General features: G+C 47.4%; 1 protein-coding gene and 1 long non-coding RNA gene across 16 annotated transcripts; both read right to left on the reverse strand.

The window, feature by feature from the left end:
• Positions 1-16,431: 16,431 nt before the first annotated feature.
• Positions 16,432-81,990, reverse strand: Tubgcp3 (tubulin gamma complex component 3). Its single transcript, XM_034520357.2, has 22 exons — positions 81,820-81,990; positions 72,014-72,121; positions 69,344-69,411; positions 65,875-65,952; positions 65,003-65,214; positions 63,363-63,535; positions 61,620-61,738; positions 60,895-61,020; positions 56,989-57,057; positions 56,534-56,666; positions 55,508-55,674; positions 48,428-48,538; positions 48,066-48,174; positions 46,953-47,142; positions 45,456-45,591; positions 44,685-44,753; positions 40,041-40,176; positions 32,076-32,164; positions 31,863-31,994; positions 28,318-28,458; positions 18,221-18,337; positions 16,432-17,480 (listed from the first exon to the last, which is right to left on the reverse strand). The coding sequence occupies exons 1-22, from the start codon at positions 81,893-81,895 to the stop codon at positions 17,322-17,324; spliced, it is 2,718 nt and encodes a 905-aa protein (XP_034376248.1). The 5' UTR covers positions 81,896-81,990; the 3' UTR covers positions 16,432-17,321.
• Positions 81,991-129,629: 47,639 nt separating this feature from the next.
• LOC117721217 (uncharacterized) lies at positions 129,630-139,223 on the reverse strand. Of its 15 annotated transcripts, none has more exons than XR_013104269.1 (7): positions 138,748-139,223; positions 138,511-138,620; positions 135,365-135,430; positions 133,316-135,105; positions 133,134-133,206; positions 132,336-132,463; positions 129,630-132,136 (listed from the first exon to the last, which is right to left on the reverse strand). It is a non-coding gene; the product is annotated as an uncharacterized LOC117721217 (long non-coding RNA). The 15 variants fall into 15 exon arrangements; XR_013104267.1 differs by having other exon boundaries at positions 135,365-135,436; XR_013104274.1 differs by lacking the exons at positions 138,511-138,620; positions 138,748-139,223 and adding an exon at positions 135,544-135,942 and having other exon boundaries at positions 133,316-133,455; positions 134,952-135,105; positions 135,365-135,436.
• Positions 139,224-144,179: the final 4,956 nt, after the last annotated feature.

Below are 144,179 nucleotides of genomic sequence, written 5' to 3' on the forward strand. Positions count from 1 at the left end.
CATCCTCACACGGCAAGCCTCGCCCCTTCCCACCCCTGTGGCTCTCTGTCTTTCATGTTTCCTGTTTTACCTGAGAGGAACTGTCTTGGTAGTGGGAATGGGGTCTCCCAAGAGCAGACGCTCTCTTGTAGGCTCAGCCTGGGTTTGAATCCCAGCTAGGCCATGGTGAGGACCTCACATAGATCCTGCCGGGCAGAGGGCATGCACTGAGCTGTAGTTCTGGATACTCAATATGGTACAACTTCGGCTCCTTCCTGGGGGTCAAGATGGAGTTGAGTGAACTTGCAAAGTGTGAGCCTGGCTCCAGGGGAGTTCTCAGGATCCATCCCCCTGCTCCTGGGAGAGGGACCTGGCTCCTAACAACCAGACGGAGTTGATGAGGGTTGTATGTGTCCCAACACCCACTTTTCCAACTCCACAGACCAACAGGCTTTCTTGGACCTGAGGTCATTTCCCATTGGGCCTGAAGGGCCCTGTCCCTTGTGTCAATGTTTCTGGGGATCCTTTAGACTTTGTGATAGCATGCCTGCCACAGAGCAGTGACTGATGGTTAGCTCTTTTCCTGGGACACCTGGGGTTTGTGTACTTGCTTTATTTTAATGAGTGGCTGGCCTGTGCAGTGTCTCACCCGTGACCCACAAGGCCTTTGGAGGAACCTGATATCTCCTCCAGCCCTTCCCCTATCATAACCTTAGAGCTCTCCACAGGCCTTCCTCCATCCTCAAGCATCATCCCTGAAGAAGGATGCCACAAACTCACAGGCTTCTGTCCAGAAGGTCCCTTCTTCCAGTGTAGGGATTCGTGACTCAGGGTGGCCACTCAATCTGGTTACTCCTGGCCAACCATAGGTGAGTGGGAGGCAGAAGAGGATGGCCGCCTGGTCACTGTATGTCCCTGAGAGTCTTGTGGCGACCCCTAGAAGAGTGTAAAGCCTCTGATGCTACAAGTGGAGACCCTGCCTGCCCAGAAATTCCTGCCCACTCAGGCCATACTCGAAAAGCTGGGCTGCTTGTTCTCAGCCTTGTCCAGGAGCCATGGGATCCGGGGCACAGAAATGACAAGAATCTCCTCTTTCCAAACAGAAAGCATCTTTTAGGAGGAGAAGAGGACCAAGCCCAGGAGGACAGCATGGCACAGGTGCTCCTGAGTTTAAAAAGGCAAGGAGACACGGGAGAGCTCCACACCACCCATCGCCAGGGAATGTACGCACTCACTGTTATCCATTCTTAAAAGAAAATTGCTTTTTCCATGTAACCCTAAGTTGAGTCATTTAGGTGTTAAAAGGTATAGGTTTTGCAGGATTCTGTCTCATTTGTAAGTCACCACAGACCGGCGTCCCACACTCTAATCCCAGCGCATCCCGGATTATATCTGTCTTCAAAAGGAGAAATGGCTTCATCCATCTCCTCCCCACAATGACACCAAAACCAGAAAAAAAAAAAAAAAATGCAGCCTCGTGGTGCCATTAGGACTCAGCTGTGCCCAAGCGTCCACTGAGAGCCATGGGAATAGTGTCACCACTCCTCTCTGGGGCATTCACACAGAGTTAAAAAAGTAAATTCACGTGCAAAAGTGAAGATATTAGCATCAGCCAGCAAAGTGGGAGAGGTGAGCCGGCTGCGGTCAGTCACCATGATGTGTGCCTCTGGGTGAAAAGTCTTCACTGAGCCTGGACCTGACCATACAACAGGTTCACAGGAGAAAGTGTCACAGTTATGCAAATGTGATGGGCTCTTAAAGGCACAGCTACCCTGGATAAGACCTGCAACTGGAGTGGCCCCTTGAACACACCATGGTTTGGGGGAGATGTTGAGAAGGATGATTGGAAATCATCATTGAAATTTACCTCATGGCCAATATGGCGGATATTTTCACTCGGAGCGTGGAAGGTGAGCTTCGCGGTTGGATACGGCGTCCAGCTCCGTCCATTACACAGGTTAGGGTTCAACATAGTTTAAGTGCTGGTTGCTTGCTGGTCACCAGTAGAGGTGTGTCGAGGTTCACAGAGACATTCATGACTCAGTGCTACCAGTTTCTCAAGGTTCAATACCACCAATGGTTTTTATCTCCTGGGTGGATTTAAACATTTATTGCTACACAATGTCCTTTATCTGTGGGGCTCCATGTTGCCCTGGATCTAGGAATTTAACCCAGCCACAGTCCCTATTTATTTATTCATTCATTCATTCATTCATTCTTTTTGTTTGGTTAATGTTTTCCACCTGTCACCGTCTCTTCTGTAGCATATCCAAGGTGCAAATATGTAGGACCCTTTGTCTTTCAATAGGAATATCCAAACCATTTCTGTTTAATGTGGTCACATTCTGGATGTGTTTGTTTCAACGGCTTGTCATTTGTACCACACACCGGAATTTTCCCTTCATTCATCTCATTCTGATTAGGCAAACGTGTTCTTCCATTCCCCTGCGTCACGCTGTTAATTATATATTTTATCAGTATTTTGAAGGTTGTGTTAGAGAATATAATATGCATCCCTGACTCAGTGTGATCTAACACAACCTTCAGAATACTGATGAAATATGTAATTAACAACGTAACGAAAGATATGCGCCAAGTGGAAGGACTCCGTTTAATAACCTGCGTCGGCTTCTCATAGTTTAGGGATGCATATATTTTTAAATGCCAAAAATAGCTGTTTGTGCACTTGCTGGGCTTGTAGATCTGTCCACAGGTCTTCATTTCCCTTCAAGCACACATTCAGTATATGTGAGTAGCATGCGTCCCTGCCAACCAGACACCCCCCATTAGTATTCAGTGTGGTCCACCAGGAAATTTCTGAGTTTTAGGTGTCTGGAAGTATTTGTTTTATCTTCACTTTCTGAGTAATGTTTCCACTGGGTGGGATCTAGGTGTGGATCTGCAGAGGTTCCCATCACTCCCAAACCCCAGGGTTTCCCTCACACACTGTGACGTCACAGCCAAGTCAGACCACTGTGAAAATCCAGTAAGGGTCCTTGGCCCTTTGACTCTGCATTTTCATCCCATCCCATTACTGTGATGAACCTGGTGTGCCTACTGTCCTCCCCCTGCATGGAAGCATGCCTGCTGTGCCCACTGTCCTCCCCCTGAATGGAAGCATGCCTGCTGTGCCCACTGTCCTCCCCCTGAATGGAAGCATGCCTGCTGTGCCCACTGTCCTCCCCCCTGAATGGAAGCATGCCTGCTGTGCCCACTGCCCTCCCCCTGGCCCCTGTTCTACTCATTTCTGCCCATCTTCATTCAGGATGACCACTAGAGACTCAGTAAATACCTTAAGAGGACAGGGGGATCAGGTGGCAGGAGTCACTTCACACACACTTTCTTTGGGGATCCTGGCACATGGAATCCTGGGTGTGAACAAGCTTGAATCATAGTGCCGCTCCTGCCTAGGGAAGTACTGCCGCCCTGAGCACTGAGAAACTAGCAAGGCCTCAGGAGGTAGGTCCAGTGTCAAGTGGGCATCAGTAAGTTCCTCTCCTGAGTGTTGACCCCTCACGGTTTGTCTTGGTAAGATAGATAGATAGATGGTAGATAGTTGATAGATGGTAGATGATTAATAGATAGATAGATAGATAGATAATAGATAGATGATAGATAGTTGATAGATGGTAGATGATTAATAGATAGATAGATAATAGATGATAGGTAGATAGATGATAGATGATTGATAGATGATAGTTAAATAGATGATAGATTTATAGATAGATGATGAATGATTGATGATAGATAGATAGATAGATGATATATACACATAGTTTTCTGCTTTCAGCAGAACAACTAGTCCACTACAAACCAGTTCACCATTCCAGAAATGAAACTCTACATTGACCCTAGTAGCTCAGGTAGTATGGACAAATAATGAATGAAAGAAAAAAATGTTCAAAGGAAAACTCATGAGACCTAGCTATTTCTGTACCTAGGGAAGGGGCTGAGGTAGGGGAGGGGCTAAGGTAAAGAAGGGGCTGAGATAGGGGAGGGGCTAAGGTAGGGGAGGGCTAAGGTAGGGGAGGGGCTAAAGTAGGGGAGGGGCCGAGGTAGGGGAGGGGCTGAGGTAGGGGAGGGGCTGAGGAAGAGACTCCCTCTTGTAAGTGATGTTCTTTTCTACCAGGCCCCCATGAAGGGGAGCGCTGAATTACTCCCTAAAGGGGAATAAACTTCCCCAGGGCCACTCACTGACGACCCACCTTGGACCAAGAACCAAGGGTTCCTTGTCCAGCAGGCATCATCCTTCAAGCATCCGGAGACTGTGTTGCTAGTAGCTAGGCCAGAAGTGCTGTAGTGCTTGCTCGGTGTGCCCCAGGAGAAGGAGGGAAGGACACCCTTATCAGAGCTGCTGCAGGCCAAGCTCACAACAGGATAGGGGTGCTGAATGGAATGGGAAATGTTGATTTGGAGTGGGGGAGGATCCTGTTTTACTGGGTTTGTTGTGAATTTGCCACTGACTGCAGACATCCCATAGGGATAGTAGAAGGCACCATGATGAAGCAGAGAAAGACTTTATCCATGCTCTGGTGCAAAACAAGTGATTCCCAGGTACCCCAGATCAAAGGGCACTGTGCTATGTGTCCTTACTTCAGATTGCTCCTTTAACTGTGTAAATGGATTCTAACTGGCTCTTTTTAAAGGCAGCAAAACAACCAGTTGAGAACTCTGAATTACAAAACAAAGCGCAGATACTGTTTGATTTCCTTACAGTGTGTTCCATCCCCCAAACCACCCTTAATCAGGGAAGAAGCTCCCTCCTGCACAGCACAGCTGAACACCACAGGACACAGCACTGGCAGCTTATACATCAAAGTCCCATGGTTCCTGTGCCCCTAGAGAGTTGTACTGTGTGTTGCCAGCTACGGAAAAACTCAAAACTCAATATACAGTTCTTGCTGAACATGTATCATAAACTCAAAACTTTTCTCCAAAACCATCAGTATGTGTGCATTTACTAATCAAAGTATCTTCCTGATGACACACAGATATGACTGTGATTCCAGGGCTAAGCTCCAACTCCTGCTGGCAGAGCCTCACTCAGGGCTCTGATGCACACACTCACTTGCCGCAAGTGCACATGGCAATTTCTTTGCAACCCAAGCGTCCAGGGTGTATGGGCACCAACTTTGCCAGGTCTGTTTAGCATCCCTGGTGATTACAAGTCTGGCTGGGTTTCTATGTCTTCATGGCTGTGATGGTTAATCTTCATAGCTTCACGGGATTGACAGTCACCATGGAAACACTTCTCTGGGAATGTCTGTAAGGGTGGTTCCAGAAAAGGCTCAACTGAAGAAGTAAGAGTCACTTTAAACACGGACAGCCCCATGCCATGGCATGGAGAAAGTGAACTAAATATCAGCGTTCATCTCTCTCTGAAGGTGATGTGGCCAATGTCTCACCACAAAGGCAGGTCACAGCAATGATCCCAGGAAGGGTGACTGTCAGGGTTTCTATTCCTGCACAAACATCATGATCAAGAAGCAAGTTGGGGAGGAAAGGGTTTATTCAGTTCACACTTCCACATTGCTGTTCATCACCAAAGGAAGTCAGGACTGGAACTCAAGCAGGTCAGGAAGCAGAAGCTGATGCAGAGGCCGTGGAGGGATGTTACTTACTGGCTTGATTGCCTTGGCTTGCTCAGCTTGCTTTCTTATAGAACTCAAGACTACCAGCCCATGGTACCACCCACAATGGGCCCTCCCACCCTTGATCACTAATTGAGAAAATGCCTTACAGCTGGATCTCATGGAGCCATTTCCTCAAAGGAGGCTCTTTTCTCTGTGATAACTCCAGCTTGTGTCAAGGTGACACACAGAACCAGCCAGTACAGTGACCACCAGTATCTACAGGATACATAGGTATCTTTTGTGGGGCCTGGAAGGGCCAGCCTTTTTAACGAAGGCTGCTGCTTAGGATGGGTGGGTGCTGTGTTTCTGTTGCCCTCATCTGTTTGGGCTTCCCCAGTGACCTGCTCTGGAAACATCTCTACAGAGTCAACTCCATCCGTGGGGCAGAGTGGGGATGGGAGGCATTTTACTCCTGGCGCTCACTGAAGTGCTCATGGTTTTTTCCTTTCTCATTGTGCTCTCAGCCCTCCCTCTTTCAGGGGTAAAGGACATGGCCCAGTTGGCCCCTTAGCCTGCTCCGCCACTGCCCCACTGGGGACTTCTTTAATCTGACTAAACACACACCCTACACGTGGTACGAGCACATACTAATGTGCACACTCCCCGCTCACACACTCTGAGCTTTGTGCCATAAACTCCACTGTGCTCCCTTCTGTGATACATTCTGGACCTGCCCCCTCAGACTTCTCAGGAGGCCAGCACTTACAAATCCTCTGCGGCCCATATAAGGCCAGCTTTGGTGTGATGCTGTCTCTTGTCCTTACAGACATGCCCTGTTCAGAGCAAGGCTCAGGACAAGCTTTCTGAAAGGGCCAGTCAGGGATGATGATAGACTCTGCAGCTCAGTTCTGGGACTGCAAAGCTACGGGCAGGACATAAAGAACATGCCTGTGTCTGATAGACTCTATTTAGGCAGACTGTGGGTTAAGAAGGAGCTGCTGGCTTGGCCAGCTCTAGCAGAGAGTCTATGCACTTGCTCCGATAAAGGAAATGCCCAGATCTGCATGGAAACTTTATGTTGCATGACTTTCCTAAACACTAAAAATATGCGGGTCCTCAGAGCAGATGTTTTAGTAGTATGTAATTTTAATTTAACCCTAAGTAGCCAATTGGCTGTTTGCTCTCAGCTGCTATGAATGGACATTTGGGAGGTGTGTTTACCTAAACCTACTAGGCTAATTGCCTGGCTATGGAGAGCTGGAATGTTCTAGGTTGGAGCCAAATTACCATTAGTCCCCTAAAATGTCCATTTTTTGTGTCTGATTTAATATCCATGTGAGTATTAGGCGAATCCTTTTGAAACATATGGACCTCTGTCTTCTGCCAATTCAACGGCTACGAATGTCATCAGACAGCACCTGAGGCCTGTCACAGAAGCTTACCCACCTTCATGTAACCCACTGTCTTGGTTAGGGTTACTATCACTGTGATGCAACCTCATGACCAAAAAAGCAAGTTGGGGTGGGGGGGAAAGGGTTTATTTGGTATATGCTTCCATATCAATGTTCATCATTGAAGAAAGTCAAGACAGGAACTCAAGCAGAGCAGGAACCTGGAGGCAGGAGCTGATGAGAGGCCATGGAGGGTGCTGCTTACTGGCTTGTTTCCCATGGTTTTCTCAGACTGCTTTCTCATAGAACCCAGGGTCACCAGCCCAGAGGTGGTACTACCCACCCTGGGCTGGGCTCTCTCACTAATTGAGAAAATGCCTTACAGCTGGATCTTATGGAGGCATTTCCTCAACTGAGGCTTCGCTCCATCTTCTCTGATGACTCCAGCTTGTGTCAAGCTGAAACAAAACCAGCCAGTACTGATGGCAACCACACTGCCTCACGCTTTGGTGCCACTTTGTTGAGAACCACACTGCCCCACGTTTTGGGGCTAAGTTCTCTGGTCAAGTCTCGTTTACTGTCTCCCATTCACTATATCGTCTGCTTTATTGCCTCCTCCTGTTGCAAGAAAATCCTGGGTATTTATAAGCACAAGCAGGGGAACACAGCTGAAGACTCTTTACCACGTGCACCATGCAGCTGGGGTCACTAAACAGCAAAACAAGGTATGTGGGATAAACAGGATGTCTGTCAGAGTGTGCTTCAGCTGTTGTAGGCTGTTGAAAACAAGTCTCTATCAGGGTATATGGCTCGAGATGGCTGCAAAGATGATCTAGCCGCTTTCTGCTAAAAGTCGGCTCCCAACAAGTACACCCACCAACCAGTTTCCACCAGCTTATTTTTAACTATTTAATTTTAATTTTATTTAAAATGTATGGGCACCTATACCTGCATGTATGTCTATGAACCATGTGTGTAAAAGAAGAAGATACCAATTCCCTTGGAACTGGAGTTACACACTGTTGTGAGCTGCCAACTGGATATTTGGAATCAAACCCAGGTCCTCCGCAAGAGTAACAAATGTTCGTAACTTCTGAGCCATCTCTCCAGGCCCCACCCTGACCAGCATATTTTTTAAATGTCTTAATTTATCATTTTCTTAGTCTTAGTTAGGATACTATTGATGAAACACCACCACCCCCAAAAAAAGTATCTTAGGAGAAAAGGTTTTATCTGACTTACATTTCCACATCACTGTTCATCACTGAAGGAAGTCAGGACAGAAATTCAAACAGGACAGGAACCTGGAGGCAGGAGCTGATGCAGAGGCCATGAATGGTGTGCTGTTTACTGGCTTGCTCCTCATGGCTTGCTCAGCCTGCTTTCTTATAGAACCACCAACCAGCCCAGGGCTAGCACCACCCACAATGGCCAGGGCCCTCACACATTAAGAAAACATCCCACCGGTTTGCTTCCAGCTCCATCTCATGGAAGCGCTTTCTCAACTGAAGTCCCCTCCTCTCGGGTGACTTTAGTGTGAGTCGAGTGGACATGATACTGGCCAGCACGACTGACCCCTTGTCAACTTGGCACACAAACACATCAGTGTTTAAGCCGCACCATGTCCTTTCTTGTCCATCCCCAAGATCACACACTAATAAAGACAAAGCATTTTACAAACTTCAAAAGTCCCACAGCCTTACAAATTCAAGCACCCTAATTAACTCTTTTAAAATATCTAGACTCCTTTAAAACCAAAGGTCTCTGTGAAACTCTTTTAAAAGTTTGGATCTCTCAACCGTTGGCTCCTACAAAATAAAAAATAAATTACTTGAAGGGAGAAGAATCGGGGTACAGTCGCAATGTGGACAAAGCAAAACCAAACTGCAACAGTGTAAACAGCTCAATGCCCAGTATCTGGGATTCAGTCATGATCTTCTGGGCTCCTCCAAAGGGATTGGGTCACTTCTCTGGCCCCGCCCTCTGCAGCACACACAGATTGTCTTGTAGGCTCAGGCTGGCTCCACTCCCCCACAGCTGCTGTTCTTTGCAGTCATTCCATGGTACTGGCATTTCTAAAATGTTGGGATCTTCTGCTGCTAATGGGCTACTCTTTCACCAGTAGCTTCTCCTGTGCTCTCTTCATAGTGCAAAGCCTCGGCTTTGCTCCATCACCCCAAGAATCCTGGGGCCTCAACAGATACTCCAGCTGTATGTTCACCAATGGCTTCTGGCCTCTCACAGTGCCAAGCCTCAGCTGCTCTCCAACGATCCTTTCATACCTTCAAAAACCAATACCAAGTTTAGCTGCCAGCATGAGGTACATCCTTGGCCACCTCTGGACCACAGCTTCTGTGTGCTGACCCTGAGGAAACACTTCCCAGATTTCACCTCAGTGATGCTGGTCTCTGATTAATCACTGTCGATTTCTCAGCTCTAGCTGACCAGCATCTATTGTCCCAGTAAAGCAAAGGTTTTACTTGAGTGGCTCTGGACTCTGGTTAATCACTGCTGATTCTTCAGGTCCAGCTGACCAGAACCACAGATTCCTCAAACAACAGGCCTGGTAGAATCTTTGCTTCCCCCAAAGCTCCCTAAACCAGTCCTCTGTCGTCTGCTCTGCCTCAACATTCCTCTCTTCTGAGCTCCTACAGAACAGCCACTGGCTTTTCTAGCCCCAAGTTCCAAAGTCCATCGGCAATCCTCCCCCAAACAACACGGCCAGGCCTGTCTCAGCACGACTCCATTGGTACCAATGTCTGTCCTAGTTAGAGATATTATTGCTGTGATGAAACCCCACGAAAAAGAAAGCATCTTGGAGAGGAATGAGTGTATATGACTTACATGTCCAGAGCCATGGTCCATTGAGGGAAGCCAGGGCAGGAACTCACATGGGGCAGGACCCTGGAGGCAGAAGTGGATGAGGAGGCCATGGAGGGGTGCTGCTAAGTGGCTTGTTCCTCATGGCTTGCTCAGCCTGATTTCTTATAGAACTCAGGACCACCAGCTCAGGGATGGCCCCACCCACAGTGGCCTGGGCGCTCCCCCACAGATCATTAAGAAAACGCCCCAGGCTCGCCTGCAGCCCCGTCTTAGAAAGGCATTTTTCAGTTGAAGTTCCCTCCTCTCAGATATCTTCAGCTTGTGTTAACTTGACATCAAATTAGCCAGCACACCTCATTTTAATATTTAAAGTGTTTTTAATTATTTGTATGTATCTGTCTGTGGGTTCGTGCATGTGAGTGCAGTAGACACGGAATTAAATCCCCTGCAGCTGAAGCTACAGAAATCTGTGAGTCACCTGATTGGGGTGCTGAGAACTGAACCCCAGTCTTCTGCAAGAGAGGTGTACACCTTAACTACAGAACCACCTCTGCAGTCCTCTTTGTTCTGCTGCTACAAAAGTTTAATGAAATTGTTCTAACGTGGTACTCGGGGTCTCCTGGTCCATGGTCAGAATACGCCTGTGAGCTTCACTTTCGGTGTCCACATTCCCCAGCACCTTTAAGCAGGGCCCCACTGCTCTCCTGGGACACGGTCATATCCACTGAACCAGCTGTTTCCCAGTTGTGTCTCCTGTCCTTAGAACTCCTCAACAGCAGAAGGAGCCATACTGCTTCCTATGAAAGACATTTTTCATCTGGATCTCAAAGGCTAAAAGCATCAGACCGGCGAGACAGTTTAAAAAAAAAAACCCATGGTACTCAAAATGGTGGACTACCTGTAAAGAGTTCTCTAGTTGAAGTTCCCGTGTTGCAGTCCTCAGCTCTGTTACAGTCATGGGGATGGAGCTTTGCAAAGGGTGGTTCTGCAGTCCTGTAACAGCACCCCGTAAGCAAGCATGGGCCTCAGGCACGTGGTTAGACAGGGTGTGTCTGGAAGGGGACCTGAAGGCAGCCCCAGCTCCCTCACAGTGTGACCTACATGTCTGACTGACACAGTGACCTCTGAGCAGAGTTTCTCTTTCCTCAAAGCTAGAGATGACAGCTGCATTGGTGAGAACTGATACAGACTGAAAAACAGAAGTGACACATTTAAAATATAATTGTAATAACTAATAGGCAAACTGGCGGGTGCCTTGCAGATTGTCCAGGCCAGCAGGCTCCACGTGAGGGACATGAACAGGCAGGCTGCAGACACAAGAGAGAATCTGAGCTAGTCACAGAAAGGAAGACATCCCCTCCCCGAGGGTGACTTTCTCTCTGCTTCTCTGTCTAGAATAGTGTTAACTTTGGGACATCCAACTTGGATCAGAAAAATTATACGTGGATGCGGAGAGCTAGCCGTGTGGACGCAGGAGCCTTCACGTGGCCCTGCTGCCCACTGCCCGGGTCACAAACAGGCACATGAGACAAGCCAGCACTCTGCTTCTGATCCAGACGCTGCCCTTGTCCAGGACCTCAACCACTGTCCTGCACTGCCTCCCCATGGATCCTCTGAAAACAGCAGCCACGTTGCCAGTCAGGGAGGTCGGATCTGACAGGAGGCCACTAGAGGGCTACTGCTCACCTGGTCGTCTGGGTCCCATACTCCCACCTGAAGGCTCTTCATCCCTGACATGAGCATGGGGCCTCCAGCACTCTGGCTCCTCAGGACCTGTTGATCCCCAGTCCCATCTCAATGTATCTGCACCAAAGGTCACAGGGAGACAGAACTGAAAACTGCAAGGGGGAACTTCAACTAGAGAACTCTTTTTACAGGTAGTCAGCCATTTTTAGCACCATAGATTTTTTTTTAAAAACGTCTCTCTGGCCTGATGCTTTTAGCCTTTGAGATCCAGATGAAAACTGTCTTTCATAGGAAGCAGTATGGCTCCTTCTGCTGACCCTGAGAGACCTTTAAGGACTTGGGGTTTATACAGTTTGCAAATGGGCCTTAAGTTTGAGACCTTTCCTATCCCATCCACAGAGACATGTTTTCATGGTGATAGGGGCCAGAACAACAGGGCCTGCCCTGTGGTCTTCGGTGCATCTAAGGGGTCAAAACTTGGAGGAGTCACCAAGGATGTTCCCTTGCCACCATTCCTCCAGCTCTGGACACAACACCAGATGAAACCAGTAAAAGCAAGTCCAACCATGCCTTGAAGAAGGAAAATGGTTTGAAGAGGGTGGAGGAGCTGGGAGCAGAACAGGGGAGCTGGGAGGTATGAGCTAGGTGTCACATGGACAATCTATAATGACATTTTCACTGCCTGGGAGAATGCCCCCTCATTACAACACAAAACCTGACAGTGGCCGTGGGACAGGCCCATGCTAGACACCAAGGCTTTAGTGACATCCTCGGTGTGTCTATTCACTGCTGGGGGCGTGGGGGACACTGTCCAGTACTCAGAACCTTCAGCAGGGGCGCTGGACACCTGAACAGGGTCTTGGTGATTGCATCCTCTCAGGATAGCTCTGACCATGTGGGCTGTCTCGAGGGAAATAGGCAGTTCTGATCTCATGCTGCCTGTCTGCCACCTTGGCGTTCTCTCTGCCAGGGTGCACAGAACTGAGACAGGGCAGAGGTTTTGCACTTTGGAAACACAGTGAATGAGCTGCCAGAGTCTCAGGGGTGCAGGTGGAGGAGGCTAGACTCCTAGTCACTTGGGCAAAGGCACCCTGACTCCCTGATGCAGCGGACACCAGTTCTCTGAGACATCTTTAACAACTGGAAGTCACGGTCTCACTTTCTGAGCAACAGATGTGGCCGGACGTGGTGGTGTGCATGCTCACAGGTGTGCTGGGCTGATCCAGGCACAAAGTCGAGGGGAGCCAGGTGCTCCATGTGCAACTTGGCATGAACTGCCTTTATGATAAGATTGTCACAGCGCCCACAAGGACAACCCAGGGTCCTTCTACACTAAACAAGTCCTCCAGGGGTGGGTACCTGCGGATGGCCCCTCATGCCCGCTGCACTTTCAACACTTTCAGTGGTCCTTGCAGCCGGGCTCTGGGTGCCAGTTAAAGCCAGTAACTGATGTCCCTGCACTCTCTAGTGGCAGATGGCTCCAGGTCCATGTGGTATTTCTTACTGTGTGTGCGGCACACCGCAGGTGTATGAGGACAGCAAGCTCTTGTCCTGGTGACTCATGAAACCTTCCAGCCTCTAAAACTCCACGTTGCAAGCCTTTCCCTATTCTGCCCCTGTCCAGCACCACCTCCAGGATTTGGGGGACATGACTTGTTTATTTGTTCTCAAAGACACCCTAGTGACTCCTCCCATTGCATACCCTGGTGATTCCTCTCACTGCACACCCTGGTGACTCAGGCCCCATTCCCAGTACCTTCCCCATGTCACTGCATGCACGTAGTCACACGGGGACCTTCACTCAATTTCCACAGCTTCCTTCAGAACCTGATCCCTCACGAGTTGGGTATGGCACATTGTTACCTACCCTAAAACGGGGACTTGGATTTGAGGTTTGGGTACTGTCGTTTTCAGGTCAGTGGCTAAAAGTCTGTAACTTCGAGGATCTTAACATGCAGAGTGAAAAGGAAATCAGTAAATCATAGTAGGTCCTTGCTGTTGTGCTATCTATCATAAAGGCTATTTTCCCCAGATGTGCCAACTTAGACGCTTGTTAACGTGTTAAAGATAGGTTGCACAAACACAGCTCTTGCTGGCACTGCAGTAAGGGGATGCCTGAGAGAAGCATGCAGATTTTCTGCTGCTTCCAGGTTCCACAGACCACCCCATGCTGTAGGGACTCTATCCTACCCGGGCCTGTGCATAGACCTCCAAAGACTGTTCCATAGAAACTGTCTCTTCTACTTCCGTTCTTTCTCCTCAGGGTCCCTTAGTTTGAGCACCATCCTTCTGAGGAGGGTCTGTTCTGGGCCTTATGTCTCTGCATCACTCATAGGCTTGGCCCCCAAGCTCATCAACTCCACTCCACGTCAGACAGGAAAAAGAGCCGTGGCAACAGGTTTTAGCTTGGAGCTAAAGAAAAGGGTAACTGTTTAAAAATGCTCTCCTCAACTGAGACATACTGCTCACTGCTGCCTGCCATACAGAAGGTATCCATGGGGATGAGACCCCAGGAGCCATGAGGGGCATCGTCACCCCTAGAGCCAGCACCTCCCCTCCACATTATTCAATACTCGATGGGGGGTGTTGACACAGCGCTTTGAGTCCTTGTTCTATTTTTAAACGCTTGATTTGTGCCTTTTCAGTTGGATCTTATTCAGCTAAAACTGTACTGTGTGCTCAGCTGAGGAAGGGTAAACATCCCGGGCTGTGGCAATGTGTTTGCACAGACCTCAATTACAAAATTAACAGGGCAGATTGTACTGTCTGTTGAGCCGAAAGGATGACAATAAAAACCTCTAATGAAGGGAGACATGAGAAATAAGACCTAAGGACAAATACTCAAAAGAATGGCTTGTTTATTTATCAAATTCGATTTACTAGCCAGCTGTGTGACTCCAGTTTAGAACCCGCCAGAGAGAAGGGCCTCACTCCACTGCAGCAAAGCCCCAGCCTTGGTCAAAGCAGGAGGGAAACAGAAGGGAGGACGAGCCAGGGAACAGATGAGGGCTGGGTCATACTGGCCCAGTGCAAAGCTTCATGTGGTATCTAACAGTACTGGACAGGTCCTGCCTGATGTGTGCTTAGGATCACAGGATTGGAGGGAGTGGGACGAGGCTCACTCTCTCTGGAGCACTGAGGTCAGGGAGCCCGGCTGAGAGAGCCATAGATGGCCGCAGTCCCACTCCTCAGTCCCATCCAGAACGCCTCTCAGACTGGACCCTCTGAAGTCATGGAGGAAAACAGGCCAGTCAGGATTGGAAGGGACTCAGGAGCCTGACTCCCCACAAAGTGCAGGTCCAGCCCCATTGCAGAGCCAGTGGCATTTGTTCTGGGCTCTTAGCTTCAGGCTGCTCCATCCTGGCAACTCAGGAAGACCCAACTGAAATAAGTGGATGCTCTGTAGCCATCCCAGAAGTTGGCCTCCTGAGTCCCTTCAGACTGGGCATCCACATGGTCCTGTACGCTTGACCTTCCTGAATCTTCTGATCAGAGATCCTGGGGGACAAGATCAGATTTTCCAGCTCTCCCTGACTCAACAACCTCTGAGAGGGAGGCTGAACGAGGTGTCTATAGTCATAAAGAATACGGTCTCCGAGCCTCAAGACCACAGCCAGTGGAGCCATAGAGCAGCAGAGAAGGCATAGGCTTGGCAAGGCGGTGGCTTTGCTCTTGGAGCTGCCTGGCCACTCTCCGCTTCACAGGAAATTAATAAACGCCCGGGTTGAAACTGGAACTGTAAATATCCCATGCTCTGGGGTAAATGTGTAAACTATAAATTCTGACAAGTAGTGGCAGCAAACACAACTCACGTCCTTGAACATTTTGAACGAGTTTTAAAATCCCATTTCTGTATTTAAGTGTTTAAGACAAAAAAGGCAGAAACACACATCATCCTTATCAACAAAAATCATAGAATTCTGTTTCCGGAAATCCATTTTCAGAGTGTTTTCTCATAGATGCGTGTCTGTCTTTTGAGAGGTATTTTCTTCCTCATCCACTGTCAAACCATCACTTTTGGCATTTACCCAGGGGAGGGATACAGCGTTTCCATGTTTTTCAAAATATCTGTCCAGGGGCCTACTCAAGGTGCCATCTGCCACCACACATAAGATTGGCAGATTCTTTTCTTCCACACTTAGGTTTGTGAGGTGACATGCCTGTTACACGGCTGTTGAGGCCGCCAGCAGACCTGTCGTGTGCACACCCACTCAGAGCCCACACCTCCCTCTGTACGGGGAAGGAGTGTGTTCTTGCAAATCTTAGACAGTAATGGTCACTGGGAAAACCCCGGTGGTGCACAGTCGGGCCCAGGCCAGCCAGCCTCTCCCCGCTCAGGAGCAGGATATGGGGCTTTTACTGAGGACTAACCCCAGAGCAGCTGGGCACAAGACAAAAGCTCTGCTCACCACAGTTAAATGACACTGGGCATTTCTTCTGGAAACAAACCACATGCCAGAATTTCTGGAAGGTCTTGCAATAGGGAAACTTGCTTCAAAGTTTTGATTTTATGATTTTTTTTTTTTTTTTGAGGGGAAGTTCTCATGTATCCCAAAGGTTTTCACACTCCCTGCATGTCAAAGGGTGACCTTGAACTCCAGCCCCTACCCAGCAACTGCTGAGGTCACAGGCTTTTGCCTCCACACTCAGTTTTGCATTTGTAAAGTTTCAAGGTAAAGTTAAATTAAAGCTATGTACTAGGAACTCCTGGTCTTCACTGGGGATTCACTACTGGGATACCAAGACTTCCCAGTGCCCTGGAACTTTAAACAGAGCTGGATGTGCCGTCAGCTGATGGAAGGGACCAGCGTGCAGTAATGCTTGCGCTCTGTCAATACTCGCAGGGGCGGCGTATGAGTTTCACAGATTTTAAACCCCTCCCACACGGTAGCACAGTCAACCAAACTCCATCACTTCCCAACTACAAACCCAGCAAGCAGACAGTTTTTCTAGACTACTCAGAAACTACGTGAAACATCTGAAAGATAATGGTTTTTAATTCTCTAAGTTATCACTTATGCAACATAAAAAAAGGCATAATTATGTGACTGGATAAGACATTTTTTACAAAAAGAAAACAAAACAAACCAGTTCCCTCCATCATCTGGTCAGCAGTATATAAATATTTACAATGAAAAAATAGGCAAGGAGAAGGGAAACCTTCAAAATCCAAGCTGAACTCTTCCTAACACTTATCAGTAACTTTAAGAATAAAACAGTCTCTGCCTTGCCTGGCTTCTGTCTGCTCAGGTGGTGCTCTGCAGTGGGCTAGCCAAGGACACCTCCCTCCACACGGCTCCCGCTCTTGGAAATGTTTTACATGTTATCTGAAACAGTAAAGTAAATATAAAAGTGTAAACTCTGGGAGGGAGTGACAACAGTGTGTGGCGAGACACTCGGGCTAGATGTCCTCACACGGCCTAGTGTTCTAAACACCGAAGCCAGAGTAAAACAGCCTGTGTATTTTCTTAGAGACATGTTTCAATTTAGTGTCATCATGATAACAAAAACTGTCTCCACAGAGTGCTAAAAAATAGCAGTGACATTACTCTTAATTTATGAACACACCATTGACCTAGTTTTTTGTGGCGAGAAACAGTTTGTTGTTGTTGTTGTTTTAACTGACAAATATAAACTACATGGTGGAAATAAGATGTTCCAACACATCCCAGCGTCTTTCCACTACGAAGACTACATGGTAGGTAAGTGACCTGCTCAACTCGGCAGCGGCGGCGTTACAAACAAGCAAGTCTAGTGGGTAACAAGACTTCTTCCAGCAGACGTAGCACTGAACACTGGGCCTGTGTGCAGACGGGGCAGCTGCCTGAGGGTCCAGGCTTGAGTAGGCATCTACTAACCCAAGCCAGCCTCACGTGTGGGAACTGCGCCGCCCCCTACTGCCCAGAGAAACCCGGAGCCTGGGTTCTCTGGCTTTGTAATGTTCATTGAAGTCCAATCTGAAGCTGAGAAACTGGAGACTTTCATCAGAGCTGGTTGTGAGCAACACCAGAAACTGCTGCACCACACCCTAGGATGAAAGCACAGGAGAATGGGTCAGAACCCTGCCTGCCCACACAGCCCCTCCGGACGCACTGGCATCAACAGGCCTCTAGCAGGAACTGAGCACGGAGTCTACGTGTTCACGGCGCCTGTGCAGCTCTCATCAGAGATGCTACCTACACGGTTAGGTAAGCATTGCTTACGTTCCGTGTAAGAGCAACTGACCACCTGACTTCCTGTGCACTCATGCTACAGGAGTAAGCAGTCAGGGAAGCGAAGCACCCCACTCTGAGGTGAGCAGACATCAGGGCTCCACTGCTCATCTTCCGTCTCACTGCCTGACAAATGCATGCTCAGTCATCACTCCAGAAGGGGAACAAATTCAAGTTAAAACCACTGCTGGGACTCCATGCCACTGTGGAAAGCAGCCTTCCTGTAGACACAAGTTCTGACAGACTGTGATTTAAAGTCACTGTGCCCATTCATGGCTTACATCTCTCCAACAAGCCCCCATGCTGCCTGCACCATCTGGGCAACGGTGCTCTGAAGAGTGCCAGGTCCCCAGTGCCAATCTCCATCCTGGCTCTCTCAACCCAGCTGTATGGCTGCCCTGAGGAGAGCCCAGGGCAAGGGTGAACCCACAGGGGACCACCCCCAAGGAACTCCATTCCGAGTGCTGCTCACATGGCAAGAGTGAGCCATATCTCCAATCCTCCGGAAGCAAGCACCATCCCAGAAGAGGCCACCGCACCTCAGATCTACACTCACCTGGTAGAAGTGCGTCAATATCCGCAACTGTGAACACATTTTTGGTATGGAGTCCTGGAACTCTCGGATCCGCCTGCTCTCCTCCTCTTCCTCTGCCGCTGTCACTCCCCACTGGCCCTGGGTAATGAGAAGCAGCAAGTTCAACTGCTGGATGCTGCCTTGCTCCAGCACAACGTCACTGTGGCTTCATGCACTGTGGTACAAAGGGCCCCGTGTCCCCCGACATCCTTCATTCAGACAGTGGGCATGGAGGGACCTTGTCAGTTCTGAGAGCTGGCACCCTGACTACAGTGAAAACACCAGACAATCTCCCTCAGACCACACGTGGTGTTTCTGAGACACATATATCCACTTGTGGGGAGCCGACAGAAGGCGGCTATCATCCTTGCAGCCATCTTGAGCCATGTACCCTGACAAGAGACTTGATTACATTAGCCTACAACAGCTGAGCACACTCTGATAACATCTTGCTTTAGACACCCAGGATTTTCCCTTGGGTGTGTGAGATTAAAGGTGTGTGACTTAAGGGTGTGACTTAGAGATCAGATTTAGAGACAAGACCTAAGGGCATAATTAAAGGCGTGACTTAGAGGCGTGGCTTAGAAGTGAGACATATAAAAGGCAAGAGGCAGACAGAAGAAATTATTATTAGACACTAGGCACTTAGCACTTGGAGAAAGAACTTGGAACTGGGAAAGAGACTAGCAACTGGAACTAGGACTAGAGACCTGAGACTTGGTACTTGGAACTAGGGACTTGGAGAGAAGAAGAGAGACTGAAGAATAAACGGGATTGAATCACACTCTGTCTGGTCTCCATTCTTCGCGTCTGTCCTCACTCACTCTCCTGCTGAACCCTGACCCGCAGACTGAAGCAGCTTGGGGCAGTGTGGGCTCTAACAAGTTAGCCCCCAAGGTTTTTGGCAGTGCGGGTTCCAACACTGACAGAGAGGTCCGTGACATTTTGGGCCCCAAGCGTGGGGTAGGTGGGGCCACAACATCCACTCTCATCCTAAAAGGTCATCATTTTCAACCAGACATGCATGAAGCCCACACTCATAATGCCATCTGAGGCACAAGAATGGTTAAGGCCAGACTGGACTACACACAGTGAGACCATATCTTAACACCCTTTCCCCTCCTCCCAAGAGAAGATTTTTCAGTAAACAGTAAACTTGACTGAACACCCCTGTTCACCCTGCCTGTATGAGAGCTACTGAGTTCTCTTTTCATCAGTGAACACAGTAAATTCCACTTATTAGATTTTCTAATTCGAACCTTGGCACTCCTAGTGTATACTCTAGTCCTGGGAAAATGTTCATTTTGCTAGGACCTCTCATTTGCATGCTGCATGAGCTGCCCATTGGTATTCAGAACTCAGACTTGTTCTTTCCGAGTCACATTGGCCTCAGGCTTTACAGTCTGGCTGTGGCCCTGTTGTAAGCTGGAGCAGTGGCCAGGCAGCGTGGGATGTGGGAGGGTCCTGCAGCGTGGGATGTGGGAGGGTCCTGCAGCGTGGGATGTGGGAGGGTCCTGCAGTGTGGGATGTGTGGGAGGGTCCTGCAGTGTGGGATGTGGGAGGGTCCTGCAGCGTGGGATGTGGGAGGGTCCTGCAGTGTGGGATGTGGGAGGGTCCTGCAGTGTGGGATGTGGGAGGGTCCAGCAGTGTGGGATGTGGGAGGGTCCTGCAGTGTGGGATGTGTGGGAGGGTCCTGCAGCGTGGGATGTGGGAGGGTCCTGCAGTGTGGGATGTGGGAGGGTCCTGCAGTGTGGGATGTGTGGGAGGGTCCTGCAGTGTGGGATGTGGGAGGGTCCAGCAGTGTGGGATGTGGGAGGGTCCTGCAGTGTGGGATGTGTGGGAGGGTCCTGCAGTGTGGGATGTGGGAGGGTCCAGCAGTGTGGGATGTGGGAGGGTCCTGCAGTGTGGGATGTGGGAGGGTCCTGCAGTGTGGGATGTGGGAGGGTCCTGCAGTGTGGGATGTGGGAGGGTCCTGCAGTGTGGGATGTGGGAGGGTCCAGCAGTGTGGGATGTGGGAGGGTCCTGCAGCGTGGGATGTGGGAGGGTCCTGCAGTGTGGGATGTAGGAGGGTCCTGCAATGTGGGATGTGTGGGAGGGTCCAGCAGTGTGGGATGTGGGAGGGTCCTGCAGTGTGGGATGTGGGAGGGTCCTGCAGTGTGGGATGTGGGAGGGTCCTGCAGTGTGGGATGTGGGAGGGTCCTGCAATGTGGGATGTGTGAGAGGGTCCAGCAGTGTGGGATGTGGGAGGGTCCTGCAGTGTGGGATGTGTGGGAGGGTCCAGCAGTGTGGGATGTGGGAGGGTCCAGCAGTGTGGGATGTGGGAGGGTCCTGCAGTGTGGGATGTGGGAGGGTCCTGCAGTGTGGGATGTGTGGGAGGGTCCAGCAGTGTGGGATGTGGGAGGGTCCAGCAGTGTGGGATGTGGGAGGGTCCTGCAGTGTGGGATGTGGGAGGGTCCTGCAGTGTGGGATGTGGGAGGGTCCAGCAGTGTGGGATGTGGGAGGGTCCTGCAGTGTGGGATGTGTGGGAGGGTCCAGCAGTGTGGGATGTGGGAGGGTCCTGCAGTGTGGGATGTGGGAGGGTCCAGCAGTGTGGGATGTGGGAGGGTCCAGCAGTGTGGGATGTGTGGGAGGGTCCTGCAGTGTGGGATGTGGGAGGGTCCTGCAGTGTGGGATGTGGGAGGGTCCTGCAGTGTGGGATGTGGGAGGGTCCAGCAGTGTGGGATGTGTGGGAGGGTCCTGCAGTGTGGGATGTGGGAGGGTCCTGCAGTGTGGGATGTGGGAGGGTCCAGCAGTGTGGGATGTGTGGGAGGGTCCTGCAGTGTGGGATGTGGGAGGGTCCAGCAGTGTGGGATGTGTGAGGGTCCTGCAGTGTGGGATGTGTGGGAGGGTCCTGCAGCGTGGGATGTGGGAGGGTCCTGCAGTGTGGGATGTGGGAGGGTCCTGCAATGTGGGATGTGGGAGGGTCCAGCAGCGTGGGATGTGGGAGGGTCCTGCAGCGTGGGATGTGGGAGGGTCCTGCAGCGTGGGATGTGGGAGGGTCCTGTAGCGTGGGATGTGTGGGAGGGTCCTGCAGCGTGGGATGTGGGAGGGTCCAGCAGCGTGGGATGTGTGGGAGGGTCCTGCAGCGTGGGATGTGGGAGGGTCCAGCAGTGTGGGATGTGTGGGAGGGTCCTGCAGTGTGGGATGTGGGAGGGTCCAGCAGTGTGGGATGTGGGAGGGTCCTGCAGTGTGGGATGTGGGAGGGTCCTGCAGTGTGGGATGTGTGGGAGGGTCCAGCAGTGTGGGATGTGGGAGGGTCCTGCAGTGTGGGATGTGTGGGAGGGTCCAGCAGTGTGGGATGTGGGAGGGTCCTGCAGTGTGGGATGTGTGGGAGGGTCCAGCAGTGTGGGATGTGGGAGGGTCCTGCAGTGTGGGATGTGGGAGGGTCCTGCAGTGTGGGATGTGGGAGGGTCCAGCAGTGTGGGATGTGTGGGAGGGTCCTGCAGTGTGGGATGTGGGAGGGTCCTGCAGTGTGGGATGTGGGAGGGTCCTGCAGTGTGGGATGTGGGAGGGTCCAGCAGTGTGGGATGTGTGGGAGGGTCCTGCAGTGTGGGATGTGGGAGGGTCCTGCAGTGTGGGATGTGGGAGGGTCCAGCAGTGTGGGATGTGTGGGAGGGTCCTGCAGTGTGGGATGTGGGAGGGTCCAGCAGTGTGGGATGTGGGAGGGTCCTGCAGTGTGGGATGTGTGGGAGGGTCCTGCAGCGTGGGATGTGGGAGGGTCCAGCAGTGTGGGATGTGGGAGGGTCCTGCAGTGTGGGATGTGGGAGGGTCCTGCAATGTGGGATGTGGGAGGGTCCAGCAGTGTGGGATGTGTGGGAGGGTCCTGCAATGTGGGATGTGGGAGGGTCCAGCAGTGTGGGATGTGGGAGGGTCCTGCAGTGTGGGATGTGGGAGGGTCCTGCAGCGTGGGATGTGGGAGGGTCCTGCAGTGTGGGATGTGGGAGGGTCCTGCAGTGTGGGATGTGGGAGGGTCCAGCAGCGTGGGATGTGGGAGGGTCCAGCAGCTTGGGATGTGGGAGGGTCCAGCAGCGTGGGATGTGGGAGGGTCCAGCAGCGTGGGATGTGGGAGGGTCCAGCAGTGTGGGATGTGGGAGGGTCCAGCAGCGTGGGATGTGGGAGGGTCCAGCAGCGTGGGATGTGGGAGGGTCCAGCAGTGTGGGATGTGGGAGGGTCCAGCAGTGTGGGATGTGGGAGGGTCCTGCAGCGTGGGATGTGGGAGGGTCCAGCAGTGTGGGATGTGGGAGGGTCCTGCAGTGTGGGATGTGGGAGGGTCCAGCAGCGTGGGATGTGGGAGGGTCCAGCAGTGTGGGATGTGGGAGGGTCCAGCAGCGTGGGATGTGGGAGGGTCCTGCAGTGTGGGATGTGGGAGGGTCCAGCAGTGTGGGATGTGGGAGGGTCCTGCAGTGTGGGATGTGGGAGGGTCCTGCAGTGTGGGATGTGGGAGGGTCCAGCAGCGTGGGATGTGGGAGGGTCCAGCAGCGTGGGATGTGGGAGGGTCCTGCAGTGTGGGATGTGGGAGGGTCCTGCAGTGTGGGATGTGGGAGGGTCCAGCAGTGTGGGATGTGGGAGGGTCCAGCAGTGTGGGATGTGGGAGGGTCCAGCAGTGTGGGATGTGTGGGAGGGTCCTGCAGTGTGGGATGTGGGAGGGTCCTGCAGCGTGGGATGTGGGAGGGTCCTGCAGTGTGGGATGTGGGAGGGTCCAGCAGTGTGGGATGTGGGAGGGTCCTGCAGTGTGGGATGTGGGAGGGTCCTGCAGTGTGGGATGTGGGAGGGTCCTGCAGTGTGGGATGTGGGAGGGTCCTGCAGCGTGGGATGTGGGAGGGTCCAGCAGTGTGGGATGTGTGGGAGGGTCCAGCAGGGCCAACACACCTTCAGCAGCTCACTTCCCTGTCAGCACATCTCTCTGTGCCCTCTCTGGGCGGCTACAGACCATGGTTTCCTTTACAGACGGCACTCTACTTCCATACACTTAAGGAACAGAACATGCCGCTCCTTTCCCTTTTTTTCACACATGCACTCTCATCTCTTATCAGCCCTTAGACCAGTTGGTATCTTATTTCCCAGTCTCTCCAGCCAGGCCTGGCTCCTAAGGACGCCAAGAACAAGGGCTGTGTCAGGAAATGGGCCAGGGACAATCCTATGATATTCAGTAAAAATCTGGCTTCATTTTGCCACCACTGTGAGATCTGCAATGAAGCTGAGTTGAAAGACAATGAACTATTTGTTAGAAAGGTGTGTGGACAAGCTTCAGGTCTCTGACAAGAAAGTGCAGACACATGGATCAGCACCATGAGAGAGGAACCTGGATGTCTGCACTGGGACTTCAGCAAAGTGTTTCCTCAGACCCAGCCCACACACGCTCCTAGAGCTGTGGGCCATGGCGGCAAGGCTGCACCTCTAAATGGTGGCCCTGCCTGTGTGCTCTTGGTCTTGGAAGCATGAAGACACAGAAAGAAGGCATGGTGGAGAGCAGCTGAGGTCAGGCACTGTGTGGCAGGGTTGAGGGCCCCAGAGTGTTGGGGATGCCAGGATCACGGGACATGTGCCAGGAAGAGCTACAGGCATGACGTGGGGCTGGACTGAGTCTGAAAGAGAAGCTGAAGCACTGAAGGAGTGGGGCTGTCGGAAGCCTTTGTTGCCCAGCCAGTTTCATCATGAGTCCAAATGCTGGACATGGAGTTCAGGATTGGGTTCTGGCCATATTGGATTGGGGTTTTGGGTTTGAATATTCCTTGCTGTGCTCTTGATTGTCTCATTTTGGAATTGGGATGTTAATTCTGTGCCATTATATGTTAGACATATGGAAGTTCATTTTGATCTTATATTAGTTCGCTGAGTCTTTGAACTTCTAAAATACTGGAAATTTTCAAGACTATAGAAACTTTTAAACTTAGACTGTAATTTATATTATGAAAATAACATAAGACTTTGGGGAGAAGGGGTAAAGGTATGCTGGGTAACATTATGTCAAATTGACACAAGGCATAGCGTGTGACCCAAGAAGGGAACATCAACTGAGAGGATGCCTCCGTAAGACTGTGCTGGAGCAAGCCTGTGGTGATTTTCTCAGTCAGAAACTGATGGGAGAGGGCCCAGCCCACTGCGGATGCTTCCATCCTTGGGCTGGTGGTCCTGAGTTCTATAAGAAAGCAGGCTGAAAAGCCATAAGAAGTATTCCTGTAAGCAGCACCCTCCATGGCCTCTGCATCAGCTCCTGCCTCCCGGTTCCTGCCCTGTCCGAATTCCTGCCTTGAGGTCCTTTGGTAATGCATAGTGATGTGGAAGTGTAAGCTGAATAAATCTCCAAGTTTCTTTTGGTCACAGCAATAGTCACCCTAACTGTGACAGAAAGGTGTGGCTTAAAGTAATGTATCCGTGTGTCAGGCAGACAAAGTGGGGAGTTGTAATGAGTAGTTTGAGCTACCAAATTGACAAAATGTGTAATCACCTGGGAAGAGTGTCAGCGAGGACTTGCCTAGATTAGGCTGGTCTATAGGCAAGCCTGTGAGGGATTTTCTAAACTTTACTCAGTGAGGTGGAGGATCACCCTGACCGTGAGCAGCATCTTCTACTTGCTGGTCCTGGCTGATGCAATGCGTTCTTCCCTCCCTCCAGCCTCTGCCACTGTGACTTCACCTCTGCAGAAAGGAAGCTGGAGCTGTGAGCAGAAGCAAACCCTGTCCCCTAAGTTGCTTTCCTCGGGGTATTTTGTTCCACAATTGAAAAGGAGACTTAAGAAATAGGAACCACTTCGGTAGTATAGGGGCTTTTCAGGTGTTCAGAGGTCTCTATAAATTGGCTAAGTTTTAGAAGCTATGCTTTGTGCTTCCCACAATTATAGTTAACTCAGTCATTCTGGATTTCTGACGGGGTTGAAAACTTATAGCTATTTACCGTAAGAGAAAAGATTTGAGTGGATGGTCGTCAGCTGACATTCATCCTAAAGCCAGGTTCAGAACTAAATGTTTTAGTTAGGATAGATGACAGAGGTGCTGGTTAGTCAACAAAAGGATGGATGGGGTATTAGGACTATCTTGTACCTCACTGGTACAAATTGGCATAATTATGCTCTAATTGTATTTTGAGAGAAAAGTTTCATTTTAACAGGAAGGGTGATGGGTAGGAGGAGCTAAGGTAGAAGGAGTACTGAGAGGAAGAAAAGGAGTAAGAAGAGGAGAAGAAGAAGGAGAGGAGAAGCTAGGTGATGAAAGAGAGAAAGAGGGGGGAAACAAGGAGGCAGATATTCATGTATCTCCACCAGTCAAAGATAGTTGTTATATCTAGGTTGGTCAGTGGGTTACACCTCTGATTGAACAATTCCAAACTTATAACACTTATGATTAACATTATTTTAAAAAAATGTATAAATGCAAAAAGGAAAAGGGGGCTTGGGATAGGGGTTTTCTAAGGGGGGGAAATGGGGAAAGGGGATGGCATCTGAAGTGTAAATAAAATATCTAAAACAAACAAACAAACAAACAAACAAAAAAAAGAAATAGGAACCACAGGGGACAGGCCCAGGAGCCCTGCTGGAACCAGCCATCTCATTTCTTATTGGTTGTGCAGGCTACATTGGTTTTTTTAGTGGCATTTTTTTTTTTTAAACTTTCATCCCAAGTGAAACCGATAGAAAGAAAACAGACTGTTGCATATTTGATTTACAGATACCCGAAACTTAAATATTTCAATAATTCATCTCAAGATTATTTTGGATTTTACCTACAACCAACTTTTGCAAAAGAATCCGTTTTCTCTGTCCCAATTTCCCCCACGATCACACTGGGGACCAACAGTCTCAGTCTCATCTTGTCCCAGTTCCCCCCATGCTCACACCAGGGGACCAACAGTCTCTCTGTCCCAGTTGCCCCATGCTCACACTGGGAACCAACAGTCTCAGTCTCATCTTGGGGAAAGCTCTCAGCATTTCAGGAATGAGCAGACCTGCCATACAGCTCTTCAATCGGATTTTTTACTTGGGGTTAATTTTTTCTTTTATTTTGGAGATGTGAGTTATAACAATTTTATTAGACCAATACAAAGAGTCCTGTATTCTTGGAATAGCCTCAAACACTCTGTAACATATTTTCTATTAGGTAGGTCAATTAGTAAAAGTTTTGGAGTTTCACACTCTGTTACAGAGAGCAGCAGAGATGCAGCCAGTTAATCTGAGAGACAGGGTAACGTTGTAGAATCACCATACACAGGACAGGGCTATGTGGATTCTGAACACACTTACCTGGCAGCACAGACTCTCAGGAAGTAATACTAGTCACAGTATTCTCCAAGTACACAGCTGGTGCTGCTCCCAGAGTCTTACTGAGCAGGGGCGTGGACTAAGTGTGGGTGTCAAAGGCAGCGCAGCAGGAACTAAGTATGCTAACGGAGTGTCAATGTATAAAATGTATTTTTTAAACTAAAAGAAGTAAAAGCCCTTCAATCCTAAATTTGAATTGGAAATATCATAATAACTGAAGGGGTTTGAGAAGAAAAGTGGGAAGAGAGTGGAGAGGAGAACTCTGTGAATTGCAGAAGGAAAGCCTCTGGGACTGCCCCGCCTAACAGCAGCACGACAGGCTGCGGAAGGCAGCCTGTGTGGCAAGGCACTCTCCACACTGAAGCCCTTTCAGGAGGCGGCTCCACCTCTCACAGATTCAGTGGACCCACATCTGAATGATTGCTGCAAATTATTGTACCTTTTGAATTTAAATTTTGCAGGCAGTTTCAGCTTTACAGCTCTCCCCAGACAATCAAGCGTCTCTGAATGAAACACACCAGATGACCTGCACTTAGCATGTGGCTGTGTCCCTTCTGCTGCTGACCACTGACATCTGGTGAGACCGCCACTGTGCACACAACTAGCCACCATGCTATTGAACATGCTATCAGAACAACAAGTCTTTTTTGGTTGTTTGGTTGTTTGGTTGTTTGTTCTGAGACAGGGTCTCACTATATATATCTGGTTGACCTGGAACTCACTGTGTAGACCAGGCTGGCCTCGAACTTAGAGATCTACCTGCCTCTGCCTCCTGAGTGCTGGGATTAAAGGTGTGTGCTACCACAGCCTGCCTAGAACAACACTCTGGTTTCTAGAGGGTGACACTGAGGTGACACTGAGTATCACGACTGCCTTACTCTGGTTTCTAGAGGGTGACACTGAGGTGACACTGAGTATCACAACTGCCTTACTCTGGTTTCTAGAGGGTGACACTGAGGTGACACTGAGTATCACGACTGCCTTACTCTGGTTTCTAGAAGGTGACACTGAGGTGACACTGAGTATCACGACTGCCTTACAAGTCACGTCACAGATGACACCTCATACCGTAGAGATGGTAAGTGAGAGCTAGGGCGGAAGTCTGTGTTTGTCAGTCACACACAGGCTGCTGGGCATGGATCAGATTGTCTGTGTGCAAATCCCATGGCTCTTCAGAATTACCCACAAACCACTGCAGTCAAGAGCTATCCCAGTAGCACCAAAAGGAGACACACTCCTGCTTCCGAACTCCACATTTCGGTGCCTGTGATGTGGCCGCTAGACTCCTCACATGGGCACTGTCACAGGAACAATACATGAAAGTAAAACAAACCTCACTGTGCCAACTACACAACTTGCCTTTCATTACTCCAAGACCAGGCACTTAGAAAGAGCAGAGACCCAGAACCCCACCAACAGCCCGACTTGTCTGATGGATCTTATTAATTTCAGGTCATTGGGAACACAGAAATGTTCTAAGGAAATCTAGCTCATGTGTGAGTCAGTGAACAAGCCAGGGCGCCTGTCTGACAGGGCGCCTGCCTGATCGCTCAGCTTCACGTTAGTGGAGAACGGCAGCTGACTCTGGAGACTCAGTACAGACACTGGGACAGCACCACTGCTGGTGTTCTGCAGCTTGATGACAGCAGTGAAGGGAGCACGCACAACTTCCTCCGACCTACAGTAGGCTGCATGCTGCCTCAGCGCGTGGAGATTCAGCAGAAAAGCTACTGCCACCGCTCATGTTGACTGGCCAGCCGTGAGAAAGCATGAGTTTAAAACGTACCTCAATTTCACGTTGTTTCTTTCTCTCTTCAAACTGCAGCCGCCTCTGCAGCTCCTCCAGAGCAGCTCTGTACATCGAGTCTTGGGCATTCTGAAGTTCAATGATTTGATCAAACACGGCTCTCAGTTGGTTTAAAAGTACCTGAAAAACCAACATTTTAAATGAGCAGAGCCTCAGATGCTAGTGAGGTGTCTCTGCTTAAATATACGTGTGCTTTGGGGGTTGTCCCCTCTAAAAGTCAGGGAGACTGGTCCCCAATATAACCATGCTGGAAGAGTGGTGACTCAGGCACTGGGCCACAAGGCCTCCACCCTACCAGAGCAGTTGATGCTGGTCACAGGCAGCTCTTGATTCTCATAGGACTCAACTCTGGCTCTGGAGAGTGGGCTGTTCTAAAGTGACATCTAGTGCACAAAGTAAGTGACATCTAGTGCACAAAGTGTGAACTGAGAACATAGACACACTATACCACATGTGTGCTTTGCGTGTGCCTAGACCTGTGTACACATCTCCAGAGGCATGCAGCAACACAAAAATGGACAAGCTCCTCCTAGCCCTTGCTTTGTGTCTGACACTGTTCTGTTGCTGTGTGGAGACACCATGATCAAGACAGCTCGTGAAGAGTTTAATTGGGGTTTGCTTACAGTTTCTGAGCATTAGTCCGTGATTAACATGGTGAGAAGCAGACAGGCATGGCACTGGAGCAGTACCTGAGAGCTTCACATCCTGATCCCCAAGCAGCAGGCAGAGTGGGGGGAGACTGGGCCTGGTATGGGCTTTTTGAAATATCAAAGCCCATTCCTAGTGACATATCTCCTTCAACAAGGCCACACCTCCTAATCCTTCCCAAACAGTTCTACTAACTGGGGACCGAGTCTCTGCAGATAGAAGCCATCCTCACTCAAACCACCACACTTCTCTCTAGCCAGCCTAGAGAGACGCTGATATCCCACACTCCACAGTTAATGAGCTACTCCTAACACCCATCTCTGGGCTGAGTGCCCTGTCCTGTTGAGATGTCAGGCAGCACCAATGACAGCTGAGCTAACTATGGACCCAAGTGAGACTGAAGCCTTTGCTGAGCAACTCTGAGAGCACACTAACCTAAGAACACAGTACTGCAGAGTGAACAGTGCACACTTCTCACTTACTACAATGCGCTCCTGTGAAACAGGGGCTTCAGCCTGCACAGCATCACAGGGAGACAGGGGGCCTGATCAGGTGACGCCACTGCATGATACAAGCCATGTGCTGAACGCAAGCTCAAGCAAGTGTCCTGTTTTCTGTCAGAATTTATTTTATGACAAAACTAGAAAATGAAGAAAGGAGACGGTCCTGTTTAAATTTTAATAGGGATGTAACTGGTTTATTTCTCTATTGTAGCCATAAAAAGAACAACTTATTTTTGGAACGCTGCGTTGCCTCGAGGCTACTGACTGATACTTCATTTGAGAGGAGTACACACTGTGGGCTTCTTCAGTCTGCTTCACTGGTCTGTAGCTGCACACTCGGAGCTGCCCTTTACACAGTGCTCAGGGTTTTCCCCTCGATGTTGCACAAACAAAAGGTGAGAGACACATATGTCTGCAACTGTCATTCCTCCACCTTAACTGGATAATGACAACTCATCTTCTCACAATGTGAAACAATGAAAATACCATACATAAAATTAATATGCCCAAAACAGTCCGCCTTACTCTTGTTTTACATAACAGACTTCTTTCTTAGGAACAAATGATGACAAAGCGCTCCAGAGGCGGCTGTGGTAGCTCATACCTACGACCTCAGCACTCTGGAGGCTGAGGCAGAAAGACCACAGGTTCCAGGCCAGTCTGAGACCCTGCTCCTGAAGTAAGCATACAACACCCAATAGGTTTACTGAACAGCCTTAAGGCACACCTTCAGGGCTGACGGGGCTTAAGGCAGAGCTCCTTCAGTGAAGCTGGCTGGGGACCAGCCCCAAACAACTATTCTCCAGAACTACCACCCTATAGGCAGAAGAGTCTTTGGACTTTGCTCATAGCCACAGCTATTCTATAAACTCCAGAATTAGGATGACTCAACTTGTCTCACACAGCCATTTCCCAATCTTTTCTGAGCTCAGCCCCGAAGTTAACAGAACCATAGAGTGCAGAGGGCCAGAGTGGGTGCAGCCCTTAGCAAGTCCCACATTTGCTGAAAAGCAACACACCTAGTGACTTTAACACCTGCTTCCTATGCAAAACAACATAAAACATGACTTCTACAGCTTGAAAAGAGAAGCAGCTACATTTACAAGTTGGTTACCATGGTAAACCATATAATTTAATTCTCACAAATTCACACTGTGCCTCTGAAAATAGGAGAACCCTGAATTCACAGTAAGAGGCTGCCATCTACCTGAACATTGACTTTGACCCACGTATGGGTGCTTCATGTCTTTGGCACATCACAGAGAATGGCCAGGACCTGTGGGTAGCATTATGCACTCACCAGCATATTGACAGCATCATAAATACCTTCATAACAAACATGGGTGTCAGGTAACGGATGTGAAACCCACTGTACTATTAGTCTCACAGAGACTGGACTTAGTAAGAATGATCAGCAGGACCCCAGACGACTTCAGATGCCCACTTTGAGTTACTAATTCTGTTCAAAGGATATTAGCACTCTGTGCCACTATTTCAGCATCTAGAAAGCAAATTTCATATAGAGGTGCCTTTGACCACCAGATGCTGAGATCTATCTATCTGTATAAAAACGCTTCAATAATTAAGTTTATCCAAATACTTCTCTCCAGCATAGGCAAATGCAGACAAACAGAAAACAAAACACCAGCCTTGGTAAAGTACAAGCAGAAGCTGGACACAACCTGGAATGTGTCTCAGGCCATGCACACTGTAGGAAATGCTCTCAAGGAGTCAACCTGATGCACAGTTCACCTACTTGGCAATCAGAATGTGTTCATTCTCATCCCAGACCTTTAAAGAAAATCAGAACTCCAGGCCTTGCTACTCAAAACATGCACCTTTCCAGAAGAGAGGCTTTCCACAAGAAAGGAAACCGAGCCAAAAGCCCTGGGCTACGGGCTCCTCATAGCGCTGTGCAGACCGTGTTTAAATTCATGTAGTCATGTGCCATTAACTAAAACAGCATGATCCCTAGACTAAGAAAATGAATACAGAAGTGGGGGTATAGTCAGTGTGAGAACACCTGTCCCTGGGACTGATCCCAGCATGAAGAGAGAAGAAGACACCTGAGTTCTAGATGTCTCCGTTCACTGGGACCTTCACACAGGCTGCCACTTGTTCTGGTTAAATGCCCTTCTAGTGCCCATCCTGCCATAGCTCCTCAGGCGGCATTCCACATGCCACTGACAGGGCACTGATGCTCTCCCTGTTGTCACAGCCACATCAGATGTCAGAGCAAACTCATTCACCAACCTTACTCCATTCTGTTAGGAAGTGACCCTCAAACGTCGAGTTTAATAAACCTTTCTCAATCACTGATGTGGCAGTGCCTGACAACTGACAGCTTCAGTCCTGGCTTGTAGCGAGCCTTACCCTGGAGTTGCTGTCCAGGAGACAGCGGGAGGTGATGGTGTCCAGGAATGCCTCATGCGCTGCAATAATGTGGTCCAAGTCCTGAGCCTGCTGCACTCTGTTCCACAGCTCATCCCAGGAGCACTCAAGAACCTGGAAGGACAAGTTGAGACTCTGGGAAGGGCCTGCTCACCTCACCGAAGCACCACAGTGCAGGGCAGGAAGCGGACTCACCTCAAAGGTAATGTAGTACTGCATCTGGTGAATGAAGTGCACCATCTCCGAGGCCAGGATGTGGCACTGGTGAAGCACCCCAGAGAACTCTGCAGAAGATGGAGTGCCATCAGGGAAGGGGAGTGCTGGTGCTCATGCAGACCCCTATGCCCGCACGCTGCCAGGTAATGAAGCCATAAGTAAGCCTTAGCCAGAAGCTCTCCGCCCACTCTTGTGCTTTAGTGAAAGGACTGAACTAAGAGTACATGCTTTTGAAAGCGTATGGACTTGACTTCATATCCCCAGGACCAATGTAAAGGCCTGAGCATGGTCGAGCCTATAACTCCAGTATTAGAGGGCCAAGGAAGATCTCAGGGCTGGCCCGCCGACAGCCTAGGGAGTAAGGTGCAGACTGACAGAGAACACCAGCTGTCCTCTTCTGGGCTTGTTCCTTGGCACACACATACATACGTGTACATATCACACAGCTAAGTATAAAAGTTTATTTTCTAGAAATGAGCACCGTGCATAAATAGAAGCCTTATATTATATCTTATCCAGTCCATCTACGTCACAAGGAATGGTCTCTCTCCCTACTCATCCGGAGACAAGAAGGTCTGGGGGTGGGCCCTAATTCAGTAAGAAAAAAGGGCAGGGATCCCAGGAAGCTGATATGCATGTGCAGAATGCTACCAGCACTGGCAGCCAGAGGGAGCAGGAAAGGCCTCCCTCGGTTCCACAGGGAGCAGAACAGTACTGGCTTCAGTGTCATTTGAATTTCTGGCCTGTAGACTGTGTAGCAGAATTAGCATCTGATGATTTAAGTGACCCAACTTGTAGTGCTGGGTCCTGATAAATAACAGCAGTCTTAACAAGTGAATATTAGGTGACAGGTGAGGGGCTCCAAGGGAAGAAGACACACCTCGAGGGCTAGAGAGGGGCTCTGCTGTCCTGGTGCAGTGGGCACATTTCCCCAAGAGAGGAAAGACGGAAACACGGTCCCAAGTTAAAAACAAACAAAAAAACTGAAATTCTTCAGTGAATGAAATATAGCTCAGAGCACACACATAAGCCGGAGTGTGCAAACAGACTCCTCCACACGAGTGCACACATAAGCCAGAGTGTGCAAACAGACTCCTCCACACGAGTGCACACATAAGCCGGAGTGTGCAAACAGACTCCTCCACACGAGTGCACACATAAGCCGGAGTGTGCAAACAGACTCCTCCACACTAGTGCACAGTCACATGAGCAGGCAGTAGCAAGTCGGACCCTAGTAAGTCTGATGCAGGGTCAGGGAAGCATGCCTTTGGAAAGTGAGAGGCAAACACACAAGGCAGACGCTGCTCCTGGGCATCCCGATGAGGGTGCAGGACACTGCAAAACTGCCCTCTGGCCATGGTGTGGCCAGTGACGTCTTCAAATCAGAGCAGCTGTCATTATCCTGACTCACAAGGTCAAGCCCACTAACAGCTCCCGGGGAAGAGAGGGCTACAACTGCCCTTCCCCCAGGAATATACGCGGTTACTAATCGCCAGAGGAGAGAGGAACTCTTCTTTGTTTAGCCACTTGGAAGGTGCCCTTACTGCTGTGCATGATCCCCGTTAAGTTCTGTGGTTCACCAACCTAGACTTCGGTGAGATTCTGCTGTCACCTTCTCCATCTGTGGTGAGTAGATGCCCCAGAAGTGTCAGGCAACAGATATGCACAAAGAGGTTTTGTGCAGAGGCAGGCAGTCCAGTGACTCGTCATGGACAGGCCCCAGGGTCCCCGTGCTCCTGGTCAGAAGTCACAGCTTACTTGTTAGAAATGTGTCTACCTTCCTTACAAAACACCAGATTCCTTACGGCTGCCGTCAAGACCCCAGAGAGATAAAGAGAGCTGAGTCCACATCATGGGTGCCATTTCCCCATGGCTAGTAGGAGCCTTCAACCAGGAGTATGCCCATACAGCACAGGACCCTCAGAAGAGCAGCGTACTCCACAGGTCTCCCCCACAACTCGGAATTCTATCAATGAACACAGCTCATCTGTAGCAACTTCCTTTGAATAGACACCATCCCACCAGACAGAGGGATGGGAGGCAGTGAGTAAAACAGGCTTCCACAGTCCAGAGAAGCTGGAAGGCCCATCTTCTTTACAGAAGCAGGAAACAAGTGGCCGGAGGAAGTTTATCAGCCTGTAGAGCAGCCTGCATGTCTACAGGATGCAGAGTTCCAGGAACAAGCTTGGGTTAGCAGTACCCAAGCCAGGATAGGTTTTCAGGGATGCAGCCGAGTTTGAAGGATACATGTGCTCCTTCAAGTAGCCCCTCACCAGTTCCAACCCCAATAAACTCACTGGTTTGTTAAGTTGGACTCAAGGTAACTAACTGTTCCTTTAGTCTGTCTTGGTTCCCTGTCTAGAGTGAGCAGACATCTGTTCCCATCTCCCTAGAAGATGTCAAACAATGATGACCATGCATCTGACAAGGAGGATATGCTTCCAAATTCTCTTGAAGGCCTAGAACACAGTGTGGTTGTCTTCACTGAAACTAGGCTATCTAACCCAATTCTCTAGGCATACAATTGACTTCTGTTTCCCACACAGAGGATACAGCAATCTGTAGGCATATATTTTTACAGCCTACTTTAACAAGGGTTCAACCTTGCCCACCACCAACTAGAGGTATTAGAAAAGAAAGGTTGTCGGGATACAGGAGAAGTGGACCTGTTTTGAAATAGTTCTTGGGGCCAGCTCCACTCTTCACTGTCAGGATATTAGCAGTCCAGTCCTCTAGCAAACACCAACACAAACCAGCAGCACAGTCCGGTCCATTCGGCAATCACCACTCATGAACCAGCACTGGCAGTTCAATCCAGAAGAAACCACAAGGCTCACCAACCCACCCAAGACCTCAGAGGAAGCAGCAAGAAGCCGCAGGAACCTCACAAGCTCTCTGGCCAGTTTCTCTCTATGGCATCATAAGCGGAGCTCAGCAATGCAGTGTAAGGTGAACCAGTGCATGCGTGTGTAAGTTAGAGAAGAATAGCGAGGCAGAGCAAAGCAAACCAATGCTTGAGCACCCCTTCCCCCGTCTGTGGGGTCACATTTATACTCCTTCTAAATATCACGTGTCCTTTCAAGTATCTATAGTAAAACATCCTTCCACCTGTGTCTGCTGCAGCAACAGAGTCTTTCACATGTCTGCTTTAGCAAAATATCCTTTCACCTGATGTTTAGCAAAACGTCCTTTGACGTTCTGACTTTCCAAAGAAACCAGAAGTTTCCACTTCACCACCCTATGTCAAGAGGCACTTAGTTATGCATGGTCATGACTCCAGAGGAAAATACTCTGCAGATCTACTCTGAGTTTTCACCAAGAGCTGAAAGGAAAGGACTCTGCCTCTCCAATCTTGATGGTAACTGTCCCAGGAGATCCTGAGCACAGCAGTGTGTACTGGGGTGTGTCACCTCCCATTTGTGCACGCTGAGTACACTCTGCGGCAGCCTTAAGACCAGGCAATCCAGTAGGAGAACCTGTTTGTGCTGACATTCACCCCAGTACTCAAACCCTGCCCACAGACCCGCGTGGTCAGGGCCACACAGACCAGAGTTAACACACATGCTCTTCCTTCACTTTCACCACATGATGGACACAGTTTTCTTCCTAGGAAAACCTGTCACCTCATTTTACGAAGGAGACATTCTTCTATGGTGACAGTAAGGTCACTGCCTGTGGGACAACAGAGTTGAGAACACGACTCCCCACTCACCCACCGGGCATGGCTGAGGTCTGTCACCCTCATGGCTGTCTGTCCCTCTGGCAGCTCTGTGAGGCTCTAAGGAACACGGACTTGATTCAAAGTCTTTTATCCCTGAAAAATACAACTTGTACCGCTTATCCCTTAACTCTCTACCCAGCACCCTGAAAATACATACAAAATGTGTGCTTACAGAATGTTTCATGACTGGCCCAGAAGAACCAATACAATTATAAGAATGGTCTCGGTCAACACCACACTGAGGCACAATGAACACACAAGTGTGCCCTGCTGGGTTAACACACAGCTTTACACACAAAGTTAGGAATGCCTATTAGGGGGCTGGAGACACAGCTCCATGGTTAAGAGCACTTCCTGTCCTTGCAGAGGACTGAGAGTCAACACCCACATAACAGCTCACAGCTGTCAGTAATGCCAATTCCAGGAGAGCCGACACCCTCTTCCAGCTCTGAAGACATCAGGCACACACACGGTGCACATACATACATGCAGGCAAATAGTCATAACAAAATATAAACAAATAGTGACCCTCCTTCCCTTCTGCTTACCTAGAATCTACGTAGATTCATTCCTGGTTGTCTACTGCCCTCTAAAGGCCTCCTCTAAAGGCCACCTTCAGTGTGAGCCCGACAGCAGCTCTGTGGCCCAGGCATGCTCAGAAGGACATACCTGCAGCAGGAGACACCTTACCCTCTAAATCCAAGATTTCTTTTTAAAGAAATACCTTAAAGTAGTGTCATGAGAACTTCAAAATCTCCTCCACAACCTGCACATCCCTTGGTACTGCTCTGTTTAAGGTGACTCAACCAAATCCTATCCAATTTATTAATTGTGTCGGTTCTTCTGGGCCAGTCACAAATTTCCAAAGTTTTGGATTTAAAAGATGCTTTAAGAACCAGCATTTTTCTGCATATCTTGTGGCTCAGCATCCAATTGCCCTCACACTCCTCCTAACAGCATTCAGTGTGTGTGAATTACAGGCAAATGTCGCTCACAAAGACAACAACTCACTGTTGGGCTCAGACTGGTCTGAGGACTACTTTACAAATTTAATCCTGGCAACCCAGGGCAGTGACAGTGTCAGACCAAGGCAGGCACAGAGAGCCATTTTGACATCTCCTTAGATGACACCACCTTTGTAAGATATATCATAATCAAATACATCACCACAAAGAAAACAGCTGCCAAGAGGGCTAGTCTGTGCTGCACCTCAGTGTGTAGCCTCAGTCACTCCTCAGTACCTGCAGGCTAGCCTATGCTACACCTCAGTGTGTAGCCTCAGTCACTCCTCAGCACCTGTGGGCTAGCCTATGCTACACCTCAGTGTGAAGCCTCAGTCACTCCTCAGTACTTGCAGGCTAGCCTATGCTACATCTCAGTGTGAAGCCTCAGTCACTCCTCAGTGCCTCCAGGCTAGCCTATGCTATACCTCAGTGTGTAGCCTCAGTCACTCCTCAGTACCTGCAGGCTAGCCTATGCTATACCTCAGTGTGTAGCCTCAGTCACTCCTCAGTACCTGCAGGCTAGCCTATGCTATACCTCAGTGTTTAGCCTCAGTCACTCCTCAGCACCTGCGGGCTAGCCTATGCTATACCTCAGTGTGTAGCCTCAGTCACTCCTCAGCACCTGCGGGCTAGCCTATGCTACACCTCAGTGTGTAGCCTCAGTCACTCCTCAGTACCTGCAGGCTAGCCTATGCTATACCTCAGTGTGTACCCTCAGTCACTCCTCAGTACCTGCGGGCTAGCCTATGCTACACCTCAGTGTGTAGCCTCAGTCACTCCTCAGCACCTGCGGGTAGCCTATGCTGCACCTCAGTGTGAAGCCTCAGTCACTCCTCAGCACTTGCCCTTCTCCTTACAACCCTTAGTAATGCATACGGCCTTTTCTACACCTCAGTCCAGAACCACTGCGCCATCTTTCCCAAAGCCAACAGCTGTGGCCGTGGCTGGCATGTGCACACAGCACAGCCTCTGACGGCTGCAGCTCAGCAGCGCCATGCACCCTGAGAAGTGATGATACAACAACCATGCTTACTTCAAAAGTGATAAGCCATGGTTAAAGGAAAACCAACAGATGAATGTGGAGAGCTAAGCCTTGGCTTCTATGGCTTCCATCTTCGCCTTCCAGGAAGCTTGAGAGACAACCCTAAGTAGAGACATGCAGTCATAGAATCCTGGGCCAATTACTGCCCTTGCTCAACCTTGGGCTATTCTCCACTGGAAGGAAAGAAATGTGCCATCGAGGTCTCCACAATGCTCCTGAAGGGCAGACACAGCACTCTGCAGGGAAGCACTCCGCAGGGGCATGGCCTACTGCAGACAACCAGCAGGAAGGAGCATTACAGTCCGCAGTCAGAAAAGGCAGAGAGAGCATACCATGTGGTGCTTCATACAGCCTACTTCAAACGAATTACTATTTTAGATTTATTTTTACTATTTAATGATAAATAATATTTATTTATTATTGCCTGACTGTTTTTCCTGCATGTATACACATATACACTGCCAGGTACCACAGGCTGTCAGAAGAATAGCAAATCCTCTGGAACCGGGTTGTTATGAGCCACCACGTGGGTGCTGGGAATTGAACCTGGGTCCTCAGAAGGAACAAGTGCTCTAAACCACAGGCAACTCTCCAGTCACTTCCCTTTCTTAAGCTCATAGAGTTCCACTGTCTTACTGCACTGCCCTTACAGACTGCACTGCCACAATCCAGTGTACTTTGTCACCAACTGTACCAGAGGATTAACACTCTCCTATACTTCTCTAACAGCTCTATGTCTAAATAACACTTTTCATCTCAACAAGTAAGTGGACAGCTTAAACAAAAGGAATCAGCTTAAACTGCGGGATCAGACTGGGGGTGGGGGGGGGGAACCCGTGACACCTCACTGCACAAGCCTTGTCTCAGCCCTGCAAGAAGACCTTGTGTTCATTGTCCTTGGGGGCCTCAGAGACCAGTTTTCTCTGGAGAGAAGGCTATGAAGAGCAGCTCATTCACCACACTGTCAGTCACTGTGTCAAATGGAAGAAAGCGCATTCCCTTACGTCCAACAAGAAACCAGCCGACAGTGAGGACAGAGAGTGTTAAGATCCCAGCAAAGGTCACTCTGCTGTGGCCATGCTGGCCTCGGTGACCACCACTGCCTGCGGCCTGCTGTAACCGTCACTGTCTGGACCTTTGGCAGCTGTCTACAGTCAGCCTATAACCCACCAAAACAGCAGCAATGAGGTATCTCTTCCTTCAAACACCTGTGCCATTTTATTTATAACAACTATTTTATTAATCAAAGGGAAGATTCAGTTTAGTTGTTCCTTAGAGACATTTATGAAATGCTTTAGTAATCTATTTCTACTTAACGAACTCAAAATTATCCATAACTGAAGTCATTTAATGTTGTAACATTAACACAATCTTGACTGTCTAGACTATAATTCTAAACTATAAAATACATGTCCATATCCTGGATTATGCTCAAAAGAAAAATTCACAGCTCAGAGAGAATATAATTAAGGCACTAGGTGAATTTTTAATAAACCAGGGACCTATTGAAAGGCATTCCCTGGGGCTGGAGAGATGGCTCAGCAGTTAAGAGTGTTGACTGCTTTTCCAGAGGTCCTGAGTTCAATTCCCAGCAACCACATGGTGGCTCACAACCATCTGTAATGGGATCCAATGCCCTCTTCTGGTGTGTCTGTGGAGAGCAACAATGTATTCATACACATAAAATAAATAAATAAATTTTTAAGAAAAAAATTATACTAAGGACGGCTCAGTGGCTAAGAATACCTCTGCTCTTTCAGAGAATCCAGGTTAGATTACCTGCACCATGTGGCAGCTCATAACTATCTGTAATGCCAATTGCAGGGCATGTAGATTCCTCTTCTGTCCTCCATGTGTACCAAGCACATAAACAGACTCAGACACTCATACATATATTTTATTGCTGTTGTTGTTATTATTTTAATTAAACTACACCCATGAACATTAGTGAAAAGCAAATATGATTTTAAAAGAAACTTCATATTTGGGAAAAAATCCAGTGTGTCTCACTTTTCTCTTTCTCTGTAATGAAGTCAAGGCAACAGTACAGAGAAGCCTGTTCATAAACCCAGACTCAAAGTGCAACAGTGAGTCCTTTCAGCTCAGTTACTTTAAGACTTTAATGTCTGATGCCAAAAGAACAGGGCAGGTGCAGCCTCGCCCGCCTCTGGCTTTACCTGGCATGTTCCTCAGCAGCTTGGCATTGCACATGTGCCCTTTCCGGATGTCAGTGAGGATGTACTCCATGCGCTTGGCCCTCCACAGGAAATTAAACACTCTCAGGTAGTGGCTCATGCACTCTCGTGTGAACACCTAGAAAGACAAAAGACAGGGAGGGCATGGCTCTTGTGCAGAGGACTTCCTAGCCCAGGCCCTAGCCTTCCTTCCGATGATCAGCAAACCCAACACCAGCCCTTTCTACACGGCATAAGCGAGGAGTTGACAGCAGCCACCTGGTTCCTTAGATGCCGGCTGACTCCAGCAGCAGCAGGCAGGTCTGTCTGGATCAGGGCTGGACACAGGGCTGAAGGTGTGTGACAGCAGGCAGCTCGACAGCAGATAGCTCAACAGGACTTTTTCCCCTCTGGTTTTCAAGACAGGGTTTCTGTCCTGGACTTCTCTATATAGACCAGGCTGGCCTCCAACTCAGAGACCTGCTTGCCTCTGCCTGCCAAGTGCTAAGATTAAAGGCATGCATCACCATGCCCAGCTTTTTTAGTTAAATTATTTTATGCTTAAACTATAAGTTAAACTTAAACCATAAGTTGCCTACATGTGTGCCATGTGCACGTCTGGTCCCCTTGGAGGCCAGAAGAGGAGAGCGGGTCCCCTGGGACTGTGGTCACAGATGGTTGTACCACTGTATGAGTGCAGAGAGTAGAACCTAGGTCCTCTGTAAGTGCAGCCGGTATTCCTAACCACTGAGCAACCCTGTAGCCGTAGCTCTTCAGGACTTTAAACCCAGCCCATGAGTCTAAACTTGAACACTCGACGGCACCCCAACTTGTAAGAGACACAGGCAGAGGAATCACTTGCTCTCGTGATACCATCTCCAAAAGTAGAGGCAGACACAGTGCTACCTCCACCCTGACAAGTCTCTCAGGTCTCTGTCACAGGCTCAGTACCACAGCATGGCTTCTCAGGCAAGTGATGGGTCCTGGTATAGAGACTGTCTTCTGCCTTCCTGTCAGCACTCCTGTGCTGGCCAAGTTTCCAAAGGAAAATACAGGCTATCCAGTTATACTTGAACATCAGGAAAACCATGAGTAATTTAGTTCAAGTAAATGCCCCACCTCACAGTAGACAGTGAAGGAAGCCTTACCCCACCCCACCCCACCCCCAACACACACATTCCGTTACAGCTGTCTGCACTGACTCTGCACTGGGACAAAGTCACACTCTGCTCCGAAGGAGCTCTGATCTCCAAGAAATCTTGCTGTGTCCATGTCTGCCCTTCCTTAGGCCTTTCCATGAGAGCCTGCAGTGCTCACCCTACCTTTTCACCTCACCACCTCCCAGTGAGCAGAGAACTCACGGCAGTGAGCAGAGAACGTTATCCTTGCTCCTTATACTTTAGCATGGAACTCTAACTACAACAACTTGTCATGTGTTCTCTGTGTACCGCACACATCCAGTGTGACAAGGACTGCCTATGCATCCTCCCCTATGTGTACTGCACACACTCAGTGTGACAAGGACTGCCTATGCATCCTCCCCTATGTGCACCGCACACATCCAGTGTAACAAGGACTACCTATGTATCCTCCCCTATGTGTACTGCACACACCCAGTGTGACAAGGATGCTTGTGCATCCTCCCCTATGCCACTCAATAGTAAACTTTGGAAGGTGCATAGTGATGAAGATGATGATGAAATGATGAAGAAGATGATGGTGGTAGTGGTGATGACAGACAGACAGACAGACAGAGCAAACAATGAAACTACTCTGAAGTAATTCCAAAATCAAATCTAAGGCCTGAGGGATTATCTCTGTGCTGCTTGCTTCCTACACTATCAATTACCACTCACAACTACAGGAATTAAGGATGCCGATTCAGATGCTACCAGTCAATTCTAGGACTCTTCTCTATATTCATGATACACCACAGAGCAGCCTTTGAAGCTCCACGTTCCCATTGATTTCCAAAGTCCAGGTAAGCTGAGGTCTCTTACGTACTAACTATATAAGAGGAAGACATGCACTGCTCTGCCCTGGAACCAAGTGTGACCAGCTGTTTTACCAGCTGGCTACATGGCTCACTTGAGGGAGACTACAGCCCAGAGATACAGCAAGCTTCAGACTCCTCATCTGCAGAGGCCTCAAGAAAGTCTCCATCTTGTTCAGTGTGGGCAGCAGCCCTGTCGAGGCCCTATTCTCAAGCCTCCCTCACCAACCTCAGGCATACACAGCCCGGCCGCAAAGCCCTCCAAATCAGTGTCTGCAGCTGGAATCAAGACTCCGTGACCTTACCACACTTAAATCTGGATGGACTCTACCACAAATAACTTGAGACTCATGAAAAGCAGGGTCAACCAGAAATACTTCACATAGCTAACGAGCTGTATTTAGCTAAAGTGTTCTTCCGCAACCTGGGTTGTGAATTTCACAATGTCCCAAATTAGTCTAACCCAAAAATCTCACTGACATTTTATATCTTAGAATTAGTAGAAGCTAATGCTGCTATTATACAAGATATAATTATATGATTGCTACAAGATATATTCCTACTATAATTAAATTCTGTTCAAAAACTGACAACCTCAATTAATGAGAATAGAGCGGAAACAGGTAACACACGAATTAGCCCCAGGAAAAGCAGAAAGGGCCTGTATTTATAAACGAGGCTTCCCTTATCTTCTGTGTACTCTTCCCTTCTTGCGTGTGTGCACACCTGGACATGGCTGTATGCACACACGTGCATGCAGAGGTCTTCACTGATCTCCGTCTTCGTTATTGAGACAAAGTCTCTTCCTTGAACCCAGAGCTCGCTAATTCTGCTAAGCCAGCCAGCAGCCCATCCTGGGGATCTCCTTTCTGCTTCCACAGACTGCAGGAGGGCTGCCACAACCACTCAGCATTTCCACGAGAGCTGGAGACCTGAACTGCAGTCGCCAGTCCTGGACAGCAAACTCACTTAGCTGTCTGTCTTCCTACCCCTCCTTTCCTATCTCAGAAACTCCTACACACATTTAAAGCTGACAAACAACATCTAATGCAGGTTTGAAGACTTGTGTTTTTGCAATAATAAGCCTATGATGATGACAATTGATAAAAATAATTCATCACCCACAAACAGAAACACCACAAGTCATGCAGGAGAGCATGCCCTGCATTCTGGTCCTGACTGAGCTACCAGGCGACCCCATGGCCCCTTCTTTTTTCTCCGTGTGGCAGCCCAGGCTGCTGTTATAACCAACTCAGCTGGTGTCTGAATTGGGCCAGACTGGGCTGTCACAAAATATTAAAATAAAGCTGTTGTACAAACTTTTTCTTCAGTCCTGCTAAGGATGTATTCAAATCCTGAGTTTCAGCTATCCACAGTGCTCTGACATGCCAGTGAGGTGTGTAACACCATCAAATAAGTAAGCACTCACATGTGGAGGCCACACCCAGCCTGCCTCCTTATCAACACACCTGCACCTTCGATGTACTGTGGCACCTTTGTCCTTGTGGTCTGGGGACAGAGCTTAGGGACTCATTCATACATGCTGCAAGTGCTCCAGCACTGAGCCGTACCCTAAGCCTTATTACTGTATTCTTTATGCATGAAAATACACATGACCATAAGCTAACAAAGCACATATGATGTACTAAACAATTTGCTGAAACACCACACAGTTGTGCACAGTAACCACCACACAGGACAGCAACTCAGAACACAAGCCCAGGGCCACACTGAATATGGTGAGTAGTTAAACTTAAGAGAAATTGTAAAGTTAAACTAGCAGCTCTGACCTGATCAAAGTCAAATATGGAATTCATGAGTCAAAGAAACCTAACAGCTCTCAGGCCCAGTGGACTTAAGACACACCTCTGGGTGGTATTCTGTGAACGTGGCTTCCACAGAAACATCACAGCAAGGGATGTGATTTATCCCCCAGAAGGGACAGTCATGAAGCCATTGTGACACCCACAAGAGAAGGGATTAGAGCCCAAGCATGCTTTAGCAAATGTCCCCAACAATAAAAGAAATGCAATTATCTCCCTAGCACTTCAGATACAGAAATGACTAAGTTTCAGGTCCACCCTAAAGGAAGAGAACGTGAACTAGAAAGGCAATTAGCCATGGACACATGGGGCCAAGCTGACGCCTCCAGCCAAGGTTCTGTGCTGCAGCAGGGGAATTGCACTTCTCAGTGAGTGGGCGAAGGAGTGTGAACAGGGTGACAGCTATCAGCTCATCAGATCTTCGACGAACGCTAGATATCAAATTCATCTATGGAGAAAAACTACCATTCCCCTAAAATATACTTTCGGCTTCCTTTCAGATTATCCTAAAGTAGTTGCTACAGTCTAAGAATAATAGCATAGAATGAACAATGCCTTCATTAAGCCCTTGCTGCAACCTGCGACAGAACAAATGATATTTCTAAGAATTCTTAAAATAATAGAGCATTTCAGCTTTCATTAATAACTATCTGAAACACAGTTGGCTTATGCAACTCATTCAGTGGATATATCCTAACATCATAATTACTTTGAAGCTTAGTTTTTTGAAAAGAAAGCCAGTTTGAAACAATAAAACGCCCAGATCCAAACCACTGTGAACACTGCACACAAGTCCAGAACACTGCACACAAGTCCACAGAATGATCTTACAGTGGCGATTGGTCCATCGACGTGGTAATCCAGGCTGAAGACATCCCACCCAGTGTCACCAGGGGAGACCTAACAGCAATAAAATAAAACAAATAATGGAGAGGCTTTGTACTTACTACTAAAGAACCTAGCAACTGCTCAAAGGAAAGGTAGTACAAGGAGGTTCAGGCTTTAAAACCAGGAAGTGCTCTGCTGTGCAAGCAGGGATCTGACTCGTCAGCACCAGCATCAAGCGAGTGAGCAGAGAGTAGCGGAGCACATCACGGGTGCTCTGTGATCGTACGGGAATGAGTGGCACTGTTCTGAATGAACAGTACAGACACATGCTCCAAGTTGAGAACCTTTTTATGACGAGACCACACAGTCTCCCATCCGGCTCAGAAACTTAAAAAGCCTGTATTTCAAAACCAAGCCCGTGGGTTTATAGTAGTGAGGCAGATCAGACAGTGAGGACTCATGTTCATAACATGAACAAGTTATGTCCAAGCAGAGCTCTTCTACCAGCCCACCTCCAGACGCCAATGGTCTGAGGAGCAGAGTCCCTGCCTGCAGACCATGTGCATCACCTCCAGTGTACTACCAAATGTGCTCAGACCACCCAGCACCCGTGACGCTCCCATGCTCTACAGGACATATCCCTCAGTAAGATGTGCACCCTCACACGCCCCTGCACCCACACAACCCTACACCCTCACAAGCCCCTGCACCCTCACACGCCCCTGCACCCTCACACGCCCCTGCACCCTCACACGCCCCTGCACCCTCTTTTACCTCCAGCAGCCTCACATCCAGCCTCCTAAGGATCTCCGGGCTGTCAAACTGGGCATTGGTGGCTCTTACAGCAGTTTCAAGAATCCCCGTCAAGTTATGCTGATACAAAGTTGTTGCTGGCCGAACAAGTTCTGGTCTTTTAAAAAGGTTTAAAATTAAAGATACTATTATTTGAAATTTTTAAAAAATTATTAATTAAAAAAGTAAAAGTTCAAAACTGAAAAGACAAACATCATAGTTTAAAAAGTTAGAAGTTATAAAAGCATCATGGTACCCCAGGAACCACTCTGTGGTCCCATTTAGGCTTCTCAGAAGTCTTCAAAGGAGTATATGACCTTGTATACGAGCACTGCAAGGACAACAAAGGGAGGCCCTCGGAGGCGCCCACACCATGCTCTGGAGTGGTTTATTGTCTTCCTGCATGCTTCTTTCTCTTACCACTGTGTTCACATTTTATTAAAATACTTTTAAAAACCTCCACTCTGCTTCATTAAGGAAAGCTCACACATTAACTGTGAACAATGTTGTAGAAAGCATATTTCTTCAAAATATTAAAAACCTTAATTCTCATTCGACCTAGGCTAAATATACTTACATGTGCTGTACATTTTGATAGTTTTCAAATTATGGCTGGCTTACGAGCAGATTGTTAAAATTTCCTACAAAGACCCTATGTCTACGCAGCTGTAGACATCACAATTCAAGGGCCCAGCACACCACGCCAGCACCCAGCACACCACACCAGCACCCAGCATATTTCATTGCTGAGGACTGTGTCTCCAGACAGGAAGCTCCCACTCTTCTGACTCAGAGATGGCAATCATCTCAGCTGTGCAGGAGACGGGCTGATGGCTGAGGGGAGAGCACTGCAGCACAGATGACACAGCAGGAGGGTAGACAGTTGCCCAGAGAGGAGTGATACACGGGCTGAGCATGGCTGAGCACACCTCTACTCGGCTCTGCCTGCACAAGTGTCCACTCTGCACACGCACGCCTGTGTGCTGCCACAGTAGGCCAGCCCCACGAGAGCACCTTCCCTCTGTAACTCTCTGAACCCCCTACACACTTCTGGTGTGGAGACGCTCTGCACTCATGGGCTTGCTGAGCAGCCACACCAGCCAATGACCAGTTCCAACTCAGTCGCTCCAGGGCACCACCACCCAGACTCCCCTGGAGGATGAGATGGGACAGCTGAGGACAACCTCCAAGGAAGTCAGACTAACTTCAAGGTCACAAGCTCAAAACATCAGCTTCATTAGCAAAGGCAAGGGATAAAGGTTAACTCCCATTTTTTTGACCTGAGGAGAACAATTTATTATTAAATTATTATTAAAGGGACCCCTGAGACACAGCAAGGACCTGGCATGGCACACATTTAGTGGTCTGCCGGCTACCAGAGACAATTAGAAAGGATTTAACCCATCTCCTCCTGATAGCCCTTGTTCCTGTAAAGAAAAATCGTTAAGTCCTCATCATGTTAAAGATAGAGCTTCTCACTTTAGCAAATCCATTAAGTGCCGTATGAAGTCTCCTTGGCCAAGCAGCAGGTACCGCCGCATGGCCTGCATGTGCTCGAGCAGACTGTACTTTTTATTGAGGACATCCAACAGATATTTGCTGGTCTCAAAATAAGCAGCATCAATTTTCCCTTGAAACGCGTTTTCTAAGTCTGTGAATAAATCCGCAGCTGTAAAAACAAGAGGAACAGGCACATGTCCACATGTAGCACACGTCTTAACAGAGGAACAGTAAAGGCATATGTGGAGCTCAAGCCAACCCATCAACATAGACCCAACCCAGCCACAGTCAATGAAGGCAAAGCAGTCCTGAGCCCAAAAGGACAGTGCCCCTGGACCTAGAGCAGATGCTAGCACTTGGATTTCCAGGAGGAACAGCCCCAGCACTGCGAGCAAGCTCACAGATCACCCTGCAGGCGGTAGCTAAAGTCTCACTTAGCTTGTCTCACAGTCATACAGGAGCATCAAAGTCGCAACAGGACTGAGAGACTCTGGGGGACCACCTGCACCTCTTATATGATCTAAGCACGGTGGAAAGGCCATAACTCCAACACTACAGTCTTGTCACTCTATCTATCTCTTCTATCTCTTAAAGACCGGGTCTTTCCCAGATCTGGCTCTGGTCCCATCTCTTCCTATGCAAAGTAAGAGACTCAAGATGGCAGAGCACTAGGAAACTGGAGACAAGCTGCCCAAAAAAGAGGCTGAGGCAGGAAGCAAGAGAGAAAAGGAAGAGGGACAGGTGGCAGATTTCCACCAGCCGGCAAGGGAACCTGTGAACTGCAGCAGATCCTGAAGAGCTGGAGTCACGTGCCCCCCACCTGCCTTACTTATTTACTGTCCCTTCATCCTCGAGGGAATAAAGCCATGCAGATGACTCAGGAGGTGACACTTCACTTGACTCAATGCCATGCTAACAATGTGAGCACCCACACAGCCACAGATACCTCACACGTTAACATCTCGCTGCAGGAACGTATTTTAGTGATTCACCACCACAGGGTCCCTACCACCATCCATGCTTGCCTTCTCGCACCGTCATAACCACACGACCGTCACCACCCCCACCCCACCATCACCACCACAGCCATACCGTCACCAGGTGACTCTGCCGACTTGGTCACGGCTATCATTTTCGTAGTAGGTGTTTGGTCGTGACAAACTTGGTGCAAGAAATTTATTGACTTTCCTATCAAAAGGACCTAAAAAGGAAATAAACCATGATTCCCCTTTATACGAGTTAGTGTTGCAAACACTTGGGATATTCCCACATCCCACATTAGCTACTTAGTTAAAACACAGGACCTAAGCACTGAATCTCTACCAGGTGAATTCAGCTCACCAACAAGCACACATCAGCACGGCCCTTAAGTGAACATCAGCTGCCACATGGTCCAAGCACTCTGAGAACGACAGTCAACACTGAATCAGTGGACAGTGTCCAACCTGGCCTACCTTCCTAGACTGATCCATCGTCATGAAGGACGGGATCATGGATTTCCTCAGGGTGTACTTGTCATGCCACAGACGGTCGGTTTTAACGGTTGGATCTGACGCCACAAAAAACTACGAGTAAAACAACATTAGAAATTAGAGCATTAGAAATACTTCTGAAAAGCCAGGCCATGGTGATGCACACCTTTAATCCCAGCACTTGGGAAGCAGAGGCAGGTGGACCCCTGAGTTCAAGACCAGCCTGGTCTACAGAGCGAGTTCCAGGTCAGCCAGGGCCAGAGAAGCCTTGCTTCAAAAAAAAAAAAGTTAAAATAAAATAAACATTTGTGAAAATATTAGTTATAGTAACAAGGACATTATTATAAAATTATTCAATAAGTAAGTTCTTCAGACACAAAGAGTCTACTCACCTATACAACAAACTTGTTTGACAAAGCACTCTGGATAGAAATCTAAGTTGCGTTCTAGATAATTAAAACCAAACCACAACAAAAGCAAGTTGCACCCCTCCTTGGAGACTTAGGAGTGGGACCCAGCGTGAGTGCAGTAAGCCTCTCCCTGGCAGCCTCTAGGACCCGGGTCCTGAGGGTCTTCACGCTGGAGGAGCTCTGCTGCCAAGGTATCCACACGCCTCCATGAGTTGTGTGCTCATGATCGCCTCTACTTCAGAGTGCCACAGGCCGGAGCAGCAGCTGAACACAGTGTTCACAGACTGCCATCCACAGACAGAGCTCACCACACAAGACCTCTCATGCAAACACCACCTGCAACCAAGCAGCAGCAGCAGGCGCTGCAGAGACTTTTTCACGAGACTCTCCCCTGGCACTATGTATGATGAACACACTTTCCGCCTCATCCAAGTCACAGCTCATCTTCCCTCCCACAGGGAAAGGACTCAGGCGCCACTGCCTCCAGTTGTCTATAGGACACACTTTCACGTTTAGCCGTGAAGTTTAGTACCACTGCTCTGATTCCTACAAACTTGCTCTCCAGAAGCAGAACTGACAAGCGAGTTATGTTCAATTTCTATGTATAAGACGCCACACACCTCCAAAGCCTGTGCTGCTAGCACGCCCACCAGCAGGGCACTCTGTCTGTATTCAGTACCCTTAGCTAAATGAAGTTGTGCACACTGCCACAGTGCTGATGCCCGCTGGTGTCTTCCTCCTGAGTCCCCTTCTGGTTCTGTTATTGCTGCTGTAAGTGTCGGCTTCCTTACTCTCATACGATCATCCCGTTTTCCAGATTATAGAAATAGCTTTCAATGTATTTTTACCACTTTATTTTATTTCATATTATTTCAATCATCATTTACCTTAAATAAAATATTATCCTTTTATTGGTAAAGCTTTTCGATTGAAATAGGTCATACTTCTAATATGCTATTAAATGTTAAAAGCAGTTTGGGGTGGTACATGTCTTTAATCCCAGTAACTGGGAGGTAGGCATATCTCTACAAGTTCTAGGCCAGCCAGGACTCCATAGTAAGATTTTTGCCTCAAAAATAAATGAAGAAGTAAATAAATAAATAACATGCAAGCTAGAAACTACTAGATTTATTAATTCTAACAGTCATTTATCTGGGGTTTTATATTTAGACAATAATACAATTGATGAATAAAGCCAGTGTTGTTGGGGAAACGTCAAAAATTAAGCAAGTGACTATGTCAATGATCTATAATGATCATGTAACCATTAAAAATAAAGTTTCTTACTGGGTCACAGATTTCCAAGAACCTGAAGAAAAGCACTAATCTTTCTGGGAAAAACAAGATGCACGTTTACATTTATAAATACAGGATTTCAAAGAAACTTTATAAGAACTTGATCAAGAATCATTTAATGTCAGAAATTTCCAAGAAAACTGAGGTATGACATGGTGTCCCGTCCAGCTGCAACAGTAAACACAGTCCATCCATCAGGATCAGACTACTCCACGTCTAACTTCCTCTGCTAGATGTGCTTACACAATCAAAGCTTTACACTGCACAAATGTCTAAATCAGAAAAGCTTTAATCACTGATACCAGCTAAACAGTTTGCTCTTTTTGTTGTTTTAGATGGCATCATTCTCTCAGCCAGTTAACACATTTTCTTCTACAGAAATCTGCTGCAGGATGAGTAACTGTCAGGTGTGATGAGGTCCCACCCATGATTCTGCAGGCCAAGCTTTTGAATGTTGACATTCTTGTGACCAGAGAGAGGGGATCATTTGTCTTTAACTAACTAACTAACTTACACTCTTGCTCTACGGTACCTTCCCAACTTAACTTATATAACGCAGGCAGTTTGGGGAGATAAACACTCAGTTATAATGAGGTTGTCATATAGGACATACTGAAATTAACGCTGAGACAAACAAGAAAATGCTATAAGCCCACTGTAAGCATCTCCCTGGTTACCATCACTGTGCCACGACTGCCCTTTGGCTTGCCATTCAGCAGATTAGATTAATTGCATATAAATTATATTCGTCTGTTATTCACTTAACCACAAGAGCTAGTTTACATAGACAGCATACCAATTTATCCTCATAGTTTAAGTGCAGCTGGGTTTCTATCAGTGTGAACAATAAGAAATTTTAATTTAAACTATTAAAAACCTCCCAGACAATTCAGGCATCTTTGGAAGTCACGAACACATTGCTTCATCTGGAGCACAGGAGCGTGCAATTCCTCTACAAGGAGCTAGTAGTGGGCACAAAGGGTGCACTCATCTTTAGAATATAATGAACTGTGAGACTATACAGTGGCAGAGGAAGAACCAAGGTCAGAATATAATTGCTATAAGCCTGCACTATATTGATGCATTTCCCCCTCAAGGTCCTTTAATTTCTACCATCATGTCAATCACAGAAAGAATCTAAGCAAAAAATAAAATGTCATTGTACCCTGATTTCTCATTAACTGCTAGACATGCACTCCCCACCCCAATGCAGGAGCACAGAGGAGGTGTCCTTAGCATGCGGCTTAATTTCTAGAAAGCAGATGTCAGCAGACTACAGAGGCTCCCCCAGCCACCACCCTGCTACGGCACATGGACTCCAGCTTAATGATTAAGAAGCTCACAGCCCCTTCCAATCCAGTCGGCTTCCTTGTACCACGAAGGTCATGGACTAGACAAACGCTCACATTACAGTATTTCATCAAAGGGCATCAGGCTGGAGCTTTGTTGACAAAATCCATCCCTAAGTATTTAATGTGTTTGATGTGAGTGGAGCTGTTTTCTTTAGTTCATGTTGCAGCATTTACTGTGCATAGAGAAACAAGAGTTTTTGTCACTGACTGGCAGTCTGCTAGTCTGAGAACCTTAGTACAATACACAGGTGCACCTTGTTCCCGATGTATTTATATACAGTGCACACCTGGGGTTTCCTTATGTTAAGATCATGTCACCAAGATGGGCTAAGTTTATTTCTTCCTGTCTTTTCTACCGGACTGGATTCCTCTCCATTCCTGTCTTGCTAGCACAAGCACAGTGCCGAGCAGGAGTGATGACAGCTTACACATTGTCTCCTTCTTCACCCAGAGACGAGCGGACAGTCTCTTACCAGTCGCACACTGTAACTGTGACTGTCCTAAAGCAGTCTTTTCTGGGGAAGGTTTCAGTATCTTACCGGCTGATTCTCTAGCGCTAACAGAGTAGACTGTGTCCCTCAGCTTTTATCATGTCTGTCACGACGGTTGACTATGGTCCACACCTTTGTAATTCCAAGGATAAATCCCCTTCTGATGTTTTCCATATGTGGGATTCTAAATTCTGCTTCCAGGTATTAACTGGAGGCTTTCCACATTTACAGCCCTAAAGGAAATGGTCACACATTTGTCTTGTGTGGCACTTACGATGGCTTCACAAAATGAACTTAAGTGCTCCTTCTGTTGTACCTTCTTAAGTTTGAGAAGGCTTGGTGGTGACTCTGTAGCTGTCTGGTTAGAACTATCTCACCACAGCCTTACCTCACGATTTTCTTAATCGCTGACAGACCCACTGACCTGCTGGAGGTCTGAGCACAGTCCTATTTCGTCATGAATCAATCTGGGAACTCTCTCAAGTTTCACTTAACAGGAAACTCTTATTTCTGTATGAGATTTCAATGTCGGCAGAATTCGAAGTGGTGTGAGGCTAAGCACCCGCCACCTGGCCTTCCTGTGAAAGGCCAGCAGCTGAGGCTCTCACCTGCTGCTGAGGGGCTTTCCCTGTCATTGGCTCTCTGCAGTTCTGCTACAACATGTCCCCTTGCTCCTCTCGACCTGTCCGCTACATTCCTCATCAACTGAGAATCAGATGACTGCCTCCGTCCATCAGCTCCATGCCACGGGCTCATGTGCTGTCTCTTCCCTCCCTCCCTTCCTAGTCTTCCTGTCTGCCAAACTGAATGGCCTCACCTCACTTCCAGCCAGTGGGTGTGTCTCTTCTCTCTGCTCAAATCGGCTACAGAGCGATTTTAGACTGTCGATGTGACAAAATACTTGCTAAAACAGTGTAAGAAAGGAAGGCTTATTCTGGCTCGTTTCACAGGCTGCATCCACAGTGGAGAAGGATGCAGAGCAGAGAATGCTGCCCCCACTGGCTTTCTCTGTTCCTCTCTAGTTGACCCTGCATCGCCAGCCTGCCTCTGGGATGCTGCTACCTCCAAGTAGGTGTAGCCTTCTAACTAGTGCCTGCTGGGCTCCTTCTCACAGACACACCCAGGTGACTGTGGGCTACCCAGGTGCTTCCCAGGCTACCCCGGCTGCGCGTCAACACTGACCACAGGAGCCATCCACTTGGCTTCCCTTTCCAGTTTCTCTTTACAGTGTTTACGCCTCCTGATGGCGGAAGAAGCGTTTCCCTCAGCAGACAGTCCATAAACTACTCATAGCCACTGAGTCAGCACTTGAAAAAAAAACATTAAATTTCACAATCAAATCCTAACTCACTTTGGGCATGCTGAGGAAGAATTAACCTACTGAAGGACTTAAAGAGGCAAAATCCTCACATTTTTATTACACAAAAAAATCAAATATACAATGTAATTAGCTAAGCTACCAGATATGTATGGTAAATCTATTATTTGCAGTTAAAGATAACCTTCCCAAACGTGACTTAACACTTACATGAAGACTATTTTTAGACAATGAAGGACATCAAGGGCCTGTATTCAGGGACAGGAAATGGCTAACTGTCGCACACTGTTCTAAACTCAAACAGGCTTGGGCAAACCTTGCCCTTGCTTGTCTCACTTGAGACTCACCAGCTCACAGAATGCCATCTTTGGTGATAGGGAGGTGTGGGAAAACTGATGGGTCAATGGAGGAACATGCTAGCTCTCCGCTAACCCAGGAAAGGACCCGGGGATGTTTGCAGAACTCATGGAACCTTTTAAATTAACTCGAAAGAAAAGCATGAAAAAAATATTAAAATCTTCCCATGGGATAAGAACTGAAGTTATGCTTGCCGAGTGACGAGATGAACTTACTCTATGGTCTCAACAGACAAACACACTCACTCACTTAGTAACTTACAAAGCCCAGGGCTGGAGGGATGGCTCAGTGAGCAAAGAAAAACAAATAAACCGGAGGAGGCCGGAGAGGCAGCTCCGAGCTTAAGAGCAGTATCACAGTTGCAGAGAATGGGAGCTTGATTCTCACCACCCACACTGGATGGCTCACACCTTCCTAGAGTTCCAGCTCCAGGGAGCCAGAGCCCGCTTCCGGACTCTGTGGACACCATCCTCACCCACACACGGTCTATTACGGTTTCCAATTCTGTTTTATGAGATTCCTGTGTGTGTGTCTCTACATCTATTTGTTCCCAGGCCTTACTTTCTCTGGCCCTTCCTTCTGTGTTCACTTATTTTTCCTACTCCAGCATGTTTGTTTTTATTTTGCCATATTTTATTATTATTTTTTAGATGCCCATTTGTATTCAAATGAGAGAGAAAGGGTGGGAGAGGAGGGAGGGAGGGAGGAACTGGGAGGAGTTGGAGAGGGGAAACCATAAACAATATATAATATGGGAAAAATTGAAAAAAAAAAAAACAAACAAGCAAAAACCCTGGCTATGGTGACACATACTTCTAATCCAAGTGCTTGGAGCGAGAGACAGGCAGATTCCTGGGGCATGCTGGGTAGCCAGCCTAGTTTACTCAGAAGGATTCAGGTAAAAAGTGAAGAAGGTAGAAGTCATATGAAGGTTAATACCTGAGACTAACTTCTGGCTTACACACACACACATACACACATATGTATGCACATGCACATGTGCATACACACATATACATGCACACACACACACATGCACACAATAAATCAAACCTTAAGTCTTACTCATATTTCAAGCAACCAGGTATCTTTTGAAAAATACCCCAAATGTATACCATACTACATCACAGTATATCAGTCTGAGAAATGTAATGAACAATTACGTACCGCACATTTCAGAAATCCAGACAGAAGCCTGGGGATATAGGTTAGTGGTGAAGCATTTGTCTAGCAAGCATGTGGCCTGGTTTCAACTCTCCCCTCACCTAAAAAAAATTCCTCTGCACCCACTTCTGTGGCAAACATCAGAGTTTCTGCCGTGAATACCGTACTTTGTTTGGTATCTATGTAGTTCTTAGCTTGTTAGCAGATGTGGATATATGATACAGCTTTTATCATGTTTCCATCTTCCAATTTTTTTTGTGTGCTGCTGGCAACACAAAAGTGTGTTGTTCCTAGCCCTGTTCCCTAACTGCGAAAGTCCTCTGTTTTTGCTACATGGTTCTATGTCAGGTATTTTTAGGAACATGCACGTTGCCTCACTTTTAACTATCTGTATTTCTAATGGAAAACAGACACAAATGCAGTAGCTTGCTTTACTCGAATCCTCAGCACCAAGCTAACCAAGTTTATAAAACACCCATGTGAAAAGACAACTCCCCTAGGCTGAGTCACCAAGCCCTGGGAGGGCAGCCCACACTCTGCCATCAGTGTGCCAGTGAGCCTGCATATGCACTCACAGCTGGCTGAGCTCCCAGCACTGACACTGGAGGTGTGGCACAGTCTAGTTCACACTGGAGACGGTGTGCCACAGCCCCTGCCCGGGTCTCGGTACTTACCTCATGGTAAGTGTCCTCCAGCTCCCCATCGTATATCCATCGGTAGAGGAAGCTCAGCACAGGGTGAGACACTAAGCTCAGAATGTGCTGCACCAGGGACTTCATGTAGGGGTCTCCTGTCTTCGTATAGGCATGAACAGCAGAGGCCAGCTCACCCCCTTTTCGTCCTAGGGGAAATGAGGAAAAAAACAGAAATAGCCAAATTTGAATTCATGGCACAAACCAATCACTAAACACTAACCAAAGACAGCCAAGTAGCAGAGATAAAGCGCATCCGCTTTCTTCAGTGAGTAAGGACTTCCTGTATGTAGAACAGCAGTGTGCCATGCAGCAGGCCCGGGCACTGAGATTCAGCTTCTGGCTTTATACATACTCAGTAAGAGTCAGCCAAGAAGTTTTTCGGCTGTAAAACTGACCAAGAGTGGCCAGATGCCTAAACACTTGAGACTCACACTTCACGTTGCAATTTAGTTCACATCTAAGTACCCACGAGAAGCAGAGGGTCTAAGGATCAGCAGTGACAAGACTTGGGGTGTGGCACACAAGGCCCAGTGCTCTGCAGTGCTGTGCAGCGTGTGACAGCAGCCAGGGCCCAGCAGGAAGGTGCAGAAACGGCAGAATTGGGTCCCAGCAACACAAGCACAACAGTCGCCAGTTTGTGTCAGAAGCTGAGGGCATTCCGTGGCCCCTAGTGTTATAGACTGCTCTGGTGTGCAAGTAGAGGGGTATGAGCAGACACCTAGGCATCCAGGAGCAGGTCCACTGCAACATCTGCTAAAGACCAGACTAAGACAAGACTGCTGCAAGACACAGAGCAGCCTCACACACAACACCTCCTTCCCAGCTTCGTCTCAGGCTCAGGGCAGGCCACCCTGGTCCCAGGTTATTTTCCCTGTGGGCGGGTATCTATTATCTGTATCTATGATCTGTTGTACCCTCAACCAGAGCAGAATCACAGGCCCTACCTACAGACAAGGTTTGCACTCAAGTATGTCTAGAAGCACAGAAAAGAGGAACTCAGGAGACCTTGGCAGTGATCTACCAGCGCAGCAAGGGTCTTTAATCTGATTTTGGGGTCATATGTCCAAACCAGGAGGCGCCGCAGTGTGAGGCTACTCTCTAGTCCCAAATTCACACCCTGATCATCTTCTAGCTGGAGCTAAAAAACAACAGGGAAAGGTTAAGAAGAAGTGAGTGAGTACAGCCCGTCACCCCTTAACCCACACAGGTGAGAACAAGGCCACAGCTACACTAACAATAAAATCACAGTCAAACCTTTGTAAAACTACAGCGCTCTTAGGCTACATACAAACCGTTTTCATGCGGCAGACAGGACCCTGAAGTGAACAGCTAATTGGCTCTAGGGTGCAATGACCAAATCTTGTCCTCTGGAAGTGACTACTCATGTATATGCATGAAGTAACAAACCCTCTCTACATTCCTGACTTCCTAACTCAGGGACTCACAGGGGAAATCCTTACCTGGGAGTGCAGAACACTGAGGAGCCTGTAGTATTCTTTGAGCTCTTGGTGCAACGCAGCACAAAAACTCTGTGGGGGGAGGATAAGCAGGGTTAAAGCATGACCGTGTGCACACAACGGCTTGCTCAGCGAGAGGAGACATCAGTGAGACTGAAATACATTGAGAGGAGACAACACTTCCCCAGGGAGCTCAGTGGGGCTCAGTGCGACTGAAATCCTGGACCTGGAGCATCTATTTTGATAACAAAAAGCTTGAACCTTACAGAGAGAAATGGAAATGTGTTGGGCTGTCATGAAGCTACACATGTGGGTCACTTCAGAGGATGACCCTTTAACATGGTGTCCTTTAGAAGTCTTTACAGTTACAATAACTTTCTTGAATGCTTTTCCAAGCACTAGGAACTTCTAGCCCCAGATTTGACATGGCTTACTTTCTCACCCAGAGCACTGAACACAGCTCTCTGAACTAAAAAAGACACTGTCCCATTGGCCTGCAGCCCAGTGATGAGACTCCTTTGTGTGAACCCATAAACAGAGCACACATCTGCAAGAAGCTACCATAAGCAGACAGCACAGACTGAAGTCTAACCTCATTAAATAAATATGCAGGCTCCACGGCTCCCACAGACCTTAGGCAGTGCACGAGCTCATAAATTACAGGCCTGTTGTGCCACACAGAAGAACGGAATGCCCTCTCGTTTTAAAAAGGAACATGAAATACAAAATACCTTTCTATTTTGTATAAATATGAGTACAAAACATACCAACTTTGCAGACACAGAGCAACACTTCAAAAGTCAGACTTAAAGATGAACTGCCCCAACCTAAGGAACCACAGAGACCTGTGAGTGAAGTCCTGGGCTCCCAAGGAAGGCTGACACTTCCAGAGCTCCCACCACCACACATACACATTGACAGGTTGTATATACAGACATAATTAGGTTAGCACGGGGGCATAGAAATCCTTACTAAACTAGTAGTTTCCCTAATGTACACAGAGGCAGCAATGTGGAATTTGTTCAGGTACGACATCACATTTTACAAAACCACCACCCCAGCCTCCAAGAGGGCAGAACCACAAACATATACAAGGTCAAAAAATAAAATATAAACAGTTTATCAAATGATCAAGAGCTCAGGTTGCAGTCTGACATGGAGAATGCAAACCTGCAGACCACACAGCTGCAATCCCTGCTGGTTCCACATCACAGCGCCACCCCACACAGTTCCATGAGCACATTCCTTTCCCACAGCAGAGGGTGCCAGCGGGCCACCTGGGCTTGCCTGAGGAAGGAGCAGCGCTGGAAACTGTCCTGGAGCCAGTGTCCCTCTGCACCATCTGTCCCATGTTGAGTCTGAGAAGGGCTCTGCTGAGGCCTGAGGTAGAGTGTGCACAGCAACGACCCAAGACAGCAGGCACAAAAGAAGACACCCCAGCAGGGATACAGGGCACCCCAAGAGCACCAAGCAGTCTAATATGGGCAGCAGCAGAACAACAGATAGAAAAGGCTTCAATACAGGAGCCACATGCTCCCCACCTCTCCAGTGTCAGCGCACTCCAAGATGAACGCTGGTGTTGCAACTCATGCATGTGCAGAACAGTACTAAGAAATAAATACCACCCTGTTAGGGTGGTCGATAAGTGAACAGGACTTCCATACCTGTACTGTGAGACACTTACGACGCTACTATGGTGGTAAAATGTCTAAGACGCATATCTGACAACTTGTCAATATCCAGAAAATATAAAAGAGTGGAGAGACCCACACTGTCTGATTTTCAAAAGTATTGAACTGGACATTTCTCAAAAGACAAAGCCAATGATCATATGAAAAAAATGTTCAAAATCACTAATCATCTGGAAAGTGCAAATTAAAATGTGAGAAACACCCTAACTCCAGTAAGAACCGGAATCATGAGAAGGATGGGGAGAGAGGGGAAGCCAGCACACTGCTTACTGGGGTGAACACTGGATCAGCTACGAAGAGGCTCCTCAGATAACTACGAAGGACACCTTCAAGGGCCAATGGCCCATGTAGGGCCTGGGTCCTGCGGACACAGTGTGCTGAGGGGAGAGCTGCACTCTCCATCTCTGCAGCACTCTCCACGACAGCCAAGTGTGAGAGCTTGTGTCCACACCATGTCTTCCATGCAACCAGAAAGACGTGACACTGCCATTCGATCTGTCACACGTTCTCCAGGCAGAACAGTGACTAAAGCAGGGAAGGCAAAGGACTCTGCTTCTTTGCTGGAGGCCCCGGCCAGGCCAGGCCTGCTTATAACATCAGCCCTCGAGGAGGGGAAGGGCAATGGCCAGCAATAGCCAGCAGACCAATTCCCTGGACAGAACCAAGAGGAAACTGCTAGGCTGGAGACCAGGAGCTGACTACATATTCTCTCCTCTCCTTCTGTCATAGAAAGAAACTGTGGTGAATGAACAGAATCTGTGCAAGGTGACAGGCTGTCAAACATAAAGCCTGACTTCAAAATCACATTCCTAACTATCAGCCTCACTGCCCTGCCAGGCTCCTGACACTAGTCACGCTGCCCCTCCAATGCTCCTGTCACCAGCCACACTGCCCTGCCATGCTCCTGTCACCAGCCACACTGCCCTGCCATGCTCCTGGACACTAGTCACGCTGCCCCTCCAATGCTCCTGTCACCAGCCACACTGCCCTGCCATGCTCCTGGACACTAGTCACGCTGCCCCTCCAATGCTCCTGTCACCAGCCACACTGCCCTGCCATGCTCCTGGACACTAGTCACACTGCCCCTCCAATGCTCCTGTCACCAGCCACACTGCCCTGCCATGCTCCTGGACACTAGTCACGCTGCCCCTCCAATGCTCCTGTCACCAGCCACACTGCCCTGCCATGCTCCTGGACACTAGTCACGCTGCCCCTCCAATGCTCCTGTCACCAGCCACACTGCCCTGCCATGCTCCTGGACACTAGTCATGTTGCCTCTCCAATGCTCCTGTCACCAGCCACACTGCCCTGCCATGCTCCTGGACACTAGTCACGCTGCCCCTCCAATGCTCCTGTCACCAGCCACACTGCCCTGCCATGCTCCTGGACACTAGTCACGCTGCCCCTCCAATGCTCCTGTCACCAGCCACACTGCCCTGCCATGCTCCTGGACACTAGTCATGTTGCCCCTCCAATGCTCCTGTCACCAGCCACACTGCCCTGCCATGCTCCTGGACACTAGTCACGCTGCCCCTCCAATGCTCCTGTCACCAGCCACACTGCCCTGCCAGGCTCCTGGACACTAGTCACGCTGCCCCTGCCATGTTCCCCACCAGCAGCCACTGTGCAACATGTTCTCTGTGCTGCCTCTGAGCATCTCAGTAAATTTCTGTCGGTAACACTGGCAGCAGTTCCTACCTAATAATCCAACTGAGACCAAAAGCATGGACCACCAAACCTGTACAAGAGGCTGGGACTCTGGACGTGTCCACACTCACTTTCATATCTGCTGCTCCCTCAACATCCAGCAGTCAAGCGGCAAAGGTGCCTGCTTCAAGTGACACTGCAGGTCCCTCAGTGCCCACCAAGGACACCCCAGCAGTGACACAGCAGATCCCCACTTCCCACATCTGTAGCATTAGAAATATGGGGCACCTGAAAATCTCGTTATATCCTCAGGGCCCTTCCTTATCCTCTGAGGTGGCAGTGATGGCTACAGGGCAGGCTCTCCCACTTTGAAGCTCTCCCACTTCAAAGTCCCTCCCTCTCTCAAGCTCCTTCTTCTGGCCTTGATGGAGCTCCCGCTGCCATTCCCTCACCAGGTCTTGCATACTCCCAGTGGACCCTGACTGATGCTCTGCTCAAGCAGAACCTGACAGTGACCTCACACTCAGCCCTTAAGTAGATTAAGCCTCAGACCTAACAGCGATGAACATACCTGACCTACAAGTCCAAATGAGCGGTCCAGACTCCTCTGGTCAGCGTATTTTCTGATTTTATTATGCAGCCATCCCAACTCAGCAAGCCGGACTGCCGTGTCCCTCAAAGATTTATTTAAGTTTGCCTAAAAAATAAACACAGATAAAATCAAAACTCAAAGTGAATGGTAGAACTCACCACTAACCCCGGCCACTTGCCCTAATATTCTAATATTACACATGCGTACAAAAGGAAATTAAAAGTCACTAGCACACCTCCAAGGCGAAGAGAGCACGGCGGCAGGGAGGCCACAGTGAGAGGCTCCAGGCTCCCATGTGTCGCTCTGTGCAGGACCACTCTGGGCCATTCCCACCAGGGACTGGGGAACAAGATAACCTCTGTCCTGCTGAAAAGAGCTGAGAGCAGGGCAGACACTCACGGGAGCAGGGCTGTGGGAAGACCATCAGGAATGCTATGTCCAGGACAGGACACCACCCTGGCCTCTGTGCCTTGGGTCCTCTACCCTCACTGCTGCAGTCCCAGCTGTGGGCTCATGGGAAAAGCAAGCACTGCCACAGAGGGACCGTGACAGATCACATCAGCCACAAAGGGTCAGGGAAGAAGCCAAATCAGGCTGTGCAACTTGTTCGGCACCCGCCCTATCTGCCCAGACTCAGGAAGGGCGCTGCTAAGGAGCTGTGTGAACTCTGTCTCTGAGCGCTGCCGCAGATTCTGTGAGCGTACCTTCGCGTCCACTTTGTAACAGTTTTCAGTGCTGCTCATTTTGATGTTTTTGCCATCAATGCCCTGGAACACGTAGAGAATGTCTCTCACAAGAGCTGCTTCAGTAACTTCCAATGTGCCTGCAATGTGATGTGTTAGACAGTAAGGAGCATGCAGTCCCCACGTGGAATGAGTTGCGGGTTACCTATCTGCTCCCAGACCACACCCACACAGGCCACCTTGGGAAGTGAGCTCAAGAAGCAAAAGAAACAACAGACAGAAAGGCGTGGCTTCCTGAGAGGGGCGGAGCTCCCACAGGGTCCCCCTGAAGGCCTCTGAGGACAAGCTGTCCTGTGACCATCAGACTGCTAACAGCATAACTGAACCAGAGGGCATGCACAATGGGGGAGTTGTGTAACACGAGCTTACTACACAACAGGATCCTCCTAACACCACTAGAAACAGCATTCATAGCTCAGAAAAGACATCAGCTTCCCCAGTTCTGAACAAATACCACAATAAACTTAGGGTGTTAGCCAAAAATGAGGGCAACGAGGCAGAACACTTATAACCCAGGATGTTCAGGGAACCTAGAGATGGTCAGGAGTCAGCACTCACAGCATGGCAGACAGACTCACAGCATGGCAGACAGTGCAGCCTGGACACAGCCTTCATGCTGTGGAGACGAAGGCTGCAACCATCCCTCAGGTGAACAGTGTGCTTCCAACCTGCCCGTCCCCAGCTAGCATGGATTCCTCTGCTTCCCTTCCCCTGTCCACCCTGGCAAGGGCATGGTGTGCTTTTTCAACACTCGTGCCAGAGTCACTGAACCTTCCTTAAGAGTAGACTTCCCTGATTGAAAGGCCCAGCTATATGGACACCTGAAGTCTATAGTCTACAGAGGCTCTGCCCCCTCTGTGGTTGGCTTCACAAGCATACATCATCCTAACCTGTCTGCAACTCTCCACTCAAAACACATCTCTTGTAAGCAGCAGGTACGACTCTGGAACCATTTTTAAAACTGTCACTGAAAAAACGTATTTTATGCCTTTAACAAGTACACCTGGGTCAAAGCAGCCATCGTGCTGTTGTTCCTACTCACCGCGCCTCCCACCCAGCCTTCTCATCTGGCCCCCTCTGGCTATATGGGGACACACTTCTGAAGGCTTGCTCCACACACTGGCATGCTTGGCCCTGAGTACGCGCCCTTCCACATGGCAGGACAGTGCGGGTTCTCCATGGGAACAGCTGCACGGACAGAGGTTTCACATCCCTTGAGCTACGAATGGCACTGGCCCCGTGGTTGCCCTTAAGGAGAGGAAGCAGCAGGCACAGCCTCAGGACCGGCAGACCATGAACCAAATGCACAGCCTGTCTTCAAGTACTCCTGACTTAGTACTAGTGACACACTGTAAAACCTCACACCACAGGAACCGCAGATGAGTTTCCTTTACAGTGCGGGCAGCACCGTGCTAATACTAGCCCCACAAACAAGATGGATACCACACTGCACAGAGGGGACATAGACACAAGTCCTTCCTGATGATCTGCATGGCTTCCCAGAAGGGATGACAGACTGAGACGGGGACAAGGAAGCAGAGTGCAACAGAGAGGGAATAGACCAAGCAGACCCCAGCGGCCAACACGAAGTAACCTTATGAGGCATATGGCCACAGCAGGGACCCTGGGTTTCATTCCATGAACATTAAGGAATCGCTACAGATGAGGCAGGTGCTGGCTTCTAAATGACAAAACACATCTTACCACCCGGATCCCCTTCTCTCCTTGACCTTGTCAGGTTTCGAGAAAGAGCATTTGGGAAAGCCTTGGAGGTAGGGGTTTGTGAAGAAGGCTGATTTCCAGTCAGAGTCCACGCCAGACGAGGCCCCAATGGCTGTCGAAGGCCGTCACCCACTCCTGGAGCTTGATGAGACTGTCTAGAGAAAGGAAGACAGAAACATTTGCAGCTTCAAATAAGCAGACTGCGTACCAGAGACAGGAATGCTCTTAGGAACTTTCCTTATGTTATTACACTAACTCCATTAGTTATAAATCTGATGCAGGGCTCTTCAGGACCACATGTCCCCGTAACAGTCAGTTCCAGGGCCCTGTCCCTGGACACTACCCAGTTTTCAGAACTACTCCCAACTGGACATCTCATCCGACATCTATACTTCTCAAGTCGAGTTCTCTACAAACATACAGCACACGTCACGCCCACACACAAGCAGCTTGAAATCCTACACTAGTTCAAGTCCAAGATCACGGCCTTTTGTTCATTCAACATTTCCTGACTTGACAGGTCTCAACACCTGGGCCCTGTCCCATCTTTGGTCACCAGCCCCCACCCCGCCCTGTGTGCATACTATACTGCAGTTTAATCCATGTGAAAAATATACTAATACATAAAACCAAAGGCAAAAGGAACCTAGAAAATACCTAACAGTTTCTCTGTGAAAATCTAAGAATGTGATGTTAACACCTGGTGACAACTGTAACTAAACTACTGCTTCCCAGAACTAAACAGTCACAGGGGCTCGCCTGTACCTGCTATCCTAGGAGGGTGTGCACTACCAGTGTCACACTCAACAGTCACAGGGGCTCGCCTGCACCTGCTATCCTACGGGGGTGTACACTACCAGTGTCACACTCCTAGGACGGTGCTCTGGGACCCTCCCTATGAGGAGCACCACCACTCCCATAGTCCTGTCCTACACTACCCTCAGAGGGCACAGGCTTAAAAACAGCATTTGGTAATACTGGGCATCTGAAAAAAAAAAATGTAAATGCAAAATAAAAGCCTAATTCTGCTCAAAATTGGCTATACAATTTTTCCTGACAGCAACGAGTGCTCTAAATTCTAAGGTCGCAGACGAGATCTTCTCAGCCAAACATGGTCCTTGGGTCAGCTGTAAGTGCTGGCTTGTCACAGAGCAATCTGTGTGGCACACACAGTCCACCTTCAATACCGTCTGTGCGAGTTTAGAACTCCACCGTGCGCATGTGGAAAGCATCAAGTTTTTGATGCTGATTCTCCGATCAATGCTCCTCTGGAAAGTCGTGCAGCACAAGCTGTTACACTGTGCTCACCAGGAGTGACAAGGGCAAGAAGCTCACCCTGCCCTGCTTTGCTGCACACTGATGGCTGCCGTCCTCTTTGCTCATCACACTAATCGAGAGTCTGAAAGCCACAACCTAAGGAGGATTCTCCCTGATACTTCTTAAAGTTTTGATCCAACAAGAAGAGCTTGCTAAAACCCTGGGAACAGACCTACAACACTGAGAGCCACACCAACACCCTGGCAGCACAGGTGGAAAGCGCATAAGTCCCTAGATGTGGTTCTATCGTGTGTGTGTGTGTCTGTGTGTGTGTGTGTGTGTGTGTGTGTGTGTGCTCAAGTTACCCAGGGAGGAAAGGCTGCACAGGCGTGGGACCGCTAAGACCACACATGCCGATGCTGCTGATGCCGCTGCTGCCCAAGCTGCCGGAGCTCTGTGCCTGTGTGCTGCGGTCCTGGTAGTTCAACGGGAGGGTCTGAGGCCTGGCATAGTAGTAAGGCGTCGAGTGAGCGTCTCTTGGTAACGCTTGTGCAAATAATGAGGCATAGCTAGTTACCTGAAATGAAGTCATTGTAAACACATAGATAAGAAACTGCAGCACAACTTGCTCAAACCCACAGGACTTTTATATTCCCATTCCCATGCTATCTCTGCAATTGGATTTGAATTTCACACTTATTCAATCAAACAAGTCAATGAAAATGTTTCTGAAATTTCTTAATTGACAGTATCAGGCATTCTCTAAACTCCAACATAAAACAGACAAGTTTATAAGCCTATCACTGCTGCATCATGAGGAGGTTGGAATAAATCCCCCATTTACACTCCTCAGCTTCTTGCCAGTCAGATGTCTGCACACCACTCTATTGTACTAGACCCCACAGCAGGGAGGAGCCAGAGGCTCTGCTAAATTCTGTAAGGGATTCACAGCAGGAAGCCTGTGGTATGACAGTGACAGATGCTCCCAGCTCAAGAACTGTAGACCTTCCAGGCTGGTGGTTCTCATTTCGGGGTCAATTCTTTGAACTTGGGCTGCTCAATGCGCACTGCTACATCAGAACAACATTTCTGAAACACATCTTCTGGAAGCTGCCGTGGGAAAAGGAACGACATGGCTTCCAGGCTGTGTGCCTTTTGCTTTTCTCCCACTTTTTTCCTTCCTATGAAGGCATGGTCTAGCCATCCCACCTGACTCCGCTGGTGCCCGCTCACCCACCTTGCTGGCTGGCTTGCGAGGATCCTCACTAAGGTTCAGCAAGAGGTAGAGGATTGACCATTTATTTTTCAAAACTCCCTGTTTAGATAAAACACAATATTACAAGAGCCATTGCATCAACTTTGCTTTATTTTCTCTCCTGTACTTATTTCCAAACTAGACATCCATTTTACAATTCCCCTGCTGACACTTCATCTGCGCTCACTTCCTGGGTCATACATGGAACCACTCCTCAGAAGTCTGGATGCGACCAGTCTTCTCTGGGACCAACACCCCTAGGTCTTTAACGTCTGTGGAAACGAATCCCAACGTTAGCCTGCTTTGGATTAGTAAAATTTGCCAAACACGCTAATGATATGGACTAAGCTGGGCATGCTGGTATACACCTTCAATCCCAGCACTCAGGAGGTAGAGGATAAGCACATCTCTGTAACAGGACTACACACTGCAACCTTGTCTCAAGGGGGAAAAGTGAACTGGTTTTCTTGGTTGATGCCCCATTTGGAGCAGAAAGGAGTGTTATGGAAAGAACTTCCCCCTGGCGAGTACTCTGATGCTTCTAACACAGACAGGCAGCAACTTGCACAGTTGGAGAATCTCTAGAAACTCGGCCATGTGGAGCAGAAACCATGGACAGATCTATAGACTAGAACTGGGTCCCAGACACTGAAAATACAATGACAAGATCTGCACTCGGAGAAAAGGCTGGACATAGCAGTTCATCCAGCAAGGATGGAGGACGTGAAGGAAGACTGCTCAGCCTCAAAGGAGACGGGCCGCACAGGGTCAGACTTGCTAGGACCCTGTCTGCCCCACACAGTCCTCTCTCCCTCACTCTTTCCCTCTCCCCTTCTGAGCAGCTAAATTGATCTTCCCACCTCAGCCTCTCCAGTTCTGAGATACAGGAGTGTGCCACCACACTGCTTTTACCGTAGGGGACAGGTGCTGACAGCCAGGTGAAGAGGTACAGATAGGACAGGAAAACAAGAGGCTGCAGCAGCCGGGAAGCTACCATTCCAAGGAGCCAAGGAGCTGCTGCGCCAGGGCCCCAGGACAGGACTGGGGACGCCATTAAGCCACAGTTCACCCTCCCTCCATCCTCCCCACCCAGCTACCTCCCGGACAGTACAGCCAGTTCCAGCTGAAGCTCAGATAGTATCGAGCTTCCACCTGGGGGAGCAAAGAGAGTAAGGACAACCACCTAGCAGGGCTAAGGGCTGAGGCCCCACAGCCAGCCCTTAGAACCAGACACCTCAGATTCCTGTCAGAAGGGCCTTGGTACAGACACAGCTCCCTGCACTGTGTCCACTGGATTCTCAGTGTAGACAGAAGTATCCTCCTAAAGTGGAAGGGTATGAAAGCAAAGGTTCACCCAGCACCCGCCCACTACTGCCTTACTCACCACACCCCGTCTCATCATTCCCAGCTTCACCCCTGACAAGCCAGCGCCCTAGCTATTGGCCTCACTGGAAGTCAGTCAACAGGACTGCCTTGTGTCACACCTGGATCCTCCCTGCTCCAGCTCTGAAAACAACCTGCACCTTGACCCTTCCTCCCATGGCACCCACATCATACACACCAAATGAGAAGCCCTCACTGAACAGAAAATAGACAAAAACAGTATCAGTGAGCCTTGTACTTTGAAGAGCCAGATTTTTTTTAATCAGAAAGATAGACTGGCTATTTATCTGGGCATATTTCCTGCTGTAGTATTAGGCCATTGTCTCCTAGTTTTTAAATCATAGTTCATTTCCAGAATGAAAAATTCAACTAGGTTTGTTCTGCAGGCTAGCTGTAGGAAGTTGGCCACCATTTAAAACAATGTCTAGGAGTCAGGTGAGGTGGCTTATATCTGTAATCCCAGAACCGGGGAGACTGGAGCAGAAAGGCCAACCTGGCCACAGTGAGCTTTAGCATGGCTGGGTTAAAGAGTTAAAGACTTTCTAAAAAAAGGGGGGGAGGGGGAAGCAAGCATAGGAATAAACATTCAAATAAACTTTTAGAAAACAGCCTCCTGAAACTTCAGTTTCCCAAGTGCACCTCCATCCAGTGGCCACAACAACAGATACAACAGGCTTTGCTGCATAAAACTATCTCCGTGACCCCAGCAAGGCCACACAGCTCCCTAACTACAGCACACTAAACTCCCGTGTCACACCTCGAGTGCAGAAGTCATTCATAGATGCAGAGAGACTGAAAACAAGCAAAAGAAACATGATCATTTGAAAACCTTCCCTGGAAGACCTGGGCTGCACAGAGAGCTCTCGTTTCTTACTTCCTAAGCACTTGCCAAGATGGAGAAGTATTCCTCTCCAGTGAGGAAGTAAATGAAGCCACACTGAGGGAGGAATCAAAGCTCTCAGCAGGTATGGAGCTCGGGCCGGAAGAGGTGAGGACTGGAAGAACACCGACCGGACCCGGCTCAGTCTCCACAGCCCTGGACTGGCAGCACCTGCTGAGCAAACATGAATCCTCCGGGTCCTTATTCTCTCTGCAGATTCGGGGAGAACACTGGGTGTACTCAGTTCCTTATGGTCAGAAACCACAAAATCTACCTTGTGTTACAAGTATCTCTTTGACAGAAGCTGACAAATCTTTCTCAAAATATTAGCTTGAGAAAGTATTTCCCTTCAGTTATCACAACAGTAATGAAATGAGCTCAGAAATCTCTGCATCAGCCACTGGAGCTTCTGCTGTGATAGGGCCAGGTCTGGACATCCACCAGCACGCCCCCTCCAACATCAACCAGCACGCCTGCTCCTACATCCACCAGCACATCTGCTCCTACATCCACCAGCACATCTGCTCCTACATCCACCAGCACATCTGCTCCTACATCCACCAGCATGCCTGCTCCTACATCCACCAGCATGCCTGCTCCTACATCCACCAGCATGCCTGCTCCTACATCCACCAGCATGCCTGCTCCTACACCCACCAGCACATCTGCTCCTACATCCACCAGCACATCTGCTCCTACATCCACCAGCACATCTGCTCCTACATCCACCAGCACATCTGCTCCTACACCCACCAGCATGCCTGCTCCTACATCCACCAGCATGCCTGCTCCTACATCCACCAGCATGCCTGCTCCTACATCCACCAGCACATCTGCTCCTACATCCACCAGCACATCTGCTCCTACATCCACCAGCACATCTGCTCCTACATCCTACATCCACCAGCACACCTGCTCCTACATCCACCAGCATGCCTGCTCCTGGCAATGTCATCAAGGAACTGCAATACAAACTAGGAAGTCCAATTCCTACCCAACCCAACACACATCAGAAGTTTAACAGGAAGCCCAGCAAGCATTTCTAATACTGAACCTCTCAAGTGGAAGCGTTCTCTACAACTAACAGCCACTAGTGATCACAGGGAGTTTTAAAGGACAGCACCCAAGGGCATCTGAGCATCCTAGAGCCACTCTCCACTCTCAGATTCCCAGAAGACCTCACTGTACCTGCGAATGAAGCTTTCTGTGGAGCTCTGAGAACAGTGCAGCGTCCGCTTCTCTCCTTTGTCGAATAACTGGAAGTGGAGAAAAGGAATTAATTAAGCCTATCAGTTGCGCACACCACAACTCAAGAGAGTCACTGCATCTGCGCTAACAGACTGGGACATGACGAATGGAATCTTGAGCCCACGAATCCAAAGAACAGGGCAAGAAGACTTTTAGCAAGATTGGTTTGGTCAGTTCGCCTTGCTTCTCTGACATATGTGAGACGTGGAGACTCTCGGGCTGGGGTAGAGAGATCTGTCTACACATACAGATCCACAGGGAGGTAAACCACCTTCAAACCTACTAACTGATAACAGGGACCTAGAGGGAGAGATGGAGAGTGAAGTTATCAAGGAAATTATAAATTCACAGGATCAGCAAACAGTTCATCTGACTTGAAAAGCCACACTCTGGCCAGGTGGCCACTCTCTGGCCAGGTGTGGTAATGCATGCTTTTAACCCTAGCACCCAGAGAAGGCAGCAGCAAGTGGGTCTTTGTAACTTCAAGGCCAGCTTCACTGACCAGGCAAGGGTACACACAGATGAGACCTTGTCCACCCAACCCCAATCACAGTCACATTCTAACAATTTTGCCAAGATGTGCAGAAGTATTCCATCTTGCTTCAGTATAAAATAATCACTGTTTCAAACTAAATGTCAATTTATTAATATCATTATTAATTTTATTTTCAATATTATTTTTATTGTTCATTTATCATTCTTGATTACTATGTGACTTCCTTGAAACTCCATAGTAATGACTTCATTATGACACACACTGGCAATAAGCTTACCAGGAGGCCATGAAATCAAATTCATAAAGAAAATTATGTTTATATGACACCAAATAGTCAGGGCTCTTGGTAGTAATCTAGTAAGAAGCTTGGAGCTCAGGAAAAGAATTCACATTTCCATGAGAACCCTGACAGGCACAAAGGAAAAGTGTCAATATTTAGTAACAGGCTTGACACCCACTGTTATCTCCCACTTGTGTAACTAGTGAGATAGGGCCTAAAAGCTGCGGCTGGGGAGCCTGTAACCTCCACCAACACCAAACCCCAATCTTTCAGTTGCAGGAAGCACTCTGATTTGCTTTAGCACACCTTATTTACGGGCGTCAGTATCCTTATGCCTTGGGGCCACTGAGAAAAACAACGCAACCCACATGCATACATTCCTAGCGTCTGGGGAGGTGAGGCAGGACAGCAGTCTGAAGGCAGCCTGGCCATGAGAAGCACAGAGAACAGCCCTGGCTCTGGTGACTGAGAAGAGAGCAACATGACTCATGGGACAAGGTGGCAGCACACAAAGCATGGGCATGCTGAACACAGAGATGGCTCCTAGGCCAGGCAGGAAGCAGTGGGTGGTATGAGACGTCAACACAGGCATTCCTTGGGAAGGTAGGCCTTTACAGTCTACACATCGTCTGTTTCTGGGATGTATTTTCCCACCATTTCTTTCCAACCATACTTGATTATGGGTAACTTAAAACCACACAGTAAAGCAACTGACAACGAGGACCACTATGGGCTCCCATTCCAGCCGCTGGGCCTTAGAGTCACACTGCTCAAGTCCTCAATAGGCAAAGGCATAGATCCAATCACTGTGGGGCCTCAGCCTCCACTCCCTGACTCTGTGTTAAGCTCTGAAAGATAACATCCACACAGATCACTGGCCCACACAATTCCTAATGCAATAGCCCAGGGCAGGATATTATTCCATGCAGAATGACTTCCTAGGACTGCTATAGCCAAACTGGCAAACATTCAGAACCGAAATCAAAGCTCACTTCATTCGGGAAGTTTAGCAGAAGGAAGCCCCAGTAGGAAGAAGCTGCTAAAACCCAAGGCAAGTTTTAAGTCCCACTAAAAGGCCCGGACTGCAGCATGCTCATACACCCACAAAATACACTCTCCAAACCAGGACCTGGACAGCTCTCCCACAGACTGCAGACGACTGCCTGCCACTCGGAGCCTAGACTATACAAAGCACTCCAGAAGCTGAGAGGGGTGGCAGAGCCGACCTCACCCAAACCAAGTGCCATGAGTGGAGGAGAAGCTTCTTCTGAGAGAGCCTGAAGTGGCATCTCAGAAGTCAGACACTCACATAGCTCTTCAGTGCTGTGTCTGAGGTGACAAGGAAAGAGGCAGCAATGCCTCTGAGTGGTTAACTATTATATTAGGTACTGCAGATCAGAGAGGCAAGGGACAGTGAGTCCTTTTTCTTTTGTATTTGAAACTAAATTACAGAGTTACAACAGTTTAAAATAAACCTCCACTATGTTTTAATAATTATAACGCCAAGAAAAAAATTTAAGCTGTCCTTATTGCTAATAGTGTGTATAATTAAAACATACTTGAGACTAGCACTCATAGCACATGCATATATGGGCATGCATGCAAACACATGTATACAGATATATACATCATAAATGTGTGGACACATACATAAACACAGACAGACACATACCTATGTGTATATACATATGCATACACACATATATGTGGACACACATGTACACATATATACATGCACAGACACATATAGACACACACATACACACACGTCATATAGAAATAAGTTTTCACAAGCTTCATAGTCCAACACGTAATACTTAAGAATAATACATACGTTCTTTCTTGATTTTTTCAGCTACTAGAAATTCATCTCTTTCAACAGTTGGAGCGAAGTTGCTGCCGATGACTCTCACAGCAAACTGGAACTGCTGGGCAACATCGGCTGGAAGGCGAGCAAAGGTGCAGGTTATAAGTGGACAGTCTCTTCTCCAGGACACACAGGTCAAGAGCGCAAAGCACTTCCCCAGCGATACTAAGAGGGCGGAAGAGCCACAGGAAACCAATGACCTGAGCAAAAGAGTTCTGGAGAATTTGTAAAAGGCAGCGGAGACATGGAAAGATCCAGAGGAAACCCGAACTGGGCCCGCAACCGTTTTAAAAGGAGCGAGTGAAGTCACAGGCCAGACACGAGGCTTGCAAACGAAGCCTGTGAAGAGCCCTGAGCAGCCTCAGCTCCAGGAACAAAGAGGCAGAACTTGTGCACACGCTTCTACAGTTTGAGTTACCACATAGGTTTGTCTCTGCTTCCTTCTAAAACACGCACACATGCGCGCGCACGCACACACACACACAAACTAAGAATCAAGCAGTTTAAATAAGGACACACACTTAGCAAGGCAGAAGTGAAGCGAGAGGAAAAAGCTAGAGAACATGTGGGCATGTGGCACTGACTCAAGGACTAACTGGAAACCCAGTGTCTGTAGGGTCAGGAAGGGAAAGGCGGTGGGACTGTCCTTCTTTCTGGCTGCCTGGATAAATACTCTAGCAAAAGTAACTCAAGGGAGGATAGGTTTATCTGACTCACAACTCTAAGTTACAGTACATCACTGCAAGGAAGTCAAGGGCCAGGGACTTGAACTGGTCACATTACATCCAGTCAAGAGAAAAATGCATTTAAAACTGTATGCCAGCTCCCTTTCTCTACTCTTAATAAACCCGTAATCCTCTGTCCAGGGAATGACAACACCCACAGTGGGCAGGACTTCCCCCAAATCTAGATAATTCCCTACGGACACTCCAACAGGCCAACCTAGACCATCTCTCATTGAGATTGACTTTTCAAATGATTCTAGATTAAATCAAGATGATAACACTAATCATCACAAGTCACCTCTTGCCAACTTGACACACAAACATAGCACTTTAACCTATACCCTTCTACGCTTTGTCCCCAAAGTCTAACGTTACCCTCTTGTGGCAGTCTGAACAGAAATGGTCCCTATGGGCTTATATACTTGCATGCCTGTCGTTGGGGAGGCGAGCTAATTGACAGGGATTAGGAGGTGTGGTCCTGTCGGTTTCAGGAGCCCAAGCAGGAAGTGACTCTTGCTCTTCCTAATGCTCGCAGACCCAGATGTAGAACTCTCAGCTCCTTCTCCCACGCCACGTCTGCCTGCCTGTCACCACTGTGGGTGTCATGGGCACCCTGGACAGAGGATCATGGGTTTGTTAAGAATAGAGAAACGATAATGAATTAAACCTTTCAAACTGTAAGCAAGCCCCATCTAAATGCTTTCCTTTAGAAAAGTCACCATGGTTATGATGTCGTTTCACAGCAACAGAATACCAAGACAGAAACTGGTACCAGAAGTGGGGTATTGCTGTGACAGGCCTGACTGCTGCTTACTGGCAGACTATGGACTTTGGGAGTTGGGACCATGAAAGCAGGTGAATGCTTTAAGTGGGGCTTAATGGGCAATACTAAGACACATGATAGATAGTAGTGCTGAGAGCGATGGAGATATGACAGCCCAGCTCAAGAGGTTTCAGAGAAGAATATTAGTAAGTGGCCTAGAGACCACCTTGTGATATTTTGGCCAAAAACCATGGCTGCTTTTTGCCCTTGTCAGAAAACTCTGCCTGAGGGTAAATTAAAGTTTCAGGTTGATGGCACTAGCAGGGGCGATTTCAAGACAGTCCTGCATTGACTGCTGCATGGTTATCAGTAGCCACTCTTACGCACATCTATAATAAAAAGGAGCATGCTGAGCAAGGAAAAAACAAACTGCAGAGTTGGAGGAGAAAAGGAGCAGCAGGAAGTATAATGGAGCTGAACCCAGCGCTCATGGAGGTGAAAAGCTTACAGAAGAGCATGCTGCTGCATGGAATGGGGGGGAGGTGACCTCAGGACAAAACCTGACCCAGCTAAGCTTCCAACCTGTAGAAAGGAACTAAAGAAAGCAGAAGCACTGAAGAAAACCATAGAAAACAGGAAGCTGCTGAAAATATAGCTGAACAAAGGGGCCAAGTTCCAGCCCTGGCGGCTTCGGCTATGTGGTTCTAGCTTTAGAGTCAAGGGCAGATGAAAGGGCTATGGAGTCTCCCTCCACAGCCAAGGAAAGCTGCTGAGGCCAGGCAGGTGACAAGGGTGTGTCTGCATGGAGGCCCAGAGAGGCTGCTGCATAAAGCTATGAAAGTGAAGCCTGGATTGCCTTGGAGACCCCAAGATGTTGGACATACCAGAGCCCTGGGATACCTGCAGAGGAAAGCTGCTAACGGGGAGTGGAGCCAGCCCAAGAGAGAGAAGGGTACTGCAGTCGACAAAGCTGAAAGGAGTTGCAGATCTGAAGAGCCTTTTGACATCAGACATGGAGATGCAGAGTTTGGAGTTCGCCATGTTGGTTCTTAGTCTTGCTTTGGTCCATTCCTCCCTTTGGAATGATAATGTATATCCTGTGCCATTGTATGTTGGAAGTATATGATCTGTGTTTTCAGTTTGATTTTACATGGGACAACAGTTAAGACATTGGCATGAGTCTCAGAAGAGACTTTGGACTTTTAAATGGTATTCAGACTGTTACAGACTATGGAGACCTTTGAAGTTGAACTGAATGCATTTTTGCACCATGACAAGCTTATGGGGGTCAGGGATTAAAATGTGGTGATTTGAATAGGAATACCCCCCTCTATAAACTCATATATTTGAATGCTTGGTCATTATATGGTGCTGCTTGTGAGGGACTAGGAGGTGTGGCCTTGTTGGAGGAAGTGTGTCACTGGGGATGGGCTTTGATGTTTCAGAAGCCTAAGCCAGGTGCAGTGGCTCTGCTCTTTCTGCTGCCTGCAGATCCTTCCCCTGCACCATGGCTGCCTGCCTGCCACTATGTGTCCCACCATGATGATAATTGGGGCTTAAACCTCTGAAACTGTAAGGGAGGCCCAATTAAATTTTTCCTTTATAAGAAATGCTATGGTCAGAGGCAAGGGGATTTCTGAGTTCAAGGCCAGCCTGGTCTACAGAGTGAGCTCCAGGACAGCCAGGACTACACAGAGAAACCCTGTCTCCAAAAACCAAAAACCAAAAAAAAGAGCTATGATCATGGTATCTTTTTTACAGCAATAAACACTAAGACACCCTCATACTGCAAATGTAAAATACAGTCCAATTTTTAAGTCTCTAAAGTCTTGAAATTTTTCAACATTTTAGAAGTTCAAAGCACTGAATTATGAACTCCTATAAAAATCAAAAATGTATATACATCTAATATATAATGGCACAGAATTAACATCCCAATTCCAAAATGAGACAATCAAGAGCACAGCAAGGAATATTCAAACCCAAACCCCAATCCAATGTGGCCAGAACCCAATCCTGCACTCCATGTCCGGCACTTGGACTCATGATGAAACTGGCTGGGCAACAAAGGCTTCCGACAGCCCCACTCCTTCAGTGCTTCAGCTTCTCTTTCAGACTCAGTCCAGCCCCACGTCATGCCTGTAGCTCTTCCTGGCGCATGTCCCGTGATCCTGGCATCCCCAACACTCTGGGGCCCTCAACCCTGCCACACAGTGCCTGACCTCAGCTGCTCTCCACCATGCCTTCTTTCTGTGTCTTCATGCTTCCAAGACCAAGAGCACACAGGCAGGGCCACCATTTAGAGGTGCAGCCTTGCCGCCATGGCCCACAGCTCTAGGAGCGTGTGTGGGCTGGGTCTGAGGAAACACTTTGCTGAAGTCCCAGTGCAAACATCCAGGTTCCTCTCTCATGGTGCTGATCCATGTGTCTGAACTTTCTTGTCAGAGACCTGAAGCTTGTCCACACACCTTTCTAACAAATAGTTCATTGTCTCAACATAGTTCAACTCAGCTTCATTGCAGATCTCACAGTGGTGGCAAAATGAAGCCAGATTTTTACTGAATATCATAGGATTGTCCCTGGCCCATTTCCTGACACAACCCTTGTTCTCAGAGGCCTCCACTGTCCTCATTTCTCTCAGCATTGTTTCCCAAGCTCTCAAGAGAAAGCCAATTAAACTCTACTCACAGCATTCAATGGCTTTTCTAGCCCTAAATTCCAAACTCTTCCACATCCTTCCCACAAACAGTTCCAAAGAGCCAAAAGCCACATACTCACATTCCACAACAATATCTCCCACCTTTGGTACCAACTCCTTAGTTTCCTTTTCCTTTGCTATGATAAAATACTTTGACAAGTGCAACTTAAGGGAGAATGGGTTTATTTTAGCTCACAATTCAAGGCACAGTCCACCACAGAAGGAAAATCAAGGCAGCAGAGAAGCTTGACATTTTAAGTCATACCACACTCGCAGTCAGAAGAAATGTACATGCTGTGTTCAGCTCACATTGTGCACTTAAGACACTCCAGGACTCCATGTGTACAGAATGTGGCACCCACAGTGAGCAGGTCTTCCCATTCAATTAATAGAACCAAGATAGTTCCCTACAGTCATGCTCATCCCTCATTGACACTCCCTCCCCGAGTGATGCTATATTGTGTCAGGATGACAATTAAAACTAATCACTCACAGGGACAAATGTCAAGAAGAGTCATTATATACTCTGCCGAAGCCCCAGGTGGCTCAGCAAGGAAGGGAGTGCCATACCTCTCAGGAGATATGTACCACAGAAGGAGCTGTCTAAGTGGAGGGAAAGCCAGTGCATGCCTAAAGCCCAGAACTCCTGACAACCACTGATCCCCACCCAGGCAAACCTCAAAGGATACAACACACAGCAAGTCGGCAAGGAGTAGTGATCAGTCAGAGGCTCACCTCAGAGACTAAGGAAGCCAAGAGAAAAGACAGTGGCAGGTGAGGCTCCAGCACCAGCTGGGTCCCACAATTCTTCCACTAAAAAGTATGACAATTAGAAAAGGTTGCTCTGACCATCTTCATTCTTAAATACCATCAGTCATTTGAGGACGGCATACAGAACAAAACAAAGCTTCTTACAGAGAGGAGGGGGAAGGGAGGGAAAGAAGGAAAGAGAAAGCTCCTGGGCCAACTAGCCTGGTGCACAGAGAAGCAAACAAAAAGTCCTGTTTCAAAAAGAGGGGAAGGCAAGGACTGGAACCCGAGGCTGTCCTCTGATCTGCACATGTGTGTGTTCTCCGCTCACACATGAATGGACATGTGTACTAATATGTGTGGTGTGACTATACACAAAGGTACACACAGATTTATGTGTGTGACTATACACAAAGGTACACACAGATTTATGTGTGTGACTATACACAAAGGTACACACAGATTTATGTGTGTGACTATACACAAAGGTACACACAGATTTATGTGTGTGACTATACACAAAGGTACACACAGATTTATGTGTGTGACTATACACAAAGGTACACACAGATTTATGTGTGTGACTATACACAAAGGTACACACAGATTTTTTAAAAAGTAACTGCAATTAGCAATCATATATTTTCCAACATTAACATAATTAAACTAAACATCAGTATCAAATCTGAAAATAAATCACCAGTGTCTTAGGGTTACCATTGCTGTGCCATGACCAAAAGCAGCTTGAAGAAGGGTTCATTTGGCTGACACTTCCACATCACTGTTCCTCAATTAAGGAAGTCAGGGAAGGAACTGGAGGCAGAAGCTGATAGAGAGGCCATGGAGGGGTGCTGCTTACAAGCTTGCCCCTTATGGCTTGCTCAGCCTGCCTGCCTTCTTATAGAACCCAGGAGCACCAGAGTGGCATCACCTACAATGGATAAGTCCTCCCATACTAATCAGTAATTAAGAAAATGCCCTACAGGCTTGCCTACAGCCCCATCTTAAAGAGGCATTTTCTCAATCAAGGTTCCCTCCTCACAGAGGACTACAGCTGGTGTCAAGTTGACACAGAACTAGCCAGTACACCAAGTATTTGGAGGCCAATCGATTCATAATATACATGCCAAAAAAAAAAAAAAAATTCTGAAAATAAACTTAATGAAAATCTGATATACTAGACAGACTTGAAGTCAATAATCTTAGTTTTTACAACAAAATCTACAAACCACGGCAACTAAACTGAAAGTGTGCGTTCAGAAATAAAACTATGAGGGGGATAGCAGCACTGATCCCAAAGGAACCTGAAAGAAGGCTTAACAGTAATATTCTTGTGGAAACACCCACTCAGGACAGAAACTCTTGGTCAGTGAGAGAACTGTGCTTCCAGAGCAGAGCAACCCAAGTGAAGCAGGGAGGGCCAACACTAACAGCGACAGATCATGCTATGCCTGCCACCATGTGGCGCTCCAGGCCCATAATTTCCATCCCCAAGACAGAATCCCACTCAACCACTGGGAAAATATCAGACAAGTCTACAATCTTTAATCTTCAAAATTACCATGCTCACCAAACGAAAACAAAACAAAAAAAATCATGAAAGATCAAGTCCAGAGGAGCCCAAGGAGACCCAGATAGGGGTGAGAGCAAGTGCTGCGCACGAGAGGGAGCCCTGGGGATGAAGCAACTCTTGAAGGAGCCTAAAACGCATGGGGACTGGTCAATACTGTGAACTGAACTTCCCAAGAAAGCCATACCCATGTTAAAGATTCTACAAGGCTGACAAACTAATTAGAACTTCTGGGATTACAGACAGCTGGACAGAATATTGCAGGTCTCGAGCTAATAAGCTGTCCTGGCCATCTATCCTTAGCCTTCTTAAAGGCCATTCATGCACTGTTCACACCTGTGTCTGAGCCACCATCCACCCTTGTGACTATTAGGTAAGTGTTTTGGAATGGTAGAGAACCCAGCCTAACCAACCCTAACATGAGACTGTCATCAAATAGTACCTCAGACCAATAACAGAGATTCCCACTTTGCTTTAACTCATCTACCTGATGTCCACGCCAATATATATGGTCACTTATGAGTATCCAAAATAAATAACCTCTTACTTCCTTTGAAGCAACAACTGTGTTTCTGTATCAATAATATCAATATATTATTACTGACTGTGACACTGGACCTCAGTAAGCCAGACACTAAGACCAGAAGAGATGGTGTTGGGCAAAACAGAACCATGTGTGTACAATTTTCTTGTAAATCTAAACCATTCTAAACTTTAGGTGCTTTTAAGATATGTCCTGACATCAGGCCCTCTCCTTTACAAACGCTGGTTCTTACTGGTCTGGAATGGCCCATGCTATCAACACTCTCCAAGGTTCCACTCCAATACTTTCAGTCTTCAAGACAAGAATAAGACAAGTATCGTTGGGGGAAGGTGGTTCCTTTGGTAAGCTCAAGAATAATCTCAACTTGTACCATATAACAAAAAACTAACTCATGTCACACATAACAATGGAATATAACCTCTCCTAGGGGAAAAAGATGAAAAGAAAGAAATCTTTATGATCTTGGATTTTATAACAGTTCTTCCCATGACACCCAAATCATGATCATTTTAAGTGTTTTTTCTCTTACTTCCGGGGGAGGATTTGGGGGGTAAGGCAGAACTCAAAGCACTGCTTTCAGGGATTCGTCCATGCCTCCCACCTTATGGAGAAAGCAGCCTCTCCGGCTGTTTTTAATCACTGGAGCAGCAACTCCAGGCTGGCTGGTTCTTGAACTTCCAGATTCCCTCCTGTCTGTCTCCCATATTGCCTTAAGGAGTGCTGTTATTACCAACGCATGCCATCACACAAGGCTTTTTACATGGGTTCTGGAGACATGGGTTCTGGAGACCGTAGAGTAAGTGTTTTTACCTGCTGAGCCATCTCCCTACCCTGCCTCCACTTTCAATATGGATAAATTGGAACCCATCAAGACTTTAGGGCTAGAGAGATGGCTCAGCAGTTAAGAGCACTGTTGCTCTTCCAAAAGGGCAGCATCAATTCCCAGCACATGGCAGTTCACGACCATCTGCAACTCTGGTCCAGGAGATCCTGCATCCTCTTCTGACCTCTGCAGACATGGTGCACAGACAGATGTACAAGTAAAACACCTATACACATAAACCTTTTTCAAAATCTCAAACAAAAGTCTTTTAAAAATATTTTTTAAAAAATTCTCAGCAAAGAAAAAAACTATTAGAATTAAAATACTGGAAGGGGAAAAAAAAGTTTTCAAAGCACAAGACAGAGGACTTGTACCCAGATAAATAAAGAACACTCAAAATTATAAGGGTAAGCAATCCAGCCAAAACGTATGTTATGAAGAAAACAAAACAAAATTCAACCTCAGGAAGAGATTGGAATGGCCAAACAAGAAGTCATGAAAAGACGCTCAACAGCAGGGAAAAGATGAGAACAATAAGCTATCGCTACACACCTGTCAGAACACAACAAAACACCAACACAGTGAGTGAGGACAGAGGACCCGGGCGACTCTGCATTCCTCACGCCATCTACGTCAAAGACAGCATCATCCTTTATGAGCTTTATGGAGTATTTTATCCTGGATCTCTCTGAAAGACCAGCGATTCACAAGACATAATCACAAAGGGGGATAGGAGAACGGGAGGATACAGAATTCTGCTTTAAATAGCATTTCAATCACCTGTAGGCTTCGAAACCTCTATCAAAGGGGATCTTATTGTAAAATTCAAATTTAAAAACTCATAGTGAATAACTTCAAAATCTAGTTATAACCACGAGGTTCTTTCTGGAAGGTAAAAATTTTGGACCCAATTCGATAAAGGAAAAAACGATGGTATGGCGTGTTAAGTCATAGCCTTAGCTATCTGATTTTGCCTATGACTAGATCACTCCCATCAGAAAAGTAAACTGTCCCTTCCACTCATACTTTCCCCAGATGCTGTAGCTCTAAGCTCCTCCTCTCCACCTTCTCCCCCCCCCACCCCCCGTAGCGCTTTATCACTTACAAACACTGTGTGTTCAATGCACTAGTCACACTCCCTCCTTTAGAAAGGAGCATATCTTATGGCATAATAGGGACGAGGGAGCCTCAAAGATTACTTACACGAATAAATGGCACAGTGAAACACTACAAGGTATAAATTAAAGCAAGAACTGCGTTAAGTCAGCGCTTTAGTAGTGACACAGTGATTCATGCTCTACTCCGACAAGTTGTTACATAGGTTGTTACAAATTATGAAAGATCAAAAGGCTCTCTCAGTTTTTAAAATGCAATTCTGTTTAAAGTCGTCCTTGAAAACCTGTGTGATTTGTCTCTTAACATTCTAAGGTAACCCAGTCACGTCAATTACTAAAACCTTCCCTCATGACGCGTCCCCATTCATCTCCAAAATGAGCCTCAAGAAACCAGATCCTTGACATTTCCCCCCCCCCCAACTACCGCTGCAACAGTACGGGTAAAGTGGGCAGAACTGCCCTGGGGGTCTGGCTTCTTAGAAGCACTATTCGCTATTTGAACGCTCCAGGAATAAGCTAGCACCATCCGACCTGGACTCATCACCAGAGGCAAAGGTGACAGCAGAGTGAGAAGCACGCAGAAGCAGAGCTGCGGGCTGCGGTGCTGTCTAGACCCAGGAGCAAAAAACGAACTCCGCCGCTACAGCAGCTCCGGCCCGGGCCTCCAGGGTAGGGACAGTCCGCGAGCCGCACCCCTTTCCCTCCCGGGGGTCGGGGAGAACACCACCCGGCCGGCGGGGGTCGTGACGCTCAGCCTCCACAGTCCTCAGCCCCGGGACGCGTACCTTCGCTCCGGCCCAGGATCCGGCAGCACAGGTTCTGCAGCAGAACGTTGGGCGACTTCTGATCCGGGGTCGCCATTACCGCGCCCGGGCTGCGCACTGCAGCCTCCCCGTGCCCCAGGATCCCGCGCCCTAACTACGGCGCCGCCATATTCGCGGAAGCGGCAAAAGCGCGCGCCTCCCATAATGCACCGCTTCCCGCGCGAGACGCGCATGCGCCTTCTCGGCGACTGCATTCGCAGCTTCTCCGCGCCGGAAGGGTCGCGGCGGCGCTCGGAGGGTGTTGCTGGGCGACGCTCGCAGTAACTCGTTCCTAGGATGGCCGAGTGCGTCCGCAGCTTGCAGTCTGGGCGCTGCTTGTGAACGGCACCGGTTGAAGTCACATCTGGATGCGGAGTCCGAGTGCGCTTGAGCCCTAGGACAATTGACAGGGTTGCAGGGCTGCTACGCAGGGCTCTCGGGAGTCCTCAGGGGTCTGGAACCTCAGCCCCTGACGTCACCAGGAGGTAGTCCTGGAAACGGGGAGTTCTGAGATGTAGAGGCTTGAGTGACTTCTCCCGGGGTGCTGCGGCAATGGAAAAATCGGACGTAGACACAAGAAGTTCCATAGTGTCTGGGACGCAGGAGGAGAAGAGTCCTGTCACTTGGGAGCCCAGCTCCGCCGTTCCTGCCCTGGTGCTCGGTGGTCGGCAGATGAGAGCGCCCTTCTTGGCCATTGACTCAGGACTATGATGGCAGTGGAACTCAGAGGTGGCTTAATGGAGAGCATACCCTCATTCGTCTTTTGCTCGCAGATCTCTTAGCCACCCTTCCTTGCCCGCTCTGTGATGTATAGAATGCCGACAAACTCCCTGGACAAATGGTACCTGGTAGGGCTCAGCCAGTTGAAGCCAACGATGGAAATCTTCAAGAGGAAACTCCCGGCTTCAGCCTGGAATCTGACTATAGCTTTGCCCTCAGCCCATTCTTCTTAGCTCCAACCTATTTTGTACCACCCACACAGATGATGCTCCATCAGAAGGTCTAGAATAAGTCCATAGTGAGTAATGTCAGTCATTCCTGCTGTTTCCTCCACCCCGGGGCAGTAGCTAACCTTCAGGTGTTCCACTTTTCTGTTTCCATCACCCACGTAGCCAGATCTCCGTGCTCAGCCCTTTTAGACTCTGCCTAACTGGGTCCTAGCACTGCCCTTGGTAATAGGAATGATCCCAGCAAGAAATCTTAAGGTGGCTTTCTGGACTGAACACTCACACATCTAACTGTGGATGTATTGATAATCATTGGAGGGTGGCCAATGAGCCAGGAAAACCAAAGTGGTTTGCTATTTCATGTGGCTATTTGAAGTGAAATGTCAACTAATAGATGAAAACACTTAGAAAGGTTAAGTAGCTGTTCCCGAGGATGTTTGGATAGTAACAGCTGTTGTCACCAAGCCTGGTGGCTTGAGTTCCTCAGGACCCACATAATAGGAGAAAAGCAACTACCTCATTTGGTCCACCAACCTCCACATGTTTGCTCACACCACACAAAGTGAACTTTAAAAATGTTTTTAAAGTAATGAAAACCTAGCACATGACCTAGCAGGAAAATAGAAATGTCTATATGCCTAGTCCTATGGCTCCGGAGAGCATGAAGCAAGAGGCTTTCTAAATACAGTGGATGATGACATCACCAGACCCTCCACGTTCTGTCTAAGTCAGTCAAGTCAGGACACTCTAAATCAACTAAGCTAGTGACAAAAACACTCAAAACCAGGCTTGGTGGCACATGCCTTTAATCCCAGCACTTGGAAGAGGCAGGTGGTCTCCAAGTTCAAGGAAAATCTGATCTACATATTGAGTTTCTAGACAGCCAGAGCTATAAAACAGAGAAACCCTGCCTCAAATTAACACATACATATACACATACATACATACACATATACACACATGTACATACATAAATGGGTTAGGAAGGTGGGTTAGTACTTAAGAGCACTAGCTGCTCTTCCAGAGGACCTAGGTTCAGGTCCCTGTACCCACACAGTGGCTCACAACCATCTTATAACTCTAGTTTTATTTGTTGACTTCTAACTACCTCAGGCATGCACATGGTGCACTTACATACATGCAGACAAAACATACATAAAATAAGTGATTAGATCTTGATATATGTGAATTATATACAAAGCACTAGTAGCCCTGTTGGCTAGCTGCTTCAGTCCATCTCAAGACCCAGTCAGTTGAGGACCACAGTGTTTCCCAGTGATCAGACTTGGCCCACAGTAAGCAGACTGAATAAGGGGCATGTGGTTCAAAGCTCTCCTGGAGAAGAAAGGCTTGCTAGGAGACTATAGATGCTTCAGTCCATAGTCAGGAGGACTTTCCCAAAACACATTGTGCTGTCAGGGTCCTCTTGTTGGTTCACATGGCTGGGTTCAGCATCAACATGGGAGCTTCTCTGGATGATGTGAACCTTTGACTTAGCTTTCCACTTCTCTGATAAAGTACATGAGAAATAATTTTAAAAAAAGGAAAGATTTGTTTGGCTCATGGTTACAGCCCAAGGTTGCTTAGCCCAGTTGTTCTGAGGCCTAGAAAGCAGTACATGAGAGCAGAAGAGGGCTTTTCACTTCATGATGTCCAAAAAGCAAAGCAGGAGAGAAGAAGGCGGGGGCACTGCAGCAGTGACTGACTTCTTCCACTAGGCTCCACCCCAATAGCCCATTAAGCTATTGAACTCTATTGATGAGTACCTTATTTCTTTCATTGCTATGATGAAATATCCTGACTATAGAAACTTATGGGAGAAAGAGGTTACTTGTTATTTATTTACTTATTTATTTTGACTCAGTTCAGCGGTTCAGTCCATCATGATCAGAGGTCCTTGTGGCAGGAACTTGAAGCGGCTGGTCGTATTACATCAACAGGAAAGATGTGAATGTGCATGCTCAGTTCTCCTTGACTGCAGTGTAGGACCCAAGCTGAGAGAACAGTACCACCAACCCAATAAAATACATGATCTATCACAGGCATGCCCAGAAGCTTGTCTCCCAGGAGGCTGTCAGTCCTGTTGGCAATGAATATTAACTTCACATCCATTTATTGAATCCTAGCCTTTACAACTGCTTCTAAACACTGCTGCATTGGACACCAAGCCTTCAACAAGTGAGCTTTTAAGATCCAAACCATGACAGAGGTCTTTGAATAACACAAATTTAATCTCCCAGAAGAGTTGAGCTTCATTCATCCCTCTGAAAACCTGAATAAAAAGAGCAAACAAGGCTGACCTAAGCAAGATGGCTTTTCCAGAGACTGTCTTCTCTGCAGATTCAGCTCTGTTAGCCACGCACAGTAGACAGTACCTTAAAGTTGTCTGATGCACTTAAATACATGAATGTCTGAGATGAGCACCTCATAAAATGCGACTGAGAAGAAGACTGGGACCTCATCAGGACACCAGACTCAAGGGAGATATAAGACTCATTTGACTGTGTTTCTACTCCACTCATGGGTCAGTGCAGAATGACGTCCCTCCAGGCTCTGCCTGAGTCAAGACAAGCACACATAAGCTGTGCAGACACAGGGAAGACTGAGAGGCCAAGTGTAACAGTCAGATGAGAGTCTAACATGAGTAGGAGGAGCAGTTACCCAACACAAGGCACCAGTTACACAGTCTGAGTTCAGGAAAAAACGAAACTGCAAACTTACAAACACATGGAATAATAATATAGGGGCAGTGTGGGCGAGGGCTCAGGCCAAAGGCACGGAAATGAGCACCGAAGACAAAACTGTGGAAGCAGGCTGGAGCGATGGCTCAGGGGTTAAGAGCACCATCTGCTCTTCCAGAGGTCCTGAGTTCAATTCCCAGCAACCACATGGTGGCTCACAACCATCTGTAATGGGATCTGATGCCCTCTTCTGGTATGTCTGAAGACACCAACAGTGTATTCACATAAAATAAATAAATCTTAAAAAAAAAAAAAAAAAAAAAAAAAAAAAAAAAAACTGTGGGAGCAGGCTACACTTCAGGTAAGCGTATGGGTCCTTAAGTGCATCGATGGCCAAGTGAGGCAGTAAGAGCAAGAAAGCACTGAGGTGCTCCCTTAACAAAAGCAGGTGCCAAGGAAGCCTGGCAAGCCAAGCTTGATCTCAGGAACCCATGTACTGATGGAGGGAGAGAACCAACCACATAAAGTTGTCCTCTGACCTCCACACACACCATTGCATGCACACATCAGTACTCACGTACACTGACTGAGTTCTGACTGGTCAACATCCAAAAATCAGTGCATCTGACAAAAGTGCCCCCCCCCCCCAAGAGATGAACATCTAGAGATCATCTGGGATTCTACATGGGGGAGGTCTCTGTTTTCACCCATCTGTTATTTAGTCAACAGCTTGTTGGTGTCTGTGTAGTAGCTATTTTCTCTAACGCACCCCCCCTAGAGCTTTGTATCCGCGGAGAAATCACGAGACGCAGAGATCAGGTAGTTACTGTAAATGAGGCTTTTTAATCTTTATCACCCACGTGGAGAAACGCAGAGAGACGCGGAAGGGCCGAGCTGAGGAAGGGGTCTCGCTTAAGTACAGTCCAGAGTGACGTATTCACTTTTGATTGGCTGTTCGCTCACCACCCAATATGCCTCGGGATTGGCAGTGGCTAAGGCACGCCTATCTGCCTAACAACTGTGCAGCTAAATGTTTACATCTGGAGAAACATGCGGCCAGGGCCAATCTTGGAAATGTAAACGTGTAGCCACTGAAACAGCGGCTCACTACATCTCTCCCTGTTTAAATTATTAATATGAAACAGCCTTTTGTCGATTAAATGTAGTACCAAATAAGATTCGAACTCAAACCCGATCAAGCAAATTCCATCTTGGGGGAATAAGCGATCAAGAGCTTATAGCCCGAAGAATTTTTCCTTACCCTTCCAGGTGCTATGGAGACCAGTCCTCTGGGTGCACGGGCTAAGGAAATATAAAGAGAATTGACACCCATCCCTGTGTAATGGACTATATATAGCTCCCAGGGGTGCAAAGGCTGTCAACCTATTATTAGGTACCACAATTATTTAGGCAAGAGCTGACTGGACAAGACCTCTCATCCCCAGTGCAATGGGCCAAACCCCTGGTGTGCATAGACTGAGAGTGTCTCTGTCATAGGCTATTTTCTAGCCTAGATCATTAAATTTCAGGGAGGATGTTTGTTCCAAGGCTTGCGAGTGCTTAGGCTTTAAGCTATCTTGTCACTTATTTTGTTGGGCTCTGAGCTTACAAACCAACCGTCTATGAATATTAATTCACATCATAGGGCTGTATATCAAGCAGGCCTATTCCGGCTCTTTGGAAAGAAAGGAAGAAAGAAAAGGCAGAAGAAATTTATTTTTAAGAAGTAAAATCTCCACGGGCAGCAGGTTCCATCCGCTGGAAATCCGGGCTTGCAATCACTGCTGTATCTGGTCCAATTTCCCATTTCACTTTCCTTTTAAATAAGCAGAAAGATTATGGCTTTAAGTAAATGCATCATTCACAAATCTTAGAGGTGTAACACCTGGATGTGGGGCTGTTGACACAGCTTATTTGAGCCACATCTGTGAGCCCCTTCACATGGGCAGAGCCAATCAACTCTCTGATTGACCAAAGTCTATTTTAAGTCTCCATAACAATGTACTGAGATGGGCACAAAGGTAGGCACATGTACAACCAAGGTTAGGTCTAGTGATCCATTCTAGCCTTGTGCTAAAAGCATGTAACATTCTTATAATCCAAGATATCAGAATTATTCTGAAGGTTGGATAACATAAAGAAAAATGAAGGGTCTACACACACCAACACCGGTTGTGTAGATGTATTTTTAAACACCTTATTAATTTTAATGTTATTTAAATGGCTAGAGATATTAAATCTTGTAGCCGAAACATTCTGCACTTTATGAAACATATTTAACAAGACAAAGGCAGATATACCCCTTTTAAACATTTTAACAGTGGCTACAACACATAATTTAATTGTGTTGAAGCAAGATAAACTCAAGAAAATACACATGTTTTAATCTAGGACTTACATCCCTTTGAAAACATTAAACAGAGGTTTTAAATCCTCTTATGGTAAGCTTAAAATGAGGTTTTAGTCAAATAATATCTCTTAACAACTTTTAAAAATCACTAAGAGTAAATCAAGATTAAAAGTAAACTATTTTCCTTTGCATGTACACTCACAAGCCAGAAGATGGTGTTAGATCCCTACCACAAATGGTTGTGAGACACCACGTGGCCGCTGAGAGTTTAGCCTTTATATTTTAAATTAAGTCCAGCCTTAATGGCTGAGCTATTTCTCTACCCCTAATTTATCTCAAATATTGAAAGACACTGTCTTTGAATCTTTTTTTTGAAGTAACAAGTATTTTAAAAATTTTAAAAGCTCGCTATATTGAAGCAATAGCTTGTAGAAAAAATTTTCTTTAGAGAAATCCACTAATCAAATATCACACAATGAATAATATACACCAAAAGATTTAACCTCTTACCCTTTTTGTATTAAAGCAACAAAATTTGTATATATATGTAAAATATAAAACATTACCCATTTTCTGAAGCAATTATTTTTTAACAAATATTGTTTCATGGGCTCTTAAACATTATGAATAAATTTATTACCTATAAACCTTTTACCTCTACCAGAAATGTAAAGGAATGGTATAAAAATATTTTTTATGTAAACATTTATTGAAATGGTAGCTGGATAAGACATGTTAGGCTGTATAAATCTTAAATTTGAACTTTATTTTGGATTAATTTAATAACCAATCTTTTTTGTCTCATGAGAATATTGGATAAAAGTCAATTTTATTCTCTAATGATTGTAACACATATTAAAGGAATCTAAGGCATCTTATTTTTAACAACTTTGAATATAAGTTATCTTGTTAGGATCTGGTCTTTAGACTCAGAACGAAAACTGTTTCTGGCCGCAGCCTGCGTGTCTTAATTCAAATGTAAATGTACTTAACCTCCCTCTGCCTGCCTGCCTGCCTGTCTGTGCAGTCCCGAACTGAACCATTTTGCTTTTAATTAGAACCTTAAATTTGAACTAAAAGCCTCTGGAATAGTTTAAGATTTGACCGAATCCCACAGCGATATACTCAGCCACAATGGCAGGAGAGTCAGAGCCGAAATCTTGTAATCCAGCTTCCTTCTTTCTGATCCTCCGAAGGCTCCCGCTCCTGCAGCAGCGTCTGCACCACGGGGGGCAAGCGGCTCCAGGCCGCGCTCCGCCATCGCGACCGAGCTCGAGATGCCATGTGCCACGGGCCCAAATTAAATTGTTTTCACCTGTGAAGGAAACACAAAAAACTTCCCACCCCGGGCCACAGCAGGCCCTCAGCCAATCTTGTATCCTCTTGTTCTTACAAGGGACAATGGCTGCACGGCACCCAGCCATGACATCCTCAAAGATCATCTCCATCACTGGCATTGCTTGCTCTGAGCCCGCAGGACACTCTCTGTGTGCCCGCAGCTGGAAGGCAGCTTCCCAGGGCAGACTGCCTCCCTCCTCTGTCTGCCTTTTGTGGCAAGCTCCCTTGCTCTCCCTCCAGGCTCCTTGGCCTGATGCCGCCGCCGCCGCAGGCTCAAACTAACACACTCTGGTTCTGATAGCCTGGAACGGACCTCTCTTGAAACCTCTTGACTTGCCCTAATAGCTGAAAACAACGCAAACAGGAGGCTAGCTATTGTTGCGGTGGTAATGGGTGAATATCCACCCGCAACGAAGGTTTCTATCCCAAGCATACCTTCCAGAGGTGACCCCGCACATCCACAATCTTTTAACCGTCCTCGAAGCTCAGGGTTCTTCCGCTAACGCGTAGAGATTTTGCCGCCTGGGAAAACCGCGCGTGGGTTTCGCTCGAGTGGAGAATCCGCGCGCCTGGATTCTCGCGCCTGGAATTTAACCCGGGTTTCGGCACCAGATCTAACGCGCCCCCCCTAGAGCTTTGTATCCGCGGAGAAATCACGAGACGCAGAGATCAGGTAGTTACTGTAAATGAGGCTTTTTAATCTTTATCACCCACGTGGAGAAACGCGGAGAGACACGGAAGGGCCGAGCTGAGGAAGGGGTCTCGCTTAAGTACAGTCCAGAGTGACATATTCACTTTTGATTGGCTGTTCGCTCACCACCCAATATGCCTCGGGATTGGCAGTGGCTAAGGCACGCCTATCTGCCTAACAACTGTGCAGCTAAATGTTTACATCTGGAGAAACATGCGGCCAGGGCCAATCTTAGAAATATAAACGTGTAGCCACTGAAACAGCGGCTCACTACAATTTTCCTCAAACTATAAGTGAACACCTGACAAGCAGCTTCAGGGAGGATATGTTCCACCCAACAGTTTGAGAGTACAGTCCACTACCACGTCAGGGAAGGACGGTGGGAATGAGTCAAGGCTGCAGGAAGAACACAAGGCCATCTGCTCACATCTCAGTCAACCAGGAAACAGGATGAAGTGGGGCAGACCCACCCAGGGTCTCATTCTTTCCATCGAGGCCTCACTTCCCAGTGTTTCCATAGTCTTCCAAAGTAGTGCTGCTAGCCGACAACCATCTGTCCAAACACAAGCCAGCGGGTACATTTCACATCCAAACTCAAAATCACAATGTGCTTTAATGAATTTGATACCTCATATAATACTGTCTCATTTTATTGACCGTATATACACACAATTCCTTTAAAATAAGTTTTCCCACCAAACCACAAATGTGCACTGACAAATTAGAAAACCAAATTGAGAAAGGTAAAGCAAAAGGATTACTGTGAGTTCAAGGCCATCCTGAATCTGTAGAGATTCAAGGCTAGCTTCAGCTACTACCAAGACTCTGTCTTAAGAACATAAGAGCACAAAACCACAAGGCCCTGGGTGAGGTCCCCAGCACGTGGAGAAATGGAAAACCATAAAAACCTGAAAGGGTAAGGCATAACTGTAACCAGGGAGATGCTCACTGTGAAATGCAGTTACACAGACACCCACCAATATGTATATACACACATAATTGTATTACTCAGAACATTTTAACTTTCATGTTTAAGATTATATTTCATCTTTTCCTATGTCATCAAATAAGCTAAGGCCTGACGATTAATGGTCATGGTCACACAACACTTCACTGAATGGATATACCGCAATCTATAGGGCTAATTTCTTTGCATTTTTAGGCACTTCCTGCGCTTCAGCATTAAATATATACAATTCTAACAACAGCTTTGGGTGCAAGCCACATCCACCTGTGGAGTCCTGAGGCTGTAGCTTCCAGGGCTCTAGGTCTGAATCATAACTGTTTCTCTGAAGATGAATCCACCAGCCAGTGCAGAAGCCAGGACATCAGGGAGCAGCCCTGCCTTATGTGTGCCTTTGCTCACTGGGTCCTGTTCTCCCATCAGCAGCACTGAGAAGTGAAGGGAGGGTGCACAGCTAAGCTTATTCCTGCCCCACCACCGTCCTTCTGTGTGGCTGTCACAGAGCCATGTAAGCACCCTGAAACATAGCTAACCAAGCTGTAGTGTGACTACCACCAGCACTGTGACAGCAAATCCAAGACCTACTAAACAGCTATGGAAACTGCATTCTAACAACATGAACTTGAATGCATTGCTCCGGGAGGAAGACCTACGGGTGAGACGGATTTTTTCAGCAAATACAGAAACGTAGGTCTCATCATGTTGGACTTGCCTGTCAGGAGTAAGGGCTTGGCTAAAGCTTCTGTTATGGCAGAGCTCAGCTTCCTCAATTGGCCAAATTACCATGACCAGCACAGCACAGCACAGCACAGCACACCCGATGGGGACTGTGCCACAAAAATAAAACTTAGCAACAAGAATTTAATTCTAAAGCCTGCATTGAAGTCATGATAGGCTATAAGATACAGTTTTGCTTCTCATTGTAACACATTATTAATAAATTAGAAGCTGGATAAAAAAAAAAACTCACCAGGTGACCTCACCGTGACCCAGAGCTATGGGTGCTGCTCGGAGTTCTATAAAAAGCGACATGTGATCTTTCCAAAGCCCTCCTCAGTGTGCTGTAAGGAAAGTTAAGTTCCCTGAACTCTCTTTCTGCTTCCATGTCTAGCCTTGCCATGATCAGGACTGTTTTTGGAAAGATGTCCTTTAATACAGTTCACACAGAGAAACCACACTCCAGTTACAACAGGTCACTACAGGGTGGGCTAGGTGCCAGAGATAATTTGCCTGTGGTCCAGAATCATCTTTTGTCTCATCTCCAGGATACATGAAAGAGGAGACTTGTCCCCTTCTTTTGGAACTTGAGCTGTTGCACCTGGGCACACCCAACCTGAGGAGTTTCCCCTGATGCATCACTCTGTCCAGCTTCCTACAGGTGGCTGAGGCTGGAGGCAGATGCTCAGAGGGCTGATCCATCCATCAGCTGGCCTGTGCTGCCCTCTGCTGGCCAGTTGGGTTGAACAGACACCCTAAGCCAAGAGACCGGAATTGGAGCCAGCTGACTGCTTTTAGAGATAACCTGGTAAGAATGGATTTTTGAGGGAGTTCTCTTACTGGTGCAAGTGAGTCCTAGTCTTACAAAGACAGGGTCAGGCTGGGAAAGTGGCTTGTTTTCAGAAAGTCTGTGAGGCCCTTCCACTCTGTCACTGAAAGGGAGATCAGGAGGCAGCAGTGTTCCGAGAAGCCCTTTAACCAGTGAGTTCCAATCTTCCCACCAGTGGTAAAAACTCCCAGCAGGCCGCAAGTTCAAGATTCAGTTTTTCCATCTTTATAACAGAGGCAAATGTGGCCTTGCAGGATTTTGAGAGGGTGAGGATTTCTGTAAAGTGCCAGTGAGGTGTGCAAGCCCCTTCCCTGAGTAAGTGTAGGTGTGCAAGCCCCCTTCCCTGAGTAAGTGTAGGTGTGTAAGCCCCCTTCCCTGTGTAAGTGTAGGTGTGCAAGCCCCCCTCCCTGTGTAAGTGTAGGTGTGCAAGCCCCCTTCCCTGTGTAAGTGTAGGTGTGCAAGCTCCCTTCCCTGTGTAAGTGTAGCTGCCCACCATCATCAAAGAAGCCTCTCTTTACAGCTAACGGAGACCATCCCAGAAGACAGCTTGATAAAATGCAAGATCAACAGACCCCAACAAATATATCTACATTACAACTCCTGCATCTACAGCTGAGGGAATGAGGAGGAAGTAGGTATGGGAAGATTGTAAGAGCCAGTATACAAGGAAGTCTGCTGTGAGAGTGTCTCCTGGAAATGGCTCCATAAACAAGACAGGAACAGTGGCAATTTTGATGAACACATTAACATGAAAGGGAGAGATTTTCTTGGGGTTCCACCCCTTAGACAAAGACCTACAGATGACTAATGCCGCTGGGAGAAGGAGAGGTAGCCTCTCCTAGAGATGAACCCCTTACTGGTTGTGCAACACAGAGTGGCCAACCTTGAAACCATATACACACAACAAAAACAACAGGCTCAGCAGGTTGTATTTACATATAATTGTGAATAGACATACATACATACATACTCGTCTGTATATGTATGTAAAAAGAATTTTTAAAGAAAGGCAATCAACTTGAGCATTGGGGCTTGAGAAAGACTGGAGGACAGGGATCTGAAAGGACCTGGAAGAAAGTGAGGGAAGTGATGTAATCCTATTTTTAAAATGTATTTTAGAAAAATGCCTGTGAGGGGCTGGAGACATGGCTCAGCAACTAAGAATGCTGACTTCTCTTGCAGATGACTGGGCTCAATTCTGAGCACTTACATGACAGCTCACAACTATCTGTAACTCCAGGTCCAGGGATCTGACACCTCTGACCACCGTGGCTCCCAGATGCCCAAAGCACACACACACATACCATACAAATAGAATAAGTAGATATTTAAGAATGCCTGCAGACACTTAGAAATGGCAGCCGTAAAAAAAGGACATGGAATTTCCACTAAACATCAGGATGAGAAATGTATCAAGATTCTGTTACAGGTTTTCAGGGTCAAAGCCTGGGCTCTGAAAGTCTAAACTAGCCTGTTTGTGCCCAGTATGTTAGTGTCCTGTGCGCCAACTAAAGATACCAACAATAATAAAGATCAGAGAAATAAGATATATTTAGTGTGTCCACATGGGGAAGAGAACAAAGGGTCCAGTGACACCCAAAACCCAAATCCATCTTCTGGATGCTGACATGAGGCTTAAATAGGCAGGGGAGGGCATGACTACACAGTCCTGGCCAAGGTGTGGTCCTGCCCATCACTGGCCCAGCATTGTCTCAGCTCCAGTCACTCCCGTAGGGTGCTCTGACAAGTAGAAACTCTGTCTCTTCCAGAGGCAGGTTCCTCCTCTGGATGCTGCCAAGCCTTTCTCCTTTTCCTTCCCGCAGACAGGATTCCCGAGGATATGTTCTTAAGTTCATTGCTTAAACTATCAACGGAATGGACCTAAGCGTTTCTCTAGAACGTCTTTTCTCCTATCAGGATGGTTGTCCTTCAGAAAGACCAGCAGCTTCATCTCGTTATATCATGTTCATTTCAAAACAAAATCTATGGGGCTGGAGAGAAGTGTCAGTGGCTAAGAACAACCACTGCTTTCCCAGAGGACCCAAGTTAGGTGCCCAGCACCCATGTCAGGCTCATGGCTGCTGGTAACTGCAGATACACCCTCTCTGGCCTCCTGAAGGCACTCGCACTCATTGCACTCAATATGCTCATACTTCACACATAGTCACGTAATTTAAAATAAAGCAAAAAATGTTTAAAGAAAGAAACATAATTTATCACACAGGGGTAAGTGATACACCATTTCATGTATTAGAATGGATCAAAGATAACTTAAAATTCAGCAAAGAACTTGCAGGGATGACCTGACCTTAATGGTGGGGTCAGCGAGCCCTGGCTGGGTGCAAGCTCACAGACTCAGCTGGTAAAGCTAGTCTTGTCCACATGTCCTGGAGCTTTCAATAGTCACAAATGACGATCACATAGTCTTCGTCAGGATTTCTATTGCAATGATGAAACACCATGACCATAGTAACTTGGAGAGGAAAGGGTTTATTCAGCTTTTACACTTACTTGCACATCATAGGCCATCACTGAAGGAAGTCAGGACAGGAATTCACACAAGGCAGGAACCTGGAGCTGATGCAGAGGCCATGGAGGGATGCTGCTTACTGGCTTGTCCCCCATGACTTGCTCAGCCTGCTTTCTTATAGAATCTAGGACCACCAGCCAAGGGATGGCCCCACCCACAATGAACCAGGCCCTCCCTCATCAATCACTGATTAATAAAATGCACTACAGGCTTGCCTACAGTACCTTTTATGGAGGAGGCGTTTTCTCAACTGAGGCTCCCTCCTCTCCAATGACTCTAGCTTGTATCAAGCTGTTATAAAGCTAGCCAGCACAGCTTCCGTCCTATCCTCGTAGACCTTGGGTCTTCCATGCTGCACCTTGTGCATGAGGCTCACCGTTGTAGGAGGAGCTAAGGTGGGAGGAGTAAAGAGAGGAAGAGGAGGAGCTAGGGGGATATGGAGAACAAGAGAGGGGAACATGGAGGCTCATGTTCCCTTGACTGTAGCAGTCAAAGGTAGTTGGTATATCTAGGTTGCGTATTGGGTTACACCTCTGATTGTAAGGGTATCTTGTTATTGATCATTACTAAATATATAGGCCTTTAGATAATCTAAGCATTAGAGTCTCATCTGTACGAGTCCCTGTGGTTGGCAGGATGGTCCGGGCAATGCCCAGCCTTGCCGAGAGAGCGTGGAAGATTGGCAGCGCCTACTCCCACACTGGCGTCTGGTGGGTAGCAGGGCTGGGTTTTTTTTAGCTGGCCGTTTTTAGCTGCGGCACATGTGGCCTCTGGCCACACAACACAGGCTGAGCTCAGCAGAGCTGCTGCAGCCTAGACAGTCGGATTGACCAGTGGATCGGTGGCCACTTTTTAAAATAATTACAACACACCGTCACATTGAGTTTTTACTTTTCTAATTGTCAGAGGTGCTGGGGCTTGTCATATACACCAGTCAAGTACTTCTTACTAACTTGTCCAATCTGGCCTTGAACTCTCTGTAGTCCAGGCAGATGTGCAATCTTCCTAGCCCAGTCTCCTGAGTAATCTCAACTCTGCTGAAATATGAAGTACAACTGCCAGGGCCTGGAACCTAAATTGTCATTGCAGTTAAGGTTCCCCAAAAGGCATGCTGGATAGTTTTAAGTCAAGCTGACACAAGCTAGAGTCATCTGAAAAAAGGAAACCTCCACTGAGAAAACACCTCCATAAGATCCAGCCGTAGGAAATTTTCTTAATCGGTGATTGATGGGGGTGGTGCCATCCCTGGGCTTGTGGCCCTGGGATCTATAAGACAGCAGGCTGAGCAAGCCATGGGGAGCAAGCCAGTAAGCAGCACCCTTCCATGGTCTCTGCATCAGCTCCTGCCTTCAGGTTCCTGCCCTGTGTGAATTCCTGCCCCGACTTCCTTCAGTGATGGATTATAATGTAGAAGTACAAGCCAAATAAACCCTTTACTTCCCAACTTGCTTTTGGTCACAGTGTTTCATCATAGCAATAGAAACCCTAACTAGGGCAAATCCTGGTAGCAGGATCATGGGGTTTTGCTGTGACAGATATGACCATGTACTTTGGGGGAGGATTGTGGAAGAACTTGTAACTTTGGGAAAAAAAAAAAAAAAAAAAAAAAAAAAAGAACCCATTGAGTGTTCAAAGCTTGATGAGTTAGTCTGTGGGAGTGTCAAAGGAAATGCAGACAATAACGACCCTGGCTTACGAAGTTCCTGAAGGAAAACTGAGAGCTGAAGAGAATCGGGGATATTACATATTTGCTACGTGATTCTGGTCAGCTCAGGCTGAATCAGCCGTGATTAACAAGAGACCAGTACCACTGAGGTGAAACTTTGTTCTTCTTGAACAAGATGCTGGTCAGCTGGAGCTGAGAAATAATCAGTGATTAAGAAGAGACCAGCATCGCTGAGGTGAAATCTTCTGGGAAGTGTTTCCTCAGAGTCAGCACACAGAAGTTATGCTCCAGAGGCAGTCAAGGTTGTACCTTGCACTAGTAGCCAGAATTAGTAGTGTAAACGTCACTCAGGTGGTACTGCTTTTGAAGGTGTGAAGGGGGCATAGAGAACAGCTGAGGCTTGGCACTCCGGCTGGGCTGGAGTCCCTGAAGAAAAGCCAGGAGAGGATATTCATGAAACCTCAGCCCAGTTGCAGCAAGAGCTCACAGCATTTTGGAGATGATAGTGCCATGGAATGACCACCAGGAGCAGCAGCAGAGGTGACATGGAACCTGACTGAGCCCAGAACACAAGCTGTGTGTTCTGTAGAAGGAAGAGCTGGAGAAGTAACCCAAGCCCCTTGCAGGAGCCCCGAAGATCTTGAGGGAATCCCAGTTACTGGACATTGAATTTTACACTGTTGGATTTTTGTTTTGCTTTGATTGTGAGACTGTGGCTGTGCCCTGGTTCTTCCCCCTTGAAGTAATGACCAGGCCAGCTCAGTCAATCAACAGTTTCTCCAGGGCAGGAGTAAGGATTAAAAAGGAAAAAGACAATTAGACAACACTGTAGCATGACCCCAGCCAGTTCTGAAGCCGAAGCGGGTTTATTTGTTCCCAACCTGCTCTTATATCATTTTAATTACATGCAAGTAACAAGGTCAGTTGTAAGTTGAGGAACTAGCAATACAATAGATGCAAATAGTCAAGGAACAAGCAAGGCAATAAACAAAGACCCGTGATCACTTCCATGATCAATGTTTCTAAGGAGCTAATCAGGATGTATCTGAGTATCTGAGCCTACTTCCCTGTCCCACACCCCTAGCCTGTTCCCATGGCCTGTGTGCTCAGTTTGTGTCAGAGGCCTGAACCTGCCTAGGCAAATTCATTTTCTGTCACCACGATCTTATGCCACTGCTACCAGCTTTCTTATTCTGGTCCCAGCCAAATGTTTCTTTGCTAGTACAAAAATGTGCTTTTCTCTACCTACGCAACCTACCAAAGTACATTATACTTCTACATTAAGACTCTTTCCTATTCTGTCTTGATGGATTTTTTTTACTGCTATTAAATTCTATTCAGTTGCAATAAATCCATATGGCCCTCGATCTTGTCAAAGGTCTGCTAATAATATGTTTAAGATTATGACAGACAGAATTCTCAAAGCCTCTAACAGTTGACCCAAGATGGTCTCAGAAGATGTGGACACCTAGAAGACACTGACTGGATTGTGATATTGAAAGGTATAGAAAACTTAAGAAAAATACTAGTTCCACCAAGAAATCGGAACTGAATGTCAGATTTTAGGCCTTCACTGCCCCGAGATACATTCTACATTCCGGGAGGGGTACATTATCCCTGAGTCAGAGGACACTTGCTGGATTAACATTCAGGAGAGGAAGGGAGAGGCTGATTAACATTCCTCAGACCTCAGGGAAGAGAACCCACCTGTGGGTGGGAAAGGCCCAAAGCAGGATGGTTGGGCAAGGTTACATTCTTGCAAAAGATAAGTGTACAGGATGTTTTCCACATGACCCTGTCTAAATTATGGGTTGGGACTTCTTGGGACTTTCCACTGTTTTTATGTTATGTTTCCTTGGTTTCCTCCTCCCCCCCCCCCCCCCCCCCCCGTTTGTAGTTTTTTTTTTTTTCCTTTATATACCTTGTACTCCCCTGCCTCAAGGTCGACACTCCTCTGCCCCGTGTGGGTTACGAGTCTCGGCCTCAGTCCTCTGACCCTGAAATATACCTCTTGCTGTTTGTATCAAGAACGGTGTCTTGTGAGTTATTGACTGGCCACAAATTCCTGTGGCTTGAAGGAGGTTCTCCCTTCGTGGGGGTCTTACAGTATGATAATCACTGAAAAACACAGTAGATAAAACTGGATGCCCTGAATCAAATGACTTGGCTAAACTAAGGTAAGTCATTTCTCATGCCATGGGTGTTGTTGTTTTAAGAAGAAGTCCGACCGCAGCTCAGAACAGACCACTCCAGACCATGCGGTTCTAAGTGGGAGAAGGTTTATTCAGGGGAAAGGGCAAAGGTGGGGAGAGAAGTAGAGGCCGGTCATGACCACATGGAGAGAGAGGAAAGGGGGGAGGGGACAGAGAGGCAAGAGAGTAAGAGAGAGAGGGTAAGAGGATAAGAGAGTAAGAGCGCAAGAGAGAGAGGAGGGGGCAAGCAGCCCCTTTTATAGTAGATCAGACTACCTGGCGGTTGCCAGGTAACTGTAGGGAGGAGCATACCTGGCTGTTGCCAGGTAGCTGTGGGGAGGAGCATACCTGGCTGTTGCCAGGTAACTGGGGAGGTGGAGTTTAGACGGAATACAAATAATGGGTATCCATTCCACAGAGAAAAAGCCCTGCATCCTCTGTGCTTGAAAGTCAGACTGACTCCACCCAAGAGACCACAGAGACCATGGGAACTGTTGGCTAGTGGATTCTGTCATTTTGTAAATATATAACTGATATATTGTTGTTTGCTGTTTCTCAGACTTCTGACTACATTGACAGCTAAGCTTTCTCAGATGTAATCTGTTACCTCATTGCCCAAACTCAGTTGCCATCAATTAAATGCTTCATATTTCCTCTTCTGGCTATGCCACTGTCCTGAATTATGAGTTCCTATAAACTTGCCTGACTCTAGTAAAACATTCCACTATATGATCCAGCAAAGGCTCATCTTAAAGACTGCTCATGTTATTAACTCATGCTGTTATCTCTTTTGTAAACTTATATGCTATAGGAAACCCACTCAGATCTGCCTCTATGGACCAAATAGACTCCATCCAGGTAAGTCCATCTGCCTAAAGTTCCCACTTACTACTGTAAGACTCTGGCAAGCAGAGCCTTAGTTTACTGGAGTCCCCCCTGAGTGAACCACACTGCAAGACAAGAATCGCTGCAAAAAGCAAGAGAAATTTTAATGTTCCAGCATGCTGGGGCCATCCTGCATCCCAAAGGAGAGGCAACTCCAGTTTTTATACAGTCCTTAGGGCAGCAGCCATTAGGCACAATGTGATTGGCAGAACAGTGACCTTTTAAACTGATTGGTCTTTAGGGAATGAGGTGGCAAGGACCTCCCTTGTCTGTGTGTGGCCAATGGTCCGTTGTCCTGTGCTCTGGGCCCCCTCCCCACCCACAGGTCAGTCCCCACCCCCTGTGGTCTGAGGAATGTTAATTAGCCTCTGCCTTCTGGAGGGGAAGGGTGGCTAAGCAGTCTATGACCTTTCTGTTCCAGGAGGGGAGGGGTCTCATGGGATTTTCCTCTTCACTGCCTATTCCAAAGTGTGGGATCCCTCTGGGTTTCAAATGTACATCTTAAGGAAAAATTTTCTTTCTCCCAAACATACTTAATCTTATTTTCTACATCTTGTCAAGTCCAGGTGCATCCAGAACAGCTCCAGAGAAGCAACCTCCAGACGCTCCATCTCCTGTCACACACACAGACACTTCTACTGGACCTGTTCCTTCTGACCTATCCTCAGATGGCTCCACAGACCCAGGACAGCAAGAAACAGACAACTCTCCTAAGACTGGACAAACATCCCCCATACCCATTCTTCTAGGTTCCCTAGAGAGACATCGCCCCCAGTGCCAGCAGGAAGTAGCCAGATATCACGACCATCCTATTCCTGCTTCACCATCACCTCTTTCTAATTTTTTCTTTTTTAATTAAACCAAAACAGGGGGAATGTTAGCACTCTGTCTAAACTCCACCACCACACTTACCTGGCAACAGCCAGGTATGCTCCTCCCCACAGTTATCTGGCAATAGTCAGGTAGGCCTGGCTGCTTGCCCCCTCCTCTCTCTCTTGATCTCTTGCTCTCTTTAGCCCTCTGTCCCCTTGCCCCTTTCCCCTTCTCCCCTCCCCCCACTCCACATGCTCATAGTTGGCCTCTACTTCTCTCCTCTCCTCTTCTCTCTTCTCTCTCTCTCTCTCTCTCTCTCTCTCTCTCTCTCTCTCTCTGCCTCTCTCTGCCTTTCTCTGTCTCTACTTCCCTCTTAACTCCCCTCCCCATGCCCTGAATAAACTCTATTCTATACTATACCATCGTGTGGCTGGTCTCTCAGGGAGAAGAGATGCTTCAGCATGGGCCCACTGAGACATCCCCTTCCCTCATACCTCAGGACATACCCATAGAACATATTTTCTTTCTCTTTATCTTTTTATAAACACCTATAATGTAGTATAGATTATAAAATAAAATATAAGTTTTTTTTAAAAAAGGACCAAAGTATAAAACTGAACCTGTGGATGCAAATCAGCAGTAGAGAGCTTGTCTAGTGTGCACAAGGCTGGTTTCATCTCCAGTATTCCCAGAAAACCAAACTACAAAACTGAACAGCAGAATAAACAGGGAAGACACCCAGACCTCAGCTGTCAGAGCCAGTGGACTTGACCACACTCTAAAGGATTCACTCAACCTAAGCAGAAGTGAGAGGACAAATGGACAAACAGAACCGAGCTCCAAGAATTTGCAATACAGTAAGAGGAATTAAAAATCCATATCCCTGGAGTCTAATAAGGTGAGGAGAAAGGAAACTGTCTCCGAAATTTTCCAAGTTTGGCAAAAGACTAGAGCAAAGACACAAGAACCTGTGTGAAGAAGGCACAGAGGAGAAGGCCAGAATAACTCACACCCAAGCACGATGGAACAGAACATCCTTGATGCTGTATAGAGAAAAATGAGCCCAGAAACAGCCACAGAGAGCTGCTGCAGAGAAACCGCTGAGACCAGACCAGAGCCTGCAAAGACCAGCATCTGGGAGGAACACCACCCACATGTCAACTGAAAAGCAGAGTTTGGACAAAGTTGACTTAAAACAAAGCAGCCCAGTTACACTTTGTGAGAAACTTGTTCAGCCTATTCACTATGAGGATGAGGGAGACTGGGCTGGAAAGAATAAAAGGCCTCTAATGAGTAGGTGTGGCTTCAGAGCAAGGAAGTCGCCACAGAGAAGAGGGAAGCACACAGAAAGAGGGCTGGCCACCAAGAAGGCACTCCATTCCTAAATGTGTGAACGAAAGGAACCACAAAACAAGCACAGAGGTCTAAAAATAGCCAAAATTACTTCTCAGGTAACTCGACATCTCATGTACAAACACTGACCCACCAGACAAGAGTCAGCAAGCTTTAGAAGGTATGCCCTCAAGCAACAAAGTATAGCTGACACTCCTAGCGATCACAGAATGCACACTCTCTCCAAGTGCCATCCCACTCTCTCAACAACAGCCTAAAGCTGTATCCAACCAACACTTCTCCATCGATCTCTGCTGCGCTGGCCCTCCTCACTGCCGCCCCAGTGTTCTGGGTTCTCGAATGAAAGACGCGTGTATACACATTTTACATTTGGAGAGGTCTAAAACAGCTCAATGGTTGGACCACTTTCTAATCTCTACGTGACTGGTCTACCTTCCATTGTCCCCCACTCATCATTTACTAAAACATATTCCTTCTCGGCTGCCTGACTCAGACCTGCTGCCCTCTTGGGCTGCATTCTCCAGCACCTACATCTTGGCTATGCTCTCTGCCTTCTGCACCTCTCAGGCATGGTGTTTCTCCTCCTTCCCCAGCATGGCGGCTTTCTTTCCTGCCTCCTTCCTTGGCCCCTTGTCTAGGTATCCTAAAAATCTTGCCTCTGTCTCCCTGCCCAGCCACTCAACGCAGGCCAACTATGTTTACCAACCAACTGGGGGCAGGATCCCTTAGTGTTTTGCTGCAGCAGACATGCAGATTCTCATGTAATTTGGGGGACCCAAATTAACATACTAAAGGCAGCATTAGACTAAACCCACTACAAGCCTAGGTCACAAAACTGACCCCAGTCAATGGAAGCACTCTAACAACAATAGAATCAGAACTCAGCAGGGATGGGACACTCTCCGTCAGGCAGAAAGTAAGCAACAGAACAATGGAAGGAAGGGTCAGAGGAAGTTCCAAGAGAAAAAGCTAAGTCAGGCTTGGTGGACTGCAATCCTAGCACTCAGGAGGCAGAGACAGGAGGATCACCCAAGGCTCTGTTAGAAAATCCTCTAAAGGAAACAGAAAGGAAGGAAGGGAGAGAAAGAAAGATAGGACAAGGAGGGAGGGAGAGAGAGAGAGAGAGAAGAAATCTTATATAAATATAAAATATATAAAACCATGTGAAGACAAAAAATGCAGTCCTTCAAAACTGACTGAAACTGAAGCTGGTGGGTGTGGTCATCCCTCAGTGTTGATACGGTGGGGCTGATGGCTTAGCCAGTAAGGAGTTTGCCTCGCTAACATGAAGATGTGAGGCTGGTTCCCAGCACCCAGATTAAAAGCCAGGCACAGGCGTTCATGACTATAACCCCAATGCATGGTGGGTAGAGACTGGGTGCTCCTTGGAGTCAGTCTAGCTGAATCAGTGAGACCAGAGTTCAATGACAGACCACTCCAAAATACCCCCCAAAAAGAACAACTAAGGAAGACATCCTGTGTCCATCTCTGGCCTCCACATGTATACATCAAGTGCTTATGTACACACACACACACACACACACACACACACTATTTACATTGTAAAGAGAGAGAGAGAGAGAGAGAGAGAGAGATTGCAATAATGTAAGTTTCCAAATCAAGAATCTGGGAAAAGAAGTCAAAAGTAAACCCACAGTCGGATAGAAGGAAGAAAATAACAGGAAATCAATAGAATTTTTAAAAAGAAAAAGGAGAAAACTGATAAATTATAAAGACAATTCTTTTTATAGAAAACAAAATCAATAGGGCTCTGGGAAGGCAGGGAAGGCAGGACTCGGCTCGCCAGCGCCAGGTGCCCATCAGCAAGCACAGCCTCAGCTCTGCCTGCTACCCTGCACACACTCCTGCAACACAAACCCAAAGCAGAACACCAAGCCCACTTGGCACTTGCTAGAACGGCCATGACCTTAAAGACTGACAACCTCTTTTGTTGCCTCAAACACTGAAGCAGCAGAACTCTGGCTGTGTTAGGACCGTCGCATGCACGCAACTATGTGTAAATGTGTCATAGTTTTGCATTAGACAGAACACTGGCTCATAAATAAAACAGTCACAAAGACAGAGGTGCTCAGAGTACCTCCATCTGCAGCACCCCCAAACTGAAAATGATACAGAGCCATCCCCAGGAGAACAGGTCAACAGAGCACTGCAGATCACGTGGAATCCTGCTCTGCGATTTAAAGAGAGAGCAGAACACATAAGCCACACACAACAGTGTGTGCCTGAATAGCCTTGGCTTGATGTGGAAGATGACCCACATTTCATCAAGGGTGTCAGGACTCAAAACTGGCATTCATAGGGGTGGATTAGCTAAAATCTATGGGGACTTCCCTGGGAGAGATCTGGGTCCATCTAGATTGCATGGATCTGATGAGGCACGCCTCTGTCAACCCAGCACCGGGTGTTGATGTCTGGACCACGTTCCACCTCTTGGTGTTTTCAAGTTCTTGATGTTTTAAGGAAAGAAGTAGAGGATCTCACAGATTGCAAAGCAGCAAGAAAATGCTCCTCAGAAGCAAACTGATGGCACGGACCACAAGCAAGCCCAGGGATCCTCCAGTCAGAGTGCTCAAGGGCTCCTACTGTTCGGGGTCTCCATTTATGAGGGTGGTTCTCTGTATTGATAGGCTTGGGTTAGGTAAGCGTTTACTCTGCCCGTCCTTTCCCATAATGCATCTGATATTAATCACGTACACTCCCAACTATGCATGGACATGAAAGAAGATAAATGAGGGATTCCCCCCTGAAAGTTCACTGGGTGGACAGTTTGTTGTACTGTGCATGCACCAAGACCAGTTCAGGCCAGCTTGGTGCCTGCCTCCCTTACCTAGATATGTTCTGGAATACATTTGAATGGAAACCAACCTCCAAAGAGAAAGTTACTGTTCTAAAGGTTGCTAGGAAGGAGAAGCTCATTCTGCTGTTTAAAGTGGGGTGAGGGGCCTCAGGTTGCAAGGAGCATTGTTAGGAGAAGAATTTATTTATTGCTCAAGCTATGTGGAGTCCCAGGCTGCTAAACTTTCCCCAGGCTTGCCTGCTGCAACCCTCTTGAGGACTATTGTTTCTGCGCATGACATGCAAATTTAAGCAGATGCACTCAGCTTTAGAGCCAGCATTTGCCTATGTTATTAGATATATTCTCACAGGGATTGCATATGCAGAGCAGTGCAGAGGGATTTCTTTGGATATTAGGGAGTAGAATAAAGATGTTTCCTGAAGTTGCTACTGCATTGCATGAGTCTGGAGGCCCCAGGAAGCCCCCAGGAAGCCCCAGGAAGTCCCAGGAAGCCCCCCAGAAGCCCCAGGAAGAGAAAACAAGCTGGAAGAGAAGTGTTGAGTGGTAAGGAGGACATTACTGAAGTGTCTGAGGCCAGTGAGCCTCACCAGCTCTAGCCCTGAAGGGTTCTACATAACGATAGGACACAGTGACCTTGGATTCAGCTCCTGAGCCCAGAGGAGCAAAGGGCCCTGTGAATCAAGCAGATGAAAAGGGTCCCTCAGAGATATGGCCATCTCTACCCAGGCAGTGTCCTGCTGCATTGTTTGTTTGTTTGGTTTTGCAGAGCTATAAAAATGCAGCAAGAGTTTAAAGGAGGGAGATATTGGATAGGTGAGGGACAGCCTGCTCAGGACGCGCCCTTGCCATCCACCCCCAGTTCCTTTTAGCATCTGGTTAGGATGAAGAGAAAATGGCCCTCTGATATTAAATCAATAGCCAAGCAGGCTGGAAAGTGGTTTGTGTCAGGCCTCCACAGTGCCAATGTTGAGTATGCGATAGCTCCGGAATGACACTGCCAACAATAGACTCAAAAGTGCAATTTTGGCAAAATAAATAAAATGATTTTTTTTTTTTTTAAAAAAAAAATGCCCTTTTTTTGACAATGATCTCATAGGACACAACACTGGGAATCAAGGACAGATTTCCTGAAGGTCTTGTAGAATTAAGGGGAGGTGTTCAAAATAAGAGCTTTTGTAATGATTTTGAATAATATGGAGAAGGAGCTGGAACTCCCACAGGCCTATGAAGTGCCAGATGTGCCACCACAGGCAGTGCTGGGGACTGAGCTGGCCCAGACGTGGGCCCACTGTTCCCACTCTAGCACGACCAGTCCCGAGGGCGAGGCTGCCCCTCAGATCCTGGACTCACAATCAGATCTGAAAGCTTCCCAGGGGATTTTAAAGTGCAGCCAATGTTTGACTTCAGACGCATAAAATCCACTGCACCCTCAGCCTCTGTTCCCACCTCAGGGTCAGGTTTCTGGCCCTCTCCTCGGTCTTTCCCGGGACTGATCTGCACACCTCTGTCTCCATTCTCTCTGACTTGTGACTCTACTTCCCTTGAAGAAAAACCTATGTTCTGCCTATGACTATGTCTGCAAAGGTCCCTGGAGCCCTGTAACATTGTCCTCTGCCTGTCCCCAGCCTTGCCTTTCCATCTGAACATACACACAAGCACACACACACACACACACACACATACATACATACACACACACACACATACATACACACACACTCACACATGCACACATATACACACACATGCACATACACAAACATGCACACACATGCACATACACACATACATACACACATGCATATGCACACACAAACACACATATACATTCACACACACATACATGCACACACATACATTCACATACATGCACACACATACATGTATACATATACATGCACATACACATACATGAACATACACACACATACATGCACATACACACTCACAAACACACATGCACTCGTGCACATACTGACTCCCAAGCAAATCTGACTTTGGCACCACTTCATCTATAATGGCCACCAGCACATGTCTGTTAACCAGGAAAGCAAGTGTTCCTAAGATGATCTTTATTAGGAAAGCACTAATCCCATTCTGCAGTGACACACCTCTGAGAAACCAGGATGGCAAGAACATTCCTGTCTCCTGGCAAATGCATGGCAGGGCAAGTGCAGAATCCTATGTAAACAGAGGATGCTAAAGGCATGTGCAGCCAGGCCGCACACTGTGCTGCTTCTGGGAAGTCTACACATGCTGCTTGCCTAGCTTTCTTCTTTCATCTTCCTGCCAACTTGCCTCATCCCAGGACACCATGAGCTCCTACTAGCCCAGCACAGAAGCCCACGTGCAATCATCATCTAGCTTGAATGCCCCTCAGCCTCGGACCATGTGCACTCAGGTGACATCGTCGGTCTTGTATGGGGACCATCTTCCTGGACCTTCTGTCAATCACCTCCAGAGCTCAGATTTCCCAGGTTCCTATCCTAGAGCTTTGTGGCTGTTATTTTTTTCAGACAGGGTCTCATTTAGCACTCACTGGGTGGCTGAGGAAGACCTTGAACTTCTTCTTATCCTAATACCCATACATTCCACTCTGTGATGCCTCTGGGGAAATTAGCACCCTCAGGATGGAGCCCAGAGCCAGCAGCAGCACACACACATGACCTTCAGGTACCCTGTGGCAAGGCAGGGCCTGAGAGGGCACTGTGCACTGGTGTCATTTACGTACCTGACCGTACGCTCCCTGAGGGCAGAGGTCACACCTTATTAATACCTACATCTCAGCATCAATACATTGCCATTCAATCAGCATTTGCTATGAATAAGTAAATGAAGGCACTTAAGGGAGAGACTTTTGGAGAATTATAAATATTTAGAGCAAGGGCCAAATAGGCACATACTTAAAGCACTTTATAAGACTAAGGTATTTTAACTCCCTGATTTCGGCCTTGAAATGTAGAGTAAGTGTTACGTGATATGCATTTGTTTGGCCCAGAACTACTCACTTGTAAATGGTTATTTTTTTCCAATTGAAAAGGACTTCAATTTGCCTGAATACATGCTGTTTCCATGGAGATGGAAGCAGCCTCTCCACAGGTCCACAGGTTATGTCGGCAGTGACCCAGGATCCAGCCTGCCTAAGGATCTGCTCATTAAGATAGGGACCCAATGCTCAGTACACTGACACACTGTACACCGAGTGGCTCCATTGCTCTCTTGGCTGACGTCAGAACATTAAAAAGCCCTGTTCTCCTCCACAGTGCTTTGTCTGCTGAACACGTATTTGTGAATGTTATTCTTTTAATGGTTTTTGTCAGTCATCACAAGGGATCTTTATGTGTTTAATGTGGAGAGTGTGCTCCTTCTTGGAAAGCTGGTGAACTTGCCTGTGTCTATTGGAAGTTCTAGGATCCTCAGTGGACTGGGAAGTCTGTTCATGCTGCCTGGATCTCAGCTTCCCAGAGCTTAGCCTGTCTGAAAGCTACCTGTGCAGCATGGATTCCTGGGCTCTCTGTCTCCCTCCTGCAAAGAGTTTCAGTGGGTTTTCTCCCTGTCAGTCACTCCACAGGGATTGGGAACCTGCATCTGTAGAGACTCAGCAAGGTCTCTGCTAGAATGTTCTGAGGTCATGCATTTGCCTCAGGTGCCTGTTTATCTGGTTTTTAGTTTCTAAGACCAGCATAATAAGTTTCCTTAAGGATTTTCAAGTATAAGTTATTTTTGTTGATTCTCCTCCCCTTCTCCCCCACTTCCTTCCCCTGTACTCTCTCATCCCCGGGAACCACCTTTCCGCTTTCCCATGCTCTGTGCCTTCACTGCCCCCCTTTCTGAGAAACCTTTTTCCCTTCTGTGGTCCCATTTCCAGATCTACAGCCTATCTCCATCCTCACACCAAATATACACATATTTAAACATTGAAAGCTAGGATCCCCATGTGAGACAGATGTGACTTCTATCTTTCTGGGTCTAGGTCACGCTGCTGAGTGTATTTTCTAGATTCATCCATTGTTCTATAAATGGAAACCATCCTGAAAATTAATTTTTCTTTACAGCTGAATAAATTTCTATAGTGCGCTATGTACCTTATTTCTGTTATCCATTCATCCGCTGATGACCACCTAGACTGGGGCATTTCCTTCCTGATCTGGATGTGCAAGTGTCTCTGTGGTAGGACACAGAGTCTCTGAGTGTATGCACAGGAGTGGATTGGCTAAGCCGTACGGTAATTCTATTTTAGTTGTATGAGGAATCTCCTCCACACTGATTTCCACAATGTCTGCACCAGTTCACCCTCTCATGGGTCAGGATCGAGGGTTCCTCTTTCTTCACATCCTCGAGGGCATCTGCTGTCATCCATTTTCTTAATGATGGCCATTCTGCCCATGGAGAGATGGACCCTCAGTTGTAAATCCTGCAGTGCCTTTCTTTCTGAATGACCTATACCATTCTGCTGTTCTCATAAACTGATGTCTACTAGAGACAAAATACAGGTTATTTCTATCGTCTGAACTGCCTCCCATGACATGCACACAGGGCACTCAGGAGCAGAGAGCCCAGATATACTTTTTATTTTCCAAAATGTATTATGAGAGAAACTTTCAAGGATAGAGAAACCAGACACGCAGGGCAAGGAGAGACCTTGGTCATCACGTCGATGCATTTTCTTCCTTCAAGCTGGACCTATTTAACTGACCACAGACAGGTAGAAATTAATGCTATCCTTAAAGACCTTCAGGGAAGGTGAGTCTACATCCTTCCTCAGCAATCAATTCTTATGGGAATGTCTCCTTCATGCGACCCAAATCCATCAAGCCTGTCTGGAAGCAGCATCTCTCCCAATTTCTCCAGTCCTGGGTTTATATTTTTCTCTTCCTGTTTGCTGAGTCAAGGTGGTGACTGTATTATTTTCTACCCTTTGTGAGCTGCTTTCATCCAGTCCAGGGCCTGGGAATCTACATCCTCTGGAGGGCCCCCCAACTCACCCTCCTCTTCATCTTCTCTGGAAAGTACCAGTGATAGACAGGGCTGTGCATACATCAGCCCTGTTCCTCTTGCAGGCTCCTCTCTTTGGCCTTCAGAAGTAGAGAAGAGATGCTGGGCACTGAGCCCTTCTCAAAGGCTCTCATGAGCTTCAGGGAGCTGAAGCAGATGGGACGACAACAAGGAGCAGACCCAAGTACACTTCAGTTAGTCAGTAACTGATTTCCACCAAGCAGCATCTTCAGCCTAAGAGGTCAGCAAGGTCAGAACCCTGGTAGAATTTCCCTAAGTCTCAGAATTCACTCCAGCTCCGTCATGTGACCCCATTCAAGCAAGCCATTAAAAGCCACCCTCTGGAGTGGAGTCTCCAGTGGAAACTGGAATTAGCCTTCATAACATGGAGGGACATGAGGCAGAATGGGATTCTCATGGACCAGGCCCTTGACCGTTCCCTCAGCTATCCATCCCCAGGTTGGTGTGATATGGCAAGAGCAAGAACATGGTGAGCAGACGTCTGTCAGGCGATACCCACATCCTCTCGGTTGTCTAACTCCAGCTGAGTTCATCTTTCTGAACTTGGGTATTGAAGCTTGAAGCCACAGGGTCCTAAGAACTTAGAGGTTTCCAGTATTATGCACAGATGCCTTTCTGCGTTGCTTAGTATACATTGACAAGGTCAGTTCTGGCTGAGTCCTGGTCCATGGCTCTATGTTTATCTCCATCATCTCCTGAAACTTTCATGGCTTACAGCTAGAGCTGCCTGTTTGGCTGTTGCTTAAGATGCCCAGAGTTGACATAAACAAACACAATTGAATGGATGCAACATTGTAACATGCCCACGTATTAAGGAAGGTCACTTTAATGAACAGTTTCCATTACTGAGTCTGTATCACTTAATGCTAGGAAGTAAAGAGAAGACATCTAGGAGAAGACATAGGTTGCCACGGCTACTGCATCACGACTCCAAGTTCTAAGCAATTCTGTGCTTACTTGATCTTCCAACAAGCCTTTGAGACAAACACTCTTACTTCTTTTGTTAAAGGATAAGCAGTGAAGGTTCTCAGAAGCTCGGTGAGTTTCTGAGTGGGGACAGTGAAGGTGAGCAGGGCCGGGCAGCCGGCCTCAGACAGCACAGCAGGAGTGGACTTTCTATTTAGTCTCCCCAGGGCGCTACAACACTATACCATGCTTCTGTAAGTCTGAAGGGCTCTCTGTCTTGGCCTGTCCTTACCACTACCTTAGCAGTGATGCTACCACAGGCCTGTCGGGACTTAGGACTCCTTGTATAAGGCATGCTGGCGAGAAACATTGAGAAAGACACTGTACCCTCCTCCCCAGGAGTGTGCTGGTCTCTCCTGCTTTGGCTTGGTCTTGTCCAAGCTCAGATGGCGGTGGGGTAGAGGTGGGTGTAGGGATGCCTTCGGTGAGTATAGAATCCAGACTTCCTTTGGCTGACGAAAACATTTTCTCAGAGAATGGTTGTCTTCATTGATTCAGCAGTTTGATCTGACATCACAGACAATGTTGTTTAATAGAATAGTGTGCCCCTAAATATTAGAGGTAGTAAAACGAAACAAAAAAATGTCACATACAATGAAACAGATTTCAGTACAGGACAAAGACTTCAAAGCTCAGGATGCCAAAGTGTCTTCTGGGAATTGTATTGGGTATGGTGTCCTTCTACAGCAGGGCCCAGAAGGTCTCTGAACCCATGTCTCTGTTTCTGTGACAGACTGACCCTGCAAGTAAGTCTTCGGCACAATTTCTTTTCTTGCTAGTGCTGACATTCACGGAGACAGTTGTTTTCATTTTTCAAAAATGTGCTTTGATGGTGCATTATTAAATCGATTAGCTCATTAAATAGTGAATCAGCAATTAAGATGGATTTGTTGAAAACCAAAGAAATATGCTCTGAAGACTGCAGTAACGGTGCATTGCATTCTCCATTGAAAGAAGGAACTGGCTCAGAGAAGCACAGAGCCAGCAACCTAGCCAATATTCTGCATGAGCCACAATGAACCCATTAGGAAGATGTTGCCTGCTAGGGTTTTATTGACTCCAGAGTCTCTCTTACTTGGTTTGTTTTAAGTGTCAGGACTTCAGAGTTGGTCACTGATACATTTTTAAGTTACAGCATAATAAAAACACATGGTGGAACGGCAGAACTTTTATTTGTGTTGTGCTTTGAGACAGGTGTGAGGAGCAATAATCCTCGATTCATAATAGGTGCGCTGGAGACTCAGCCTATGGAGACGAAATAAACAAGGCAGTTTATTTCATGGCTTTGCAAAGTGCGGTTTCATCCCAGGGTGTCAGGCGCGCTGGCTGAACACAGAAGAGCTGTTAAGCGCTAGCACAAGCAAGCCGCTTCTTCCTCCCCACTTGCCCAGCAGTTGGGAGTTGGGGGGACAATCTTATACATTCATCATTGATGTCTTGTCCCCTCCGCGGCTTCCATTTGTGTTTCTCAACAAAGACCGTGTGTGGGCTCCACATTTCACATCCTTAAAGCTCACCAGACACGTGACCTTGTAGGCAAGTGCACCCGTTTGTAATGTTCTAAGGTGGGGTGCTAGCTTAGCAGAGATTGTGTGTGCAGGGACAGCTAGCAAGCATTAGCAGAGGTCTTAAGAGTTCTGTTTCTTTGCAGCTGGACCTCGCCTGGCTCTAAGCATCGTTGAAAATCAACCATGAGCTTGTATTTCTTTCACAGGGTCTCACAAAGTAGGCCAGGCCACCTCAGAACTTACCGCAATCCTCCTGCCTCAGCCTCCATTGTGCTAGGATTACAGGCACAAACCACTATATCCAGCTTCCAGGACTTTTTTCTTTTGAGATCTTTTTTTTTTTTTTTCATTCAACAGGAGTAATAGAAAATAGTTTAAAATATACCTACACAAATGGTAGCTGTTTGAAATACTGATATCTTTGGAGGTGATCGAGTTATAAAGATTTTGAGGCTTAGTCTATGAGGTCATACTTCTTTTGTTCCCAGAGTTCTGTCTGCCTGGAGGGACAGGTGACTAGGAAAGTTCAGTCTCTCTAAGGGTCAGTGGATGGGGGCGGGGGGGGTGGGGGGGGAGGATTCTGACAGGATTGAGCACCTCAGGGAGTGATCCGTGGGTGTGGGTGTGGGTGTCTTCTTTCACTGTATCACACTGATCCTGGCTTTAGGCCTGCTCCCCATGCAAATGTAGCTCACATGATCCCGCCACCTGCTGCCGGCCATATTGCCCTATTTCCCTTGTAGCAATTAAAATAAAAATGGCCCCTACAGGCTCATATATTTGAATGCTTAGGCATCAGGGAGTGGCACGCCTTAGAAGGATTAGGAGGTGTGGCCTTGTTGGGGCAGAAGCGGTGAGGTTCTAGAAGCCCAAGCCAGACCCTGTGGTCTCTCTTCCTACTGCCTGCAGATCTGAATATAGAATTCTCAGCCGCCACCATGTCTGCCTGTGCACCACTAGTTTTCCTGCTGTGATGATAATGGACTACACCTCTGAAACTCTAAGCCAAACCCTACTAAATGCTTCCCTTTATAAGAGTTGCCATGATTATGGTGCCACTTCACAGCAATAGCACACTGACTAAGACGTCCCCAAAGGACATCTTTTATTTGTCTAATGTCCAAGTGAAGTCAAATTTTTTTTTCTCCAGGGTGGGCATGAGTGCTTATGACACGAAGATGGAAAGATCAGGAGATCAGAGTCATGCTCTACCACAAAGCAAATTCAAGGGCTGCAGGGTCTACATAGCAAGTCTCAGGGGAGCCAAGGGTACACGAAGAGACCCTGTCTCAAAAACCAAAACCAGAGAGAACGTAGTTGGGACAGTGAAGACTCAGAGGCATGGCTTAATGGTTTTTAAAAGCCTAATCTTTTCACAGAGGTCTCTGCATGCTTGGGTTGAGGTCTCCCTTCCGGACTGTTCCTGGCCTTGTCACTTACTTCTGAGCTTGGCAGTCAAGAGAAGCTGTCAATTTCTGGGTGCAGAATCAGCCAGAAGTTGTTTTTCTCTGCTTCCAAATCCTTCCTGATGGTTCTCAGCCATCTCCTGTGGTGTTCTTGTTGACCACAGCAGTCCATGGGATTTCGATTTCTTTGCCTCAGCTGGAACACTTTGCTCTGAAGCTTCTCTTGACCCTTGCCTGGCCTGTCTGAGCCTCTTCCTTGCCACCAGTGTGCTTTCCCTGTGCCTGTCCTACCCCCAGAGCAGGGCTTGTGACCACCCTTAATGCCTCCAACCTTATCCCTGTCACCCCCATTTCCTTTCTGCTTATGTTACTGCAGCCCAGATCACCCACTCTCTTTATAAGTCCATGTAGTTATTTATTCTGTTACGTGCTGTAATGGGGCTGTGATGGACCAGACTCAAGGCAGCAGAGCCACAGCCCTGTCCTCCAGACCCTCATGGGCTAGGTAAGCACAATAGCACATGGCTGCTGTACAGAGCTGCTGTACAGAATGGCACCCAGTGCTGCCTTTGCGGTGAGTCATGGTGATGAGGTCTGTCCTGTTCCTCATCCCAGTGCACAGGGCGTATGGTCTGAAGTCTTGTTTTAATACTTCCTAAGAAGCTTGCTTTTGGTGTTCTTTTAGAAAATATTTCTCTTCTTCTTCTTCTTCTTCTTCTTCTTCTTCTTCTTCTTCTTCTTCTCCTCCTCCTCCTCCTCCTCCTCCTCCTCCTTTTCTCCTTCTCCTTTTCTCCTTTTCTTTCTCCTTTTTTTCCCTCCTTCTCCTTTTTTCTCCTCTTCTCCTTTTCTCCTCTTCTCCTCTTCTCCTTTTCTCCTTCTCCTTCTTCTTCTCTTCCTCCTCTTTCTCCTCATCCTCATTCTTCTCCTCCTCCTTCCCCCCCCCCTCTCAGTGTGTGTGTGTACCACAATGTAAACATGGAAGTCAAAGGACAACTTGTGGGAGTCAGTTCTCTCCTTTCTTCCATCATATTTAGATATAGAATCCAGGTCCTCACATCTTTATCTATTGACCCATCTCACAGCCCTCCAAATTTATTTTTTTAAACTAAATTTTAGTTGGCATATAATGATGGGCTTCATTATGGCATATTCATACATATATGTGAGTGTTGCTATGCTCTTGTTTTTACTTTACATGTACAGGTGTTTTGCCTGTGTGTGTGTATGTCTGCTTCATCTCTGATCTTCCCTGAGGAAGCTAGAAGAGGGTGTCAGATCCCCTGGGACTGTAATTAGAGATGGTTGTGAGCTGCTATGTGGATGCTGGGAATCAAACCCAGGTCCTCTGGAGGAACATCCAGTGCTCTTAACCACAGAGCCATCTCTCTAGCCCGTTCTGATCTTTTGTATTTTTCCTTCCCACTTTCCTTCCCCATTCTATTCTGTCCTCCCTTCGTATTTGCTGGTAACCCCCATCTCAGAAACAAAACTGGTGAGAAAAAAGATAAGACAAAGACTATACACTCAACTCTAAGTGTCCTGTGTGTGACCAAGAGGATAGAGCCTATAGGTCGAGCCATCTACTTCAAACTCCTCCCATTCAAGGCCAGCTTTTGATACACAGGTACTATAAATTCTCTCTGACGTCACCACAATATCATCCCCCACATCTATGAAACCACCACCAGGAACTCACATACTTCCCGAACAGAGTGGAAGGAAATGCAGGGTTAGTAGAGCTTGGGCCAGGCCTGAGACTAACACTGACAAAATAATGTGTCTTGGTTTCCTTTCTGCTCCAAACAAATCGACAACATCTGCCTTCGGTAGCCTGCTGACGCTCTGGTGTATGCTGCAGATGTTTTTCAAGGTGAAGGGCAAGGCAGACCTGCTTGAGAATTAAGTAAAAGAAGACTATGCCCTGCTTTTTTTTTTTTTTTTTTTTTTTTTTTTTTTTTTTTTTTTTTTTTAGGAGTGGATGGGGGAGGGAAGGCAGGGAGGACTGGGAAGGGAAGAGGGGAAGAGGGTGGAAACTGTGGTCAAGATGTAAGTGAATAAATACATTTTCTGAAAAAAAGAGAGGCACTTTGGACAACTCAGCAAGAAAGAAATGAAGAAACGGATGAAGAAATGAATGACACCCAGAGGGGAGGCTCCTTCTCTGAGGAATGTTAAGCACCACGTATTCTTGTGACAAAATTTAACATCAGCAGCTGAAAAACAAGGGGGGAGGGAAGAGGAATAAAGAGACATTAAGAAGGATCCCAGTTCTGAAGTCAAGTGCACAGGTAAAACATTGTAAGACTCTTTCCACACAAGCCCCAAGACTTATCCTTTGTGGACTGAAATATATTCTTTGTTATCTGTTGGAAAGGTGTTGTGTTGGGGTGTACTGTGTGAAGGTTGTCTCTCCATATTCAATTGGCAAAGAGCTAAGTACTGGCTGATTTTGGTATTTTGCCAGAAATCATGAAGGAGAAGCTAAAAGGTAGCAGGTGATCTTCCTGAGATAGTTCCATCATGGACTGTAAAGTTGCTGACAGATTTACTTCTTTAGACAAGACTGAGGAGATTACAGCTGAGGAAAAATCCCTATCAATATGCCTTTCCTGTTCTTATTAAAGATATATAACAATTACTAGGTATTAGCTCACTGTTTTGATCAGATCTCTGCAGAACAATGAAGATGTAGTGTCTTGTAGTGATGCTATATAAACAAATTGATGATTTCTTAATTAATGATGATTCTATAAGAATTTCTAAAATTATATTAGTAATTATGAAGCTCTATTTTTATATAAAGAATTATATTAGTAATTATTAATTAATAATTATTAATAGGACTGCTATTAGGGTCTCTCTGATCATCAAAACTGCATTGAGAACCCTGTCGGTCTTTACTATCACAAGTTAATTGCTTCTGAGATAGCAAGCAGGCATTCTGCAACTTAGAGCACATTCCAAGAGGTTGTAAAACAATTAACCAAAGGTCATAAAAAAGTGAACCAGCAATTTACTATAGGTACAAAGACAGAAGATAAAATATTGACTGGTTTATCTATACAAAGCTTCAATGATAACTCAATTATGGTCTTTAACCCTCCATGAACCAGTAGAGCTAGTGACAGATAATGAATGTCTAGTCTTAAAGGCTATGCATGTAAACATCCTCTGTTGTAAACTTCATATTCACTTATGATTTGAATTTATATGTAAACCTGTGATGAACTTTTAATCATGTGATCGTGTATTCTGAAAGATGTATAAGTGCTGAGGACAAAGACTGGAGCCCCCCCCCCCCCCTTTTCCCCCTTTTCTTAGAGAACTTTCATAGGAAACTTTTTAGAGAGAACTTAGAAATAAAGGCTAAAATCACTTTTCAAAGTGTCCCCCTTTCTTCCTGTGACTTCAACTAGCATTCTGGGAGTAAGAGCCCTGCTGTTCCAGCAGAGATAAGAACAAAGGCTACTTTACTTAATCCTCTGCTGTTTTACTATGAGGTGTTAAAGGCCAGAAGCAGAAGTCTTCTGGCCTCAGAGGAACTTGGACAAACAGGTCAGCTACCACAACAAAGCGACTCAGACTTAAGACAGGTAAATGTTTTATTATTAAACAGCAACCCTAAATATCTGGCAAGATCAAGTCTTGTCCCCACTGACGCTCTTCCCCCTTGGCTACCTTCAAGAAAGAACAGCTGGGGCTGCCCCTCCGGCAGCGTTTCATTCACTTGCCTCAGTGTTTTGTAAATACACTTCCTCCCTCACCTGTTGATTGGCTTAATAAAGATCTGATGGCCAATAACTAGGCAGGAAGGCAGGACTTATGGGCTGAGAGAGGGTCTCTGGGAGAAGAATCAGAGGCTGGGAGTGGACATGAAGGTGGTCAGATGTTCCAGGACTGAGGGAGAAGAAGGTGGTGGGCCATGAGCTAGGATAGTAAGATTAAGTTAGTTGAGCTAGCTGGGAAGCAGTCTATGCTACAATGGAAGCTAATCTGAATGTCACTATTTAACCGCTGGCAGGTCCAGAAAGTCCTGCCATAGAAAGGAGCTTTGTCAACAGGGGAGGGGAGACAGTGGTGGAGAGGATCCAGTCTCCTCTCTGCCTGCACTTATTCTATGCTCATTTTCATATGCAACAACTGAGATGTGCACAAGCCCCAGGACATGCAGCCGTGAGGGGCATCTGGATCACACCGAGACTCTGACTAACACCTACATCTATTAACCGTTCCCCTTATAATGGCAAAAGGAAGAGGTAACTGGACCCAAGCAGAGACTGGTCTAAGGATGAAGCTGAGATGTTGCCTTTGTCCTTAGGGAGCAGCTGATACACAACTGTTAGAACAAAACCATTGGAAGAACGACTGGGAAAGAGACAGGTTTGTCTGCCATGCTCCTGCCATCTATCTGAAAACCGGAGTCCCACCCTCAAGAGGCGGGTATTTACTGTTGACTGGCAGTCTGACCCTCCTATGGGAGTGGCTTCTCAAATGGTAGCAGAGCTTCTTAATTGCTTGACTTGAAAAGTATAAAAGTATAACACAAAAATATAAGCAGGTTGCCCTCTCCTGCAGCGCTTTGCAGCTAATCACAGGTGTCTGCTCATGTGTCTTGCCTGGGTAAGTGAGCTAAGTGTGATGGTTTGCATATGCTTGGCCCTGGGAGTGGCACTATTAGAAGGTGTGGCCCCGATGGAGTAGATGTGGCCTTGTTGGAGTAGGTGTGTCACTGTGGGCATGGACTTTAAGACCCTCATCCTAGCTGCCTGGAAGTCAAGTCTTCCACTAGCAGCCTTCAGATGAAGATATAGAACTCTCAGCTCCTCCTGCACCATGCCTGCCTGGACACTGCCGTGCTCCCACCGTGATGATAATAGTCTGAACCTCTGAACCTGTAAGCCAGCCCCAATTAAATGTTGTCCTTTATAAGAGTTGCCTTGGTCATGGTGTCTGTTCCTAGCAGTAAAACCCTAACTAAGACACTGAGTGTCACCAAGTGTGTGCTCCTGACCTCACTCACTTCATGTCACTACTATGTCACTACTCAGCCACACACTGGAGGAGAGTTAGAACCATGCTTGCTACAGAGTAGTATTCTATGTGGCAGGAGTGAATTGGTCCTTAGGGTACCTGGAGCTGATTCTCCAGAAGGAATACAGCTACTATCTAGAGATGCAGAGTGAGAAAGACGTTCTCTGTGGGACACAGAGCCCCCTCTCTGCAGTGTCTGAGTGCTGAGACCTGTTCCCAACCTCAACTGGATACAGCCAGAGCTGTCACCTAGGCCTCTGGCATCAGGGTCATGGAGGTGCCACAGTGTGTCTGCATCTTTGGACATTGGGCCTTGGATTGAGACCCACCCTTATATTGCCAACTTTCTCCTTGATCAAATTGCTAGTCACCACTTTTATAAAGACTAAAGAATCTATCTCCCTTGCTTAAGGTAGGAAGAGACACAACTGGGGTAGAAAAAGAAAAGGAGTGTGTGGTCTAGGACAGCAAGAAAGCCTTCCCAAAGAGGGGAATGGTCCCAAATCAGACTTCCTATGGACAGAGAAAAGCCAAAGTGAGTGGACACCACGGACAATGATTTCACTGGTGAGGAGGGATCCTCCTTCCCAGGACAGGCGATCTGTGTGAGATTTTGGCTGAAGAGTGGTAAGAGATACATAAATGTACAGTTACCAGAACTGTACATGGGTCTCTCAGAGCCTTCCTCAGTTTATGGTCGGATGCTGGGCTCAGTAAGACCCCATGTCTGAGTAGGTAGGATGCTGGGACTGAGGATAATCACAGAACATGGGGTGGGTTGGTCTGCTGGGTGGCAGTGGGAGGTGCTGGGCACTTGGCTTTTGGAAACAGAGGTGTCTGCCTGTCAGGAACCATGGGAAGAAATAGCTAAATCAAGTCAGGTGAGAAAAATATTTTGACCTCTTTCCCTAAATAAATATAGCTTGAACAGAATACAAACCTGGCAAGGGAATAATATCAGAGTCTAAGCACATCGCAGACAGATGGGGATGTAGGCCTTCAGGTCCTACTGAAGAACCCTCAGGCATGGCCACAGATGGCCACAGGACATCACTGGAGTCTGAGACATCCACTTGGTAGATCTTGGGAATAGATTAATGTGGACAATCTGGGTGAACAACAATGGGTCACCAACTAATTCTGCAAAAATTCCAACACTTAAAACAGTATAAACATGGGGCAACAGTGGCTCACGCCTTTCATCCCAGTACTCAGGAGACAGAAGCAGGTGGATACCTGTACATACGAGGGGAGCCTGGTCTTCAAAGAGAGTTCCAGGACAGCCAGGACTGTTACGCAGAGAAACCCTGCCTCAAAAATAAAAACAAAAACAAAACAAAAAGAGTATAATCTACTTTTGTCAGCTCATCACTGAAAGCAACTTTCCACTTCAATTATTAAGAAAGGTATTCGGGAAAGCACAACCTTCCCCAGGAACCAGGGCCGGCAGTGACACACAACGAAAGTGCACACTGTACTACCCTACTTTTTCTCATGTTTCTCAGGCCTTCTTCAACCTGAGGGCAACTCTGATGTAGCTCAGCTAGTAGTGTACTCGCCTAGCATCCATGAGGACCTGGGTTCAATCCCTAGAAGTGCACAACCCAGCCATTGTGGTACACAACTTTTCTCTCCTCTTGGGCAGTGGAGGCATCAGAAGTTCAAGGTCATCCTTGGCTAGATAGTGAGTTTGAGTTCAGTGTGGCCTATATGTGATCCTGTCTACACAGGCAGGCAGGCACGAGAGCTCACACATGCACACGCACACGCACACGCACACGCACACGCACACACACACACACAAAGAGAAGCAAACAAAACCTCTTGGTGACTCTGCAAAGCAGGGCAGGCTTCACTGGTGAAGAGCAAGAGACCTGCTCCCAGCCTCAGCTGGCTGCTCCTTCCTGTGTGGTTTCAGGGTTTGCTATTTCTATTTCCAAGCATCCTGTGGGGGCTGGAAGCACTAACTCCAGCCTGCTCGTGCCCACCTCTAGGAGGCAGGTAAAGGTCAGCTGAAGCTTAGAGTGTGAAACTCTTTGCTCCCAGAACCCAGTGAAGACAGAACTCAATACCATCTCCCAGACCGTCAGCTTTCCTGTCAGTAAGAGGAGGGGAAGTTCAAGTGAGATGCTGGGATCTGAGATGGGACACAGCTGGGACCCTGACCCTGAGGGTGACATACTGTGTGCCGGGGCAGGAGGCTGACAAAGCCTGTGCAGGGAGCAGGAGGCTGACAAAGCCTGTGTAGGGGGCAGGAGGCTGACAAAGCCGCTTTGGGAATCAAGTGCTTTGTTTAGTGGAAAGCCAGGCTGTATAAAAACTGTGAGAAACACCTGTTTTCCACAGGAGTGGGTGAGCAGCTCAAGTAGAGCTTCAGGAGAGCCAGAGCCGAGACTGGAGCAAGTCTCTGTGTGATGGACAGTAGAGCCAGGCTCTCATTAATGAAGGACCAGGTACCACTGACAGCATGGAAATGTTAGAACACCAGGCTACGATGAGGAGGAGGACTCGCCTTGTCAGAGGACCATGAGGAGCCAGGGCAGCCAAGTATAGTGAATTGGCTCAAGTCAGAGAGCCTGGAGGAGGAGCCAGAACAGCCAAGTGTCCAGAATGGGCTCCGGCCAGAGAGCCTGAGGAGCCAGGACAGCCAAGTATGGCTGTTTGGCTAGCACTCTAGCACAGAAGAGGGACCTTTCGAGGGAAATTGATGAGGTCCAAGCAAAGCCCGGGTAGAAGAGCAGCTATAAGCAACAAAAAAAGCCAAGTTTATGGACACTTCAGAATTGACCTTCTCTGTGGGGCTCCAGTGGACACAGACTCACGCAGACAGCCGCCGAGGGACCTGTTCTGGCAGAAGAGTTTCCATGATATGTACCAATCCCATAGTGGTGGCATCTCTTCCTGAGGTGGGGGTGGGGGCTACGTCCAGCTCCTCGGAGCCACAACAGGCGTATAGAATGTAGGCTATGGTAGGGTATACTGGGTAGTCAGGCAACGAGGCCAGCGCTCACCAGCCACGGCTAACCAATGAGCATCTGGTGGGTGAGACTCCATGGTGTCTCCTTCTCCGTTCTCCTTGCTCAGGGCCCACCTGTGCTCCGAGTTCACATGGAGTCATTCCATGCCAAGATTCAGGCTGACAGGGACGAGGGATAGCTGCGTTGGAAAGGCTGAAAGCCAGCACATTTTGGATTAAAGCATAGAGTTCTTGAGCCACAATCAGCGCCAAAGCTACATCTGTAAAGCACATAAAAAACCAGAGCACTGTGCTTCAGAGGGAAAGCGGGGTCCTTAATACTATTCTGGTGGGAAGTCAGGAAGAAACTGAGTGAATGGGAAGAGCCCACGGTGGGCCTGGGAGCCATGAAATCTGGTGGTAGTTCCTCACTGAACTGAAGTCATGTGTCAAACACGTGGACTGACAAGCTACAGGGCATAATGCACGGCTCCAGCACTTGAACTTGAGGGACAGGAAGTTGCTCTTAAACCAGCTAGTCGGTGTGTAGTTCTAGGAACCAGTGGGGAGGAAGTGTTCAGAGGAGGAATCCCAGGATACTCTGTGCAGCCCTCCTTGGCTCTACCCTACAGTCAGTGCCTCGGAGGCCATTCCACAGGTTCCTCCTAAAGACCACTCCCTAAGCTGCTTGTCACGCCTTCTGGTTTCCTTGCTGATTCTCTGGCCTTCATGTGAACTGTCTTCCAAGAGCCCTGGTCTCCATCTCTACCCTCTGACACCCAGGCTGTGAGGCCCTAGTAAATGCAACCCTCAGGGTGGGACTGGTAGACTCATAGCCTGGGCGGGTAATAGAGTATCCACATGAGATCAAGCTGTTACAGAGAAATAACCTGGGTGGTGAGTTATTTCCCACTCTCGTGGAGGCTTGTAGACCAAGATCAAGGTGTCAATGTAATGAGGGCTTCTTCTTGGCAGCCATGTTTCCTGAGCATCCTCACATGGCAGAGAGATGGACATGTCAATGGGACGATGGAAGTGCAGATGATAAAGATGGAGCTGGAGGTGATGCAGATGGTGAGGTGGAGCTGGGGATGATGGAGATGGTGCAGATATGGATGGAGACAGGCATAGAGATGGTGGGTACCAGTTGGTGCAAAACAGCTAGCATGGGTTGCAGAGGGATGGAGATGAAAGGTGAGAGATGGAGCCTGAGGTGGAGTTGGAAGTGATTGGACAGAGATGAAGAAACAGCAAGACAGACAGATAGTAGGACTGAATGGAAGTATAGAAATGACAGAGGAGGGGGACTGGAGCCTCTCTCCAGTCAGTCTCAGCAGTTTAGAGAACCAACTGTTCTTCTGGAGGACCATACCCAATACCCATACGGCAGCTCACAACCATCTGTAACTACAGTTCTGGGAGATTCAGTGCACTCTTCTTTCCTTTACCAGACATGACATGCATGTGCTGCTCAGATAAACATGTAGGCAAATACTTATACACATAAAATGACAATTAAAAACTCTTCCGAAGGGAAGAGATAGACAGGTGAGAGGAAGAGAGATGGAGAAATGGGTGAGAGACGGTGAGGGTGTGGTCTCTGATTGTTCTTCTCACAAGGACAACTGATCCCATTACAGGGGCCCTATCATTGTGATTCACCTAAACCTGGTCACCTCCCAAAGGCTCTGCCTATATTGGCCATCACATTAGTTATGAGGCAAGAGGTCTCCATCACAGACCAGAGAGGACACAATCATGCAGTGGGTGGTGACACTCACTGGCATGTAGATACAGCACATGATATAGCTTTTCCAGAGGCGTGCAGGACAAGGGCAAGCAGCGGTTCATTGGCATCCACGGCCACCGTGGCTTCTCGTAGGAAGGAGAAAATTGCATTAGAAAAGTGCAATTGCTGAGCTTTAGAAAGCCTAAGAAGGAAAATACGGGCCAGGATTAGCCAACCTCTGCTCAAGGCTGTTGCAAAAGTCAGAAAGTGTGCAAAGAGGGTTTTGCCTTCTGATGCTGCAGGGTAGAAGGCACGGGACACTGGGCACCGGAGTCAACAGCAGACAAGTCCACAGTGAACACAGCATCAGCTTTTACAGGTCTCCCACGTGGAGACCAGCCCCACAAGTATTCACAGCCAGACTAGAGCACTAGATGCCCCTGTGCTCAAACTGAGCAGAGCAGCTACTTCCCTGCTGGAGGCACAGACAGCCTTCTGTTGAGAATGAACGCATCAAGACAATTTAAAACAATAAGTGTTTTCATTTATACAATTATAAACTCCTTGAAGGGTCTGCACAGTGACCCCAAACAGGACAAAACCTAGGAAGAAAAGAACAGCTTCACGGTGGTTTATTTGCTGCACAGCCCATAACAAAGTGCCCAGGTTGGGTGACAACAGTAGAGCTTCCTTGGTCACTGCCCTGGAGGCTGAAAGCAAGAGCTATCACTTACCACGGTGCTCCCAGAGATGGAGGCTTCCTCGTGCACTCAGCCCGGCATGTGTTTCTTGGTCTCCTGGCAACCAGAGGCAAAGTAAGGGGACTTTAACCTACAAAACAAGGTGCCTATGCAGGGTTTATTTTAAACAGACTTTGTAAGAATTTGACTCATTTTCTTTTTTTGGTTTTTGTCTGTTTGCTTGCTTGCTTGTTTGTTTTTGAGACAATCTCTCTATGAAGCCCTGGTTGTCTTGGAGCTTTCTATACAGATAAGGTTGTCCTCAAATTCTCAGAGATCCACCTGTCTCTGCTTCCAGAGTGCTGGATTAAAGGTGGGTGCCGCCACTCCCGGCTTTATTTAGGGAATTATATTATATAGAAATTCAAACCTTTAGGAAATAATCAAGAACACTGGAAATAATCAGCATTTAGAGAAAGGCATCCTCTTTCCCTCTGGTTTATTAACTGTGGGTTGTGGTTTGAGTAGTTATACACACAACATCTAAGACACCAGAGTGAAAGAGATGGGAATAGAGGGTCTGATTATACATAGATGCATAGAGGCCCGGCTTTGTCTACATCTTACAAAGTGCTGTAATTATAACTGTAACATAGTAAGAAACAAAACAAAAAACCCAGTGCACTTAGTCCTAAAAAGTTAAGATCAGATATAGATGGAGAACAAGGTAATGACATAACACGGAACTCTTGAATCTCATCCAACAATCCAAAGGAAGCCATAGAAGGGAAAACCAGCAGAAAACCCACGCAGCAAATCACCAATCTATCATGACAGAACTCATCATCAACCCTCTGATTCAAAGATTATCAGAATGGCTTTCCAAAGTGAGGGCCAGCTAGTTCCCAGAGCTGTAGTTTAAGCAGGTATCATGGTTTGAATATGCTTCGCCCAGGGAGTGGCACTATTTGAAGGTGTGGCCTTGTTGGAGGAAGTGTGTCACTGTGGGCGTGGGCTTTGAGACCCTCTTCCTAGCTGCCTGGAAGTCAGTATTCTGCTAGCAGCCTTCAGATGAAGGTGTAGAACTCTCAGCTCCTCCTGCACCATGCCTGCCTGGATGCTATCATGTTCCTACCTTGATGATAACAGACTGAACCTTTGAGCTGTAAGCCAGCCCCAATTAAATGTTGTCCTTATAAGACTTTCCTTGGTCATGGTGTCTGTTCACTGCAGTAAAACCCTAACTAAGACAGCAGGGCAGTTGGAACCCAGTGATGAAGAGAGTCTGCCATTCAATCTATGTTCACCGGAAGGTGCCTGTTGTAACTTCAGTAGTCTTCAAGGCAGAGAATTAAAGCAACCAAAGAGAGACACTTCACAATAACAGAGTAAACAGTCATTCATAAAGACAGAGATCATAAATATGAATTTATCTAGTGACAGAGAGCTCAGCACACAGAGCAAATGTTGGGAGAATTAAAGAAACAGACACTTGCATAACAACGAGTGGAAATTGTAACAGCTGGTATCTAAATAGATGGAGCAACCAGACCAGACATGAAGAAAGAGGGAGGAGGAGGGGACAAGCCCCAGACTGGGAGAAAATATTTACAAAATATATCTGGAAAAGAGTCATCCAGAATCCACACAGAACTCTTAAAACTTGATGAGAAATTTTTTTTTTAAAAAACTGATTTTAAAAATGGGCAAAGGATTTGAGCATCATCAGATGACAGCCAGCCAGCAAGGAGGCGTATGGAGGGGCACCTGTGATTCATCAGGGAACCACAAATTAAGACACCAGCGAGATGCAGCTCCACAGCAATAGTGGCAGAAATCTGAACCCCCAATGATGGCAAGTGCCTGTGACAATATTGCCCTGCTCAGGGTGACGACATTGGTGCAGCCTCTTCAGAAGGACAGTTTGACAGTGGCCTTCCCATTGGACCCAGCAGCCACAGTCTTAGGTGCTTTCCCAGCTTCTCTGGAAAACTATGTGCACACCAACAACTGCCACAAACTTTTACAGTGACTCCTTTAGTCATCGCTAAGGTGGAAAAAGAGAACATGAAATGAGACAACATGGAACAGCCACAAATGTGTTAGAAATGAAGCCCGGGGCTCAGACATGGGAGAAAATGTCATGTGTGGCGCGTCTGAAGAAGGTTTGTGCCACAGAAGAATCCCAGGTCATTCTGGGGACTACAAATGGTGCACTTGGAGGACTTGAGCCAGACATATTTTGCCCCATGTACCTGTGTTGACATTTGCCCTGTATCCTTTGGGGATTACACTCTATATATTTTCTCTCTCAAGACAGATACGTGTTTCTCTAACCATAGAGTGAGCTGCACACATCCTGAATACTTACTTACCCTCCAAACATTTGCCTTCTAAATATATTTTTTTTAGCTTTTTCCCCCCAATCTGCTTTTATACCATTTTAGTTTTACATACGAGTATTAAGGTCAGTTCTAGGTTGAAAAACTGGCAATACAATAGATGCAAATAGTCAAGGAACAAGCAAGACAATAAACACAAATAGTCAAAGAACAAGCAAGGCAATAAACAAAGTCCCGTGATCACTGTTTCTAAGGGTTTATCAGGATGACCAAAATATCTGAGCCTACTTTCCCGTCCTAGTCCATGCCTTCTCAATATTTCAAGTGTGTTTCCGACGACCACAGATACCCCCTAAACACCCACAGTGTAGCTATGGAGTTAGGTAAATTTAACACTAACACGATACTCCATCAACTCTTCTGTCGGATTCCACTTTTATCCCGACCCTGTGGTGACCTTCGGCATGTTTTCTCTCCAGCACAGGATCTATTCTAGGCTCCTGCTATGCTTCGCTCTCCCTGCTTCTCAATTCCCGGCTTGTCTCTGTCTTGATGACACTGACAGAGCACCTGTCTTGATGATCATAAGGAAAGCATTTATGATACCTCAGCCCTGTGCTGGGAACAGGAGAGAGCAGTAGTCACATGCCACGGGGGAGCCACATGCCATGGGGAAGCCACATGCCACGGGGGAGCCACATGCCATGGGGAAGCCACATGCCACGGGGGAGCCACATGCCATGGGGGAGCCACATGCCATGGGGAGCCACATGCCACAGGACAGCCACATGCCGCAGGGGCTTGGGAGTGACACATGCCAGCATGAAGCTGGCCCACTCACATCTACACCTCCCCAGCCTCCTCTAGAATACCATATGCTGCTCCCATCATGGGCAGAACCAGCAGCCACCTGGCTTGTGATCAAACGGCTCATCCACTGGCTTTCACATTCACTGCTTGACCTCCAACCTCCATTTCTGTTCTCCATACTCAGAGAAGGCAGGGAAAGAAGAGACTCAGGGACTGGCATGCACCCCTGTACCACACTTACAGGAGGCAGGGTCTTACAGCATCCTCCCATGTCAGGCCTGGCTGTATCCTGTGATCTCCTGGGCTCACACACATAGGGTTCAGACCAGCTCCCTGCTTACCTGGAAAACCCAAGCAATAAATACTGTGTGGGTGCATTCAGGGGAAATACCTATAGATGGTGATTTGGGAAATTTTGGTTATTCTGGACTATTTGAACTCTGGGCCATACACAGCTTACAGAATTTGAAGATCCAAGGAAAAGCTGCAGGCCTGGTAAGCATGATGAAGTGTCCTAACAGGAAGGGCGAGTATCTTTGAAGGAGACATAATCTAGACCTTCTTCATTGTTCATCTCCTATAACTGTGGTACAGGGGTGCATGCGTGTCCCTGAAGTCTCTTCTTGTCCTGCCTTCTCTGTACATCTGTCCTGCTCTATGCTTCATGGTGGAAAGAATCTTGACTGTCTCATAACAGATCTTGGGTGTTCCTTCATTTGACACCAAGTTTCCCATCCTTCCAAACTGGTCCTCGTCTGGTCTTGGCTAACATGCAAGGCTCCCTTTACCTCTGCAGCACTGCTTCTATCAAGCCTCGCTCAAGGATTTTGGTTGCTTATGCAAATTCACCAAGCTGCCAGTGCAGAATTGTAATTAAGAAACAAAACAAAACTGAGGTCTCTTTTATTTTGAGATGGAATCTGAGTGTGGAGGAAAAGGGCTGCCAGCCAGCGTAACCTCAGCAACAAGCAAAATCCTGAACTCAGGGGTGCTCCTGGTGGCGATTTACTCTGAAAGAAGAATTGCCTAGAGAAAAGGGTGGAGATGCAGACAGACAGGAGGACAAGCATCTGAAATGAGGCACCAGTTTCTCCCTTGGTTGGCCACAGAGCAGCTGAGGCCCCATGATGCCTCTGGAAGCTGTGTGGGAAGAAACCAGAGCAAGGAAGGGGCAGAGTCAGGCTTTTCCTTCACGGGGCATTGGAAGACATTCAAGAGACCAGCAGAGGGGGAGGATTTGCTTGCATTTTTGTATGGTTTTATGTGCCTCCATTTTCCTAGCAAGTGTGTCTAACATCACTAAATGGCATTGTGCTTTCCACAGTGATTTTGGACTCAATTTCTCTCTTATTGCCAAGTCTTACCAACATTGTCAGGTTTTGCTACCAAACATTTTTAGCTTTTAAACTATTTTAAAAGAGTGTTTTGCCTGCAGGTATGTGTACTATGTATATGCCGGATACCCTTGAAAGCCAGAGAAAGAAGTCAGAACTGGAGTTAGATGGTTGTAAGCCACTGTATGGGTGCCAGGAATCAAACCTTGGTCCTCTGGAAGAGCAGCAATGCTCTTAACCACTGAGCAATGTCTCCAGCCCTGTTACAGCATTCAAAGTATGATTATTGTGGAGGGAGGGGCACTCGCACAGGCTATAGCACACGTGTGGAGGTCTGAGGACAACATTGTAGAGTTGGCTGTCTTCTACTACCCTTACATAAGTTCTGGGGACCAAATTCACGCCAGGTTTGCATAGCAAATATCTCTACCTCTCAGCCACTTTGCCAGCCCTCTTGTATTATTTTGATGCTGTTCTATAACTATGGATCCAGGAGCTTTGTAGTTATGAAGACTATCTACTCATGAGCCAGTCCATCAGCCTGCCCTGGTTTCACAGATGCTGTCAGAAAGCACCAGTATCCTGGGTCAGCAATGATGGGCACATAGCATAGCTTTCCAAATCAGTGATGTGGCTGGTCTAGCCGGGTGTCAGCACACCATGAGCAGTGCTGTTTCAGAGGACAGGAATCCAGATATTTGCTAACAGGCAGGATGCTGCTCCTCTCTGGAGGAGATACCATCTTTTGTCCTTCGAGGCTGTTTGCTATGGAGGCCTTCTGGAAAGGAGGAGCACTTGGGAAAAAGGGCAGTTAGTGTCCCGTTTGAAAAACGTGCATCTATGTGAGACTCCTGTGAGGGGTGTTTCCTAATGCACCCCATAGTCAGCTTTATCTAAGGCTTTGAAGCTGACAGTGTAAGAAACAGCCACAGTGCTAGACATGATGGCTCATACTTTTAATTCCAGCACTTGGGAGGTAGAGACGGGTCTCTGTGAGTTACAGGAAAGCCAGGACTACACAGTGAGACTTTGTCTCAAAGAAGAAGGAGGAGGAGGAGGAGGAGGAGGAGGAGGAGGAGGAGGAGGAGGAGGAGGAGGAGGAGGAGGAGGAAGAGGAAGAGGAAGAGGAGGAAGAGGCGGCAGAGGCGAAGAAGAAGAAGAAGAAGAAGAAGAAGACGAAGAAGAAGAAGAAGAAGAAGAAGAAGAAGAAGAAGAAGAAGAGAGGAAAGAAAGACAATGCTACTACCATATAAAGCTTTATTGACCCATTTAATCCATTTAGACATTAAGGAAAATTAATTTGTTAGAGTTTTACCACCTGGAGAATTAAATGAATTAAGGTCTTACAGGGGAACAGGGGAGCTCTGGATGGAGAGAGTCCTGGATGGTGAGAGGTGATGGGCTATTCTGTACTTAATGGTTGCCCGTTAGGTAACTTTGGCCTGAGTGACTACAGGCCGCTGCTTGTCCATGGACCATACCACAGAGAGGCAGTTAATTGATCCAACAGCATTTTATGTTGTGCTGATTCAGCGACCATGTGAGAATGAGCCAGAGGGGCTGTGCTTCTGGGAAGGGGATGAATGGAGCTGGCAGAGCAGGTCTGGACTTCACCACACTGGGCACATGACCTTGTGCATTAACCCCCACCCCCTGCAAAACCCTCCTCTTCTCTGAACAGTGGGGTTATTTTCTTGCTGGCTGGAGAAGTTGTTCTTTCACCAGGAGCCCCTTACAGGAAGAGACTGGGAGGAGTGTTTTCCTGGTAGAGTGGCTGTTTTAGTTTCACTTCTGTTCCTGTAATAAAATACTATGACAGCAACCAGTATAGGGAGTAGAGGGTTTACTTTCAGTCAGAATTCCAGGTTATAGTCCATCACTGTGGGGAAGTCACAGTGGCAGTAGCTTGAGAGAGCTGTCACTCCACAGCCAGAGAGAATGGACGCATGGCTTGCCTGCTTGTTGGCTTGTGCTCAGCTTACTCTTATACACTTCATTCCCTGTCAAGGGGATGATGCCACCCACAGTGGGCTTAATTTACCTACTCTTACACAGTTCATTCCCTGTCAAGGGGATGATGCCACCCACAGTGGGCTTAATTTACCTACTCTTACACAGTTCATTCCCTGTCAAGGGGATGATGCCACCCACAGTGGGCTAGATCTTACATCAATAAGTTTAACTAAGACAATTCCCCATAGATAATGCTCACAGGCCAACCTAACGTACACAACCTCACGGAGACTCTTCCGGCAAATTCTGGGTTGTGTCGAGTTGACAGAGCTAACAATCTCAGTGAGTGCATGAGAGTCCGGAGCTACCTGGGTAGCATGCACAATTCTCATGCTTGGTGCAACTATGCTCAGTATGGGGTTTGTGATGCTTGGTACCTCATGGTGTGTGTGTGTGTGTGTGTGTGTGTGTGTGTGTGTGTGTTGGAGGGGTCTCTTAAAGTTCTGCTCCTGACTGCAATCCAAAGGTCTAGAGTTCAGCTTTACACGTTCTCCGAGGCAGATGAGAGACCTACCAAGTGTCTCAAGTGATAACCACAGCTACAGAGTAAAGAAACAACCGATGTCTCTTCTGTCTCCTGTTGGCACAGCCCACCAGCCTAGCTGTGACAGGGGAAGGCTGTGGTGACAGCATATAGACCACGGATCTAGCTGCCCCTTAAGGAGCCATGCAATGCTGAGAGGACAGCCTGTCCGCCACGTCCATCATGGTTTGTCCAGCTCACAACACCTGAAGATCAGCAGCTGATGAAGCTACATGAAGAATAAAAAATGCACAGATGCATAGTCAGAGGGGTAGACGGAAAATGTGGAAGTCTGAATAAACAAACCAAAAGCCCCTCCTGAGGCTCTCTTGCTCTGGTCAAGCTCCTCCTCAGCGCCATGAGCAAACTCAGTCTGAAGTCCTGCATGGACTCCACCCGCTTCTGTAGCAGCTCCACAGGCAGCTTGGGTTTCCTGAAGCCCAGGCCCATGGCGAGACAGTGTGTGCTACACCAGTGACATCTGTCCACATCTCCAAGAACTATCCATGGAGCCTTGGGATGGCTGTCAACCAGGGGTAAGAAGAGGCAAGCCTATGGACAAACACCAAGAGGACACTGTCTGTGGAAGATTGTGGTTTGCCCAGTTTGTGCATCTCAAGGTCGGTTGGTGGACAGCCTCGGGTAGAGAATAAATTAAATAAACAAAAGTAGGCTTCAATAGAGAGATGGATATACAAATGACAGAAAGGGAGGGAACGAAAGAGTTTCACTTACTGGGGGAGTTTCTGGACTTTTCCTTCCTTTTGGAGGAAATGAGGAGATACAAGGAGCATGAGCAAGAACCTGGCTCTGAAGTGCATGGCACGTCTTTGACTTTCAAGAGCATGTCCCGATATGGAGCCAGAGACACCCTCCAGGTTCAGCGTCACCTGCTTGAAAAATTCTGTATGCCATATCAGTAGACCTTCCAGAAAAATCAAAGCAGTTGATCCCCCAAGATCCCGGAGAAGCTGAAGGGGCCTAGACACCAACAGAGTCGCCACTCTGTCCTGTCTTTGTAAGCCTTGATAGATAATCCTCAGGAGAGTACAAAACCCCCGTGTGAGGAGGTAGGTGGAGTTAAGAGGAGCTCTTGGCTGTTCCAGGTCTTCATGGTCTCAGCTCCACATGGAATGGCCCTCCTGGGCTCTGAGAGGCCTGGCACAGCTCATTCCATTCCCACAGAGTAAGCTCCATCTTTGTGAACCTCTCTGGAGAGGGGTAAGAGTATAAATGTTTCTTGGTGAAAAGACTCCAGATAAGTCAAGTTAATTTTCTTGAAAGACAGAATAACCCTGAGCTGAGGAAGCCTCCCAGTGTCCTGAGTGAAGTGTTGGGTGTATAGTTTTAAGACATAGGAAACAAAATATTGAGCAAAACCATGGAATGTCCTAGATCCATGAAACCCACCATAGCCAGGCAAGCTCTTCCCTGTGTCGATGTCCCCCAAGGCCTCTGCTTTTCAACATCCATCACCTCCACTCAGGGAGGACTCAGTAGATGACGTAAGGTGCTCGACCACATCAAAGGAAAGTGCTCTGTGGACACGGGGTATTAAAAATAGACAAGAAACCAGAAAACGTTCAAACCGGAGATCAAAGTTTCCTGTGCAGCTCAATACACTGTGTGTTCAAAAAGCAGCATGGTCACGCCCAAAGGTGAAGCCACACAGCGTGTCATCCCAGCAAGGAAGGCAGTGTGGGGTCTGAGAATGGCTGCTGGCAAGCAGGCCTTGGGGTCAAAGGTCATGCAGGAGAGACAGGGTTAGACACTGCCTGCTCAGCTGCCTCTGAAATGAACCGGGGGCTGTCAAGAGGGACATTCATGGATGGGTACCATACCGAGGAACCAGTCTTACCTCTGCCTACACCCTGGCCAGGTGACCTCTCCTCTCTGTCACATGTCAGAGGGGGCTTGCTGAATAACTGATCTGGCAGTTTCCATGGAGATCTCTAATGCTTTTGATCAAACACTGTGAGAGGTGGCACCTTGTGCTGCTCAGGGAGCTGCACCCCGGGGCAAGGACACCATGGTTTTCTCAGACTTGTCACCTTCTGAAAATTACATTTGTATCCGTTTTGTGTGTTTTGGAGGAGGGCGGTGCATATGTGGAGGTAACAGGGCAGACAACCTGCATGGATGGTTCCCTTCTGCCATCACAAGGGTTCCAGAGATTGAACTCAGGTTGTTTAATGATGTTTTTCTTACCCAGTGAGCCATCCTGCCAGCCCTGGATCTGTCACTTTGATCTTTTTCCTCCAACAGTCTGTGGTCACCCATGCTAAACACACACACACAATGAAAGAACTGTTTAGTGAGCAGCCATGTGCTCACCAGCATTTCCACGAGGTCAGCGTTTGGTGTGGAACCCTCCGTCTGCCTGTGCTTACCCTTCACTCGTGGTAGTGTGTTTCAAATGCACTTCAGACACCTCAGAGCCCTCTGCAGCTTTCTGCTCCATGCCAGGTACCTGATCCTGGGAAACTGTGCCTTCCTTATCATCACAGGCATGCTGTCTCCTGCAACGAGGCTGACAGGTAGCACCACATGAGCGTTGTTCCCAGGTGTCCTCTGTCATTAAATGTCTCCTACACATCTTCGAGGTTGGCTGTGGACCTGCATCTTGGGGATTCTATCCCCAGAGTCATAGGAAAGCTGCCTCCACAAGCTACCCACAGGACACATAGTGGATGTGGGCTTTGCGGAAACACCACTGGGGGGTGGGGGTGGGGGCAGACAACAGCTGACTCAGCTTCCTGATGTTGTCATAAACATAGCAAACTTGGAAAAATATGGAAAAGCAGCCTATCAGTTAACCTTGGTGTTGGAGTTCACTCTGTCAACCTGACACAGCCCAAAGTCATCTGAGAAGCATTGCCTTGATCGGGTTGGTCTGTGGGCCTGTCCGTGAGGGATTGTCTTATCTGTTGATACTGGAAGGTACATTCTCAGTGGAGTGCACCATCCTTGGGCTGCTAGTCTTGGATCGTAAAAGAAAGCTAGCTGAGCTTGAGGCTGTGGGTGAGCCAGCAAGCAGCATTCCTCCAAGGTGCCTGCCTTGAACCTCTGCCTTGATGTCCCTCAGGAATGGGTTGCAATTAATAAATTCTTTCCTTCCTGTCTTGCTTTTCTATTGTTGTGATAAAACAGCATGACCAAGGCAACTCATGGAGAGTTTATTTGGAGCTTATGGCTACAAAGGGTTAGAGTCCACAAGGTGAAGCAGAGGCATCAGGTAGCCGGCATGGGCTTGGTGCAGAAGCTGAGACCTTACACCTAAAAACCACGAAGAGAAAGCAGAGAGAGTACACTGGAAATGGCAGGTGGTCTTTGAAAGCTCAACCTACCCCCAGTGATGCACTTCCGCCAGCAAGTCCACACCTCTTAAGCCTCTCCCAACAGGGCTACCAACTAGGGATGAAGTATTAAACTATCTGAGCCTTCGGGGTTCATGCTCATCCGAGCCCCCACACTCCCCACTTTTGTTCAGAGTGCTTTATCACAACGATACTAGTTTCTAAAAGGAACTAGAGAGCTTACGCACTTGCTCTTTTGTGTGTGAGATACGTTCATGTTGACATGCCAGCTCCCCGAGGACTGTGGAAGATGATGCACAGCATGTGGCAGTGGGATCACATCTAAGAATTGCCATAATGCCTTCTGTTATCCCCAGCGCTCAAGCTCAGTCTGCCCCATCCCCGGAGAGGTTTCTTACAGAGTCCAACCAAGGCTGTGCTTGTTTTTACATCTCTGTGTTTCTTGGACTCTAGAATATTTTCCCAAACTTCAGGTCAGTCTTCTTGCGGTCTGAGCAGCATTCTGGGTTTGCCCAGTTGTACTACCTCTTCTCCTTTATTACTCCCCTGGGCATCCTTGAACCGGAAATAATTGGTGGCAGTAATCTCCAGAATTGACTATAATAGCAGGCTTTGTTTTTTTCTTTTTTAAAAAAACTGAAAATTTGAAAAAAATAAAATGTATTATTGTGTTTGTGTGTGATGTTGGCAGCAGGGTCAGGATGCATACCTTATGTGGTGGTCAGACGACAACTCTTTGGGGTCACTTTCTCCTTCCATCTTTCTGTGGGTTGTAGGGGTTGAAATTGTGTCACCAGGCTTGTGTGGCAAGAACCCTTACCCACTGGGCCATCTCACTGTCCCCTGGAAGGCCTATGAGAAAACTTAAATACGATTTAAAAATGGGGGACTCAGGTAGGTGCAGGTGAGGTTTATGAATTGACTTACTTGTTTATGGAACTCAGAACCAATCGTCTCACCCCACCCCCACTTGATACCGGTTTCCCTTGTCTAAAGCAGAGTCATTCTCTTATTCCAGCACAGTGGAGCTGTCAGAACTGCCCTTCAGCTCCTGGGAGCAGAACAGTAATCAATGCAAGGCCAGCTTTACCTTTAGGCAGAAAGGAATATTCCAGAACATACCTTTCCTTTCTAAGCCGAAGAGATCTTGCTTCCTTTTTGGTCCTTCTTTCTCATTCTTTTTCATCTCTAAACCTTTAAAACAAAGGAAAGAGGAAAGGCTCATATGAGCTGAAAGGCCTGGAGCTTAAGAAGCAGGCCAGTCTCTTCCCAAGCCAGAGGCTTTCCCACAGAGTTCCTACCTGTCACCAACAATGTGATTTTCTCCAGAGATAGACTGGGTTTGATGAGAAGCCCCGCAGTGCCCCGTAAGTTGCCCTGTTTATGGACTGTATACAGAGTTGCTGTTGATGACTTAATCAGTTGTCTAAATGCTCCCCAGACCTTTCTGAAAGTTTGGAATTTACCGATCATTATGTAAACATATTCTTACTAAGAAGTAATCCTGCTTAAGCCTGGCAGACGGTAATCTCATTAAGGTGCATTAGAAGGCGTGACAGTGGAGCAGAGGCTGAATTCGCCTCCAGGGGCAGAGTAGCCTCATGAGTACACATGCCTGTGGCAGGTGGCTCTGCTCCCTCCTGCCATTCAGCTCAGGGGCCGGGAAGAGAAAAGAGCAGGGCAGATACCAGAATGTGGTATCTTCCGTCCCCCCCCCACCCCCACCCCAAGCCTCCTATAGACCAGAGCCACTTGAGGTTCTGCTCCATGGAGCACCTCCAGCTTTTCCCTCCCTAGGAGCTTAGGACTCTGATGCCATCTCCTGCACTCCAGGCCTCTGTGGTCATGTCCTTTCTCTTCAGGGTGGGCCTGGTAGATACACAGGAATAGATACACAGTATCCATCCCAGACTACTGACTGGTAGATACACAGAAATGGTTACAAAGTATCCCTCCCAGACTACTGACTGGTAAATACACAGAAATGGTTACAAAGTATCCCTCCCAGACTACTGTCCACCTGGAACCTGGGACTGTAAGATTATGTGGGAATAAGGTCTCTGTAGGAGTCACAGTTAAGACGTATTACAATGCACATGAGACCCTACTTAGAAATGAAGTCACCAGCACAGCAAGAAGATCCTGTGAGGAGGGAGGCAGAGGGATCAATCCACAAGCTGAGACTCTCAGAAGATGACTGTATGGCATCGCCAGTGGAGAAGCAGAGGCCACACCTCACAGCAGAGGAGGAACACTCCAGGAAGCTGCTACACACAGGCATTTGATGACAATTTAATGTCACTGTTGTGGGGAATCAGTCAGAAGTGACCCTGTGGAGATGCCCAACCTTTTATGCCCAAGGACCTGACTTGTCTCCTGATGCGCTGTCTGCCATCTCTGCCTCATCCATTACCTGCTCTTGAGGAGAGGCGTGGCCACAGAGAACAAAAACTCAGACTTGTAGCAAAATGCAAGGCTGAAAAGAAAACATTTTCCCCTTCACTTGGGCCTCCTTGTTCATAAGCTAAACCTAAGACTCCCATGCACTACACACTTGTTATTAACCACTAAGAAGAACCATTCCAAGGGACTCTGGCAAGTTGTTACTTAAAAAATAACTTGCAAATAGACTAAAACTCCCTGTGCTTTTCTCCTCTTTTTTTTTTTTTTTTTTTTTTTAAGTCAAAAAGGAGGGGTTGTTAAAATGTCCTGCTGTTACTCTTTCCTGTAGGGAGTAAGCCTTTTAAATTACAGCCCCCCAAACTCCTGCTATGCACTGAGGTTAGTCCTCTGTCTGTGGTGTGACCATGTAATGCAAGCCTCAGCTTGTATGACCTGGAATATCCATTTCCTAATGACCTCCCAGTTCAGGCTGGATTAAATATTGAAAGCAAACTCCAGAAAGATCTAAAGGGAACCTCACTGGTGCTATTGCGCTGGCTGCGCCAGACTGTTTAATAATTGATTGGCTCACTGCAGTGTTTGAATGTACTGTTTACTTATCAACGAGACAACAGTCAGGAGAGGGGCTCCACTCCCTCCTGCTTCTCTATGTCTCAGCTGAAGCTGCCTGGGGGAAGAGAAGAACCTACCTCCATGTGTCTGCTCATATGCATAGGTCAACAAGGAAGTGAGCGATGAAGGCTGGACCAGGCCCTAGCTGTCTGCAGAGCGACTGAGGTAGAGCCCTGCACCAAGGCCCTCTGCAGAGCAAATTCAGGGCCAAGGCAACTTCGAGCCTCTCCCCTTGAGCCTTCTATCCCGTATTAGCCCAGAAGGCCCCACCAAACCCTGTGTGCTTGTAAGCATGGGGGTGGGGGGATTACTGGGTGTGGCTGGTTATGTAGGACCTTGCACCAGCTCATTGAGATTTTAGCAGCAGTATGAGGGACCGTAAGTTCTGAAGGACTTGGCCACAGTAACGTTGAACTTCGTTGCTTGATGGGAAGGCCTCACTGAGGGATTAGGATTTAGACATAACCCTGATAGGTCAACAGATAGGCATGGAGGGCACAAATCAATAGTAAAGACACCAACTTTCAGCTTCTTCCTCACACTTCTGACTAGAAACAAAGGCCTAAAGACATTTTTCTCTTACTAGTAGGGCCCCATATCTGTGAACCAGTCCAGACCAGATCAGGACATGTTTACCTCAAAGCTGTGGACCTATCAATCTTTCTTTGTTCAAACTGACCAACCCTAAATTCCAACCCTAAAAGGGAAGGAAGAACCCTCAAAAATTTAAATCTACCAGTCCTCAAAGGAAGACTCAACCTCACCTTCCTGAGTCCCCCCATAAGTGCCCCTTCTCTTCAGAGGGTCTCTCCCTTTGCAAGTCTCACTCTGTGTGTGTGTGTGTGTGTGTGTGTGTGTGTGTGTGTGTGTGTTTCCTCATCCCTAATAAGAGACTGTCTTTGCCAGCTGATTCTGTCTGCTGTGCTTGAGATTTTCCAAGAGGAGACCTGTCATACTTGAGAGGCTTCCTGCCTTTTAATGCTGTAAGTGGCAGAACCAAATCAAGACCCCATAAACAGCATACTACAAAATTACTAGCACCAAAACTTGGGGTGCCGCATGCATTTCCAGGGTTCCTTTTCATCACAGAAGTGGCCTCACCATATTCCATATTCCACGCCCACAGGAACATCACCTGGGCAGCTCTGGGTCCTCACGGTTGGACCCCAGATGGGTGATTTGTTTCATAACCACCTGAGCTCAGGGAGGAGTCTCAAGATGTTGGCATGGAGGCTGTTTTTCTCTACTCTTACCTTAGTTCTTCAAGCCTGATCACGTTTCCAGCTGCAGCAGAGCAGGTGACAATGACCTCATGAGAGCTTTGCCAACAGGAAAGCCCTGGTTACTCAGCCATGCGTTTGTTCTATTTCCTCAGAAAATACAAAGAAACATCAGCTTCTCCATTTTCTACTGTGGGGGAGACCAGCTCCCTCCCCAGCTCTAGCTTCCTAGTCAGCCCACAGCAGCTCAGGGCATCAGAGCAGCTCTACCTGGGGCTGGGATCTAGGCTCCGAACCCAGCTACATCTGTGGGACTTCCCAGGATCTTAACATGTGCAACAAAAGGCACTGAAGCCTGTGTGCCTGAGATTACTCTCAGGTAACTTGGGTGAACTAAAGGAATGTGAGAACAGGAGTAGGGAGCGTGATCTGTAGACACTGGACCAGAAGAACAAGGAAAGCAGCAATGTGGTCTAACCACTCATCCATCCATCCACACACTCATTCATCTACACATTCATCAATCCAAACCACAGCTATCCATCCATCCATCCACCCACACATCTGTCCACCAGGCATACACACATTCATATATGCAAACATCCATCCATCCATCCTTCCATTGATACACACACACATATCCATTCATATACACACATATACACATACATACATACACACATACACACATCCATATATATGCACATACATATTCATTCATCCACACATACACACACTCATCTACCCATCTGTATGCATTCACACATACATCCACCTATGCGTGCATCTACTTGCTCAGTGTATATTTCTCCAGCACTGACAGGAGACCAGTGCTGTAGTAAGTCTATGGTGCAGTGATACACTGTGCTCACCAGTATATGGCATCTGAGTCCTGGTCACTATGCCATTGGGACTTATCACCATGGCCATGCTCAATACACCTTCCAGAATTGCTGTATTCTAGTTCTCTGACAGTGGAGGGTTCCGTTCTTGTTCTTCTTGTTCTTGTTGTTGTTGTTGTTGTTGTTGTTGTTGTTGTTGTTGTTGTTGTTGTTCTTCTTCTTCTTCTTCTTCTTCTTCTTCTCCTTCTCCTTCTCCTTCTCCTTCTCCTTCTCCTTCTCCTTCTCCTTCTCCTTCTCCTTCTTCTTCTTCCTCTTCTTTATAATGATCATGCGTTTAATTTTATGTGTATGAGTGTTTGCCTGCATATATGCCTGTATTACATGTTCATGCCTGCTGCATGTGGAGGCCAGAGGAGGGCCTTGAATCTTCTGGAACTGGAGTTACAGAGAATTGTGACCTGTCACATGGTTGCTGGGAACCAAACCCACGTTCTCTGCAAAGGCAGCCAGTGTTCTTAATCGGCACATGCCTGATCCGAAGTTAGAGGACACTGTGTAAGCATGAGGTTATGTTTCTATATTGAAGTGATAAAGAGTGAGGTCTAACAGACCCAGCAAGAGCTGTCTGAGTAGACAGCCACAGTTTGATGAGTCCTGATGGTCTGGAAGTGCTTGATCTTCTCTCTGGAAAGCTGCGGGTCAGGGCCTCACTACCCTGGGGTCCTTCAGGCTGTTTCAGAAAGACTTGTGAGGGTTTCCTGTTTTCCCTGTCCTCCTGGTTTTCACCTGTGAAGAGAGACACAGCGACAGTCATTACTGCATTCTGTCCTCAGCCCATGCCTCCAAAGAGCTTGCCTTATTCCGGTCCTGTCCTGCCAGAAGACCACAGCGTCCCTCCCCAGGCATGGGTGGACCCAACACCATACTCACCAGAGAGACATCTATCTGCACAGGGGATCCAGTATATGTCTTTTTCTCCAGTGTCTCCATGGAGAGCCTTTTCCTTACCCCCACGGTCATGGCAGCTCTGTCTCTGTTCATTTTCTGTGCCTGCTGAACCAAAGCCCCACCAACAGGCTATGACCACTCAGGATGCCTCAGTGTGCCCCTTGGTGGCTTTAGCTTCCACGCCCCATCTTTTCCACGCTGGGAAAAGTAAACCCCTCCGGCTGCTGGTGCCTCCCAAGACCCTGCTTCGTAACTTGAAAGCAGCTGCTCACATCCCCTGCCTGCAGTGTCCCATCTGTAGAGAAAGAAGCGAGGTTTATCAACTCTCTGTATATAAGCAGCAAAGAAGATGAACTTGGTGTACAGAGGTGAATGAAGGCCAAGGCCTCTCAGAGGGCCATGGGATCATCTGAGCAATTACATTAGCACAGTGAGTCCCCTAGACTCTGTCCTGTGGCCAAAGAGCTCTGTTTTGGGCCACAACAGCAAAGGTTCACTGAGTACTAGGCTGAGGACTGTCCCGATGATTCTAAACAAGGGACTTTAGCTTCATGACCATCTCTCTGTCCCATTTAGATGGAACCTGTAGCCTTGTCCCTTTTAATCTGTCACCTGCTGGCCAAGGAGGTGAGGCTCCTTCCTGATTGTCTCCAGGGAAGGCCACAGAAGCTTGAGCCTCAGCATTGGACCAGACAAAGGACACATAAGCTGCCTAGCCATTCCAAGCTTCTGGGCAGAACTTTTTCAGACAGAGGCAGAACTTGTACCTGTCCAGCAAATCAAAAGATTTTGGAAATCAGTAGCCAGTTGAAGACAGAATTCAAAATAATATAAACCAGTCTCAAAGTGCCCTGGGTAAGAAGCTTGTGCTAATTTCCTGCTCTACAGCTTGCAAAAACCTAGGAATACACACACACACACACACACACACACACACACACACACTACAAGCTTATAAACTTGCTTGAGAGATGAAGGCTGAGGTGCAAGGCCTGGCTCTTGGTGAGCCCTGTGCCTCCTCTATGTGCAAGTGCTGAGTCCTAATGACTGTTCTGGAACCTTCAGGGTCTTTCTAAAGCAGGGAGTTGTACACAAACCACCACACAGTACATCAGGCAGTTCTGATGTTTAAAGTCTTGCAAGACAGACAAGGCTTGGAGAAAATTTAGAATAATGATTAGCATCTTGCCATTGAAAAAAATCATGCAAATTCCAGTTGGAAGGGACTGGCCTTGGGGAGCTGTGGTCCTGCAGCTTCCACAGCTGCAAAGCTTTCCTGTTTGCTAAAATCTGGACCCTTGTGAGGTGCATTGGCAAAGCACAGCTATGGAGAGGCTGTCAGGACAGCACAAGCATGGAAACAACTGCAGCACTCTCCTGGTCGTCATGTCTTATTCATGAGCACATCTCCTCAGCCTGCGACCACAAAGGACTCTGTACTCTAAGAAGAAATTCTAGAGAAAATGGTGAACTTAAAACGTCTTCCTTTAACCAGCTTATGAATAATGCATCTTGTCCTATCCAGAAGGCTTATCAAGTTTGATGGAGAAAATGAGGAAGTAAATTTACCAAAATAAAAGGAAAAAGAGATGTTCTAAATCATTCAAGTTCTTGAGGCACGCAAACAAAGTATTCCAGGAACGGAGAAAGAGTGGCCAGGAGAGATTCCTGTCTTTAATCCCTACTTTCCCTGTATGTATATGTGGAGTGGAGGTGGAGGTGGAGGTGGTGGTGGGGGTGGGGGTGGGGGTGGGGGTGGGGGTGGGGGTGGGGGTGGGGGTGGGGGTGGGGGTGGAGGTGGAGGTGGAGGTGGAGGTGGAGGTGGAGGTGGAGGTGGAGGTGGAGGTGGAGGTGGGGGTGGAGGTGGTGATGGTGGAAGTGGGGATGGAGGTGGTGGAGGTGGTAGTGGTGGTGTGGTATGTTAAAAATGTGCCTAAAATCTTGACATTTGAGAGGCTGAGGCAAGATTGAGAGATGTAACAAATTAGAAAAATATTATGCCTCAATTCAAAAAATAAAAGCATGGAACCCTATGATTTGTGTTCAGCTTCTTCATTTAACATCCTATCTTCAAAGGCTGCCCATGTTGTAGCACGAACCATTGGCTCATCTCTCTTAGAGAAGGACAGTACAGTCCCAAGCGATGCCTACTCTACATTTTATGTATCCACCAGTGGCCATCTTCCCATCTTGGGCCTACGATGAATAATATCTCTATGAGCATTTCTGTCCAAGGGGTTGTGTGGTCCAAGGATGCGTTTCTTTGGGGTATTAATGACTCCTGGAATCAGCATGACAGAACTCTTGTGTCTTAATTTAAATAGTTTTAAAAGAGCTTTGCAATATCAACTTTGTATTTATTCAGGAAGGAAAAACAACCACAAAACACTATAAATACAGTATGGAAGATACAATTCTCCCAAGTCACTTCATTGGCCACTTTGCAAAGCCATGGAAGGGTGACTCAGAACTGTCCACTGGAATGGTACTTGGCTTCCAGGTGCTGAGGGATGAAGTCACAGGCCTCCTGCTTCTGCCCATCTCATAAGAGAGGGCTCAATAACCAGAAGGAATTATCTTTCCACGGTGCTTAATTAAACACCTTTATCACCCACAATGTATTAAAGACTGGAGCTGACCTCGCTCTTTATTTGCTCTTACTGTTGGTCGGAACTATCTGGATGCCACTCAATCTCCTTGCCTTTCTACTTTGGACAACAGAGCAAAAAATAAATTGCTTTGGTTTAGAGCAAAGAACATATGCTTCAATCAGCCTTAGACTGGTTCTGTCCTGGAGATACAGGTATGAAAACATGCAACTCAGTTTGTTGTTGTTGTTTTCTTTCCTTCTTTCACCTGAGCTAATGGCACACTCCACTGATTGAGTCCTTGAGCATAGCATAGTTATTTTGGGGAATGGGGCAGGAGAGACCTCACAGCAGCTGGTGGAGTTCTGTCCATGACTAAGACTAGAGCCCTGATGTATAAAGCAGGTGGCTCCATAGAAAGAGGAAGAAGAACTCTGGGTGAGCACGCTTGGGCTCCTTCCTGTGTGGGTACCACTGCCCAGGCTCCCTGCAAAGGGCTCTCTTCTGAGGTTATGACAAGCCTCTCATTCTGAAGGCTGCAGGATCAAGGACATGGATACTCTCTTTGCCTTTCATCCCAGACAGGTGTTCTGTCCCTCCTTTTCAAATCCCTACAAGACACCCTTAGGAGTCAGAAGCTGAACTACCCAACAACTATTAATGTAATTCTGACATGAAACCTCTACAGAGACCCAAATGGCTTTGCCACAACACAGAAGTCAGGGTCAGCTACTAACAGTCTGTTAGGAACAGCAAATTCAGCCAAGAAGTCAGGTTCAAGCAGAGAGCAGGTTGTGGCAACAGAAATGGTTTGGTATTGGTGGAGGGACAGGCACTTGAACTGGGGATGGGGGGGGGTGAGAGTGCAGGAACACTGCAAATACTCATTGCAGTGAGTCACTGCACAACACAACTGCCATTTAAAGCCATGAAAAATGCCCTGGGCTGTTCACTCGCTGGTCTCGGGACATCAGGCCACTCTGTATCCAAACAAGTGCAAGATGGAGCCAAATTGTAAAAACAACATAAAAATGTCGCAACAGATTTAATCCAGAAACCACAGAGAAAAAAAAAGAGAGATACATTTGACTACAGTACCTTGGTAAAATACAAAAATACTTGCATCACATAACAAAAGGTCAATTAATGAATGCAAAGAAGTAAAAACAAAACCAAAACAAACAGAAAACAGAGGAGCAGCATCAGCCAAACAAGCTAACCAGAGGACATAAACCGGGCAGTTGGACTTCACCCTGAGTTTTACCTGTCAAATTTTCCCTCCCTCTTTGGGAGCCTGGGGAGACACGAACACACACTCCTTTGT

Source organism: Arvicanthis niloticus, chromosome 16 (assembly GCF_011762505.2).
Source record: "Arvicanthis niloticus isolate mArvNil1 chromosome 16, mArvNil1.pat.X, whole genome shotgun sequence".
Lineage (NCBI taxonomy): Eukaryota > Metazoa > Chordata > Mammalia > Rodentia > Muridae > Arvicanthis > Arvicanthis niloticus.

Coding starts and splice junctions, on each gene's coding strand:
- Tubgcp3 (XM_034520357.2), bottom strand. CDS start 81,895: ATGGCGACCCCGGATCAGAAGTCGCCCAACGTTCTGCTGCAGAACCTG. Junction 72,122..81,819: donor GATCCTGGGCCGGAGCGAAG/GTACGCGTCCCG, acceptor CTCGCCTTCCAG/CCGATGTTGCCCAGCAGTTC. Junction 40,177..44,684: donor TCGATGGACCAATCGCCACT/GTAAGATCATTC, acceptor TTGTCTTTCTAG/GTGTTCACACGAGAGTGCAT.